Source organism: Ranitomeya imitator, chromosome 1 (assembly GCF_032444005.1).
Source record: "Ranitomeya imitator isolate aRanImi1 chromosome 1, aRanImi1.pri, whole genome shotgun sequence".
NCBI lineage: Eukaryota > Metazoa > Chordata > Amphibia > Anura > Dendrobatidae > Ranitomeya > Ranitomeya imitator.
Genome location: NC_091282.1, coordinates 374,339,588 through 374,468,632, shown reverse-complemented (window position 1 = coordinate 374,468,632; position 129,045 = coordinate 374,339,588). Strand labels below are relative to the sequence as shown.

Here is a 129,045-nt window from a genome sequence, read left to right as displayed (position 1 = left end):
CTACACCCCATACCCAATTTGTAGGCCTAATGCAGTGTAGTTTCCAAAAACTACTAAACGAGAGCATTAAGATTGAAGTAATGGAGAGGAAACCTGGGGAACACCTTGGAGTGGAACACACCGTCTCTACACCCCATACCCAATTTGTAGGCCTAATGCAGTGTAGTTTGCAACAACTACTAAACGAGAGTAGGAAGATCGAAGCAATGTGGACGAAACCTGGGGGACACCTTGGGGCGGCAGACACCGTTAGTAGGCCCTACCAAAGTTGTAGCCCCAATGCAGTTTTAAAATTCCTAGAGGCTGAAAACAAGACTATTGACGCTCAGCTTTTTTCAAAGGAACACAGCCGTATTGAGTGGCGCAGACAGACACAGGTAGTAGGCCTTAAACCAAACCAAAAATGTGGCTCACTGCAGCTTAAAAAAGGTTACAGGAGTACACAGGCAGCATTGCTCTGGGCAGTGGAGGACAATTTCAATAGTGGACCGCAGACAGACTTTGTACGCCTACTATTAAAAAAAGGATGCTCTATGCAATTAAAAATAGGTTCCAGGGGTACACGGGCAGCAGTGGTCTGGTCAGTGGAGGAGTAGTAGAAAGAACGGGCCGCAGACAGGCTTCGAAGGCCTAACATAAAAAGATATTGGGCTGTAGGCACTTTAACATTGGTTCCAGGGGTACACGGGCAGCAGTGGTCTGGTCAGTGTAGGAGTAGTAGAAAGAACGGGCCGCAGACAGGCTTCGAAGGCCTAACATAAAAAAATATTGGGCTGTAGGCACTTTTAAATAGGTTCCAGGGGTACACGGGCAGCAGTAGACTGGTCAGTGTAGTAGTAGTAGAAAGAACGGGCCGCAGACAGGCTTCGAAGGCCTAACATAATAAATTGGGCTGGCTGTAGGCAATTTAAAATTGGTTCCAGGGATACACGGGCAGCAGTGGTCTGGTCAGTGGAGGCCTAGTGGAAGGAGGGACCGCAGACAGGCTTCGAAGGCCTAACATAATAAAATTGGACAGGCTGTAGCCACTTTATAATTGGTTCCAGGGGTACACGGGCAGCAGTACAAAGGTCAGTGGAGGCCTAGTGGAAGGAGGGACCGCAGACAGGCTTCGAAGGCCTAACATAATAAAATTGGACAGGCTGTAGCCACTTTATAATTGGTTCCAGGGGTACACGGGCAGCAGTGGTCTGGTCAGTGGAGGCCTAGTGGAAGGAGGGACCGCAGACAGGCTTCAAAGGCCTAACATAATAAAATTGGACAGGCTGTAGCCACTTTATAATTGGTTCCAGGGGTACACGGGCAGCAGTGGTCTGGTCAGTGGAGGCCTAGTGGAAGGAGGGACCGCAGACAGGCTTCGAAGGCCTAACATAATAAAATTGGACAGGCTGTAGGCACTTTATAATTGGTTCCAGGGGTACACGGGCAGCAGTGGTCTGGTCAGTGGAGGCCTAGTGGAAGGAGGGACCGCAGACAGGCTTCGAAGGCCTAACATAATAAAATTGGACAGGCTGTAGCCACTTAATAATTGGTTCCAGGGGTACACGGGCAGCAGTACACAGGTCAGTGGAGGCCTAGTGGAAGGATGGAAGGAGGGACCGCAGACAGGCTTCAAAGGCCTAACATAATAAAATTGGACAGGCTGTAGGCACTTTATAATTGGTTCCAGGGGTACACGGGCAGCAGTGGTCTGGTCAGTGGAGGCCTAGTGGAAGGAGGGACCGCAGACAGGCTTCAAAGGCCTACCATAATAAAATTGGACAGGCTGTAGGCACTTTATAATTGGTTCCAGGGGTACACGGGCAGCAGTGGTCTGGTCAGTGGAGGCCTAGTGGAAGGAGGGACCGCAGACAGGCTTCGAAGGCCTAACATAATAAAATTGGGCTGGCTGTAGGCAATTTAAAATTGGTTCCAGGGGTACACGGGCAGCAGTGGTCTGGTCAGCGGAGGCCGATTGTAATGAGTGTCTGCCAGTTAGTAGTCCAAAACAATAAATAAATGTGAATGTCTCGCATTAAAACAAAACGAAAACACTAAAGGGTGCAATCATTAGGTACAGGGGTGGGATCCTCTGTAGTTTCAGACCTACTAATTTAGCGCAAAGTATTTACTGTGGTAAATAGAGGACACTGCCCCTGACTATGTTAAGTACCATCATACATGTCAACACAATGGTATTGTCAGTGGCAGGAATGGAAGGATGTCAGCGCATAGACTAAACATTGGTGGAAGTGTGAGAGATAACTGTGGAAGTGGTAGAGCAATGTTTGACCTGGGGGTGGGTGAACTCTCTTGTGGCCGGCGGTACAGGCCCAGGGCCCCTCATGTTACAACAGTGTGTCTGACGTTGTGTGCGCACCACCACCGCCAGAGACACTTTATTGTACTATGAGGGACCCAGTGGCAGTGCTGTCGACCAAAAGCGGGCACACCCACCTCTTCAGACAAACAGCACTCTCACGGGTGCTTGCGCCAAGTCGCGATACCACGGCCCCGTGTGGGGAGTTTGGCCATTTAGGGAAGTGTAAACATGTCGTATGCTGGACAATCAGCTGCAACAAATTAGACATTAGAAAAGTAATTCACAGTAGTCCACAGGCAAGAGCTTTTCATAGGAAAGCTAGGTGTCGGCCGGGCAAGGTGGGGCAAAAGAATTCGAAATCCAGTTGTGGTTCATTTTAATGAATGTTAGATCATCAACATTTTGGGTAGCCAGACGAGTCCTTTTTTCGGTTAATATTGAACCTGCAGCACTGAATACTCTTTCTGATAGGACACTAGCTGCCGGGCAAGCAAGCTCCTGCAATGCATATTCTGCCAATTCTGGCCAGGTGTCTAATTTTGTTGCCCAGTAATCAAATGGGAATGACGGTTGAGGGAGAACATCGATAAGGGATGAAAAATAGTTTGTAACCATACTGGACAAATGTTGTCTCCTGTCACTTTCAATTGATGCAGCAGTACCTGTTCTGTCTGCGGTCATAGCAAAATCACTCCACAACCTGGTCAGAAAACCCCTCTGTCCAACGCCACTTCTGATGTGTGCACCCCTAACACTCCTGGTCTGCTGCCCCCTGGAGCTCGTGTGAGAACGATCACGGGCGCTGTGTGCTGGGAATGCCTGAAGCAAACGGTCAACAAGAGTTGATTGTTTGGTTGCTAATATTAGTTCCAAGTTCTCATGTGGCATAATATTTTGCAATTTGCCTTTATAGCGAGGATCAAGGAGGCAGGCCAACCAGTAATCGTCATCGTTCATCATTTTAGTAATGCGTGTGTCCCTTTTGAGGATACGTAAGGCATAATCCGCCGTGTGGGCCAAAGTTCCAGTTGTCAAATCTGCGGTTGTGATTGGTTGAGGGGCAGTTTCAGGCAAATCTACGTCACTTGTGTCCCTCAAAAAACCAGAACCCGGCCTTGCCACGCAACCAATTTCCAGTGCCCCCGGGAAAGCTTCCTCATTAAAAATATACTCATCCCCATCATCATCCTCGTCCTCCACCTCCTCTTCGCCCGCTAACTCGTCCTGTACACTGCCCTGACGAGACAATGGCTGACTGTCATCAAGGCTTTCCTCTTCCTCTGGTGCAGACGCCTGATCCTTTATGTGTGTCAAACTTTGCATCAGCAGACACATTAGGGGTATGCTCATGCTTATTATGGCGTTGTCTGCACTAACCAGCCGTGTGCATTCCTCAAAACACTGAAGGACTTGACACATGTCTTGTATCTTCGACCACTGCACACCTGACAACTCCATGTCTGCCCGTGTATGTGTATCCTCCCACAAAAACATAACAGCCCGCCTCTGTTCGCACAGTCTCTGAAGCATGTGCAGTGTTGAGTTCCACCTTGTTGCAACGTCTATGATTAGGCGATGCTGGGGAAGGTTCAAAGACCGCTGATAGGTCTGCATACGGCTGGAGTGTACAGGCGAACGGCGGATATGTGAGCAAAGTCCACGCACTTTGAGGAGCAGGTCGGAGAACCCAGGATAAGTTTTCAATAAGCACTGCACCACCAGGTTTAAGGTGTGAGCCAGGCAAGGAATGTGTTTCAGTTGGGAAAGGGAGATGGCAGCCATGAAATTCCTTCCGTTATCACTCACTACCTTGCCTGCCTCAAGATCTACTGTGCCCAGCCACGACTGCGTTTCTTGCTGCAAGAACTCGGACAGAACTTCCGCGGTGTGTCTGTTGTCGCCCAAACACTTCATAGCCAATACAGCCTGCTGACGCTTGCCAGTAGCTGGCCCATAATGGGACAACTGGTGTGCAACAGTGTCAGCTGCCGATGGAGTGGTTGGGTGACTGCGGTCTGTGGAAGAGCTCTCGATTCTGCAGGAGGACGAGGAGGAGGAGGAGGGGGTGCGAACGCCTACAGCCAACTGTTTCCTAGACCGTGGGCTAGGCACAACTGTCCCGAAATTGATGTCCCCTGTGGACCCTGCATCCACCACATTCACCCAGTGTGCCGTGATGGACACGTAACGTCCCTGGCCATGCCTACTGGTCCATGCATCTGTAGTCAGGTGCACCTTTGTACTCACAGATTGCCTGAGTGCATGGACGATGCGCTGTTTAACATGCTGGTGCAGGGCTGGGATGGCTTTTCTGGAAAAAAAGTGTCGACTGGGTAGCTCGTAGCGTGGTTCAGCGTACTCCATCAGGGCTTTGAAAGCTTCGCTTTCAACTAACCGGTAGGGCATCATCTCTAACGAGATTAGTCTAGCTATGTGGGCGTTAAAACCCTGTGTACGCGGATGCGAGGATAAGTACTTCCTTTTTCTAACCAGAGTCTCATGTAGGGTGAGCTGGACTGGAGAGCTGGAGATGGTGGAACTAGCGGGTGTGCCGGTGGACATGGCAGACTGAGAGACGGTTGGAGACGGTATTGTTTCCGCCGGTGCCCTAGATGCAGTATTTCCTCCTACAAAACTGGTGATTCCCTGACCCTGACTGCTTTGGGCTGGCAAAGAAACCTGCACAGATACTGCCGGTGGTGCGGAAAATGGTGGCCTTACAGTGATGGAAGGGATGTTGTGTTGCTGACTAGCTTCATTGGCCGAGGGTGCTACAACCTTAAGGGACGTTTGGTAGTTAGTCCAGGCTTGCAAATGCATGGTGGTTAAATGTCTATGCATGCAACTTGTATTGAGACTTTTCAGATTCTGACCTCTGCTTAAGCTAGTTGAACATTTTTGACAGATGACTTTGCGCTGATCAATTGGATGTTGTTTAAAAAAAATGCCAGACTGCACTCTTCCTAACATCGGATCCCTTTTCAGGAATTGCAGACTGAGCTTTAACCGGATGGCCACGTTGTCCTCCAACAGGTTTTGGCTTTGCCACGCGTTTTGGGCCAGATACGGGCTCGGCAGATGGAACCTGTTGCGATGTTGATGCCTGCTGCGGCCCCTCCTCCACCTCCGCTTCAGAACTACTGCCGCCTGCACCCTGTTCCCCCAATGGCTGCCAATCGGGGTCAACAACTGTGTCATCTATAACCTCCTCTTCTAGCTCGTGTGCAACTTCGTCTGTGTCACCGTGTCGGTCGTGGTATAGCGTTCGTGACGGGGCAACATAGTCTCATCAGGGTCTGATTGTGGATCAGTACCCTGAGAGGGCAATGTTGTGGTCTGAGTCAAAGGACCAGCATAGTAGTCTGGCTGTGGCTGTGCATCAGTGCACTCCATGTCAGAATCTACTTGTAATGGGCATGGCCTGTTAACTGTTTCACTTTCTAAACCAGGGACGGTATGTGTAAAGAGCTCCATGGAGTAACCCGTTGTGTCGCCTGCTGCATCCTTCTCTCTTGTTGTTGTTTTTGCTGAAGAGGACAAGGAAGCGACTTGTCCCTGACCGTGAACATCCACAAACGACGCGCTGCTTTTACATTTACCAGTTTCAGAAGAGGAGGCAAAAGAGCTAGAGGCTGAGTCAGCAAGGTAAGACAAAACTTGCTGTTGCTGCTCCGGCTTTAAAAGCGGTTTTCCTACTCCCAGAAAAGAGAGCATTCGAGGCCTTGTGTATCCAGACGACGAACCTGGCTCCACAGCTCCAGACTTAGGTGGAATATTTTTTTTCCCACGACCACCTGATGCTCCACTACCACTACCATCATTACCAGCTGACAATGAACGCCCACGGCCACGACCTCTTGCACCAGACTTCCTCATTGTTTTAAAAACTTAACCAAAGTAACTTTATTTGTTGCTGTCAAACAACTTACACGGTGAGCTATAACTTCAGTATGATTTCGATATCCCTTTACAGGTTGGTGAGACCGCAAGGAAAATCAGGCACAATGTTACACACTCTGTTTTCTGTGGCACCAAATCACAGAGATGCCACACACGCAGGACTGTCACTCAAGCACAAATGTCAATATTAATCTCCCATTTTTTTATTTTTTTTTCAGGGAGACTTTAGAAACAAAATAAAATAAAATGATTTTTTCAGGAAGAATTTAGAAACCAGATAAAATAAAATGATTTTTTCAGGGAGAATTTAGAAACCAAATAAAAAAAAAATAGTCTTTCTATGGCCCACTGAGTGAGAGATGGCACACACAGGAGTCAGGAGTGGCACACAAGCCCAGAGGCCAATATTTATCTCCCACTGATTGATTTAGTGATTTTTTCAGGTAGAATTTAGAACCCAAATCAACCAAAAAAATAAATAGGCTTTCTATGGCCCACTGAGTGAGAGATGGCACACACAGGAGTCAGGAGTGGCACACAAGCCCAGAGGCCAATATTTATCTCCCACTGATTGATTTATTGATTTTTTCAGGTAGAATTTAGAACCCAAATCAACCAAAAAAATAAATAGGCTTTCTATGGCCCACTATCTGAGAGAGAGAGATGGCACACCCAGGAGTCAAGACTGGCGCACAAGCAGAAAGGGCAATATTCATCTCCCACTGATTTTTTTTTTTTTTTCAGGGAGACTTTAGAAACAAAATAAAATAAAATGATTTTTTCAGGAAGAATTTAGAAACCAAATAAAATAAAAAATTTTTTTCAGGGAGAATTTAGAAACCAAATAAAAAAAAAATAGGCTTTCTATGGCCCACTGAGTGAGAGATGGCGCACACAGGAGTCAGGAGTGGCACACAAGCCCAGAGGCCAATATTTATCTCCCACTGATTGATTTATTGATTTTTTCAGGTAGAATTTAGAACCCAAATCAACCAAAAAAATAAATAGACTTTCTATGGCCCACTGAGTGAGAGATGGCACACACAGGAGTCAGGAGTGGCACACAAGCCCAGAGGCCAATATTTATCTCCCACTGATTGATTTATTGATTTTTTCAGGTAGAATTTAGAACCCAAATCAACCAAAAAAATAAATAGGCTTTCTATGGCCCACTGAGTGAGAGATGGCACACACAGGAGTCAGGAGTGGCACACAAGCCCAGAGGCCAATATTTATCTCCCACTGATTGATTTAGTGATTTTTTCAGGTAGAATTTAGAACCCAAATCAACCAAAAAAATAAATAGGCTTTCTATGGCCCACTGAGTGAGAGATGGCACACACAGGAGTCAGGAGTGGCACACAAGCCCAGAGGCCAATATTTATCTCCCACTGATTGATTTATTGATTTTTTCAGGTAGAATTGAGAACCCAAATCAACCAAAAAAATAAATAGGCTTTCTATGGCCCACTGAGTGAGAGATGGCACACACAGGAGTCAGGAGTGGCACACAAGCCCAGAGGCCAATATTTATCTCCCACTGATTGATTTAGTGATTTTTTCAGGTAGAATTTAGAACCCAAATCAACCAAAAAAATAAATAGGCTTTCTATGGCCCACTGAGTGAGAGATGGCACACACAGGAGTCAGTAGTGGCACACAAGCCCAGAGGCCAATATTTATCTCCCACTGATTGATTTAGTGATTTTTTCAGGTAGAATTTAGAACCCAAATCAACCAAAAAAATAAATAGGCTTTCTATGGCCCACTGAGTGAGAGATGGCACACACAGGGATGACACTCTAGCAGAAATGCCAATCTTAATCTCCCACAAAAAAAAAAAAAAACAGGGACTGTCCTACAATTACTATCTCCCTGCTGTAATCTCAGCCAGGTATGGCAGGCAGCAATAAGGAGTGGACTGATGCACAAATTAAATAAAAAGTGTGGACAAACAAAAAAGATAGCTGTGCAGAAAGGAAGGAACAACAGGATTTGTGCTTTGAAAAAAACAGTTGGTTTGCACAGCGGCGTACACACAGCAATGCAGCTATCAGGGAGCCTTCTAGGGCAGCCCAATGAGCTACAGCGCTGAGAAAAAAAAAATGTAGCTTCCACTGTCCCTGCACACCGAAGGTGGTGTTGGACAGTGGAAATCGCTACAGCACAAGCGGTTTGGGGGTTAATGGACCCTGCCTAACGCTATCCCTGCTTCTGACGAAGCGGCAGCAACCTTTCCCTAAGCTCAGATCAGCAGCAGTAACATGGCGGTCGGCGGTAACGCCCCTTTATAGCCCCTATGACGCCGCAGACAGCAAGCCAATGACTGCAATGCCCTTCTCTAAGATGGTGGGGACCAGGACCTATGTCATCACGCTGCCCACACTCTGCGTTCACCTTCATTGGCTGAGAAATGGCGCTTTTAGCGTCATTGAAACGCGACTTTGGAGCGAAAGTCGCGTACCGCATGGCTGACCCCACACAGGGGTCGGGACAGGTTTCATGAAACCAGACTTTGCCAAAAGTCGGCGACTTTTGAAAATGAACGACCCGTTTCGCTCAACCCTACACCTCATCTTTGTGTACTTTAGGTATTTATGGGACCTACTAACAACTGACCCCCATTAATCTGATGTTCATGACCTATCCTACTGGCGAGTCCTGGACAACCCCTTTACCCACAGATCCCTCAGATGTGTTCATACGTTGAGGTTTTTACATGCAGTTATGCCGTTTTTAAATTAAAGGCAAAGAGTGGATTTGCAAAAAAGTCTCAGCATTTTCTTCACAAGTTTCTTTCATTTAATTGAAAAACTTTGTAAAAAATTAAACTGTGAACATATAGCCTTTATCTTCCAAGTCATCGTGCACATTTAGCCTACATTTTACTAAAACGCCAGTGGAAACAGATGTAAGAATTGATGGCCTTATTTTAAGGGGTCACTGCCACATGTCATCAGTTGTTGTGCCAGAAATGTCCAAGTGTTGGTCTGGAGCCCTGAGCATAATGTTTGATGTTAACTATACATATTACAATTGTAGTGATCTTTTTTTAATGTATTAAGAATTCTTTTGGGGGATTGTATGTTTCAGCAAGTCATTTCCTGATTTTACATAGGTAGTCATTGGGGATCTCACTGGTATGGGCACTGTACGTGATCATTATTTCCTGCATGACTGTGTCCAGAGCACAGCCTTGCAGTAAATCAGGGTGTGGAACAAAAAAAAAATCCACACTCATGTATTAGGTTTTACTAAGCCCATTTGCATCACACGGTGCTAAAATGCGCTCTTTTCTACTGATATCCACCTCTAGAATCTATGAAATGATGATGTGGAGTTTAGGCGAAAATTGCTGGGTAATTTTGCATCATTGCATTTTGAGAGCTAATTTATTAATAATAATTATTCCATTTATTTGTAATATGAGGGCAAATTTTATAGAGATTGTTTTACTACTTTGTACACATTTAATGCACAAAAAATAGACAAATCATGTTTATTTTGTTGCTAAATTCTTAGAGCTCTGTAGGAGGGGGGTCAGTCGAGAACACACATTCATCTGAAGTGTATTGCAGTGCAGAGACCCGCTGGCTCCCTGCACTGCAATACACACCGCTGTTCCTTTCATAGGCAGCACATGGCAAGCGCAGCGAGGTCAGCTGCCAGCTATGGAAGAGGACACCCCACATGTTGTGGGAGTGGGGGAAGGTGAAAATAATTTTTTCTTTTTCAAATGTGTTGGAGAAAAGCGGCAAAACGGAGGACATTATTACTGAAATAGGTTTAGGGTGGGTGACATTCAAATGCGAATACAATTGTAGATATGACCACCAGCACTGCTCCTTCCCGTCCTAATGTACAGTGATGAAGTCACCTCATTACCCTGCTGTCATCTATAATGAACTGCAGAGGCCATAATGGAGCTGACGATTTTATTGTAGACTGGGAGAAGGGATGTTAGTGCTAGGATCCAATATGGTTTGGGCAGTAGGCAGAAGGGGAGAAAATTGAGGGGCTCAAATTATGGCAAAGTGGCAGTTTGAGGATACATTATGGAGGAACATTGTAAGGACACGTTATAGAGAACGGGCAACTTGAGGGGACAGTATGGAAAGGGGTAAGTAAGGGAGAAACAATGCAAAAAGGGGCAGTTACACTGAAGATGGAGACAATGTGGAGGAGGCAATGTGAGGGGGTACAGTGGAGATAGGGATAGCATAATGTTGGAATGATTTTTAGGCCATATTTTATAATTTAGGTCTGTTTGGCATAAGAGAAGATGGTGTAGTGGTAATATTTCAGAAGTGCGCACAATGTGACATTTCTAGTCCATAAGGGAGAACAGTGTAGTGGTTATAGTTGATAAGAAAGGACAGTGTGGTGATTATAATTCATAGTAGAGGAAGGTGTAGCGCTTATCTGTCCATAAAAGAGAACAGTGTGGCATTATTGTTTTTTAAGAGGTGACTATGTGGTGTCACGGGGATATCGCAACAGAGAGGGGCCAGAAGATTGCGGTTACACAAACCCTTGCACTGATTAGAACTACTTCATAATCCTATTAATCAGGTCATGTTTTCCTTGCTCTGTCAATGCAAAGTTTAATCAGTTCAGTTGATCTCCTGGAACTCTCCATCCTGAATGGCTTCAGCTGTTCTGTGTTGGCCACTCCCCTCTGGTAATTATGCTTGCCACTGACACTGGGAAGTTGTCAGTGATAGTTTATTACTATCTGGTTTGAAGTTGAAGAAGTTCAGTGTTTGAAGTAGGCAGTTGGAGAGTTTTTCAGAATATTTCTGTTTGGAGTTGGTTTGCGTGTTCATCCTTCTCTCCCATTTGGTTCGTGGATCCTATTCCTCCCGTTTCCCACTCTGTTGTTTTGTGAGTGTGTTTGTATTATTGTAATTTTCTGTTATCCCTGTCTGCTTACCCCTGTCTGTCTGGTTAGTGTTTTTCCTATACACTTCATCCTCACACCTCCCTGGTTTTGGTAGGGAACAGATAAGGGTTAAGATAGGAACATAGCAAGGTACAAGACATCGGCGTCTCCACCATCCGGGGTAATCCAAGGAACAGGAATAGCCTAGGGTCAGATAGGTGCCCACAGTCCCTTGTCACTGTGTGACATGTGGCTGTTGTAGTTCAGATGGGTAGACAGTGTTTAAGCTGTTCTTATGAAGTGGCATTTTAAATTAATAGGACAGATGGGGCGGCAGCTTTAGTTCATAAAGGCAGATAGTGTGGAGGTAATATATGGGGGAGGACAGTATGGACTCAGTATACCATTAGAGGGACAGTGTGGGGGTCGTATTTTCCATGAAACTATTAATAATTCAGGGGCACAGAATGGGCAGATATTTTTATACAGTGAATGTTATAACGACACTGCTGCTTTTAAGGGCACCGTGTTAAGATGTGCTGTAGAAGGGCAAAGAAGAATGAAGTCTGCAGAGATGAACTGTGTATGTGAAAAGTTATCACATCTTCTGGACCAGATGGAGACAAGGGATGAGAATGATTCCAATCAGATAAGACACTACTGTAAGATATCAAGATATAAATGTTTGTGACATATCAAGATATAAATGTTTGCAGTCTTATCATGGCTGGTAACAACATTTATCGCTGTTAAGCTTGGTGTTGTGTACATGGACTGATAGTGAGTCTGGTGCGGTATTCATGCACTTGTAGTGGCTCTAGTTATGTATTTATGCACTGGTGATTGTTCTGATGCTTTTTGTCATGCAGAAACTGTGGTTTTGACGATGTATCGATGTACTGATTGTGGTTCTGGTGCTGTGTCCATGTTCTGATGATGGTTCTGGTGTTGTATTCATGTACTAATACACAGTTTAGAAAAAGCAATATCAGCTCACCCTTGTTGAGTGAGTTTCAGTGTTGGAAGCACAGGATCACGTCTTTGCCAGACATCAATTATACTTGCAAGAAAGGGAAGGATCCAGCTTCAGTCAATAAAATCCATAAAGTTTTATTGTTTCTTTTGGGGTGTGAGGGAAACGCCGGATGCATTTCGAATGCTAACTGCGTTCTTAGACACGACTTTATGGATTTTATGGACAAACTGGATCCTTACCTTTCTTGCAAGTATTCAAGTACTGATGGTGGTTCTGGTGCTGTATTTCTGTACTGAAGGTGGTTCTTGTTCTGTATTCCTGTACTGAAGGCGATTCTGATGCTTTATTCATGTACTGATAGTTCTGGACTGTATTAATTTACGGATAGTGGTTCTGGTGCTGTATTTATGTACTGATTCTGGTGATGTATTTATGTACTGACGGTGCGTATGGTGCTATATTCTTGTATTCTGGGTTTTGATCCTGTACACAAGTAGCAATCCATAACATGTCGGATAACGTGCAATATGTCAGGTAGATGTTGGGTACTGGTAAGCCCTCCATGTAGCGCTAAAGATAAAATGTGCTTTCATTTTAAATGAGGGATCGGAGAGAGGGAAGAGTTGTGTTTACTGTGAGGGCACATAAAGGAGTAATGGAGGACTTGAGGCAAGGCGGGACATTATGATGCAGTGGGTGTCATTATTGGGCAATTGTCAGATTGTGAAAGGGGACATAGTATAGAGAGTGGCAGTGGGGACAATATGCAGAGAGGCATTGTGGGGGAGATATGGAAAAGGGGCAGTGTGGGAGGTATAATATGGAGAGGGGCAGTGTTTGTGGTTTATCATGGAGAACTGCTGTGAGGGGGTATATTATGGAGAAGGGCTGTGAGGGGGTATATTATGGAGAGGGGCAGTGTGGGGGGTTTATTATAGAGAGGGTATATCATGAAGAGGGGATGAAAGAGGGTATATTATGGAGAGGGTCTATGGGATATATTATGGAGATAGGTAGTGGGGGGAAGATATAGAAAGGGGCAGGATGGGGATGACATTTTGTGCAGGATGTATAATGTTGAGTAATTAATTTGGGCGGCACGGTGGCGCAGTGGTTAGCACTGCAGCCTTGCAGCGCTGGAGTCCTGGGTTCGAACCCCACCAAGGACAACATCTGCAAAGAGTTTGTATGTTCTCTCCGTGTTTGCGTGGGTTTCCTCCGGGCACTCCGGTTTCCTCCCACATTCCAAAGACATACTGATAGGGAATTTAGATTGTGAGCCCCATCTGGGACAGCGATGATAATGTGTGCAAAAAATGTAAAGCGCTGCGGAATATGTTAGCGCAATATAAACATAAAGATTATTATTATTTATTTGGGGGCGCAGCATAGGCGATATATTTATTTATTGGACAGTATAATGATATTTTTATTTTTAAGGGCACACTGTTTGGATGTGCTGCTGAAGACGAAGAAGGGAGGGATGACTGCAGAGACGAGCTCTGTGCATGAAATCTCTTCATGGTGTCTGGGCAAAATTCAGAAGAAAGAAGGAGATTGACTTCAATCAGTGCAGTCACCTATAAGCTACCTGGATAAAAAATATTTATTTATGATACTGCCTGCATCTCATCAGTACTGTGGTTCCTGTATGGTCCACAGTCTGATAATGATTAGTAACAACAGCAACTTCCAGCATCTCCTTACTATTGCAAAGGACATACTAGGAGTTGTAGGTTCATGTGATACAATTGTATAAGGGGCTAAGCTGACATTGCAGTTGATCGCTTGGTGCTTTATAGCTGTACTAATCGTGGTTCAGGTGCTGCATTCATGTACTGACGTTGGTTCTGGTGATGCATTCATGTATTGACAGTGGTTCAGGTGCTGCATTCATGTACTGTTGGTGCTTATGGCCCTGCATTCATGTACGGATGGTGGCACTGGCATTGCATTCATGTACTGGTGAATGCTCTGGCACTGCATTCAAGTACTGAAGGTGGTTCTGATGCTGCATCCGCGTACTGATAATGGTTCTAATTCTGCTTTCATGTTCTAACGGTGGTTCTGGTGCTGCATTCATGTTCTGATGATGGTTCTGGTGCTGCATTCATGTACTAATGGTGGTTCTGGTACTGCACTCCTGTGCTCACAGAGGTTAGGATTAGAGTTGAGCGACTTTTTTTTAGGATCGAGTCGGGTTTCGCGAAACCCGACTTTGTCAAAAGTCGGGTCGGGTGAAATCGGCCAATTATTGCGAAAAGTCGGGGGCCGACCGAAACACGAAACCCAATGCAAGTCAATGGGGAATCAAAGTCGGCAGAGAGTGATGGACAGTCTTAATTTACTTTATAATAATAGTTAGGCATTGAAAACAGGGGCTCATTTAGCTAAAGTTGTGGGGGGGGTAGGGCTGGTTCAAGATTTTCGTGGGCCCGGGAAACGCGGAATACATCGTGGCGGTGGAGCAGGGAGAGGTAAGTATTTCAACTTTGCAAGTGCTGCGATCCTGAGCAAGCAGGGGGGGCCCACTCATTGGCACTGGCACAGGGCCCCTCATAGTACGGCGGTGTGTTTGACGGCAGGCGGCGCCTCCCACTGCCAGAGACACTTTTGCGTACTATGAGGGGCCCTGTGCCAGTGCCAACAAGTATGCCCCCCGCCTGATGAAGGAACCTGCACTTTCATCTGCACCTTCCTTTTTGTCCCCGTGTAAGGTGGTATAGTATGCGGGAAGGGGAACCTGACTTTCAGCAGGGTCAGATTCTGGCTGTGTAGAGTGCAAGGGGAATGTAGTGGTCTGGGTCAATCTACCAGCAGACTCATCTAGCAGTGGCTGGCCAATGGGCAGGATGAGGAGGAAACACAGATATAGGCCCAAATAATAAAGTAGGCTAAATGCAGTTCAAAATTGGTAACAGGAGTAAACAGGCGGCTCAGCTTTGTTCAGTGGAGGAGAAAAGCAAGGAGCGGCAGACACCGTTAGAAGGCCCAACCAAACAAGTAGGCCAAATGCAGTTTAATATCTGAAACGGTGAAAATTGAGGCTCGGCTTTGTTCAGTGGAGGAAAAAAGCAAGGAGCGGCAGACACCGTTAGTAGGCCCAACCAAACAAGTAGGCCAAATGCAGTTTAATATCTGAAACGGTGAAAATTGAGGCTCAGCTTTGTTCAGTGGAGGAGAAAAGCAAGGAGCGGCAGACACCGTTAGTAGGCCCAACCAAACAAGTAGGCCAAATGCAGTTTAATATCTGAAACTGTGAAAATTGAGGCTCAGCTTTGTTCAGTGGAGGACAACTGTAATGGGAGGCAGACACAGTTAGTAGGCCTAAATAAGTAAGTAGGCTAAATGCAGTTCAAAACTGGTAACTGGAGTACACAGGCGGCATAGCTTTGTTCAATGGAGGACAGCTGTAATGAGTGGCGCAGACAGACTTAGTAGGCCTAAAATAAAAAAGTTGTCTCAATGCAGTTCAAAATTGGTAACAGGAGAAAACAGGCGGCTTAGCTTTGTTCAATGGAGGACAGCTGTAATGAGTGGCGCAGACAGACTTAGTAGGCCTAAAATGAAAAATTTGGCTCAAAGCAGTTCAAAATTGGTAACAGGAGAAAACAGGCGGCTTAGCTTTGTTCAATGGAAGACAGCTGTAATGAGTGGCGCAGACAGACTTAGTAGGCCTAAAATAAAAAAGTTGGCTCAAAGCAGTTCAAAATTGGTAACAGGAGTAAACAGGTGGCTTAGCTTTGTTCAGCGGAGGAGGACAACTGTTATGAGAGGCTCACACAGTTACTAGGCCCAAGTAACTAAGTAGGCTAAATGCAGTTCAAAATTGTTAACAGAAGTACACAGGCGGCATTGCTTTGTTCAGTGGAGGAGGACAACTGTTATGAGAGGCTCACACAGACTTAGTAGGCCTAAAATAATAAAGTAGGCTAAATGCAGTTCAAAATTGGTAAGAGGAGTACACAGGTGGCATAGCTTTTTTCAGCGGAGGAGGACAACTGTTATGAGAGGCTCACACAGTTACTAGGCCCAAGTAACGAAGTAGGCTAAATGCAGTTCAAAATTGTTAACAGAAGTACACAGGCGGCATTGCTTTGTTCAGTGGAGGAGGACAACTGTTATGAGAGGCTCACACAGACTTAGTAGGCCTAAAATAAAAAAGTAGGCTAAATGCAGTTCAAAATTGGTAAGAGGAGTACACAGGTGGCATAGCTTTTTCAGCGGAGGAGGACAACTGTTATGAGAGGCTCACACAGTTACTAGGCCCAAGTAACGAAGTAGGCTAAATGCAGTTCAAAATTGGTAACATGAGTACACAGGCAGCATTGCTTTGTTCAGCGGAGGAGGACAACTGTTATGAGAGGCTCACACAGACTTAGTAGGCCTAAAATAAAAAAGTAGGCTAAATGCAGTTCAAAATTGGTAACAGGACTAACCAAGCAGCATAGCTAGGTACTGGGGTGGGCTCCTCTGCTGAGTAGCAGACAGTGGTAGTAGGCGCAAAGTATTAACTGGTCCAAATGGAGACCAGGGCACCTGTATATTTTAACTATCATCTATAATTTCAACAAATTTGTATTGGCAGTGCCATTGAAGGATTTAACAGCACAGACTACACAGTGGTGGATGTTATGAAAGGTAATTCAGTACCACAATGGACATAGAGGTCAGCGCACATACAGTGACCTGGCAATAATCAAAAAACAAGAACGAGCTCTGAGACGTGGGAACTCTGTTGACCGCAATCCCTAATCCTCTCCAACCACACTAAAGGCAGCCGTGGATTGCGCCTAACGCTCCCTATGCAACTCGGCACGGCCTGAGAAACTAGCTAGCCTGAAGATAGAAAATAAGCCTACCTTGCCTCAGAGAAATACCCCAAAGGAAAAGGCAGCCCCCACATATAATGACTGTGAGTTAAGATGAAAAGACAAACGTAGAGATGAAATAGATTTAGCAAAGTGAGGCCCAACTTTCTGAACAGAGCGAGGATAGGAAAGGTAACTTTGCGGTCAACACAAAACCCTACAAACAACCACGCAAAGGGGGCAAAAAGACCCTCCGTAACGAACTAACGGCACGGAGGTACACCCTCTGCGTCCCAGAGCTTCCAGCAAGCAGAAAAAAACAAATTGACAAGCTGGACAGAAAAAAACAGCAAACAAATAGCAAGAGGAACTTAGCTATGCAGAGCAGCAGGCCACAGGAACGATCCAGGAGGAAACAAGTCCAATACTAGAACATAGACTGGAGGCCAGGATCAAAGCACTAGGTGGAGTTAAATAGAGCAGCACCTAACGACTTCACCACATCACCTGAGGAAGGAAACTCAGAAGCCGCAGTACCACTTTCCTCCACCAACGGAAGCTCACAGAGAGAACCAGCCGAAGTACCACTTGTGACCACAGGAGGGAGCTCTGCCACAGAATTCACAACAGGTGGAGCAGGGAGACGTAAGTATTGCAAGTGGTAGAGCACTGTTCGAGCTGGGGGGCAACACTCTCTCGTGGGCGGCGGTACTGGCACAGGACCCCTCATATTACGACGGTGTGTCTGACGTTGGGTGTGCACCACCACCGTCAGAGACACTTCATTGTACTATGAGGGACCCTGTGCCAGTGCTGTCGCCCAAAAGTGGGCACACCCACCTGTCCAGGAAAACGGCACTCGCACGGGTGCTTGCGCCAAGTGGTGACCCCGGCCCTGTGGGGGGAGTCAGACCATTTAGGGAGGTAGAAAAATGGCCTATGGTGGACATTCAGCAGCTGCAAATGGAGGAATTGGAGCAGTCAGTAAGAGGAGACCAAAAGCAAGACATTTTTCAGATTGGTTCATTTTAGTGAAGGTTAGATCATCAACATTTCGGGTAGCCAGACGAGTCCTTTTTTTGGTCAGTATTGAACCAGCAGCACTGAAGACTCTTTCTGATAGCACACTAGCAGCTTGGCAAGTGAGCTCCTGTAATGCATATTCTGCCAATTCAGGCCAGGTGTCTATTTTTGATGCCCAGTAATCAAAGGGGAATGACCTGTGAGGGAGAACATCGATAAGGGAGGAAAAATAGTTGGTAACCATACTGGACAAATACTGTCTCCTGTGACTTTGAATCGATGCAGCAGTACCTGTCGTGTCTGCGGTCATTGCGAAATCACTCCACAACCTGGTCATAAAACCCCTCTGTCCAATGCCACTTCTGATTTGTGCCCCTCTAACACCTCTGCCATGTTGCCCCCTACAGCTCGTGTGAGAATCATCACCACCGCTGTGTGCTGGGAATGCCTGAACCAAACGGTCTACAAGAGTTGCTTGTTTGGTAGCCAATATTTGCTCAAGGTTCTCATGTGGCATGATATTTTGTACTTTCCCTTTATATCGTGAATCCAGGAGGCAGGCCAACCAGTAATCATCATCGGTCATCATTTTTATAATGCGGGGGTCCCTTTTTAGGATACGCAAGGCATAATCAGCCATGAGGGCCAATGTTCCAGGTGTCAATTCACTGCTTGTGCTGGGTTGAGGAGCACTTTCTTGAAAATCTACATCACTTGTGGCCCGCAAAAACCCTGTACCTGACCTTGCAACGCCACCAGTTTCTATTGACCCCTGAGAAGCATCCTCCTTCCATAAATATTCATCCCCATCCTACTCCTCCTCCTCTTCATCCGCCACCTCGTCCAGGAGAGTTCCCTGAGCAGACAATGGCTAACTGTCATCAAGGCTTTCCTCCTCCTCAGCCGCAGACGCCTGCTCCTTAATGTGCGTCAAACTTTGCATCAGCAGACGCATTAGTCGGATGCTCATGCTTATGATGGCGTCGTCTGTACTTACCAGCCGTGTGCATTCCTCAAAACACTGAAGGACTTGACAGAGGTCTTGAGCTTCGACCACTACACACCAGACAACTCCATGTCTGCCATCCAACTGCCTGCCTGCGTGTATGTGTATCCTCCCACAAATACATTACAGCACTCCTCTGTTCGCACAGCCTCGGAAGCATGTGCAGTGTGGAGATCCACCTTGTTGCAACGTAGATTATTAGGCGATCGCTGATGGTTCAGCATATGGCTGGAGTGTACAGGCGACCGGCGGATGTGCGAGCAAAGTCTTCGCACCTTCAGGAGCAGGGCTGGTAACCCCGGATAATTTTTCAGGAAGCACTGCACCACCAGCTTCAAGGTGTGAGCCAGGCAAGGTATGTGTTTCAGTTCTGAAATGGCTATGGCAGCCATAAAATTCCTTCCGTTATCACTGACTGCCTTGCCTGCCTCAAGATGTACACTGCCCAGCCATGTCTGAGTTCCTTGCCGCAAGTACTCGGCCAGTACTTCCGCGGTGTGTCTGTTGTCGCCCAAACACTTCATTTCCAACACAGCCTGCTGACGCTTACCACTAGCTGCTCCATAATGTGACACCTCATGTGCAACATTGGCAGCTGCGGATGGAGTGGTCGGGCGACTGCGCTCTGTGGATGAGCTTTCGCTTCTGGAGGAGGAGGGGTGTCGAACGCCTACTGCCAACTGTTTCCTAGACCGTGGACTAGGCAGAACTGTCCCACTATCGCTGTCCCCTGTGGACCCTGCATCCACCACATTAACCCAGTGCGCCATGATGGACACATAACGTCCCTGGCCATGCCTACTGGTCCATGCATCTGTTGTGAGGTGCACCTTTCTACTGACTGATTGCCTGAGTGCATGGACAATGCGGTCTTTGACATGCTGGTGGAGGGCTGGGATGGCTTTTCTCGCAAAGAAGTGTCGACTGGGTAGGTCATAGTGTGGTACTGCGTAGGCCATCAGGGCTTTGAAAGCTTCGCTTTCAACCAACCGGTAGGGCATCATCTCTAATGAGATTAGTCTAGCAATGTGGGCGTTCAAACCCTGTGTGAGAGGATGAGTACTTCCTTTTTCTAACGAGAGTCTCTTGTAGTGTGAGCTGGACTGGAAAGCTGCATATGGTGGAACTAGCGGTGGTGGTGGTGGACATGGCAGATTGAGAGAGGGTTGGTGATGGTATTCTTGATGTTGGCCTACCTACAGTGTTTCCTACCAAGAACCTTGTGATTCCCTGACTGCTTTGGCCTTGCGACGACACCTCCACATTTGCTGTTGGTGGTGTCCTAACCGGTGGGCTAAAAATTGAGGGAAGCAATGTAGCGTTGCTGACTACCTTCATTCTGAGCGGGTGCACCATCGGTACAGGACGTTTGGTAGTTAGTCCAGGCTTGCAAGTGCATGCTGGTTAAATGTCTACGCATACACGTTATATTTAAATTTTGGACATTCTTCCCTCTGCTAAAGGTCTTTGAGCATTTCTTACAGATAACTTTACATGGATCATTCGGATCTTGGTTAAAAAAATCCCACACTGCACTCTTCCTACTATCGAATACCTTTTTAGGCACTGCACGCTGTTCTCCTTTCACTGGATGGCCACGCTGTCCTAAGAGTGTTTTTGGTTTTGTCAAACATTTTTGGCCAGATACGGGCCTGCCAGATGAAAGCTGTTGCGATGTAGATGCCTGCTGCGGATCATCCTCCTCCGCTTCAGAGCTACTGCCAGCGGCACCCTGTTCCCCCAATGGCTGCCAATCTGGGTCAACAACTGGGTCATCTATCACCTCCTCTTCAATGTCATGTGCACCTTCCTCTGTGTCACCGTGTAAGGTGCTATAGCGTTCGGGATGGGGCACCATAGTCTCATCAGGGTCAGATTCTGGCTCAGTACACTGCGAGGGCAGTGTAGTGATCTGAGTCAATGGAACCGCATAATAATCTAGCTGTGGCTGTGCATCTGTGCACTCCATGTCCGATTAATCTTGCAATGGGCTGTTAACTATTTCCCTTTCTAACCCTGGCACGGTATGTGTAAAGAGCCCTATGGAGTAAACTGTAGTGTCGCCTGCCGCATCCTTCACTTTTGGTTTAGGTGAAAGACACAAGGAAGCGACTTGGTCCTGACCGGGAGCATCCACTGACAACTCGCTGCTTTTATATTTTGAACTTTCGGAAGAGGAGGCGAAAGAGCTAGAGGCTGAGTCAGCAAGGAAAGCCAAAACTTTTTCCTGCTGCTCCGGCTTTAAAAGCTGTTTTCCTACTCCGAGATAAGGGAGCTTTCGAGGCCTTGTGAAGCCAGACGATGAACCTGGCTCCACAGCTCGAGACTTAGGTGCTATATTGTTTTTCCCACAACCACCTGATGCTCCACCACCACTACCATCATTAACAGCTGGCAATGAACGCCCACGGCCACGACCTCTTCCACCAGATTTCTTCATTGTTTTAAAAACGTAACCAAAGTAACGGTATTTGTTACTGTAAAACAACTTACAAGGTGAACTCAAACTTCTGTAGGATTTAGATATCCCTTTATAGGTGGGTGAGACTGCAAGGAAAATCAGGCACAATGTTACACACTCGGTTTTCTGTAGCACAAAATGAGACAGATGCCACACACGCAGGACTGGCACTGAAGCACAAATGCCAATATTAATCTCCCACTATTTTTTTTGTTTTCAGGGAGAATTTAAAAACCAAAATAAAAAAAAAACAGACACTAGGCTTTCTGTGGCCCACAATTTGAGAGAGATGGCACACACGACTGGCACAGAAGCACAAATGCCAATATTAATCTCCCACTAATTATTTTTTTTTCAGGGAGAATTTAAAAACCAAAATAAAAAAAAAACAGACACTAGGCTTTCTGTGGCCAACAATTTGAGAGAGATGGCACACACAACTGGCACAGAAGCACAAAGGCCAATATTAATCTCCCACTATTTATTTTTTTTCAGGGAGAATTTAAACCCCCCCCCCAAAAAAAAACAGACACTAGGCTTTCTGTGGCCCACAATTTGAGAGAGATGGCACACACGACTTGCACTGAAGCACAAATGCCAATATTAATCTCCCACTATTTATTTTTTTTCAGGGAGAATTTAAGCCTTAGGTGCTATTTTGCTTTTCCCACTACCACCAGATGCTCCACCACCACCAGCACCATCAGTACCAGCTGGCAACGACCGCACACGGCTTCTTCCACCAGACTTCCTCATTTTTGGGGAAAATCTAATCAAAATAACAACCGTTATATGTTACTGTAAAACAAGGTAGAAGGTGTATATAAACTTGTTGGCAATTTAAATCTCCCTTTTTTGGGGGGGGGAGACTGCGGAAAAAAACAGGCCCTGTGTATTACACTACACAATGTAAGTGGCACAACGTGGCTGGCAGATATACGACAAACAGAACTGACGTATAGAAACTTGTTGTCAATTTAAATCTCACTTTTTTGGGGGGGGGAGACTGCAGCAAAAAACAGACCCTGTGTATTACACTACACAATGGAAGTGGCACAACGTGGCTGGCAGATATACGACATACAGAACTGACGTATAGAAACTTGTTGTCAATTTAAATCTCACTTTTTTGGGGGGGAGACTGCAGCAAAAACAGGCCCTGTGTATTACAGTACACAATGTAAGTGGCACAACGTGGCTGGTAGATATACGACCAACAGAACTGACATATAGAAACTTGTCAATTTAAATTTCACTTTTTTGGGGGGGAGACTGCAGCAAAAAACAGGCCCTGTGTATTACACTATACAATATAAGTGGCACAACGTGGCTGGCAGATATACGACCAACAGAACTAACGTATAGAAACTTGTTGTCAATTTAAATCTCACTTTTTTGGGGGGAGAATGCAGCAAAAAAACAGGGCCCATGTATTACACTACACAATGTAAGTGGCACAACGTGGCTGGCAGATATATCAAAAAATACAAGGGCTGTAGTACAATTTCAATCTCCCTACAATGATCAAAGGACAAGTATGGCAGCAATAAAAAGGACTGCTGCACACAAAAGTGTGGACAAAGAAACAAGAGAACTGTGCAGAAAGGAGCAACAGGATTTTTGCTTTTAAAAAAGCAGTTGGTTTGCACAGCTACAGCAATGCAGCTATCAGGGAGCCTTATAGGGCAGCCTAATAAGCTACTGAGCTATTTTTAAGTAGAAATTCTAAAAATCCTCCTCAGATACTCAAAACTTAGTTCTGGTGATGTGTTCATGCAATTACAACTTTAAATATTTTTGTGGCACCTGGGATTGATTCAGTATGGCAATGTGGTCCAAAAAATGTTGTGCACATGTCAGGTCCCCTTGTTTGTAGATTACTGCTTTCCAAGCAGATGCCTCCTGTTGTACATAGTCATTAACTGCAGTGACCGGAGCATGCTCCAATCACAATAGTTTAACCACTTAAATGCTGCTGTCAGTCTCTAGCAGCAGCATTTAAATGTACGTGTAGGTGTTTGTGGTCACCGGCTCCCACTGACCTTCACGATGCGAAAGAGGGGGGAAAATAGGTTGTCATGGCAGCTGTGGATTGCCCAAGGCCCAACAGCTAACAATTTTGTCCTTCTGTGAAGCTCAGCCAGAGGGCAGACTTCATAAGAGAGCATCTTTTTCACTCTATACTGCCTCTTCAGAGAAAAGGACTAGAACTTTAGTGCCACCTACTGGAAATAGTAATCCTAAAAGGCAATATTAACCCTTTTAAAGGCCTTTACACATCACTTCGCACTTATCTACAAGGCTTATTAAAGGGAACATGCCAGCAGGTTTTTCTACTACAAAATAACGGCATCAGAACAAAGTTGCTGTAAAGGAGATTAAATTAATACCTTTGTCATAGAAAAGTAATTTCCAGTGTTTTAGAAATCACTTGCACAATTTTTATTGTGCCACAAGTGCAATGGGGTTGGCACTATACTGAAAGATCTCCTTTACAGTGACTCGGCACATGTTTGGTTTAGAAAAATCTGCTGACAGTCTCCCTTAAGGCTATGTGCACACGTTGCGGATTTTCACGTGGATCTGCAGCGTTTTTGACGCTGCGGATCTGCAGCAGTTTTCCATGCGTTTTACAGTAGCATGTTAACCTATGGAAAACCAAATCTGCTGTGCACATGCTGCGGAAAAAAACGTGCGGAAACGCAGCGGTGCTTTTTCCGCAGCATGTCAATTCTTTGTGCAGATCTGCAGCGTTTCTGCACCCATTGACTTGCATTGGGTCAGGCACATCCGCAGCAAAACCGCAGATGTAAAAAAGATCTGCGGTTTAGCTGCAGATGAAATGCTGAAGATCAGAAGGAGGGAAGAGTGCGGGCGGGGTCTGCATGTGTGTTGGGTAGGCGGGGCTAACCGTGGGTGTGCGGGTGTATGCCGGGGGTGTCCTTGGGTGTACAGGTGTCTGTCGGGGCTGTCCGTGGGTGTACGGGGGTCTGCTGTGGCTGTCCGGGGGTCTGCGGTGCTGTGTGTGTGTGTGTGTGTGTGTGTGTGTGTGTGTGTGCAGGAATCGTCCGATGGGACTACAAGTCTCATTCGGCTATGCCTGCTACAGTGACAGTGATTGACACATTAGCCAATGATGGGACAGTAGTAGTCCCATCATCCGGCTAATGTGTTGAATGAAAAAAACAAAACACATACACACATATACAGTGCATACATAGAGACATACAGTACATACAACATACAGAACATACAGTACATACAAGATAGAGTATCTATAGTACATACATCATAGAGTACATACTCACCAATCACCTTGATCCCGAAGCCATTAATCACCTGTAAAAAATATTAAAATAATAAACCAACAGTATACTCCCTGATCAGCAGTAATTGAATTAATACGAGTGTCCCACGACGATCTCCCGTGGAGAGCTGCCACATCAGCTGATGGGACCTTTCTCCAGGGGCTCCGGTGATACAATGACGGAAGGTATCTTTCCGCACTGTATCCCTCCGCCGCTGTGAGTATAGTTCATACTTTCTCTTGCGGCACTGCTGCGTGGGAAATTCCCACACATCATTGCCATAAAGTGAGAGCAATGAACTACAGTAACCTCTTCAGTGATGCACTGCAGGAGCCATTGTCTCCTGTCATTGTGTCACTGGAGGCCCTATAGAGCGGTGACATTACCCGATGTCACTGTTCTATAGAGGAGATGGTCGTGGGACACTCGTTATTAATTGGACTACGGCGGAAAGGGAGTATACAGTTGGTTTATTATTTTTAATTTTTTGCAGGCAATCGAGGCTGTCGCAGGAACTATGCGTGTTTGTAAATATGGTGAAATTAAGAATATTAATATACAATTTTCTGGCGGTGTCTTTTTTTTAAAAACTTTTTCACTATTATAGGATTAGTAATGTCACCTTACAATACAAAGGTGACATTAACCCCTTATTGCCCCATATCCCATCGCTACACGGAAGTGGGAAGAGAGGGGCTAAGTGTCGGAATTGGCGCATCTTACAGAAATGCGCAATTTCTGGGGCAGCTGGAGGCTGGTATTTATACCGGGGGGGGGAGGGCAAATATCTATGGCCCCTCTCTAAGCTATGAATATCAGCCCGCAGCTGTCTGCGTAGCCTTTCTGGCTATAAGATATAGGGGGACCCCACGTCATTTTTTGGAGGGGTCCCCCTATTTTAATAGCCAGTAAAGGCTATGCAGATAGCTGTGGGCTGTTATTCATAGCCTGGGAAGGGGCCAAGGGTATTACCTTCTTCCCAGGTTACAAATATAAGGCCCCCGACCTTTGGCTTTCCCACTCCGGCGCAGAAAATTGTGCGGGAGCCCATGCCATTTTTTTTCCCGTTTTTTGTTTTAAAATTAAACATGTTCATTAATAAACATCGGTCTTGCTATTATATATCTATGGATAGATGTAGATAGATACATAGATATATCTATCTATATATCCATAGATATATCTATAGATAGATATATCTATCTCATTCCATCTATCTAGCCCATTGCTTCTATCTATCTATCCCATATCTATCTATAGATAGAAGGAATGAGATAGATGGAATAGATAGATAGATAGATAGAAGGAATGAGATAGGTAGATAGATAGAAGGAATGAGATAGATAGAATAGATAGATAGAAGGAATGAGATAGAAGGAATTAGATAGATAGATTGATAGAGGGAATGAGATAGATAGACAGAAGGAATGAGATAGATCTATAGATAGATAGAAGGAATGAGATAGCTAGATAGATCTATAGATACATAGGAAGAATGCGATAGATAGATGATAGATAGAAGGAATGAGATAGATACACTCCCTGACAGAAGTTATGTCGCTTATTCATGTTATGTACCATAAATAAAAGCTCAAAACCTGACGTTAAATTCATCCATTGGTTGTATAAATTATTCTTTTGAAAGCTGAACCCTCCGAAATGTGGTTTAGGTTAAGAAAATAAATTGGCATCAATGCAGAAATATTGATCAGTTAATGGACACAGAATGGTCAGATTTTGGCAAGACAAAAGTTTTGTCGCCCACAGAAAGTAATGTGATATTCAAACAAATAATTAACTTAAAATACAAATATATGTTGCATAACATTGGTGAATGAAGTTGTGTTGTTATTAGTCATATTTAATATTTTGTGTGACTTCCATGAGCTTGAAGGACTGCATCCATGCGGTTCAACAATGATTCATCCAATTTATTAATGAAGTAATCAGAAATAGCAAAGAATGCAGTCTTACATGCCTCCCAGAGTTCATCTAGATTCTTTGGTTGTGTCTTCCAAGCTTCCTCTTTGATCCTACCCCAAACCTGCTCAATGATGTTCATGTCTAGTGACTGGCCAGTCCTTGAGCACCTTGATCTTTTTTGCCTGGTGAACCTTGTTGTAGAGATGGATGTATGAGATGGAGCACCATTCTGCTGCAGAATTTGACCCCTTTTATGATTTGGAATATGAGGTAGCTAATAGGGATGAGCAAAACGGATCGGACAAATTAAAAAATCGCCGACTTTCGGCAAAGTTGAGTTTCATGAAACCTGACCCGATCCTAGTGTGGGATCGGCCATGAGGTCGGCGATCTTCGCACCAAAGTCGCATTTCGTATGAAGCTTTCAGCACCAATTTTTCAGCCAATGAAGGAGGACGCAGAGTGTGGGCAGCGTGATGACATGGGTCTCGGTGCCCACCATCTTAGAGAAGGGCAGGACAGTGATTGGCTTGCTTTCTGCGGCGTCACAGGGGCTATAAAGGGGCATGCACGACGACCGCCATCTAACTTCTGCCGATCTTAGCATAGGGAGAGGTTGTCGCAGCTTCATCAGAAGAAGGGATATAGTTAGGGAGGGAAGATTAAGCCCCGAAACTGCTTGTGCTGTAGCGATTTCCACTGTCCAAAACTACTATTTGTTTGCAGGGACAGTGGAGTTTATATTTTTGGCCATCAGCTCTATAGCTTATTGGGCTGCCTTATAAGGCTTCCTGATAGCTGCATTGCTGTTTGTACGCCGCAGCTTCATCAGAAGAATGGATATAGTTAGGGAGGGAAGATTAAGCCCCGAAAAATCCTGTTGCTCCTTGCTGCACAGTTATCCTGTTTATTTGTCCACACTTTTGTGTGCAGCAGTTCCTTTTATTGCTGCCATACTTTTCCTGAGATCATTGTAGGGAGACTGAAATTGTACTACAGACCGCTGACACGACAGGTAGTGCTGCATCGATTCAAAGTGACAGGAGACAGCATTTGTCCAGTATGGTCACAAACTACTTTTCCTCCCTTATCGATGTTCTCCCTCACAGGTCATTCCCCTTTGATTACTGGGCATCTAAAATAGACACCTGGCCTGAATTGGCAGAATATGCACTACAGGAGCTCACTTGCCCTGCTTCTAGTGTGCTATCAGAAAGAGTCTTCAGTGCTGCTAGTTCAATACTGACCGAAAAAAGGACATGTCTGGCTACCCAAAATGTTGATGATCTAACCTTCATTAAAATGAACCAATCATGGATTTCAAATTATTTTGCCCCACCTTCTTTTGCTGACACATAGCTTGCCTGAAAAATGTCTTGCTTTTGGCCCCCTCTTACTGACTTCTCCAATTCCGCCATTTGCAGCTGCTCAATGTCCACCATAGGCCATTTTTATACCTCCCTAAATGGGCTGACTTCCCCCACAGGACCATGGTCACCACCTGGCGCAAGCACCCGTGCGAGTGCCGTTTGCCTGTACAGTTGGGTGCGCCCACTTTTCGGCGACGGCACTGGCACAGGGTCCCTCATAGTACAATGAAGTGTCTCTGACGGTGGTGGTGCACACCCAACGTCAGACACACCGTCGTAATATGAGGGGCCCTGTGCCAGTACCGCCGCCCACGAGAGAGTGTTCCCCCTGTTATGACCTGGTGGTTAGGACAATAATGGACCTGGTGGTTAAGAGCACACGGAATGACCTGATAGTTACTAATAATACAGGACAAGCTCTGGGACGTGGGAACTCTGCTGACCGCAATCCCTAATCCTATCACACACACTAGAAATAGCCGTGGATTGCTCCTAACGCTCCCTATGCAACTCGTCACAGCCTAAGGAACTAGCTAGCCCTGAAGATAGAAAAATAAAGCCTACCTTGCCTCAGAGAAATTCCCCAAAGGAAAAGGCAGCCCCCCACATATAATGACTGTGAGTTAAGATGAAAATTACAGACACAGAGATGAAATAGATTTAGCAAAGAGAGGCCCGACTTACTGAACAGACAGAGGATAGGAAAGGTAACTTTGCGGTCAGCACAAAAACTACAAAAAGACCATGCAGAGGGCGCAAAAAGACCCTCCGCACCGACTCACGGTGCGGAGGCGCCCCTCTGCATCCCAGAGCTTCCAGCAAGCAAGACAAAAATCAAAATAGCAAGCTGGACAGAAAAATAGCAAACAAGAGAAAAACAAGCAGGAACTTAGCTTCTGCTGGGAAGACAGGTCACAAGAACGATCCAGGAGCGAACTAGACCAATACTGGAACATTGACAGGTGGCATGGAGCAATGATCTAAGTGGAGTTAAATAGAGCAGCCAGCTAACGAATTAACCTCGTCACCTGTGGAAGGAAACTCAGAAGCCGCAGCCCCACTCACAACCACCAGAGGAAGCCCATGGACAGAACCAGCCGAAGTACCATTCATGACCACAGGAGGGAGCTTGACAACAGAATTCACAACATCCCCCCCCCAGCTCGAACAGTGCTCTACCACTTGCAATACTTACCTCTCCCTGCTCCACCACTGTGTAGTCTGTGCTGTGTGTGTTAAATCCTTCAATGGCACTGCCAATACAAATTTGTTGAAATGATAGATGATAGTTAAAATATACAGGGGCCCTGGCTTCCATTTAGACCAGTTAATACTTTGTGCCTACTACCACTGTCTGCTACTCAGCAGAGGAGCCCACCCCAGTACCTAGCTATGCCGCCTGTTTAGTCCTGTTAACAATTTTGAACTGCTTTTAGCCTAATTTTGTATTTGGGCCTACTAACTGTGTCTGTGCCACTCATCACAGTTGTCCTCCACTGAACAAAGCTAGGCCACCTGTTTAGTCCTGTTACCAATTTTGAACTGCATTTAGGCTACTATTGTATTTGGGCCTAGTAACTGTGTCTGCGCCACTCATTACAGTTGTCCTCCACTAAACAAGGCTATGCCGCCTGTTTAGTCCTGTTACCAATTTTGAACTGCATTTAGCCTACTTTTTATTTTGGGCATACTAACTGTGTCTGCACCACTCATTACAGTTGTCCTCCACTGAACAAAGCTATGCCGCCTGTTTAGTCCTGTTACCAATTTTGAACTGCATTTAGCCTACTTTTTATGGTGGGCCTACAAACTGTGTCTGCGCCACTCATTACAGTTGTCCTCCATTGAACAAAGCAATGCTGCCTGTTTAGTCCTGTTACCAATTTTGAACTGCATTTAGCCTACTTTTGTATTTGGGCCTACTAACTGTGTCTGCGCCACGCATTACAGTTGTCCTCCACTGAACAAAGCTAGGCCGCCTGTTTAGTCCTGTTACCAATTTTGAACTGCATTTAGCCTACTTTATTATTTGGGCCTATATCTGTGTTTCCTCCTCATCCTGCCCATTGCCCAGCCACTGCTAGATGAGTCTGCTGGTACATTGACCCAGACCACTACATTCCCCTTGCACTCTACACAGCCTGAATCTGACCCTGCTGAAAGTCAGCTTCCCCTTCCCGCATACTATACCACCTTACACAGGGACAAAGAAGAAGGTGCAGATGAAAGTACAGGTTCCTTCATCAGGTGAGGGGGCATACTCGTTGGCGACGTCACTGGCACAGGGCCCCTCATAGTACGCAAAAGTGTCTCTGGCAGTGGGAGGCGCCACCCGCCGTCAAACACACCGCCGTACTATGAGATGCCAGTGCCAGGTGCCAACGAGTGGGCCCCCCCTGCTTGCTCAGGATCACAGCACTTGCAAAGTTGAAATACTTACCTCTCTCTGCTCCACCGCCGTGACGTATTCCGCGTTTCCTGGGCCCACGAAAATCTTGAGCCAGCCCTACCCCCCCACATCTTTAGCCAAATGACCCCCTGTTTTCAATGCCTAACTATTATTATAAAGTAAATTAAGATTAACAAGCTTAAGAAATAAGAATTGATGTTTTTGGCATTAAAATGGGAACTGTAGGTGTTTTCCTGTCCTCCACTCACTGCCGACTTTGATTCCCCATTGACTTGCATTGGGTTTCGTGTTTCGGTCGGCCCCTGACTTTTCGAAATAATCGGCCAATTTCACCCGACCCAACTTTTGACAAAGTCGGGTTTCGCGAAACCCGACTCGATCCTAAAAAAGTAAGTCGCTCAACTCTAGTAGCTAATACTTCTTGATATTTTAGGTTATTGATATTGCCTTCCACCTTGCAAATGTTTCCCCCCCATTCTGAATGTAACCCCAGACCATGATCTTTCCACCACCAAATTTAACTGTTTTCTGGGTGTATTTTGGATCCATATGGGCTCCAGTAGGTCTCCTGCAGTATTTGCGGCGGCTGTAGTGTAATTCTACTTAAGATTCATCAGAGAAATCCACCTTCTGCCACCTTTCCAGCATCCATCTGTTTAGCAGGCTGTGGGACTTTGTAAATGCCAAACAGTTTTGTATTTGCCTTTTGTTTAGTGCTGGCTTCTGGGCACTGATTCGACCATGGAGGCCATTTCGAGACAGAATCCTACAAACTGTTCTAGTTGACACAGGGACTTGAGGTGACCAGGCCTGTTAGAGCTCTGCTGCAGTGGAAGAGGGGCTTGCTTTGGATTTGCTAACCAACAAATGTTCCTCCTGAGCAGTTGTCTTGCGGGGTCTGCCAGACCTGGGCTTGTCAAACACATCTCCAGTCTCTTCAAATCTTTTTTTAATTCTTTGTACTTGATGCTGAGACACATTAAAGGTGCCAGCCACCTCGGCAGTGGATCTGGTCTTCAGCCTCTTGATAATCCAGGCTTTGGTCACAGGCTGGATTTTTGGCATGTTGTCAGAGCTCAAGATGCAGTTCAAGTGAAGGTCTGGGGTGCTGGGTTTCTTTTTATACACATACACTAATTAACCGATCATTTACTGAGCACAGGTGAGGATGTAAACTAGGATTGGATGCATTATATGACCAGGTGACAAAACTTTTGTCTTGCCAAAATCTGACCATTCTGTGTCCATTAACTGATCAGTATTTCTGCATTGATGCCAATTTATTTTCTTATATACAACCATAATCCTCAAAGGAGTACGCCAGATAGAGGATAAGAAGTGAGATGAACGAAGGATAAAGTTAAAATAACTGTTTATTAATACATAGTTAAAAGGCAAGGGGGGAAGGGAGAAAAGGGGAAGGGACCAAAAAAATTCCATAAAAAAGACACAAAGATGGGACCTCCAAGTGGTAAAGGGAGAGAGAAGCCAGCAAAAATAGATATATTTATAAAGTAGTATTTATGCCGCATAAACAGATACCCCCTCCAACACAGAATATAAGAGGTCTATAGAGCACGAGTGTGGCTACCAGGGTCTGGGTAAATAGACCGCATATAAGAGACAGGCATACACTACCACCTAAGGATATTGTCACAATAATGACACATATGATAACAAGGCCAGAGATAATGTAATTATAAGGGATATCCCAAAATATAGAAACCGTGGAGGCTTAAAAAACAGCTACTCCTAAGGCCGATAAGAAAATCCCTATGAGGTAACTGAATCAATGGCTGAGAAAAATGGCATTTGTAAGGTGGATGTTTATTTACCTCTGCAATCTCGTGGAGGAGAGGGGAGTCAGGCAGGCATACAGAGGCGTGTGTCTGCGAGTAGCTGCGTGTGGCTGCGCTCTCCCGACGCCCGACGAGCGCCGTTTCGCAAGGATGCTTCTTCCGGGGGCAATTTATTTTCTTAACCTAAACCACATTTTGGAGGGTATCAGCTTTCAAAAGAATAATTTATACAACCAATGGATGAATTTAACATCAGGTTTAAGCTTTTATTTACATAACATGGATAAGTGACATAACTTCTGTCAGGGAGTGTAGATAGATAGATCTATAGATCGATATCTATCGATCCATGTATAGATCTATCTATAGATCTATCTATCCATCTCATTCCTTCTATCTATCTATAGATCTATCATCTATCTATCTATCTCATTCCTTCTATCTATCATCTATATATCTCATTCCTTCTATCTATATATTTATCTAGATTTATATCTATCTATTATCTACTATCTATCTGTCTATCTGTGTGTAATGGAGTGTGGGTGGGACAAATGTAAAAGAGGAGGTTGGACAAGAAATGACATCAAAATCTTTTTTTTGTTGTTGTTCAATAATAGATCTTTATTTAGCTTTCAAAAACGCATACAAATCTGCATCAAAAACGCATCAAAACTGCACTAAAAAACGCACCTGCATTTTCTGCCAAAAGATGCGGATTCAGTGCGGAAAAATCCTCAGGCCAATCTGCAGTGTGTGCACATACCCTTAAAGGGTCATTATTGACTTTTAGGATTGCTACTTCTAATAGGCGGCACTAGCATTCTAGCCTGCTGACTTTCTGAAGAGGTTATTTGCATATTTAAATGACAAATGTAGCATTGCATTGCCTAGAAGTCTCTTTAGGCTGACTTGGCACTCTCCACAAGGAGAAACTGTACCTTTTAGACTCACTAAAAATAAAGGAATACAGAAAATAAACATACAAGTGCGTCTCACTAAATTAGAATATCAAAAAGTTAATTTATTTCAGTTCTTCAATGCAAAAACAGTGAATCTCAAATATAGAGTCATTACAAACAGAGTGATCTATTTTAAGTGTTTATTTCTGTTAATGTTGATGATTATGACTTACAGCCAATGAAAACCCAAAAGTCATTATCTCAGTAAATTAGAATAATTAACAAAGAACACCTGCAAAGGCTTCATAAGTGTTTAGAAAGGTCCCTTAGTTTTTTTCACTAGGCTCCAGAATCATGGGGAAGACAGATATCCAGAAGGCAGTCATTGACACACTCCACAAGGAGGGTAAGCCACAAAAGGTCATTGCTAAAGAAGCTGGCTGTTCACAGAGTGCTGTGTTTTTTTAAATTTATTTATTTTACTCATTTATGTAGCGCCATTAATTCCACAGCGCTTTACAAACATTATTAGCGCTGTCCCCATTGGGGCTCACAATCTAAAATCTAAAATCCCTATCAGTATGTCTTTGGAATGTGGGAGGAAACCGGAGCACCCGGAGGAAACCCACGCAAACACGGGAAGAACATACAATCTCCTTTCAGATGTTGTCCTTGGTGGGATTTGAACCCAGGACCCCAGTGCTGCAGGGCTACAGTGCTAATCAATGAGCCACTGTGCTGCCATTTAAGCATATTAATGGAAAGTTGAGTGGAAGGAAAAAGTGTCGTAGGAAAAGGTGCACAAGCAACCGGGATAACCACAGCCATGAAAGGATTGTTAAGAAAAGGCCATTCAAAAATTTGGTGGAAATTCACAATGAGTTTACTGCTGCTAGAGTCATTGCTTCAAGAGCCACCACACACAGACGTATCCAGGACATGGGCTACAAGTGTCGCATTCCTTGTATCAAGCCACTCATGACCAATAGACAATGCCAGAAGCGTCTTACCTGGGCCAAGGAGAAAATTAACTGGACTGTTGCTCAGTGGTCCAAAGTGTTGTTTGCAGATGAAAGTAAATTTTGCATTTCATTTGGAAATCAAGGTCTCAGAGTCTGGAGGAAGAGTGGAGAGGCACACAATCCAAGCTACTTGAGGTCTAGTATTAAGTTTCCGCAATCAGTGATAGTTTGGGGAGCCATGCCATCTGCTGGTGTAGGTCCACTGTGTTTTATCAAGACCAAAGTCAGCGCAGCCATCTACCAGGAAATTTTAGAGCACTTCATGCTTCCCTCTCCTGACAAGCTTTTTGGAGCTGGAAATTTCTTTCTCCAGCAGGACTTGGCACCTGTTCACACTGCCAAAAGTACCAATACCTGGTTTAAAAACAACAGTATCAGCAAACTTGCCTGACCTTAACCCCATAGAGAATCTATGGAGTATTGTCAAGAGGAAGATGAGACACCAGATCCAACAATGCAGATGAGCTGAAGCTGCTATCAAAGCAACCTGGTTTTCCATAACACCTCAGCAGTGCCACAGGCTGATCGCCTCCTTGCCACGCTACATTGATGCAATAATTGATGTAAATGGAGCCCCGACCAAGTATTGAGAGCATTTACTGAACATACATTTCAGTAGGCCAATATTTCGGATTTTAACATCATTTTTCAAGCTGGTGTTATAAAGTATTCTAATTTACTGAGATAATGACTTTTGGGTTTTCATTGGCTGTAAGCCATAATAGTCAACATTAAAAGAAATAAACACTTGAAATACAGGTGCTTCTCACAAAATTATAATATCATCAAAAAGTTAATTTATTTCAGTTCTTCAATACAAAAAGTGAAACTCATATATTATATAGTCATTACAAACAGAGTAATCTATTTCAAGTGTTTACATAAATAATACATAATACATACATAAATACAGCATCAGAACAACCACTAGTACACAAACACATCACCAGGACAACTAAAGGCACATGAAAACATCAGAACCATCATCTGTAAATGAATACAGCACCAGAACCACCATCAGTACGGAAATACAGCACTAAGAACTATTTTCAATTTAAAATCACTGAACCAATACATCCGAGTAGAAAAATTCAAAATGGAAACATTAAAAACAACTGAAAAACTGCTATATCCAGGCTGTTACATGCTAGTGATAGATCACACAGATGCTTACTACCATGTTCCAATTTGCGTAGAACATCAACAATTCTTGAGTTTGGTAGTACAGCTAGATCAAATTCCCACTCATCTACGGTACCAGTGTCTCCCCTTCGGGGTATCAGTGGCCCCTCGAATCTTTACAAAAATAATTTCCGAGATAGCATCGTTTGTGAGGAAGGAAAACATCCTACTAGTACCCTATCTAGACAATTTTCTCCTTATAGCAGACAACCAGGGAGACTGCATAAAGGCAGTCACAAAAGTACCGGACTTGCTGTCCAAGCAGGGATGGATAATAAACTTTAAAAAATTGAGAATGCTTCCAGTCCAGATACAAGGATTCCTTGGGATTCAGCTAGACTCGATCAAACAAGTTTGTGTCCTTCCAGACAGGAAAATCGAAGCCAAAAACATAAAATAAAACAAACACAGTCGGGCCGGTCGATCTCGGTAAGGGAAGCCATGTCCCTTCTAGGGATGTTAACAGCAACAATTTTGGCGGTTCAATGGGCACAAGTGCATTCAAGGGAGTTACAGTGGCAGATCCTGGCCGAGCAGGCAAAAAGCCCCTACAATCTAAATCGAAAAATCGCCCTATGGCCACAAGTTTGGGACTTTAAATTGGTGGCTAAAATCCGAAAATGTAAAAAGGGGGTGCCATGGTCGGTCCAAAATCCATTGGTACTAACCACGGATGCGAGCGCATTAGGCTGGAGGCGCACTTAACAGATCAGATTCTGCAAGGCCGGTGGGATCCTCAAATGGAGGCAGCATCCTCCAACCTAAAGGAACTAATGGCAGTAAGGCAGGCAATTCTTGAAATAGAAGAAAACATCAAAGGAAGGCACTTAGTGGTATTATCCGACAAAAGTACAGCAGTCTCTTACATAAATCGACAAGGGGGAACAAGATCGAAGTCTCTGTTGGAAGAGGTCAAAAGACTGTTTTCTTGGTCAGAAAACCACCTCTTATCCTTGACAGGCACACACCTAAAGGGGACGGACAACCTTGTTGCAGACTTCTTAAGCAGGCACGTGCTGAACCAGGGCGAGTGGTCCATAAATCAGGAAATTTTGGGAGAAATCTGCATACTCTACATATTTGGTATCGCCGCGTTCAGAATCGCCCGATCTATCAATAAAAAAGGATAGAAAAATGAAAAAGTTATGGCTCTGAAAAGAAGGGGAGCAAAAAAATGAAAACGAAAAACTGAGCTCCGGGGGTTAAGGGGTTAATATTTGCCAAATGCCAGAATAATGAGAGAGAGAATGTTTTAAGGCATTTTTTACTTATTACAAAGTCAAAAGTTTACATATATTTCATTAGTATTTGGCCCATTGCCCTTAAACTGAATGACTTGGGTCAAACCTTTAGGATATCCTTCCACAAGCTTCTCACAATAGTTGGTCAGCATTTGGACCCATTCCTCCTGACAAAACTGGTGTAACTGATCCAGGTTTATAGGTCGCCTTGCTCGCACCAGTCTTTTTAGCTTTACCCATAAATTTTCAATAGGATTGAGATCAGGGCTTTGTGATGGCCACTCTAAAACATTGACTTTGTTATCCTTAAAGGGAACCTGTCAGCAGTTTTGGCTGATATAAGATACGGCCAAAGCCTTTGGCTATGTGCACACGTTGCAGATTGGTGTGCGGATTTTTACGCAATGTTTTTGCAAAATCCGCAGGTAAATCGCACGGATTTACCGCGGTTTATGTGTGGATTCCACCTGCGGTTTTACACTTCCTATTGAGGAGCAGGTGTAAACCGCTGCGGAATCCACACAAACAATCGACATGCTGTGGAAAAAACACCGCTGTGTTTCCGCACGTTTTTTTTCCGCAGCATGTGCACTGCGGATTTTGTTTTCCATACATTTACATGGTACTGTACAACGCATGGAAAACTGCTGCAGATCCGCAGCCTCAAGTCTGCTGCGGATCCGCAACGTGTGCCCATAGCCTTTCAGGGCTTATCTACAGCATTCTATAATGCTGTAGATAAGCCCCTGGTCCAACCTAAAAGATAAGAAAAATAAGTTTTATTATACTCACCTGGGGGGGCAGTCCGGTCCGATGGGTGTCACAGGTCTAGCGTCTCCCATCTTCTTGCGATGCCACCCTCCTGTTGCTTCATTGCTCCCCGACATCGCGCTCCTGTGCAGGCGTACTTATCTGCCCTGTTGAGGGAAGACCAAAATACTGCAGTGCGCAAGCGGTGGGAAAGGTCAGAGAGGCCCAGCGCGTGCGCACTGCAGCATTTTACTCTGCCCTCAACAAGGTCTTTTGCTTTTGTCCTTGGGTTGATATGCACATGTTGGACCAAAGCACGTTCATCTCTGGGACACAGAACTCGTCTTCTTCTTGAGCGGTGTGATGGCTGGACATTCCCATCTTGTTTGTACTTGTGTATAATTGTTTGTACAGATGAGTGAGGCACCTTCCGGTATCTTGAAATTGTACCCAAGGATGAGCCAGACTTGTGCAAGTCCATAATTATTTATTATTATCCTGATATCTTGGCTGATTTCTTGAGACTTTCCTATGATACTACACAAAGAAGCAAGGTGTTTCAGGTGTGCATTAAAATACATCCACAGGTGTGTCTCTAATTAACTCAGATGTTGCAAAAAAATCTATTAGAAGCTTCTAAACGCATGACATCATCATATGGGCAGTCCAGAATTGTTTAAAGGCATAGTAATCTCAGTGTATATAAACTTTTGACTTTGCAGTGAGTAATAAATATGCTTTAAAATTAAAACATACTCTCTCTCATTATTTTGGCATTTTGGCAAATATAATTATGGTAATCCTAATTGACCTAAAATGGGAAAGGTTTATTCTGATATTGTCAGATATTGAGAAAAACCTGCATATGTGTCTTTTTAAATAGTGTATTTAAATTTCTAGTTTCAACTGTATGTTCAGAAAAATATGAAGTCCAGCAAAACAAAACTACATGGGTAACGTTTTAGTAACATAGTAATATAGTTATTAAGGTTGAAGGAAGACTTTAAGTCCATCTAGTTCAACCCATAGCCTAACCTAACATGCCCTAACATGTTGATCCAGAGGAAGGCAAAAAAAAATCCATGTGGCAAATAGTAAGCTCCACTTTGGGGGAAAAAATTCCTTCCCGACTCCACATACGGCAATCAGACTAGTTCCCTGGATCAACGCCCTATCAAGGAATCTAGTGTATATAACCTGTAACATTATACTTTTCAAGAAAGGTATCCAATCCCCTCTTAAATTTAAGTAATGAATCACTCATTACAACATCATATGGCAGAGAGTTCCATAGTCTCACTGCTCTTACAGTAAAGAACCTGCGTCTGTTATTATGCCTAAACCTTCTTTCCTCCAGACGTAGAGGATGCCCCCTTGTCCCTGTCTTAGGTCTATGATTAAAAAGATCATCAGAAAGGTCTTTGTACTGTCCCCTCGTATATTTATACATTAAGATAAGATCACCCCTTAGTCTTCGTTTTTCCAAACTAAATAGCCCCAAGTGTAATAACCTATCTTGGTATTGCAGACCCCCCAGTCATCTAATAACCTTGGTCGCTCTTCTCTGCACCCGCTCTAGTTCAGCTATGTCTTTCTTATACACCGGAGACCAGAACTGTGCACAGTATTCTAAGTGTGGTCGAACTAGTGACTTGTATAGAGGTAAAATTATGTTCTCCTCATGAGCATCTATGCCTCTATTAATGCATCCCATTATTTTATTTGCCTTTGTAGCAGCTGCCTGACACTGGCCACTAAATGTGAGATTGTCATCCACCCATACTCCCAGGTCTTTTTCATTGACGGTTTTTCCCAGAGATTTAGAATTAAGCGCATAGTTATACATCTTATTACTTCTACCCAAGTGCATGACCTTACATTTATCCCCATTAAAGCTCATTTGCCACTTATCAGCCCAAGCTTCTAGTTTACATAAATCATCCTGTAATATAAAATTGTCCTCCTCTGTATTGATTACCCTGCAGAGTTTAGTGTCATCTGCAAATATTGAAATTCTGCTCTGAATGCCTCCTACAAGGTCATTAATAAATATGTTAAAAAGAAGAGGGCCCAATACTGACCCCTGTGGTACCCCACTGCTAACTGCGACCCAGTCCGAGTGTGCTCCATTAATAACCACCCTTTGTTTCCTATCCCTGAGCCAGCTCTTAACCCACTTTTGTCCCAGTCGTGGGTCTTATTCAGTCACTCTGGTGAAAATAACATACTGTAAGTTACAACATATAAATAATATACATATCTCAGCAATATATACAAGGACCCAAATTTGGACAAGTCTGGTAAGGCTATGAGAGCAGCAATATACAGTAAGAAGCATTTGTCACAATGTGCTTACATAAACAGATTTAAATGGAACCTGTCACCAGGAATAATGCTGTTGACTTGCAGATATGCGGTTAATCGTCAGGTTAAGCATTATGATACTGGCTGGCTCCTGCATGCAGCTGAGTGCAGCGAGGAGAAAGTGGTTTTTGTTCTCCTCACCATTCGGTGTTCAGTCATAGGGGCGGGGGCAGCGCCGGTTCAGTCACTGCTCTGAGTATAGACAGCGGCCACTGTAACCGCACCCCCGGCCCTGACTGACACTCCCTCTGCATTGAGGCCGTCTGTCATGCTTACAATGAGTGTTTATGACAAACGGCTGGTAGGTGTATTAGAACACTAGGAGCAGGGAACTTGCATTAGTGCCACCACTCCAGCCCTGAAATAAAACAACAAACACTGGAGTGGTGCTTTAACCCCTTAGCGACCGCCGATACGGCTTTTAACGGCGGCCGCTAAGGGTACTTAAACCACAGCGCCGTTAATTAATGGCGCTGTGGAAAAAGTGAATAGCGCCCCCCATAGGCCAATTTTCTCCGGGGTCTCGGCTGCCGGGGGTAGCCGAGACCCCAGAGAACATGATTCGGGTTTTTTTTAGCCCACCCCGCATTTGCGATCGCCGGTAATTAACCGTTTACCGGCGATCGCAAAAAAAAACAAAACAAAAAAAAAACGCGATCTCTTTTTAATTTCTCTGTCCTCCGATGTGATCGCACATCGGAGGACAGAGAAAAGGGGTCCCAGGTGGCCCCCCAATACTCACATAGCTCCCCCGATGCTCCTCGTGGCTCCCGGTGGGCGCCGCCATCTTCAAAATGGCGGGCGCATGCGCAGTGCGCCCGCCGGCCGGCACCGGGAGAATCTTTGGGGTCTCGGCTGCCGGGGGTAGCCGAGACCCCAAAGAGCATGATCGGGGTCGGTTTTACCGACCCCTGTTTTGCGATCGCCGGTAATTAACTGTTTACCGGCGACCGCAAAAAAAAAAAAAAAAAGTAAAGTGTAATTCTCTGTCCTCTGATGTGATCGCACATCAGAGGACAGAGAAATAGGGGGATTCGGGGACCCTACAATACTCACCTACGTCCCTGGATCCTCTTGCTGCTCCTCCTGGCCTCCTGTTACCCTTGTGAAAATAAAAATTTGTGGGCAAAAAGATAATTTTTGTAGAAAAAATGCGATTTTTTTTTTCACGGCTCTACATTATAAACTTCTGTGAAGCACATGGGGGTTCAAAGTGCTCACCACATATCTAGATAAGTTCCTTAAGGGGTCTAGTTTCCAAAATGGTGTCACTTGTGGGGGGTTTCCACTGTTTAGGCACATCAGAGGCTCTCCAAACGCGACATGGCGTCCAATCTCAATTCCAGCCAATTCTACATTGAAAAAGTAAAACGGCGCTCCTTCACTTCTAAGTTCTGCGGTGTTTCCAAAATTGTACTGATGTAAAGTAGACATGTGGGAAATGTTATTTATTAACTATTTTTCGTGACATATCTCTCTGATTTAAGGGCATAAAAATACAAAGTTTGAAAATTGCAAAATTTTAAAAATTTTCGCCATATTTCCGTTTTTTTCATAAATAATCGCAAGTAATATCGAAGAAATGTTACCACTAACATGAAGTACAATATGTCACGAAAAAACAATCTCAGAATCAGCGGGATCCGTTGAAGCGTTCCAGAGTTATAACCTCATAAAGTGACAGTGGTCAGAATTGCAAAAATTGGCCTGGTCATTAAGTACCAAATTGGCTCTGTCACTAAGGGGTTAATTGACTCACACTGTTTCAAAACATTGAGGCTATGTGCACACGATGTGGAATTTGTGCGGATCCGCAGCAGATTTTTCCGCGCAGAAACGCTGCAGTTCCGCACAGTGATTTACAGTACAATGTAAATCAATGTGAAAAAAAAAGCTGCGCACATGGTGCGAAAAATTCCACACTGAATCCGCTGTGGATTGAAAAGAAGTGCATGTCACTTCTTTTGTGCGGATCTGCAGCGCTTCTGCACCCCTCCATTATAGAAATCCACAGTGGTAAAAACCACAGAAAATCCACACAAAATCCGCATCAAAACCGCACAAAATCCACAGCAAATCCGCGGCTAATCTGCTCCTGCGGTTTCTGCCAGGAGATGCGGATTTTGTGCGGAAAATTCTGCACCCCAATCTGCAACGTGTGCACATAGCCTAAAAGAAATAATACCCAACTTCATGGATTCTCATTCTGGTGCTCGCCTGGTCCCATCCTCGACACATTGGAAATCACGCGGCCAATCACTGTCCGCAGTGGTGCCTCGTCTCAGCTGTGATTGGCTTGGTAGGCATTTCCCCCCCATTTCTGGTGTGTTGGGAACAGGACCAGTAAGTGGGGACCAGGTGATTGCCAAAACAAGAGCTGCAGGGCATCGAAGATGGTGAGCATCATAAAGAGGCCCAAGGCGTTTAAAAATACACCTTTGCACGCCCCTTTAACCAATACATATTTTAGGAATATACATGCAATTCCAGCATATTTATATTACATTCGTTCATTCTTCTTTAATTTGTATAAAAGACACTGTACACAATCCAGAGCTGTAAAATGTACATATCACTCCTTGTGCAAATGAAGACATCTCAGTAACCATCACACCGGCGTCCTGCACGCTAGCAGCATCATTCACAGGTGAATAACCACCGGTAGGAAAATGAGAACATGGCAGGCCTGATTAGGATTTATGAGCCTAGTTAGCTGTATCCATGTTTATGTCTGTCAGTGTGTATGTAACAAGATAGCAGGGGATGCTGCAGCCCTCTTTTCCATGGCAACTGTTTCCATGGGACCGCCTCTCTCTTCCTTCTGCTACCATGGAGACGGTAGTCAGGGGCCAGCTGCAAGATGTTGCTAGGGAGAAAAAGAAGGCTGTGTGCTGATGAGCAGAGCTGTATACACTATAGTGCATGTGTATACATAGGTAAATAATGGCAGATGATCCGCCAAAACCTGCATTTATTGCTAGCGATACATGCATTTAGTTCTAGCATGCTCATAGGTTTCATATATCTAATATTTAATTGATGACTTTTACACTATGCCAAGTAAACAAGGTGCCCTGCAACCTGGGCATCAGTGTATATTTAGTCACCTCAAATGACCCCAACTTCCCTCCCCATATCCACCCTTCTTCCTGCACCCCCACCCATCATCTCTCGCTCGCCCACAGCACATCTTTACCACTGACTGGATATCATAAATGCTCCAAACTTCCAGCCCTCCTCCCCCTCCTGGCCACCACTAACCCTCTTTGCACATCTCCACCCCGACAGAAGCCCCTCCATATTTCGCTCTCCTCCTCCTTTCCATCCTCCACCCCTCCAGCCGTCTCAGACCTGCATCTATAAGCACAGAGAGGTGAGTGAGGAGCTGTGTGTGAGTGAATGTAATGTGTGCCATGTACATAGGTGTATGATCGGGGTTCCACTCCGTGCTGCACGCTATATCTGGGCTCATTGCCACGTTATCTTGGGTATTTCCTACCCTGGGATGAGTAGGTGCCCATCTGATAATCCCCCCTGTGTGCACTTGCTGGAATCAATACCTGCCATTATGTTGCTATTCATAATAATGACTATGTAGCTTGTTTTCTGTAATATTCACATGTGTTCTGTACATACATGCATGTCAGTGACCTAGAAATAGTAGTGCTTTAGTTTTTTAAGGTTGGCAGACACATTTTCGATAATGTGCGTATCCCTTGGTTGAGCCATGCTATCTTACGTGTTACCACAAGACACCATATGTGCCCATTATACCGTAAACCTTGACTTTTCTACATTTAGATACTACACTGTCTAATTTGTTCTCTTTGTTAGGCTCCCCAAAGTCTGCTCACAATCGTACTGCCAGTCATGTTTCTTTTTTACTATGCCTCATTAATAATTTACATATTGTCTGGTGAAGTGAATAATCTCATGAAATAGATGAAGTCTGACCCCCAGTGTCCCCTATCAGAGCTTGAAAAAGAATGTGGATTTCCATTCTCACTGCATTGACAACAGAGTGTAAACTCACTGAACCATGTATAGTATTTGGTGTAACTGTCATGTTTTCTCTTTTTTAGGTATTTTTAGTGGTCATGTGCCCGAACTGAGATTGACTGTGAGAGACCATTAGGGACTGGATAAGAGCTTCTACCTGGACAACGGACACACAGGTATAGGGACAGGCAATAAAGGAAATTTAATCTTGCATTCATAGAAACTTGCCTTGGAGGAAAAAGGTGAAAAATAGAAATTAAATAAACTGAGTGTATACATGAATCCAACTCTTTATACATCAATGTGTGAACGCCATAGGAGACAGAGAAATTAAATATGCATTGATTGTGGGACAGGCAATTAAGAGGCAAACTGGGGGTCGGACGAGATCGATGTGAGACCGGCTTTTGCATGTTCAGCGGGGGAACATTTGGGTTTTCAGATGGTGGATGTTATGTGGGAGACTGGCATGAGGGTCGAGCACATGGATATGGCGTATGCAAGGGCCCTACGAGGCAAGGAGAATACAGTGGCCTTTGGAGTAATGGATTTGAATCTCTGGGAGTTTATACGTGGCCCAGTGGTAACACATATCGTGGATACTGGGACCAAGGCAAAAGAAATGGGCTGGGTGAAGAGCACAAAGGGCGATGGCTGTATCGAGGCGAGTGGACACATGGATTAAAAGGAAGGCTTGGAGTGAGAGAGAGCCTCTCCGGAGCACGATATGAAGGCCTATGGACAGATGGACAGCAGGATGGATATGGTGTGGAGACATATTCAGATGGAGGTAAGACATCAATCATCTATACTTTAATGGATTTTACTTACTGCCTAACACATATGACACAGTCCATAAACGCTGCAAAGTGAAAAACATTCTCTGCTTTGGTAAAATGAACCTGTCACAATATATTTTGATAATTCTGATATTAAAATATTATTCCTAATATGTCAAGTTATCACCTATCCTTAGAATATGTGATAACTTAATACCAGTCCCAACTTTGCAATGCATAATTTCAATGGAGTGATGGCTATGCATATGCGCCACCGCTTCATTCACTGTGTATGGGACTGCCATAGTGGTAGCGTGCATGTACAACCACAAATCCATTCCAACAGGGCTTTTCAGGGCATTGTTCTCAGGATCAAAGTGGGTCCCAACAGGAAGCCCCCCCAGCAATCAGCAAGCTATCACCAATACTGTGATTAGGTAATAACATGCCATGTTTGGAATGACTAGTCCACTACTACAGCAAAGATCTGTATAATAACCAATTAATTGTATGCCGACATGACTTTTAATTCTTTTTCTTCCCTGCAGGTACATATCAAGGACAGTGGCAGACTGGTAAGCGTCATGGATATGGGGTACGACAGAGTGTTCCATATCACCAAGCTGCACTCCTACGTTCTCCTAGAACACCAACCCTGAATTCCTTGCCACATTCTCCTGGTCCCCATTCTCATGCCAATCCAGAACTGCTGCCAGGAAGTCCAGCCTCTGGCTCACGTGGAGGTTTTGTACTGAAAGTTCGAGGGGTTGGATCAGATGGCCCTGGACCTGGAGGCAGTGGTAAGCCCAAAAAGAGAGGCTTTTTTTTCACACGTTCTCTCATACTCAGTGGTTTCCGATTACATCGTGGATCAGACACCAAAGCACCTTCAAGTGGTCGAGACAGCCAACGCAGTTCTATAAGAAGTGAAACAAGAGGAGCTGGAGGATCTTTGGGGTCAAGTGCCAGTCAGGATGGTTCAAGTGCTAGTGTAGCAGAAACAGAATCTGAGTTGCCAATTGCTGCATGGGAAACAGAGACTTATGCTGGTGAATGGAAGGGTGACCGGCGCAGTGGGTATGGAGTAAGTCGAAGGTCCAACGGCCTTTGCTACGAAGGAGAATGGTTGCGAAATCGAAGGCATGGCTATGGTAGAACCACGTATCCTGATGGGTCACGTGAAGAGGGAAAATATAAAATGAACATGTTGGCCAGTGGAAAAGTCAAGAGTCTGTTTCCACTACGAAGAGGAAAAGGGAGAGAGAAGGTGGAGAGAGCTGTAGAGGCTGCAAGAAGAGCAGAGGTTACAGCAAGACAGAAGCAAGAGATGGCACTAGCCAGGTAGGTGTAACTAGAAGATGCTACTGACACAACAGTTCTTCCAAACAATAGTTTATTTGTATGATATTCTTTTTTTTAACCTATAAATAGAATTTTGCCCAAGCAGAACTGAACAAAGTTCATAAAACTTTGTTACATTTCTTAAAGCAAAGGCAGTTTTGCCTTTACTTAAAACAATGAATTTGTGCATTGGATAACTAGCAATTTCTGAATAAACTGTTAATAACAGGATAGATTGCAAATAATTTATCTCACTTTCTAGTTCTTTAAAATAGATGCTTTGGAACACAGTGAGCACAAGTTTCCTTGATTTTATAACAGGCACCACTCCACTGTAAACGGTGGGGTTGCTGTGAGTAAGGCCACCACCAATCTTTCCTTTGGGTTGGCTATCCATTTTAAAGAACTTAATAAAGTCATTTAAAGCTTTTTTTGTTCTTAATGAGTAGGCATCAATAGTATGTATGTGCTGTTATATCACCTATAACTTATTAATAGGTGGACTATCAGGATTATTTTCCTCCGTGTGATAGGATCAGCTTGTCGTTCACATTTTTCCTTTGTATCTGGAGCTATCCTACCAGCCCTAGTTACAAGGGAAGACAGCCTTGTTATTGGTAGTCTGATTCAGGGCTGTCATTTCACAGATCACATGATAAGTCACCGAGTCCTAGAGAGGAAGATGCAGAACATCCTCCGCTATGTACACAGGGCTCATTGAGCGCTGTGCGTAACATGATAGAAAAGCCAGACGCAGACTGCCCATTCACTATTAATGGTTCCTGCCAAAAATATACCTATGGGTGCCCCTCAACTAAAGCAAATGCCATACATCTGGGAAAGGAGGATCAGATGTATTTGATTCGAGATACTCATTTCTGGTTTATGCCATGAGATAAGGCTGTGAAATAACTGTTTGGCCAGACAATGGTTTAACCGATAACTAGGGTATATGTATTGCCAGCTTAAGAAGTGGCTTCACTCTTCTCCAATGTGGGCCCAGATGTCTCCCATAACCAGATACCTGACAAGTACCCAATTATGCAGCCATGGCTGTGCATCAACCTCGCCTCAGAAAATGTTACTGCAGATCAAATTATAAGACTATGTGATGCCTGAAGATCTCACAGTCAGTTTTTTTAGTTTAACCCCTTCCTATCTGAGACCATTTTTGTTTCTGAGCTCTTTTTTTTCCACCACATTATCCAATAGTCATTACTTTTTTTTATTGTTTGGTCAACAAAGCCATATGATTGCTTGTTTCTGGAGATGGGAAAAAAAATCCATGGGAGGTGAATTTGTGAGAAAATGCAACTCTGTCATTATTTTTATAGTGTTCATTGGATAAATAATTCTCCGTGTTCATTCACGATAATACTATACTTGGATAGCTTTTTTACATTTTAGTGGTAAAAAAGATCTAAACTTTGTAAGTAAAATATATTGGTTTGTGTGTTCATTTTCTAAGACCCGTAAGGTTTTTTTCTTAAATCTCTCCCTGCATGAGGGCTTGTTTTTGGTGTGACAAGCTGTAGTTTTTATTGGTACAATCTTGGGGTACATTCAACATTTTTTTAGCTTTCAACTCCCTTTTTTGGGGGATGCGTGATAACTAGTGATGAGCGAGTGTACTCGTTGCTTGGGTTTTCCCCGAGCACACTCGGGTGACCTCCGAGTATTTATGACTGCTCGGAGATTTAGTTTTCATTGCGGCAGCTGAACGATTTACAGCTACTAGCCAGACTGAGTACATGTGGGGTTGACTGGTTGCTAGGGAATCCCCACATGTAATCAAGCTGGCTAGTAGCTGTAAATCATTCAGCTGCCGCGATGAAAACTAAATCTCCGAGCAGTCATAAATACTCGGAGGTCACCCGAGTACACTCGCTTATCACTAGTGATAACCAAAAACACTGATTTTCTCAATTTTTTTTTTTACAATGTTTTCTGTTGAGGTTACTTAATTTTAGATTTTCATACATCAGACTTTTGCGGACACTGTGATACCAAATATGTTTTTTATTATCATTTTTAATTTTTGGGAAAAAAATCAAACATTTTGTTTTTTTTTTTTTTACTTTTTTTTAATTAACATTCACTTATTTATTACACTCTGTCTACGGCGATCATTTGACTGAAATACTTTGGTATGGCAATATAAAGCAAATGTGACAATTTCCTAAGAAGACCAGGCAGAGGCTAGACTGCAGGGGAATACAAAAATGGTGGTGATGGGGGCTTTTAATATTTAATGCGTTTTTTCCTCTGCATGTATCCGTTCTAAAAAAACACAGCGTTTTACAGTTCCAACAAAACGTATGAGATTTATAGAAGTCTCATGCCCACTGGGCTTTTTTTTTACACTTGGGAACTTGATTTGTTGTGTGATTTTGAAATCTGCAACCTGTCAAATACTCTTACTGTAAATATGCATCAATTTAGAGATTTGTAACATAAGCCTTAATGAAATTATTTCCTCATCTGCAGATAAAAAAAACACTTATGCAATTTTTTTTGTGTTTCCACAGTGTTAACACAATATAGACGCGTGTATTCCACACCTGAAGTTATCAATTATGTTTTTTAAAAAGCTAAGTAACAGGAAGTATCCAAAACACAGCAGTTTTAACTAGAATCAAGATTTACCAAAAAAAGGACAAAAAATGCAGCTGAACAAATGCGATAAAAACTCATTTAAAAAATGCACGTAAAAAAGAAGTGAAAATGCAAGTTACCTATTTCACGTAGTAGCTGCAGAAATTCTGAAGAAAATCTGCTAAACCAAAATCTTACTAAATAATCATTGTGGATAGTTAGCCTAAATGGTTAAATACAGCTATCTCTATATTTACCGGCATTTAATAGAAAACTTGTCCTGGTCATGTGATAAACACGAAGGTAAAGGATCAATTGCAATGACAGTACAGTTATTGGAGCTGTTTCTTAAAGCAGGGATTTCCTGGAATCGCAGTGCTCGAGCCGACTCTGCATTTTGCTGGCTGCCAACCCTTTAATTTCTTTTTATCCTGCAAGCACGTGCATGCAGTGCTCATTACTGAACGCTGTGGCACATGCAGTGAAAGATCATATCCTACCGCTGGCCAGTGCCAGAGTCAGGACGTACTTTGTGGTCTGAGTTTGCGCGCAATGTGCTCCTGTCCCACAGTAACGCGGCATCCGCTGTGACATCTGTACTGCAGCCCCTTGCTCGTGAGATGTCTTTATACCCCAGCCCAATGTCTCCTCCTGTGATGTCTATACTGCAGTCCATGTCTCCTGTCATGTATAAACCGCAGCCCCATGTCTGCTGTGATGACTATGCCTCAGTCCCGTGTCTGCTGTGATGACTATGCCTCAGTCCCGTGTCTGCTGTGATGTCTATGCCTCAGTCCTGTGTCTGCCTTGATGACTATGCTGCAGTCCCATGTTTCCGGTGATGTATATACTGCAGTCCTAGAGTCTTCTGTGATGCCTATTCTGCAGCCCCATGTCTCCTGTGATTACTTTACCACCGCCCCATGTCTTCTGTTATGAATATACCGCAGCCTTTTGTCTGCTTTGATGAATATACCGCAGCCCTATATCTCCTCTGATATATAGAATGCTGACACATATCTCATGTGATGTATAGAACCCTGCCCCACATCTCCTCTGATGTAAATACAGCAATCTCGATGTCTTCTATATGATGTATTACAGCAGTCTCGGTGTCTCCTATGTGATGTATATGGCAGACTCCTCGGTGTCTCCTATGTGATGTATATGGCAGACTCGGTGTCTATGTGTATACTGCAGATCTTCCACTGTTTGAGTTTTATGTATGTAATGTGAGCAATGATGAGTTTCCCACAGTGAGGAGACCAGCAGTGTAATATACATCTGTGTTCGGTACGACTTACTGCTGTGAGTTCTTTACAAAACTTATCATCACAAATAGTCACCTTCGCTCCAGACCGACACAAATCTGGAAAAGCAGTTACGAGTAGCAACATCATTCATACCACCTAACATAACAGTCTCACCAAGGAGAAGCAGTTACAGCTATCACATTAGGGATGAGTTAATTAAATGTTTGACCAAATAGAGCAGGGTAATTTTCAAGTTGAAAATTTTATATGGTCCCCGAAGGATGGTATAAATATCCAAATGGCCCTTGGCAAAAAAAAAGTTCCCCATCCCTGTCTTAGGCCAGTGTCACGCTATCAGTATTTGGTCAGTATTTTACTTTAGTTTTTCTAAGCCAAAACAAGGAGTGGGTGATAAATGTAGAAGTGGTGCATATGTTTCTATTATACTTTTCCTCTAATTGTTCCACTCCTGGTTTTGGCTTCCAAATACTGAGGTAAAATACTGACCAAATACTGTTAGTGTGACGGCAGCCTTACAGAGTATCTAAACTTTTTTTAATTAATTATTGATCGATCTGTGCAAAGTTGCAAGTCTTTGCAAGATACTCCTTAACCTTATTGGCTTTCTTTTCTCCCAAACTCTATGCTGCAGACTCTATGCTCATGCATTTAAAGGGGGTGTCCTGGCTTTTCACAAAAGTTGGCAGTCACTCTGTGTGACTGCAGGTTTGTGAATCCACATATAGCACGCAGAGCACGCTATGAAACTTCTTTGGTGCCGGTGTCGAGACTGAGCTTTGATGTGAGCAGTCTAGTGATGAGTGTGTTCGTTACTCGAGTTTTCCGAGCATACTCAGGTATTCTCCGAGTATCTTGGGTGTGCTCATAGATTATGTTTGAGTCCCTGAAGCTGCATGATTTGCAGCTGCTAGACAGCCTGAATACATGTGGAGATTCCCTAACAAACAGACAATCCCTGCATGTGTTCAGGTTGTCTAACAGCTGCAAATCATGCAGCTGCGGGAACACAAACATAATGTATGAGCACACGCCCAAGACACTCGGAGAACACCTGAGCATGTTCGGAAAACTCGAGTAACGAGTACACTCGCTCATCACTAGTGAGCACTACTAAGCGATATGCATACTTTCGGTCACTTTTCAACTGGGTGTGTGCGGTCTCGCTCAATATGAGTGACAAACACAAGTCTAGTCAGAATGTGGCCAGAAGTATGCATATAGTATACTTGCAGTGACATGATCGCCCTATCTCACCTTTGAGAAAATCTTCACAGTGTGGGCTGCGAACCATGTGTGGGTCACAACTCTGCAGTCACAAAGAGTGACTGTAGACTTTTGTGAAAAGCCTGAACAATCCCTTTATTATCAAAATTGTCAATTCATGGGTAAAATCTGTGAAGTACTATAGAGAACTGTAGCTGTCGTTTTAAGAGAACTTTCAGCAGAATGTCTGTGACTGCCTCTTAATCCTCCTCGCCTCTCCATAGAATTTTAAAAGAACCAACTGTGACTCCTACTTCAGTAATGTTAAAGTCTGTCTTCACTGAATATAGATTTCATAAATTTTACCAATGAATTGAGAATTCCAGGAAGAGAAAGTAACACATTTCTCTGATAAGATATGTTACAAAGTTTTTTCATTTTCATGTGTTCTGTTGATCTATGAAATAAAAATTACAATCATGGCCTCTTAGGGATGTTTTCACATATTAATTGTTTTCTCAAACGTGAGAGACTTTGTGGGTTTTTTTTTTCAGGATGCTGGACCCGTTTTTGGTCCAAGTGTCAGTTTCAGTTTTACAATTTTTATTTTATTCCATTTTTTACGTCTGAAAAATAACTTTGCTTTATCTACCTGTTAAACAATAAATGCTATTCATTTTTTTTGCATGGGGCCATTGACTTGTATTGGCAAGTTTTATTTTCAACATGGATTACAGTTGGACATGTCTCCCTTTTTGGGGTCACATTCATTATGATGGGTCTGTGATCTACCCTCACAAGTAGAATAAAACTGATGTGTGAGACGGGCTCACTTTGCATTTAGACTGTGCATTTATCATGATGATCAGGAATAAGCGTACATAGGAAAATGTGTTCCCCGACACTCAGCCAGTGCTTTATCCCTTTTACCCCAAGGCTAATTTTCACATTAATGACCGAGCCAATTTTTACAATTCTGACCACTGTCACTTTGAGGTAATAACTCTGGAAAGCTTCAATGGTTCTCGGTGATTCTGAGATAGTTTTTTTGCATGACACATTGTACTTCATGATAGTGATAACATTTCTTCGGTATCATTTGTGAAAATTTGGAAAATTTTGCAATTTTTCAACTTTAAATTTTCATGCACTTAAATCACAGATATGTCACACACAATAGTTAATAAATAACATTTATCACATGTATACTTTCCATCAGCATAATTGTTGAACTAAAATTTTTTTGGTTAGGAAGTTATAAGGGTTAAAAGTTGACCAACAATTTTTCATTTTTCCAGCAAAATTTACAAAACCATTTTTTTAGGGACCACGTCACATTTGAAGTCACTTTGAGGGGTCTATATGATACACAATACCCAAAAGTGACACCTTTCTGAAAAAACTGCACCCCTCAAGGTGCTGAAAACCACATTCAAAAAGTTTAATAACCCTTTGGGTGCTTCACAGGAATTTTAAAAAACTTTCACAAAAAATTGACTTCAGATCCAATTTTTTTTTATTTTGACAAGGGTAACAGGAAAAAATGGGCCCCAAAATTTGTTGTGTAATTTCTCCTGAGCATGCCAAAAACACATATGAGTGCGAAAACCACTGTTTGGGCACACGGCAGAGCTTGGAAGGGAAGGAGCACCATTTGAATTTTCGAATGCAAAATTTGCTGGAACAATTAGCGGACACCATGTCGCGTTTGGAGAGCCTCTGATGTGCCTAAACAATGAAGATTCCCCACAAGTGACACCGTTTTGGAAACTAGACTCCTCATGGTACTGATCTAAATGAGCACATTGAACCCTCAGGTGCTTCACAGAAGTTTATAACTATGAGCCGTAAAAATAAAAAAAATCAAACTTTCCTCACAAATATGTGTTTAGCACAAAATATTGCATTTTTATAAGGGTAACAGGAGACATTGCACCATACGATTTGTTGTGCAATTTCTCCTGAGTACGCCGATACTCAATATAAGAATGAAAACTACTGTTTGGGCGCATAGCAGGGCTTGAAAGGGAAGAAGCGCTATTTGACTTTTTGAATGCAAAATTTCCAGGAATCATTAGCAGATGTCATATCCCATTTGGAGAGCCCCTGATGTGCCTAAACAGTGGACACCCCCACAAGTGACCCCATTTTGCAAACTAGACACCTCAAGGAATGTATTTTGCTGGGTGGTGAGTGCCTTGAACACCCAAGTGCTTCACAGAAGTTTATAACGTTGAGCCGTGAAAATAATAAAATCACATTTTCCTCACAAAAATTATATATTAGCCCCAAATTTTGCATTTTCATAAGGGTAACAGGAGAAATTGCACCATACAATTTGTAGTGCAATTTCTCCTGAATACGCCGATACCCCATATGAGGGAGGAAACTACTATTTGGACGCACAGCAGGGCTTAGAAGGGAAGGAGCGTCATTTGATTTTTGTAAAATTTCCTGGAATCAGTAGCAGATGTCATATCCCATTTCGAGAGGCCCTGATGTGCCTAAACAGTGAAAAAATCACAAGTGACCCCATTTTAGAAACTAGACCACTCAAGGAATGTACTTGGATGCACATTGAACCCCCAGGTGCATCACGGAACTTTATAACATTGAGCCGTGAAAATAAAAAAAAAAATCAAATTTTCCCCACAAAAATGTTATTTTGGCCCCAAATGTTGCATTTTCATAAGGGGAACAGGAGAAATTGCATTATACAGCTTGTGCAATTTTTCCTGAGTACGTCGATATCCCATATTTGGGGGAATACTACCTTTGAGGAACTGAGTATGCCAATACCCTACATGTAATCGGGAAATGTTTTTCAGGCAAAGTGCAAAGCTCAGACGGCAAGGAGCGCCAGATGTTACTGTTAAGGTTTGCAGGTGACATGACCCACTGGGAGAGCCCATGCGGTGCCAGAAAAGCAGAGCTCCCCATAAGAGACCTCATTTTACAAACTATACCTCTCAATGAATTCATCAGGTCAGATGGCATCGACAGTGCCTCCATCTGCTTCATTATAGGGAATCTTTCGCCAGAGGTTCTGTCTGAATCACATATTTCAGAGATTTACACGGAAACCCTGATGCAAGCGGTCAGCGCAGGGCGCAGGATAAATGTTATAAAAGTTGACTTTTATATTGGTACCATTTTTGGGGACATGACATCTTTTGTTCCAAAGAATTTATTGGGTTTTCCAAACTTTTTAACTGGGGAGGGTAGATCAGGGGAGGGGGAAGGGAGGGAAAGGGAGGGATATGAGTGTAGGGAAAGTACCCCTATAAAAATAGGGGAGATGGACCGTCACACAATACAGTAAGAATATACAAAGTTGGAGTGGCATTGAGATAAAGCATCATAGTAGGTTTGTAGAGTAATATAGTGGCCATTATTTTACATATAAGAAACAAATATATGAAAGCCACACCTAAACTTGATTAGATAACTCTGACGATATGTTGCAGCTCCAAAAATACAACCTAAAAACAAAAAGGTTAGTTAAGAAATGCATAGACATAAATAATGCATTAGCTCTGAAGCTGTTCAGTGATGGCATATTATACACGTAAGTATAGATGGCTCAAAAGCTGTCCAGTAGAAATGAAGATTATGTGAAGGCCTGTCGGCTCCCGGACATCATCAGATGACCTATGGACCTTGTGGGCAAAATGTTCGGTTCAAATACAGGCTGTGACGTGGACTAAACGTAAAGAAGTGAGATGTCCCTGAAAATTCTCAATTTGGTTTGGGTTTGGACGCAGGGCCAGGGGGAGATCTAGGAGGACCAATTCCCGCACAATCCAGGAAGTCCGCCGCCCCGTCTGGAGAAGTGAAGGTGCGCCACTTTGCCGCAAAAAAGAATCTTAGGCTGGAGAACTGATGCCAAATGTACTGCATTCCAGCCTGCTGCAGTCTATAGGTGACGTGTTGGAATGATTTTCGTTTTTGTAGAGTATCCTTACACAGGTCCCTGTAGAAGGACAAGTGGCTGTATGGGGAAGAGAGAAATTTTGATTCCCTTGCGACATTGAGCAATGAGTCTCTTTACCAGTCTTGTTACCAGTCTTCTCTTAACCAGTTGGGATAGAATGAGATAATTACGTCTGCAGCTAGATTTGACGGGAGAGACGGTGGTCTGGGTATCCTGAATGTTTTCGCAACTAAGGTTTTCCCTTTCGTATCAGGGAGCAGGTAAGATATCATAGATGAGACATAGTCTCCCAGTTGGGATTTTCCCACTGATTCTGGGATTCCTCGGATTTTCAGGTTGTTCTTTCTTTTAAAGTTTTCAAAATCTGATAAGTTGTTCTTAAATGTGACTATATCCTTTTTTAGATTGGTCATAGGATCCGGTTGTATAGGTTCACCCCCTGTATTATGGGAAGACTTCAACTCGTGATGTTCCCTAGAGGCGTCAGACTTTTTCAGGGAGGTTTGACAGGGGACATTTTAAAGTTAGAGGTTGGAACAGCATTAATTTGTGAAAAAATGTCTTTAAATAGTTTTTTGAAGATTTTATCAGATGTTCTGGTTCCCGTTATGTCCATAGATGTTAGGAGAGCCTTACATAGATTAACCATGAATTTCACTGAGGGGTAGCTGTCAGAGGCTGAGATTTTGTCTATCAAGGAGTAATTAGGGACCTCATAGCAAGATTGTTCATGCTCCATGTCGCTATTATCTGAGGACTTTGACATGTCGTCTAAGCCGCTCAAATCCTCAGTGTTGCTAGACCCCTCTGAGTACCCGTCTGAGCCTGATAGGCCCTCATTGTCAAAGTCATCAGATGAACCGTTGTAGTCAATGTCGGAGGAAACTGAAGATTCCATACAGTTGTCTGGGTGTGCATATTTCTCTTCTAATGGTGACATAGGAGGGTCAGGGGTTAACTGAGAATAGTCAGTATTGGGCTGATCTTTAGATATCCCTCCAGTACGGGTTTCAAGTTGTGCATTGAGTGAGTCAATAAATGCATGGGGCATCGTCGCAGCAAGTTCTGCTATTTCTCTTAGTGAAGAGGATTTATTCTTACACATATTGGATTTATTTTTTGAGGATACACAGTCATTGGTGGTGTTGAGCTGGATCCCCAGCTCCAGTGATAGTACATCTTCTTCCTCCTCAAAATTCAGCACTGGAGGTGATAGGGAGTTGTCTCTGTGATTGTGCCCCTGTTGTGGGTACGATTCTGTCCCATCCCTAAGGGGTCTGTCCCAGTCTGATGAATTACACTTATTGCCGCTTTTTTTATCATTAGGCAATTTGCCCCTCCTGCTCTGGAGGGGTGTGCGGCACCCGTAATGCTCTCTCTCAGGGTGTAGTGAAGCTGTTAAGCCTTGCCGCTGCTCTCCGGCTTCACCATCCTCTGCCGCCACTCCCCGTGATTGATCCCCTCTGCCCCCTTCACATCCAGGTACGAATTCTTGGGCATCGTACCTTAGTGTGCTCCGGTGTGTCAGGGGGATCTCTCCGCGGCTGGGCTGCTGAGCTGCCTGTGTCTCTTCTGTCGGCTTCCTCAGCGATGCCGGGGCTTGCGACGCTGGGGTGGACTCTCGGCGTCTTCTATCCACTTCCCCGCCTGTCATCGGTAGCTGGACGGGTGCAGGGATCCTCGTCGCTGGCGCCGCTGCACTATTTGCGGTGTACCTCCGCCGCGTCGCTGCATAGTGGTGCCCGGCGGTCTCTCTGCCTCTTACCGGCTTATCCGCAGTCTGTGCCGGGGTAGAGGCAGGGATAGGGGACCTCCGCACAGCCGCTTGGGTGGTCTTCGGTAGTCTTTGGGGCTGCAGGACCGCTGTATTCCGACCAGTCGCTCTGCTGCTCTGAGTCCCGGAACTACTTCCTCTCTCTCCAGAAGGAAGCTTGCGGCCGCCATTACTGAGATTCTCCCGGGTACTTCTGAGCCCAAATGAGGGAGATTTAGTCGGAGTGCCGGCATTTTTCCTCGTCCCCCCTGGTCCTGACATGTTCTTGTTGGTTGGGGAGTAAGATAGTCCACGTTTAAGTATGTTTGAATAGTAGCAAACAAGGGAATAGCAGGAGCTTCAGACAAACACGTCTGCTCCTGTCCCTTGGCAAACCACGCCCCTCGACATGACATCTTTTAATCATTTTCTATTCCGATTTTTGGGAGGCAGAATGAACAAAAACCAGCAATTCATGATTTTTTTTTTTTTTTTTTTTGGGGGGGGGCCCTTCCGTGTGTGGTAAAATTGAGAAGGCAGTCTTATTCTTCATGTCATTACGATTATAGCGATACCCCACTTATATCTTTTTTTATGTTTTTGCGCTGTTACACAATAAAAACTATTTTATAGACAAAATAATTATTTTTGCATAGCTTTATTTTGAGAGCGATAACTTTTTTATTTTTTACTGATGGAGCTGTATGGCAGATTTTTTTTTGTTGCGGGACAAGATGACGTTTTCAATGGTACGATTTCTATTTTCTATCCGTCTTTTTTTTAATTGCGTTTTATTCCACTTTTTGTTCGGCGGTATGATGATAGGCCATTGTTTTTTTGCCTTGTTTTATATTTATTTTTATATGGTGTTCAGTAAAGGGGTTAACTAGTGGGACAGTTTTATAGGTCGGGTCGTTGTGGACGCGCCGATACCAAATCTGTGTACTTTTATTGTTTATATCTTTTTTTCATTCATTTATTTATATATACAGTATCTTTTGTTTTTTTATAATTTTTATTTTTTATATATATTTTTAGAATTATTTAAAAAAAACTTTTTTTTTACCTTTTTTTAAAAACTTTTTTACTTAGTCCCACTTTGGTACTATCATTTTTTGCAGGCTGATTGCTTCTACAGCATTGGTTTGCAGCAGCATCAGCACTGACAGAGAAGCTTACTGATCATGTACTATGCATGATCAGTATGTTTCCTAGCTCTGGTGACCCGAATGTCGTCATGACGACATCGGGTCACCATGGCAACGATCGAACCCCGCATCATGCTACGGGGTCTCCGATCCAAAGGCAGAGGGGCTGTCAGCCCTCTGCTGGCTCCCAGAATGCTGCGATCTTGTTCGGTGATTGCCCACACACCACCCGTATGCACCGGCATTCGTGCAGACGTAATAATCCGTCCCTGGTCAGATAGACCAAGGTCACTTGAACGGATTATTACGTCTAATGTCAGAAAAGGGTTAAAGGAGCTTTTTGTCCTGCAACCTTACCTAAAATCTATACTCCACTGTGAGTTTCCTCTCTACAAACACCGTCTGAGCATGGGGGAAAGAGGAGCAGAGCAGCTCACTATGAAGTATGTATTTTTTGATACAGCGGCAGTTCAAATCAGCTGCTCTAACTGAATGACTAAAGCAGATGAAACAGCCCTTTCAGCTTGGACTTTGGGAGAGAAAGAAAGAAAATAAGGAAATGAAGTATATTACAAAGGTTCATAACATCGGCAGCATGGTGGCTCAGTGGTTAGCACTGTAGCCTTGCAGTGCAGGGGTTCTGGGTTCAAATATCACCATTGACAACATCTACAAGGAGTACTCCAATTTCCCCCCACTTTCCGGAGACATACTGAAAGGAATTCTGAGCCCCAATAGGGACAGTGCCGATAATTTCTATAAGGGGTTGTTGAATTAATGGCTCTATAAAAGTGATTAAAATAAATAAATACAATTTGCAAAGACCAAACAATAGTTAAATTAAAAAAAAAGATTAGTGTAATAGTAATAATAATAATAGGAAATATATCCAATTAAAAATGTAGTATAGTTCTTTTAATTCGCTATGTTCCTTACCCCATGCGCAGGCATTGCAGGAGCTTATGTATCCATGGTTACGACCACTAACAGCTAACTATATGTCACTATATAAGTGGTTGTAACTATGGATATCTAAGCTACTGCGATGCCCTGCAAATGGGGTAAGCAACACAGCGTCAGAAGAGCTATAATACACTTATAATTGTTGGTATTTGCTAAAATTATTATTATTACACTTACTACCCAGGTACATTTTAGTATGGAGACAAGTAATAAAGATTTCCAATTTAATGCCAAAAAAACAGATGAAAGCTGAGAATTGATACACAAAGCAACTCTAAAATTGCATACCGTACTTCCCTAGATAGAATAACATTTTTGCGCTGAATCCAGAGTGGCCTCTTAAATTGCATGGAATTTAGTTACCTAACAATACTTCATGTTATCATCATAGCACTCCTGCGGAACAATATGCATCAATTATTAAAAATGTCCAAGAGAAAAGCTTTCTGTCTCCCACAGCAACCAATCAGAGCTTAGCTTTAATTAATTAAACTGATCTAGAAAATAAGAGCTGCTCTGTGATTGGATGCTAAGGGCAATGGGTGCAGATTTTTTTTTTATGGAAAAAGTAATTTCCACTAAGAAACTGTAATGAAAAGGAACCTGTCAACGTCTTCATGCTGCCCTTAACCACAGCTAACATGAAAAAGTGACGAGCTGCCTCATTTCAATGAACTATGTTTTACTCTGAAACAGCCTACTGGTATTTCATGTTGCCTGTCTGCTAACCACATCTCTTTAAAGGGAATCTGTCAGCAGGTTTTTGCTACCTCATCTGAGAGCAGCGTGATGTAGGCCAAGACAAGCTGAATCAAATGATGTATCACTTGCATTACTGGATGTAGCAGTTCTGACTCAATAAGTTTTTAAAAATAATAATGAAGCAGAGCTGAGTAAGCTAACCCCGCCCACAAAGGCTCTCCGTTCAAAGTCTATAGGCAGTGATCAATGAGGGGATGTGACAGACCAGGGCTCACAGGACCAGCTAGTCACAGCAATGATAAGCTACTGGTGCTAAACAAAACATCTGAGCTTGATAAGAGAAGTATTGCTGAAATTTGTGTTTTAACCCCTTAACGACCGCTGATACGCCTTTTCACGGTGGCAATTAAGGGTACTTAAACGACAGCGCCGCTTTTTAAAGGTGCTGTGGAAAAGTGTATAGCACCCCCCACAGTAGGAATTTCTCCAGGGTCTCGGCTACTGGTGGTAGGTGAGACCCCAGAGAACATGGTTCGGGTTGGTTTTTATCGACCCCGGTGTTGCGATCGCCGTTAATGGTATGGCGGCGACCGCAAAAAAAGGCATTTTCCATTTAACCCCTTCATGACCCAGCCTATTTTGACCTTAAAGACCTGGCCGTTTTTTGCAATTCTGACTAGTGTCCCTTTATGAGGTAATAACTCAGGAACGCTTCAACGGATCCTAGCGGTTCTGAGATTGTTTTTTTGTAACATATTGGGCTTCATGTTAGTGGTAAATTTAGGTCAATAAATTCTGCGTTTATTTGTGATAAAAACGGAAATTTGGCGAAAATTTTGAAAATTTCACAATTTTCACATTTTGAATTTTTATTCTGTTAAACCAGAGAGTTATGTGACACAAAATAGTTAATAAATAACATTTCCCACACGTCTACTTTACATCAGCACAATTTTGGAAACAAAATTTTTTTTGCTAGGAAGTTATAAGGGTTAAAATTTGACCAGCGATTTCTCATTTTTACAACGAAATTTACAAAACCATTTTTTTTAGGGACCACCTCACATTTGAAGTTTGTTTGAGGGGTCTATATGGCTGAAAATACCCAAAAGTGACACCATTCTAAAAACTGCACCCCTCAAGGTGCACAAAACCACATTCAAGAAGTTTATTAACCCTTCAGGTGCTTCACAGCAGCAGAAGCAACATGGAAGGAAAAAATGAACATTTAACTTTTTAGTCACAAAAATGATCTTTTAGCAACAATTGTTTTATTTTCCCAATGGTAAAAGGAGAAACTCAACCACAAAAGTTGTTGTCCAATTTGTCCTGAGTACGCTGATACCTCATATGTGGGGGTAAACCACTGTTTGGGCGCACGGCAGGGCTTGGAAGGGAAGGAGCGCCATTTGACTTTTTGAATGAAAAATTGGCTGCACTCTTTGGCGGACACCATGTCGTGTTTGGAGAGCCCCCGTGTGCCTAAAAATTGGAGCTCCCCCACAAGTGACCCCATTTTGGAAACTAGATGCCCCAAGGAACTTATCTAGATGCATAGTGAGCACTTTAAACCCTCAAGTGCTTCACAAATTGATCCGTAAAAATGAAAAAGTACTTTTTTTTCACAAAAAATTTCTTTTCGCCTCAATTTTTTTCATTTTCTCATGGGCAATAGGATAAAATGGATCGTAAAAATTTGTTGGGCAATTTCTCCCGAGTACGCCGATACCTCACATGTGGGGGTAAACTACTGTTTGGGCACACGGCAAGGCTCGGAAGGGAAGGAGCGCTATTTGACTTTTTGAATGGAAAATTAGCTCCAATTGTTAGCGGACACCATGTCGCGTTTGGAGAGCCCCTGCGTGCCTAAACATTGGAGCTCCCCCACAAGTGACCCCATTTTGGAAACTAGACCCTCCAAGGAACTTATCTAGATGCATATTGAGCACTTCAAACCCCCAGGTGCTTCACAGAAGTTTATAATGCAGAGCCATGAAAATAAAAAATAATTTTTCTTTCCTCAAAAATTATTTTTTAGCCTGGAATTTCCCATTTTGCCAAGGGTAATAGGAGAAATTGGACCCCAAATGTTGTTGTCCAGTTTGTCCTGAGTACGCTGATACCCCATATGTGGGGGTACACCACTGTTTTGGCGCACAGCAGGGCTCGGAAGGGAAGGCACGCCATTTGGCTTTTTAAATGGAAAATTAGCTCCAATCATTAGCGGACGCCATGTTGCGTTTGGAGAGCCCCTGTGTGCCTAAACATTGCAGATCCCCCACAAATGACCCCATTTTGGAAACTAGACCCCCAAAGGAACTAATCTAGATGTGTGGTGAGCACTTTGAACCCCCAAGTGCTTCACAGAAGTTTATAACGCAGAACCATGAAAAAAAAAAAAAATTATTTTCTCAAAAATGATTTTTTAGCCTGCAATTTTTTATTTTCCCAAGGGTAACAGGAGAAATTTGACCCCAAAAGTTGTTGTCCAGTTTCTCCTGAGTACGCTGATACCCCATACGTGGGGGTAAACCACTGTTTGGGCACATGCCGGGGCTCGGAAGTGAAGTAGTGACGTTTTGAAATGCAGACTTTGATGGAATGCTCTGTGGGCGTCACGTTGCGTTTGCAAAGCCCCTGATGTGGCTAAACAGTTGAAACCCCCCACAAATGGCCCCATTTTAGAAACTAGACCCCGAAAGGAACTTATCTAGATGTGTGGTGAGCACTTTGAACTCCCAAGTGCTTCACAGAAGTTTATAACGCAGAGCCGTGAAAATAATAAATACGTTTTCTTTCCTCAAAAATAATTTTTTAGCCCAGAATTTTTTATTTTCCCAAGGGTTACAGGAGAAATTGGACTGCAAAAGTTGTTGTCCAGTTTCTCCTGAGTACGCTGATACCCCATGTGTGGGGTAAACCACTGTTTGGGCACACGTCGGGGCTCAGAAGGGAAGTAGTGACTTTTGAAATGCAGACTTTGATGGAATGGTCTGCGGGCGTCACGTTGCGTTTGCAGAGCCCCTGGTGTGCCTAAACAGTAGAAACCCCCCACAAGTGACCCCATTTTAGAAACTAGACCCCCCAAGGAACTTATCTAGATATGTGGTGAGCACTTTGAACCCCCAAGTGCTTCACAGACGTTTACAACGCAGAGCCGTGAAAATAAAAAATCATTTTTCTTTCCTCAAAAATGATGTTTTAGCAAGCAATTTTTTATTTTCACAAGGGTAACAGGAGAAATTGGACCCCAATAATTGTTGTGCAGTTTATCCTGAGTATGCTGGTACCCCATATGTGGGGGTAAACCACTGTTTGGGCGCACGTCGGGGCTCGGAAGTGAGGGAGCACCATTTGACTTTTTGAATACAAGATTGGCTTGAATCAATGGTGGTGCCATGTTGCGTTTGGAGACCCCTGATGTGCCTAAACAGTGGAAACCCCTCAATTCTACCTCCAACACTAACCCCCCCACACCCCTAACCCTCATCCCAACTGTAGCCATAACCCTAATTACAACCCTAATCCCAACACACCCCTAACCACAACCCTAACCTCAACACACCCCTAACCCTAACCACAACCCTAATTCCAACCCTAACCCTAAGACTATGTGCCCACGTTGCGGATTCGTGTGAGATTTTTCCGCACCATTTTTGAAAAATCCGCGGGTAAAAGGCACTGCGTTTCCAGTGTTTTTTTGTGCGGATTTCACCTGCGGATTCCTATTTAGGAACAGGTGTAAAACGCTGCGGAATCTGCACAAAGAATTGACATGCTGCGGAAAATACAACGCAGCGTTTCCGCGCTGTATTTTCCGCACCATGGGCACAGCGGATTTGGTTTTCCATAGGTTTACTTGGTACTGTAAACCTGATGGAAAACTGCTACGAATCCGCAGCGGCCAATCCGCTGCGGATCCGCAGCCAAATCCGCACTGTGTGCACATAGCCTAATTCTAAATGTATGTGCACACGCTGCGGAAAATGCTGCGGTTTACAGTTCAATGTAAACCTATGGGAAACAAAAATCGCTGTATACATGCTGCAGAAAAACTGCACGGAAACGCAGGGGTTTACATTCCGCAGCATGTCACTTCTTTCTGCGGATTCCGCACTGGTTTTACAACTGCTCCAATAGTAAACCGCAGTTGTAAAACCGCGTGAAATGCGCAGAAAAACCGCAGTAAATCCGCGATAAATCCGCAGCGGTTTAGCACTGCGGATTTATCAAATCCGCTGCGGAAAAATCCGCAGAGGACCAGAAAACGTGTGCACATACCGAAACCCTAACCCTAACCCTAGCCCTAACCCTAGCCCTAACCCTAACCCTAGCCCTAACCCTAGCCCTAATCCCAACCTTAGTGGAAGAAAAAAATTTTTTTCTTTATTTTATTATTGTCCCTACCTATGGGGGTGACAAAGAGGGGGGGGGGTCATTTAGTATTTTTTTTATTTTGATCACTGTGAGGTTTTATCACAGTGATCAAAATGCACTTGAAACGAATCTGCCGGCCGGCAGATTCGGCGGGCACACTGCGCATGCGCCCGCCATTTTGGAAGATGGCGGCACCCAGGAAAGAAGACGGACGGACACCGGGAGGCTCGGTAAGTATGATGGGGTGGGGAGGGAGCACTGGGGGGTGGATCGGAGCATGGGGGGGTGGATCGCAGTGCGGGGGGGTGGATCGCAGTGCGGGGGGGTGGATCGCAGTCCGGGGGGGTGGATCAGAGTGCAGGGGGGGTGGGATTGGAGCACGGGGGGTGGGATTGGAGCACGGGGGGAGCGGACAGGAGGACGGGGGAGCGGAGCACAGGACGGAGGGGAGCAGACCACAGATCGGAGGGCTGGGGGGGCAATCGGTGGGGGGGGGGGGCACATCAGTGTTTCCAGCCATGGCCGATGATATTGCAGCATCGGCCATGGCTGGATTGTAATATTTCACCAGTTTTTTAGGTGAAATATTACAAATCGCTCTGATTGGCAGTTTCACTTTCAACAGCCAATCAGAGCGATCGTAGCCACGGGGGGGGGGGGGATGAAGCCACCCCCCCTGGGCTAAAGTACAACTCCTCCTGTCCCTGCAGGCCGGGTGAAATTGGAGTTAACCCTTTCACCCGGCCTGCAGGAGCCCAATCCGGCCATGACGCATATGCTGCGTCACAGGTCAGAATGGCACAGGTTTTCATGACGCATACGGTGCGTCAAAGGTCGGGAAGGGGTTAATTTCTCTCTCCTCTCATGTGATTGCACATCAGAGGAGAGAGAAATAGGGTCCCCCGATCACCCCCCTGTACCTCTGGAGTCCGGGAATTTCCCCAGTGATGTCCCCCGGGCCGTCAGCGTCTTCTTCCAGGAGAAAATGGTGGGCCCATGCGCAGAGCACCCTCCGATATCTGCCTGTCGGCACCTGGCAACAATACGAAAATGTTCCTATTGGATCATTTTGGTCACTGTGATAGACATTATCACAGTGATCAAAATAAAAATATAGTAAATAAAACCCCCTTCTATCACCCCCTTTGATAAGGAAAAATAATTAAATACTTTTTTTAATTTCCATTTTTCCATTAGGGTTAGAGTTGGGCTAAAGTGAGTTGGGCTAAAGTTAGGGTTAGGGATAGAGTTGGGCTAAAGTTAGGATTAGAGTTAGGGCTAAGATTAGGGTTAGGACTAGGGTTAGGGCTAGGATTAAGGTTAGGGTTAGGATTGGGATTAGGGTTAGGGGTGTGCTAGGGTTAGGTTTGTGGTTAGGGTTATGGTTGGGATTAGGGTTAGGGGTGTGTGGGGTTAGGTTTGGGATTAAGGTTAGGGGTGTGTTGGGGTTAGGGTTGGGATTAGGGTTAGGGGTGTGTTGGGGTTAGAGTTGTGGTTAGGGTTGGGATTAGGGTTAGCGGTGTGTTGGAGTTAGGGTTGGAGTTTCCACTGTTTAAGTACATCAGGGGGTCTCCAAACCCGACATGGCACCATCATTGATTCCAGCCAATTTTGCATTCAAAAAGTCAAATGGTGCTCCCTCCCTTCTGAGCCCTGACATGTACACAAACAGTGGCTTTTCCCCACATAGGGGGTATCGGTGTATTCATGAGAAGTTGCACAAATTTTGTGGTCCATTTTCTCCTGATACCCTTGTGAAAAAAAAAAAATAGTTCCATAGTAAATTTTTTGTGAAAAAAGTAGAATGTTCATTTTTTCCTTTCACATTGCTTTAGTTCTCGTGAAGCAACTGAAGGGTTAATAAACTTCTTGAATGTGGTTTTGCACACCTAGAGGAGTACTTTTGGGTATCTTCTGTTATATTGACACTCCCAAAGTCACTTGAAATGTGACGTGGTCCCTAAAAAAAATGGTTTTGTAAATTTTGTTGGAAAAATGAGAAATTGTTGGTCAACTTTTAACCCTTATAACGTCCTAGCAACAAAAAATTTTACTTCCAAAACTGTGCTGATGTAAAGTAGACATGTGGGAAATAGAGTTGAGCGACCTTGACCTTTTTAGAGTCGAGCCGGGTTTTGCGAAACCCGACTATGTCCAAAGTCGGGTCGAGTGAAATCGGCCGATTATGACGTAAAGTCGGGATCGACCGAAACACGAAACCCAATGCAAGTCAATGGGGCAGCATAGTCGGCAGTGAGTGGGGGCCAGGAAAACACCTAGAGTGGCCATTTTAATGTCAAAACCATCCATTCTTCTTAATGAAGCTTGTCAAGCGTAATTTACCTTATAATAATTGGAAGGCATTTGAAATTGGGGGTCATTTGGCTAAAGTTGTGGGGGGTAGGGCTGGTTCAAGTAATTAGTGGGCCCAGGAAATCTGGACCACGTCACGGCAGTGGAGCAGGGAGAGGTAAGTATTTCAACTTTGCAAGTGCTGTGAACCTGAGCAAGCAGGGGGGGCCCACTCGTTGGCATTGGCACTGGCACAGGGCCCCTCAAAGTACAGCGGTGTGTTTGCACGGCGGGGGCGCCTCCCACCGGCAGCAACACTTTTGCGTACTATGAGAGGCCCTGTGCCAGTGACGTCGCCAACTAGTATTCCTCCCCCCACCTGATGAAGGAACCTGCACTTTCATCTGCACCTTCCTCTTTGTCCCCGTGTAAGGTGGTATGGTATGCGGGAAGAGCAACCTGACTTTCAGCAGGGTCACAATGTTGTTGTGTAGCGTGCACGGGGAATGTTGCGTTATGGGTCAATGTACCAGCAGACTCATCTATCACTGGCTGGGCAATGGGCACGATGAAGTGGAAACACAGATATAGGCCCAAAGAAGAAAGTGGGCTAAATGCAGTTCAAAATTGGTAACACAGGAATAACCAGGGGGCATTGCAGTGGAGGACAACTGGAATGAGAGGCTGACACAGAGAGTAGGGCCAAATCAGTAAGTAGTCGAAATGCAGTTCAAAATTGGCAACCGTAGTAAACAGGCGGCACAGCTTTGTTCAGTGGAGGAGAACAGCAAGGAGTGGCAGACACCGATAGTAGGCCCCAAACCAACTAGTACGCCAAATGCAGTTGTTCCATTTAACCACAATTTAATGAGAGCCTGAAGATAGAAGCTCAGGAAAGGCAACCTGGGGAACACCTTGGAGTGTAACACACCATCTCTCTCCACCCCATACCCATTTTGTATGGCCTAATGCAGTGTACTTTTCTACAACTACTAAACGAGAGTCGGAAGACCGAAGCAATGGCAAGGAAACCTGGGGAACACCTTAGAGTGTAACACACCCTCTCTCTACACCCCATACCCAATTTGAAGGCCTAATGCAGTGTAGTTTCCAAGAACTACTAAACGAGAGCCGGAAGATCGAAGCTCAGGAAAGGCAACCTGGGGAACACCTTGGAGTGTAACACACCCTCTCGCTACACCCCATACCCAATTTGAAGGCCTAATGCAGCGTAGTTTCCAACAACTACTAAACGAGAGCCGGAAGATCGAAGCTCAGGAAAGGCAACCTGGGGAACACCTTGGAGTGGAACACACCATCTCTCTACACCCCATACCCAATTTGAAGGCCTAATGCAGAGTAGTTTCCAAGAACTACTAAACGAGAGCCGGAAGATCGAAGCTCAGGAAAGGCAACCTGGGGAACACCTTGGAGTGTAACACAACGTCTCTCTACACGACGGAAGGGCTGATTCTTAGGAAGGAAGGCTGTTGGAAATAAGCATTGCGCGTCCGAGGGTGATTATATTCTTATTAGGTATATACTCACCCTCGGACGCGCCCTGCTTCTTTATTTGGAATGAATGTTTATTTGCAATGTGGTGTTGACTTTCTCTATTATTTTGGTAATTAATGATTTTATTATTTTCATTATTTTGCATCTTCTCGGCAATAATATAAAGAAGACGCGACAGGACAACACTCGGTGGATGCCATATGTGTGTTTTCAATTTAAAAAAACTTTCAGTTAACTACTTGCAGGAGAAAGTAATTGTAGCTGGTGGCCATTTTTAGTACTGTACCAGATTAGAGTTGTGTGTTTGTTTTTAATGTTAAAATGTCTGCATTTGATATCTCACCAGTATTTTCTTTTTTATAAGCAAAATACTTATTTTTATATTTTCTGATGTTGGTTCCAGGGGTACACGGCCAGCAGTGCCCTGGTCAGTGTAGTAGTAGTTGAAAGAATGGACCGCAGACAGGCATCGAAGGCCTAAAATAATAACACATGGCTGTAGGCAATTTTAAATTGGTTCCAGGGGTACACGGACAGCAGTGGTGTGGTCAGTGGAGGCCTAGTGGAAGGAGTGACCGCAGACAGGCATCGAAGGCCTAAAATAATAACACATGGCTGTAGGCAATTTTAAATTGGTTCCAGGGGTACACGGACAGCAGTGGTGTGGTCAGTGGAGGCCTAGTGGAAGGAGTGACCGCAGACAGGCATCGAAGGCCTAAAATAATAACACATGGCTGTAGGCAATTTTAAATTGGTTCCAGGGGTACACGGGCAGCAGTGACCTGGTCAGTGTAGTAGTAGTTGAAAGAATGGACCGCAGACAGGCATCGAAGGCCTAAAATAAAAAAATTGGGCTGGCTGTAGGCAATTTTAAATTGGTTCCAGGGGTACACGGGCAGCAGTGACCTGGTCAGTGTAGTAGTAGTTGAAAGAATGGACCGCAGACAGGCATCGAAGGCCTAAAATAAAAAAATTGGGCTGGCTGTAGGCAATTTTAAATTGGTTCCAGGGGTACACGGGCAGCAGTGGTGTGGTCAGTGGAGGCCTAGTGGAAGGAGTGACCGCAGACAGGCATCGAAGGCCTAACATAACAAACTTGGGCTGGCTGTAGGCACTTTTAAATTGGTTCCAGGGGTACACGGGCAGCAGTGGTCTGGTCAGTGGAAGTCTAGTGGAAGGAGTGACCGCAGACAGGCATCGAAGGCCTAAAATAATAACACATGGCTGTAGGCAATTTTAAATTGGTTCCAGGGGTACACGGACAGCAGTGGTGTGGTCAGTGGAGGCCTAGTGGAAGGAGTGACCGCAGACAGGCATCGAAGGCCTAAAATAATAACACATGGCTGTAGGCAATTTTAAATTGGTTCCAGGGGTACACGGACAGCAGTGGTGTGGTCAGTGGAGGCCTAGTGGAAGGAGTGACCGCAGACAGGCATCGAAGGCCTAAAATAATAACACATGGCTGTAGGCAATTTTAAATTGGTTCCAGGGGTACACGGGCAGCAGTGACCTGGTCAGTGTAGTAGTAGTTGAAAGAATGGACCGCAGACAGGCATCGAAGGCCTAAAATAAAAAAATTGGGCTGGCTGTAGGCAATTTTAAATTGGTTCCAGGGGTACACGGGCAGCAGTGACCTGGTCAGTGTAGTAGTAGTTGAAAGAATGGACCGCAGACAGGCATCGAAGGCCTAAAATAAAAAAATTGGGCTGGCTGTAGGCAATTTTAAATTGGTTCCAGGGGTACACGGGCAGCAGTGGTGTGGTCAGTGGAGGCCTAGTGGAAGGAGTGACCGCAGACAGGCATCGAAGGCCTAAAATAATAACACATGGCTGTAGGCAATTTTAAATTGGTTCCAGGGGTACACGGGCAGCAGTGACCTGGTCAGTGTAGTAGTAGTTGAAAGAATGGACCGCAGACAGGCATCGAAGGCCTAAAATAAAAAAATTGGGCTGGCTGTAGGCAATTTTAAATTGGTTCCAGGGGTACACGGGCAGCAGTGGTGTGGTCAGTGGAGGCCTAGTGGAAGGAGTGACCGCAGACAGGCATCGAAGGCCTAAAATAATAACACATGGCTGTAGGCAATTTTAAATTGGTTCCAGGGGTACACGGGCAGCAGTGACCTGGTCAGTGTAGTAGTAGTTGAAAGAATGGACCGCAGACAGGCATCGAAGGCCTAAAATAAAAAAATTGGGCTGGCTGTAGGCAATTTTAAATTGGTTCCAGGGGTACACGGGCAGCAGTGACCTGGTCAGTGTAGTAGTAGTTGAAAGAATGGACCGCAGACAGGCATCGAAGGCCTAACATAACAAACTTGGGCTGGCTGTAGGCACTTTTAAATTGGTTCCAGGGGTACACGGGCAGCAGTGGTCTGGTCAGTGGAAGTCTAGTGGAAGGAGTGACCGCAGACAGGCATCGAAGGCCTAAAATAATAACACATGGCTGTAGGCAATTTTAAATTGGTTCCAGGGGTACACGGACAGCAGTGGTGTGGTCAGTGGAGGCCTAGTGGAAGGAGTGACCGCAGACAGGCATCGAAGGCCTAAAATAATAACACATGGCTGTAGGCAATTTTAAATTGGTTCCAGGGGTACACGGGCAGCAGTGACCTGGTCAGTGTAGTAGTAGTTGAAAGAATGGACCGCAGACAGGCATCGAAGGCCTAAAATAAAAAAATTGGGCTGGCTGTAGGCAATTTTAAATTGGTTCCAGGGGTACACGGGCAGCAGTGACCTGGTCAGTGTAGTAGTAGTTGAAAGAATGGACCGCAGACAGGCATCGAAGGCCTAAAATAAAAAAATTGGGCTGGCTGTAGGCAATTTTAAATTGGTTCCAGGGGTACACGGGCAGCAGTGACCTGGTCAGTGTAGTAGTAGTTGAAAGAATGGACCGCAGACAGGCATCGAAGGCCTAAAATAAAAAAATTGGGCTGGCTGTAGGCAATTTTAAATTGGTTCCAGGGGTACACGGGCAGCAGTGACCTGGTCAGTGTAGTAGTAGTTGAAAGAATGGACCGCAGACAGGCATCGAAGGCCTAAAATAAAAAAATTGGGCTGGCTGTAGGCAATTTTAAATTGGTTCCAGGGGTACACGGGCAGCAGTGGTGTGGTCAGTGGAGGCCTAGTGGAAGGAGTGACCGCAGACAGGCATCGAAGGCCTAAAATAATAACACATGGCTGTAGGCACTTTTAAATTGGTTCCAGGGGTACACGGGCAGCAGTGGTCTGGTCAGTGGAAGTCTAGTGGAAGGAGTGACCGCAGACAGGCTTCGAAGGCCTAACATAACAAAATTGGGCTGGCTGTAGGCACTTTAAATTGGTTCCAGGGGTACATGGGCAGCAGTGTATGGTCAGTGGAAGTCTAGTGGAAGGAGTGACGGCAGACAGTCTTCGAAGGCCTAACATAACAAAATTGGGCTGACTGTAGGCACTTTTAAATTGGTTCCAGGGTAACACGGCCAGCAGTGGCCTGGTCAGTGTAGTAGTTGTAGAAAGAAGGGACCGCAGACAGGCTTCGAAGGCCTAACATAACAAAAATGTCAAAACAATGGTATTGTCAGTGCCAGGCATTGAAGGATGTCAGCGGCTAGACTACACATTGGTGAAGCTGTGAGAGATAATTTTGCTAGTGGTAGAGCACTGTTTGAGCTGGGGGGGGGAACTGTCTTGTGGCCGGCGGTACAGGCACAGGGCCCCTCATATTACAACGGTGTGTCTGACGTTGGGTGCGCACCACCACCGCCAGAGACACTTTATTGTACTATGAGGGACCCAGTGGCAGTGCCGTCGACCAAAAGCGGCCACACCCACCTCTTCAGACAAACAGCACTCTCAAGGGTCCAAGCGCAAAGTGGCGATAGCACGGCCCCGTGTGGGGAGTTTGGCCATTTCGTGAGGTGGAAACATGTCGTATGCTGGACAATCAGGTGAAGAAAATTACGAGATTGGAAAAGTCATTCAGAATAGTCCACAGGCAAGACCTTTTCATAGGAAAGCTAGGTGTCAGCCGGGCAGGGTGGGGCAAAAGATTTTGAAATCCAGTTGTGGTTCATTTTAATGAAGGTTAGATCATCTACATTTTGGGTAGCCAGACGAGTCCTTTTTTCTGTTAGTATTGAACCTGCAGCACTGAATACTCTTTCTGATAGGACACTAGCTGCCGGGCAAGCAAGCTCCTGCAATGCATATTCTGCCAATTCTGGCCAGGTGTCTAATTTGGATGCCCAGTAATCAAATGGGAATGACGGTTGAGGGAGAACGTCGATAAGGGATGAAAAATAGTTTGTAACCATACTGGACAAATGTTGTCTCCTGTCACTTTGAATTGATGCTGCAGTACCTGTCCTGTCTGCGGTCATAGAAAAATCACTCCACAACCTGGTCAGAAAACCCCTCTGTCCAACGCCACTTCTGATTTCTGCCCCTCTAACACCTCTGGTCTGCTGGCCCCTGGAGCTCGTGTGAGAACGATCACGGGCGCTGTGTGCAGGGAATGCCAGAAGCAAACGGTCAACAAGAGTTGATTGTTTTGTTGCTAATATTAGTTCCAAGTTCTCATGTGGCATAATATTTTGCAATTTGCCTTTATAGCGAGGATCAAGGAGGCAGGCCAACCAGTAATCGTCATCGTTCATCATTTTTGTAATGCGTGTGTCCCTTTTGAGGATACGCAAGGCATAATCCGCCATGTGGGCCAAAGTTCCCGTTGTCAAATCTGCGGTTGTGCTTGGTTGAGGGGCAGTTGCAGGCAAATCTACGTCACTTGTGTCCCTCAAAAAACCAGAACCCGGCCTTGCCACGCCACCAATTTCCCGTGCCCCCGGGAAAGCTTCCTCATTAAAAATATACTCATCCCCATCATCCTCCTCATCCTCCACCTCCTCTTCGCCCGGTACCTCGTCATGTACACTGCCCTGACCAGACAATCGCTGACTGTCATCAAGGCTTTCCTCTTCCTCTGGTGCAGACGCCTGATCCTTTATGTGCGTCAAACTTTGCATCAGCAGACGCATTAGGGGGATGCTCATGCTTATTATGGCGTTGTCTGCACTAACCAGCCGTGTGCATTCCTCAAAACACTGAAGGACTTGACACATGTCTTGAATCTTCGACCACTGCACACCTGACAACTCCATGTCTGCCATCCTACTGCCTGCCCGTGTATGTGTATCCTCCCACAAAAACATAACAGCCCGCCTCTGTTCGCACAGTCTCTGAAGCATGTGCAGTGTTGAGTTCCACCTTGTTGCAACGTCTATGATTAGGCGATGCTGGGGAAGGTTCAAAGAACGCTGATAGGTCTGCATACGGCTGGAGTGTACAGGCGAACGGCGGATATGTGCGCAAAGTCCACGCACTTTGAGGAGCAGGTCGGATAACCCCGGATAACTTTTCAGGAAGCACTGCACCACCAGGTTTAAGGTGTGAGCCAGGCAAGGAATGTGTTTCAGTTGGGAAAGGGAGATGGCAGCCATGAAATTCCTTCCGTTATCACTCACTACCTTGCCTGCCTCAAGATCTACAGTGCCCAGCCACGACTGCGTTTCTTGCTGCAAGAACTCGGACAGAACTTCCGCGGTGTGTCTATTGTCGCCCAAACACTTCATAGCCAATACAGCCTGCTGACGTATGCCAGTAGCTGCCCCATAATGGGAGACCTGGTGTGCAACAGTGGCAGGTGCGGATGGAGTGTTTGTGCGACTGCGGTCTGTGGACGAGCTCTTGCTTCTGCAGGAGGACGAGGAGGAGGAGGAGGAGGGGGTGCGAACGGCTACAGACAACTGTTTACTAGACCGTGGGCTAGGCAGAACTGTCCCAAACTTGCTGTCCCCTGTGGACCCTGAATCCACCACATTTACCCAGTGTGCCGTGATGGACACGTAACGTCCCTGGCCATGCCTACTGGTCCATGCATCTGTTGTCAGGTGCACCTTTGTGCTCACAGATTGCCTGAGTGCATGGACGATGCGCTCTTTAACATGCTGGTGGAGGGCTGGGATGGCTTTTCTGGAAAAAAAGTGTCGACTGGGTAGCTCGTAGCGTGGTACAGCGTAGTCCATCAGGTCTTTGAAAGCTTCGCTTTCAACTAACCGGTAGGGCATCATCTCTAACGAGATTAGTCTAGCTATGTGGGCGTTCAAACCCTGTGTACGCGGATGCGAGGCTAAGTATTTCCTTTTTCTAACCATAGTCTCATGTAGGGTGAGCTGGACTGGAGAGCTGGAGATCGTGGAACTAGCGGGGGTGCCGGTGGACATGGCAGACTGAGAGACGGTGGGAGATGGTATTGTTGCCGCCGGTGCCCTAGATGCAGTGTTTCCTACTACGAAACTGGTGATTCCCTGACCCTGACTGCTTTGGCCTGGCAAAGATACCTGCACAGATACAGCAGGTGGTGCGCTAAATGGTGGTCCTACACTGCCGGAAGGGATGTTGCGTTGATGACTAGCTTCATTGGCCGAGGGTGCAACAACCTTAAGGGACGTTTGGTAGTTAGTCCAAGCTTTCAAATGCATGGTGGTTAAATGTCTATGCATGCAACTAGTATTGAGACTTTTCAGATTCTGACCTCTGCTTAAGGAAGTAGAACATTTTTGACAGATGACTTTGCGCTGATCAATTGGATGTTGTTTAAAAAAATGCCAGACTGCACTCTTTCTAGCATCGGATACCTTTTCAGGCATTGCAGACTGAGCTTTAACCGGATGGCCACGCTGTCCTCCACCAGGTTTTGGCTTTGCCACGCGTTTTGGGCAAGATACGGGCCCGGCAGATGGAACCTGTGGCGATGTTGATGCCTGCTGCGGCCCCTCCTCCTCCTCTGCTTCAGAACTGCTGCCGCCTGCACCCTGTTCCCCCAATGGCTGCCAATCGGGGTCAAGAACTGGGTCATCTAATAACTCTTCTTGTACCTCCTGCGCAACTTCGTCTGTGTCACCGTGTCGTTCGGTGGTATAGCGTTCGTGATGGGGCAACATAGTCTCATCAGGGTCTGATTCTTGATCAGCACCCTGCGAGGGCAATGTTGTGGTCTGAGTCAAAGGACCAGCATAGTAGTCTGGCTGTGGCTGTGCGTCAGTGCACTCCATGTCAGATTCAATTTGTAATGGGCATGGACTGTTAACTGCTTCACTTTCTAAGCCAGGGACGGTATGTGTAAAGAGCTCCATGGAGTAACCCGTTGTGTCGCCTGCTGCATTCTTCTCTGTTGTTGTTTTTGCTGAAGAGGACAAGGAAGTGACTTGTCCCTGACCGTGAACATCCACTAACGACGCGCTGCTTTTACTTTTACCAGTTTCACGAGATGAGGCAAAAGAGCTAGAGGCTGAGTCAGCAAGATAAGCCAAAACTTGCTCTTGCTGCTCCGGCTTTAAAAGCGGTTTTCCTAATCCCAGAAAAGGGAGCGTTCGAGGCCTTGTGTAGCCGGACGACGAACCTGGCTCCACAGCTCCAGACTTAGGTGCAATATTTTTTCCCCCACGACCACCTGATGCTCCACCACTACCACTACCCTCATTACCAGCTGACAATGAACGCCCCCGGCCACGACCTCTTCCACTAGACTTCCTCATTGTTTTAAAAACGTAACCAAACTAACGTTATTTGTTGCAGTCACACAACTTACACGGTGAGCTATAACTTCTGTATGATTTAGCTACCCCTTTACAGGTTGGTGAGACCACAGCGAAAATCAGGCCCAATGTTACACACTCTTTTTTTGGTGGCTGCAAATTAGAGAGATGCCCCACACGCAGGACTGTCACTGAAGCACAAATGTTAATATTAATGTCACACTATTATTTTTTTTTTATTTTTATTTTTTTCAGGAACACTTTAGAAACCCCCCAAAAAAAAAAAAATAGATTTTTGCAGGGAGAATTTAGAAAACAAATGTAACAAACTATATGCTTTCTATGGGCCACTGAGTGAGAGATGACGCACACAGGAATCAGGAGTGGCACACAAGCCCAGAGGCCAATATTTTTCTACCAATGATTGATGGAGTTATTTTCTCTGGTAGATTTTGGAACCCAAATCAAGGAAAAAAAATGTAGGCTTTCTATGGACCACAATTGGAGAGAGAGAGAGAGAGAGATGGCACACCCAGGAGTCAAGACTGGCACACAAGCAGAAAGGCCAATATTAATCTCCCACTGTTTTTTTTGGTTGTTTTTTTTTTTTTTTTTTTCAGGGAGACTTTAGAAAAAAAAATAATAAAAAAAATATGATTTTATCAGGAAGAATTTAGAAACCAAATAAAATAAAATGATTTTTTCAGGGAGAATTTATAAAACAAATAAAACCAAAAATAGGCGTTCTATGGCCCACTGACTGAGAGATGACGCACCCAGGAGTCAAGACTGGCACACAAGCAGAAAGGCCAATATTAATCTCCCACTGTTTTTTTTTTTTTTTTTCAGGGAGACTTTAGAAAAAAAAATAATAAAAAAAATATGATTTTATCAGGAAGAATTTAGAAACCAAATAAAATAAAATAATTTTTTCAGGGAGAATTTAGAAAACAAATAAAACCAAAAATAGGCGTTCTATGGCCCACTGACTGAGAGATGACGCACACAGGAGTCAGGAGTGGCACACAAACCCAGAGGCCAATATTTTTCTACCAATGATTGATGTAGTTATTTTCTCTGGTAGATTTTAGAACCCAAATCAAGGAAAAAAAATATAGGCTTTCTATGGACCACAATTGGAGAGAGAGAGAGAGAGAGAGAGAGAGAGAGAGAGAGAGAGAGAGATGGCACACCCAGGAGTCAAGACTGGCACACAAGCAGAAAGGCCAATATTAATCTCCCACTGTTTTTTTGGTTGTTTTTTTTTTTTTTTTTTTTCAGGGAGACTTTAGAAATAAAAATAATAAAAAAAATATGATTTTATCAGGAAGAATTTAGAAACCAAATAAAATAAAATGATTTTTTCAGGGAGAATTTAGAAAACAAATAAAACCAAAAATATGCGTTCTATGGCCCACTGACTGAGAGAGAGAGAGAGATGGAACGCTTAGTACTGGCACACAAGCCCAAAGGGCAATATTAATCTCCCTTTTTTTTTCCAGGGAGAATTTCTGAAACCCAAAAAAAAAATAAAATAGGCTTTCTATGGCCCACTATTTGTGAGAGAGATGGGACGCTCAGGACTGGCACAGATGGCACGCTCAGGACTGGCACAGAAGCCCAGAGGCCAATATTAATCTCCCTTTTTTTCTGGGAGAATTTATAAAACCAAAAAAATATTTAAATAGGCTTTCTATGGCCCACTATTTGTGAGAGAGATGGCACGCTCAGGACTGGCACAGATGGCACGCTCACAACTGGCACAGAAGCCCAGAGGCCAATATTAATCTCCCTTTTTTTCTGGGAGAATTTATAAAACCAAAAAAATATTTAAATAGGCTTTCTATGGCCCACTATTTGTGAGAGAGATGGCACGCTCAGGACTGGCACAGATGGCACGCTCACAACTGGCACACAAGCCCAGAGGCCAATATTAATCTCCCTTTTTTCAGGGAAAATTTATAAAACCAAAAAAAAAATTAAATAGGCTTTCTATGGCCCACTATTTGTGAGAGAGATGGCACGCTCAGGACTGGCACAGATGGCACGCTCACAACTGGCACACAAGCCCAGAGGCCAATATTAATCTCCCTTTTTTCAGGGAAAATTTATAAAACCAAAAAAAAAATTAAATAGGCTTTCTATGGCCCACTATTTGTGAGAGAGATGGGACGCTCAGGACTGGCACAGATGGCACGCTCAGGACTGGCACAGAAGCCCAGAGGCCAATATTAATCTCCCTTTTTTTCAGGGAGAATTTATAAAACCCAAAAAAAAATAAAATAGGCTTTCTATGGCCCACTATTTGTGAGAGAGATGGCACACTCAGGACTGGCACACAAGCCCAAAGGCCAATATTAATCTCCCACTGTATTTTTATCAGGGAGAATTTATACACCCCACAAAAAAAAATACAGAAAAATGAAAAGGCTTTCTATGGCCCACTATGTGAGAGAGATGGCACACACAGGGATGGCACTCTAGCAGAAATGCCAAATTGCCAATCTTAATCTCCCACCAAAAAAAAAAAAAAAAAAAAAACAGGGAATGTCCTACAATTACTATCTCCCTGCCTGCAGTAATCTCAGCCAGGTATGGCAGGCAGCTACTATCTCCCTGCCTGCAGTAATCTCAGCCAGGTATGGCAGGCAGCAATAAGGAGTGGACTGATGCACAAATGAAATAAAAAGTGTGGACAAACAAAAAAGATAGCTGTGCAGAAAGGAAGGAACAAGAGGATTTGTGCTTTGAAAAAAGCAGTTGGTTTGCACAGCGGCGTACACACAGCAATGCAGCTATCAGGGAGCCTTCTAGGGCAGCCCAATGAGCTACAGCGCTGAGGGGAAAAAAAAAAAAAAAAAAAATTCCACTGTCCCTGCACACCGAGGGTGGTGTTGGACAGTGCAAATCGCTGCAGCACAAGCGGTTTTGTGGTTAATGGACCCTGCCTAACGCTATCCCTGCTTCTGACAAAGCGGCAGCAACCTCTCCCTAAGCTCAGATCAGCAGCAGTAAGATGGCGGTCGGCGGGAACGCCTCTTTATAGCCCCTGTGACGTCGCAGACAGCAAGCCAATCACTGCAATGCCCTTCTCTAAGATGGTGGGGACCAGGACCTATGTCATCACGCTGCCCACACTCTGCGTTTACCTTCATTGGCTGAGAAATGGCGCTTTTCGCGTCATTGAAACGCGACTTTGGCGCGAAAGTCGCGTACCGCATGGCCGACCCCGCACAGGGGTCGGATCGGGTTTCATGAAACCCCGACTTAGCCAAAAGTCGGCGACTTTTGAAAATGTTCGACCCGTTTCGCTCAACCCTAGTGGGAAATGTTATGTATTAAGTATTTTGTGTGACCCCACTGTCAAAATTTTCAAAATTTTCACCATATCTGTTTTTTTTTCATAAATAAACGCAAGTCACATCGAAGAAATGTTACCACTAACGTGAAGTACAATATGTCACGAAAAAACAGTCTCAAAATCAGCAGGATCCGTTGAAGCGTTCCAGAGTCATAACCTCATAAAGTGACAGTGGCCAGAATTGTGAAAATTGACTTGGTCATTAAGCTGCAAATTGGCTCTGTCACTAAAGGGTTAACCCCTACCTCATAGTGAATTTGTATTGCATATCAAAAACCTGCTGACAGATTACCTTTAATTATAAAGGAATAATTGGGGAAAATAGTCCATTAGTCCACATTTGTTGAGAATTGTCAGTAAGATCTTGTCTACAAACCTCCAGTTGTTTTATCGTCGTCTGTATACAAGTTTTTTGCGGCCTGTATCAAAATTTGTTCTAGTTAAAGGGATTTTACCACAATAAGAAATGCCACCCTATCTAAAATATTTTTGAACACTTTCCAAATAGAATTTAATTCCAAAAATGCATCCTTTTCAATATCAAGCATACTCATGTAGCCTGATGGCTGGTCTGTTACATTGCTTCTCCTGCTCTGACTGAGCATGCGCAGATAATATTCGTAGTACTCAGATGGCGATTGCACATATTTTTCACATAGCAGGCAGGTTTCTTCATCCGGTGCCGGTATTTGCAGCAAAGCTGAAAAGTGAGTTACAGAAAGCAGGAAATATCAGCTTACTGTCACCGCTCTAGAGGCCAGTGTGAGAACTGTAATTTCCAGATTTCTTTCATGTTCATATTCACATGAAAACTGAAAAACCATATCATCCATGTCAAAATAAAGCCCAATTTTACATGCTGATAAATTCTCTTTAATGTTTGCCAAAGAGTAACATGAAACGTCAAAATCAAACAGACTGAGGATGATGAGTCACATGTTGACGAATTTCATAAATTGATAGAATGGCTAATTCCTTAAGTGTGTTTTTTCCTTTTTTTATCTTTTTCCCTTTCAGGCTTCCTGAACTATAACAATTGTAATTGCTGCACAGATAAAATTGCAGAAATCATTTATTGTTGATGCTCTAAGTGCTTTGCTGCCAAGAATAAAAAATAAGATTAATGATAATGTTGGAGAGAAGAGAACAATATGTTGAGGTGGAGGCATCATTACAAACCATGAATCCCCTGGAGATATTATGGCGATTTCTTTAGATTACACGTGTCCCGACACACAGGCAGTAGATAATTTGCAGTGCCCACTGCCTAAAACATGAGAGATATTGGTAACAATATTTATTGGAACAGCTCGATTTCCTGTAAAACAATGGCCATTAGTGACCATTTTCTTTTCTCATAGGGTCCAGGGATAATATACTAATCAGTGGGAATCCAACCAATGGGACTCACTCATATAGGCAGAACTGGGAATTTTCATCCCTAACGAGACACTTCTAACCCTCTTACTAAATGGAGCAGCAGGTCGAATTCTCCATTCATTTTCTATGGGGCTGCTGGAAAAAAACAGAGCGCAGCACTCGGCAGCTCCATGAACGTGCCTCATTCTGCCCATCGGTGTAGGGCAGTGGCGTAACTACAAAGTTAGGGGCCCCGGTGCGAACTTCCAAATGGGCCACCCCCCCCCCTGCAGCCCTGCCATACAACTCAATGTAACCCCTATAGAATACAACGCAGCCCCCCTAATAGTATAATGCAGCCCCTCCATACAGGGGCAGTGAGAAAGACACGAGCAAATGATGACGAGGGGGCAGGGGAGAGGGCACAAGGGGGCTAGGGGAGACAGGCACAAGTGTAACATAGGGGGGCTAGGTAGCAAGGAAGACAGGCACAAGGGGACACATGGGGGCTAGGAGGCAGGGGAGAAGGTTACAAGGGGACTAGTGGGCAAGGGAGACTGACAGAAGGGGACAAGGGAGACTGACACAAGGGGACTAGTGGGCAAGGGAGCCTGACACAAGGGGCACATGGGGACAAGTGGGCAAGGGATACAAGCACAAGGGGACACAGGGACAAGTGGGAAAGGGAGACTGACACACAGGGACTAGTGGGCAAGGGAGACTGACACAAGCACAAGGGGACAAAGGAGACAGGCACATGGGGACACACAGGGACAAATGGGCAAGGGAGACTGGCACCTGGCACACGGGGACAAGGGACACAAGTCCCTGCCACACACACACACACATACTACAGATATCACACACACACATACTACAGATATCACACACACACACACACACATACTACAGATATCACACACACACACACACACACACATACTACAGATATCACACACACATACTACAGATATCACACATACTACAGATATCACACACACACACACACACACACACACACACTACAGATATCACACACACACACACGATACCAGCTCATATACACAACTCACAATCTCCTCTCTGGTACAGGGGTGGCTGATGTAAATCGGCTGCAGCTCTGCAGCTCCGCAGCTCCTCAGCTTCTCCTGACTAAAGCGGCTCCGTCCCGCACCTCCCCCCCCCTGCTCTCACCTTCTATCCCGGGGCTGCAGAGCAGAAGCTGACAGTCTCACCTGGCATGATGACTGGAGCTGCTTCCTGTCTCTCACGTGCCCCGGCTGCCCCCTCCCCCTAGATACGCCTCGGACTGTTGCCGTGCAGGAGGAATCTCCTGCACTGCAACATGGTGTTGGGTGCCCCTGACCTGCCGGGCCCGGGCCCCTGACCTGCCGGGCCCGGTCGCACTGGCGACCGCTGCGACCGTGGTAGTTACGCCACTGGTGTAGGGCCAGCAGTTGGACTCCCCTATCTTTTTCCCCCATCTCTCCTTATGACCCCTTTAAAAAGTAGAGGAAAATTGGAGTATACACAGTAGTAGAGTTGAAGAGTGCAGGTGCAAGGAGGGTATGAGCCCCTGGGACATCTAGTTAGGTAAATTCACCGCACACTCTTGTGATGAATGACATTTATGTTTATTTCAAAATTGAAGTGCAGATAGACATATGGTAAGCTCAGAGTAAGCCTAAAGTGCAAATTATTGATTCGACATAACGTTTTGACCTGGTCCCGGGTCTTGGTCATAAAGTTGCTCTGAAGGGGAGGGGAAGACATGAGTATACTGATAGAGAACACATATAGACAATATATACAATAGGTAGAAAGACCCAAATGGGTGTCTTTGGAGCATTTATAGGTATAGCAGCAAACATCATGCTGTGCATGTCACAATATCGTAATATGAGAAGATCCTCAGACAAACATCCGTATTAACTCTTGATAAAAACAGAGATCAAGGGAAATAAACATACATCAATGTCTATAATACTGTATGGAGGACTGTGTGGTTCCCATAATACTGTATTGAGAACAATGTGGTACCTATAATACAATGTGGAGGACTACGTGGTGCCATAATACTGTATGGAGAACTATGTGATGCATATAATACTGTATGGAGGACTGTGTGGTGTCCATAATACTGTATGGAGGACTATATGATGCCTATAATACTGTATGGAGGACTGTGTGGTGCCCATAATACTGTATAGAGGACAATATAGGAGAAAAATGACTTTATAAGGGCAGCAAAGTTGTGAGATATGTTCTTCTGTGACTGCCTGATATTAAGGTTTTGGTTTTTTTTGAGGGGGGCCCAAATAGAACTTCTCTTATGAGGCCCCATGATTTCTATATGCTGGTGGGGTAAAGCAAAGAGAATTGTCCTGGAAAGTAAAGAGGTAATGTAATGGGTGTGTCAGATGCAACAGACTGTCGCTCTGCATCTGGCTGCAGAAGGTCTCTGCGTTTGACATGACAAACAGCTCCTTAATCCTTCTGACTCTTGGTCCCAGTGTCAACCTACCTCCGGCTCTAGTTGACACACCTGGACCTGGGGCTTTATAAATCTCCAGGCTGCTGCAGAGAGTTGCCGGTGATATTCACATTTTTCCCTTGTGAAGACTTGGACTATAGCAGTCGGCTACTTCCTCTCTGGAGCTGTTTGAGGACTTTAGGTGTTACCTCTCTGAATTTGTTCAAGCTAAGTTCATTCCCCTTGTCTTTCTACCTTTTTGTCTTTAGCCTACAGTAGGGATTGACCAATGCTCATCCCTCCCCCTCCCTACCAGAGCCTAGCTATAGGGAGATACAGGGCTTAGGTTCCTGCTCGGAGGTTGGTGGGGAACCAATTTAGGGATGGGAGGGCAGGTAGGGTGTTATCAGATATGCCTAGGAGTCTACACTCATCTGTTCCGTAGTGTCTGGGCTTCCTTCGCCTCATCTCTTCGTGTTGCAGTTAATCTTCCAACACTGTGCGTGACAGGTAATTGGATTAGTGTTGTGAGAATTGCTGTGACTTTTGGTGTGGCTGTGGGATTACCTTGGCTATGGTGTCATAGTGTGTGCTCCTGCACCTCTGAAGCTGTGGTAGTATGGGGACATGTATGTCACACATTTAAAGTATGTGGGCAGGTGGCATGATGTCAGTAGCCATGCCCCTCCTCCAGTCACCACGTGTCCAATGGTGCCATGTTTGTGGGCCTGTGATTGGGAGGATGTGCATAATAGGGCAGGCAGGCTGAGGATGAAGCTGCAGTAACATGATGTGGGGAACTCCCATCATAAGGGGGGCAGAGAATGTGTCATGTCGGATCAATGCGGTGAGTGCGTGTTATAGAGGGCGGAGTGCGTAAGACGTTGGTGTCATATGATGCCGCGTCACACACCTCAAGACTGGTTGATGCGGAAACATGCGATGCTGTTGTGTTCATTCTGTTGTCCCTGTCTGGTGTTTAGGGGTGGCATGTTAGGTAGCATTACATCCGACTTTAGTCAGGACACTGACCCCAAACACACCTCCAGGCTGTGTAAGGGCTATTTGACCAAGAAGGAGAGTGATGGGGTGCTACGCCAGATGACCTGGCCTCCACTGTCACCAGACCTGAACCAAATCGAGATAATTTGGGGTGAGCTGGACCCAGTGGCGTAACAACAAAGTTATGGGCCCCGGTGCGAATTTTCAAATGGGGCCCCCCATGCCAAAATATTTTCCACCCAAATTCACGTTTTCTATTCACTTTGCACACTATAGTTTTGTTGCAATATTTAATACATATAGGCATAGTTAACAAATACAGTATTTAAAGCAAAAAATATTCAAATTATACAGAAACAAAGGTTACTTACAAGAGTAGAAATCCACCTGGATTAGATGTCTTTAATACCAAGCCACATAGTATATTGCCCAGTCACGTAGTATATTGCCCAGTCACGTAGTATATTGCCCAGTCACGTAGTATATTGCCCAGTCACGTAGTATATTGCCCAGTCACGTAGTATATTGCCCAGTCACGTAGTATATTGCCCAGTCTCGTAGTATATTGCCCAGTCACGTAGTATATTGCCCAGCCACGTAGTATATTGCCCAGTCACGTAGTATATTGCCCAGCCACGTAGTATATTGCACAGCAACGGAGTATACAGCACAGAGCCATGTAGTATATTTCCCAGCCACATAGTATATTGCACAGCAACGGAATATACAGCACAGAGCCACGTAGTATATTGCCCAGCCACGTAGTATATTGCCCAGTCACGTAGTATATTGCCCAGCCACGTAGTATATTGCCCAGTCTCGTAGTATATTGCCCAGTCACGTAGTATATTGCCCAGCCACGTAGTATATTGCCCAGTCACGTAGTATATTGCCCAGCCACGTAGTATATTGCACAGCAACGGAGTATGCAGCACAGAGCCATGTAGTATATTTCCCAGCCACATAGTATATTGCACAGCAACGGAATATACAGCACAGAGCCACGTAGTATATTGCCCAGCCACGTAGTATATTGCCCAGTCACGTAGTATATTGCCCAGCCACGTAGTATATTGCCCAGTCTCGTAGTATATTGCCCAGTCACGTAGTATATTGCCCAGCCACGTAGTATATTGCCCAGTCACGTAGTATATTGCCCAGCCACGTAGTATATTGCACAGCAACGGAGTATGCAGCACAGAGCCATGTAGTATATTTCCCAGCCACATAGTATATTGCCCAGTCACGTAGTATATTGCCCAGCCACGTAGTATATTGCCCAGTCTCGTAGTATATTGCCCAGTCACGTAGTATATTGCCCAGCCACGTAGTATATTGCCCAGTCACGTAGTATATTCCCAGCCACGTAGTATATTGCACAGCAACGGAGTATGCAGCACAGAGCCATGTAGTATATTTCCCAGCCACATAGTATATTGCACAGCAACGGAATATACAGCACAGAGCCACGTAGTATATTGCCCAGCCACGTAGTATATTGCCCAGTCACGTAGTATATTGCCAAGCCACATAGTATATTGCCCAGTCACGTAGTATATTGCCAAGCCACATAGTATATTGCCCAGTCACGTAGTATATTGCCCAGCCACGTAGTATATTGCCAAGCCACATAGTATATTGCCCAGTCACGTAGTATATTGCCCAGTCACGTAGTATATTGCCCAGCCACGTAGTATATTGCCCAGTCTCGTAGTATATTGCCCAGTCACGTAGTATATTGGCCAGCCACGTAGTATATTGCCCAGTCACGTAGTATATTGCCCAGCCACGTAGTATATTGCCAAGCCACATAGTATATTGCCCAGTCACGTAGTATATTGCCCAGTCATGTAGTATATTGCCCAGCTACGTAGTATATTGCCCTGCTACGTAGTGTATTGCACAGCAACGGAGTATACAGCACAGAGCCACGTAGTATATTGCCCAGCCACGTAGTATATTGCCCAGCCACTTAGTATATTGCCAAGCCACGTAGTATATTGCCCAGTCACATAGTATATTGCCCAGTCATGGAGTATATTGCCCTGCTACGTAGTGTATTGCACAGCGACATAGTATACAGCACAGAGCCACATAGTATATTGCACAGCAACGGAGTATACAGCACAGAGCCATGTAGTATATTTCCCAGCCACGTAGTATATTGCACAGCAACGGAATATACAGCACAGAGCCACGTAGTATATTGCCCAGCCACGTAGTATATTGCCCAGTCACGTAGTATATTTCCCAGCCACATAGTATATTGCCCAGTCACGTAGTATATTGCCCAGCCACGTAGTATATTGCCCAGTCTCGTAGTATATTGCCCAGTCACGTAGTATATTGCCCAGCCACGTAGTATATTGCCCAGTCACGTAGTATATTGCCCAGCCACGTAGTATATTGCACAGCAACGGAGTATACAGCACAGAGCCATGTAGTATATTTCCCAGCCACGTAGTATATTGCACAGCAACGGAATATACAGCACAGAGCCACGTAGTATATTGCCCAGCCACATAGTATATTGCCCAGTCACGTAGTATATTTCCCAGCCACATAGTATATTGCCCAGTCACGTAGTATATTGCCCAGCCACGTAGTATATTGCCCAGTCTCGTAGTATATTGCCCAGTCACGTAGTATATTGCCCAGCCACGTAGTATATTGCCCAGTCACGTAGTATATTGCCCAGCCACGTAGTATATTGCACAGCAACGGAGTATACAGCACAGAGCCATGTAGTATATTTCCCAGCCACGTAGTATATTGCACAGCAACGGAATATACAGCACAGAGCCACGTAGTATATTGCCCAGTCACGTAGTATATTTCCCAGCCACATAGTATATTGCCCAGTCACGTAGTATATTGCCCAGCCACATAGTATATTGCCCAGTCACATAGTATATTGCCAAGCCACATAGTCTATTGCCCAGTCACGTAGTATATTGCCCAGCCACGTAGTATATTGCCAAGCCACATAGTCTATTGCCCAGTCACGTAGTATATTGCCCAGTCATGTAGTATATTGCCCAGTCATGTAGTATATTGCCCAGCTATGTAGTATATTGCCCTGCTACGTAGTGTATTGCACAGCGACATAGTATACAGCACAGAGCCACGTAGTATATTGCCCAGCCACGTAGTATATTGCCCAGCCACGTAGTATATTGCCAAGCCACATAGTATATTGCCCAGTCACGTAGTATATTGCCCAGTCATGTAGTATATTGCCCAGCTACGTAGTATATTGCCCTGCTACGTAGTGTATTGCACAGCGACGTAGTATACAGCACAGAGCCACGTAGTATATTGCCCAGCCACGTAGTATATTGCCCAGCCACGTAGTATATTGCCCAGCCATGTAGTATATTGCCCAGCCACGTAGTATATTGCCCAGCTACGTAGTATATTGCCCAGTCACGTAGTATATTGCCCAGCTACGTAGTATATTGCCCAGCTACGTAGTGTATTGCACAGCTACGTAGTGTATTGCACAGCGACGTAGTATACAGCACAGAGCCACGTAGTATATTGCCCAGCCACGTAGTATATTGCCCAGTCACGTAGCATATTGCCCAGTGATGTAGTATATTGCCCAGCTACGTAGTATATTGTCCAGCTACGTAGTGTATTGCACAGCGACGTAGTATACAGCACAGAGCCACGTAGTATATTGCCCAGCCACGTAGTATATTGCCCAGCCACGTAGTATATTGCCCAGTGACGTAGTATATTGCCCAGTCACGTATGTCACAGGTTAAAAAATAAATATACTCACCTTCGGATCCGAGGGCCCCTTGTAGCGCGCGGCTGCCGCCATCTTCCGTTCCCAGGATGCATTGCGAAATTACCCAAATGACTTAGCGGTCTCGCGAGGCCGGTAATTCTTCTGGGTAATTTCGCAATGCATCGCCGGGAATGGAAGATGGCGGCCGGCGCGAGCGGCTCTGCGGACAACGGAGGGTGAGTATAGCAGGTTTTTTGTTTTTTTTTATTATTTTTAACATTACATTTTTTACTATTGATGCTGTATAGGCAGCGTCAATAGTAAAAAGTTGGGGACACACAGGTTTAATAGCGGAGGTAACTGAGTGTGTTACTTGCGGCATAACGCCGTCCGTTACCGCTGGCATTAACCCTGTGTTAGCGGTGGCTGAAGGGGAGTATGCGGGCGACAGGCTCTGACTGCGTGGAGTAAAGAGCGGCCATTTTCTTGCGGACTGTGCCTTTCGCTGACTGGTCGTGGCTGTTTTGCCGTGACCAATCAGCGACTTGGATTTCCTTGACAGACAGAGGCCGCGACAAATGAATATCCGTGACAGAAAGAAGGAAAGACAGAAAGATGGAAGTGACCCTTATGCTCGGTTCCCATTGCGTTAATGGGACCGCGCTAACGGACAGCGTTGCACAGCGAAATTAACGCCGTGCAACGCGTCCGTTAGCGCGCCCATTAACAGCAATGGGGACGCGCATCACTAGCGTGTGTCATTTTCGGCACGCGCTAGCGATGTGCTGGTGTTTTGTGGCGCGCCGCGGACGCTGCTTGCAGCGTCCGAGCCGCGCCCGAGGTTCGTTCCCCGCTCTCGTGAGGACGTTTAACGTGACCCCTTTTAAAACATTGCGTTAGCGCAATCCGCTAGCGCTAGGCGCTAAACGGATTGCTCTAACGCAATCTGAACCTAGCCTTAGACAATTATAGAGTAGATAAGATAAAGGGTCAATCAATATAGAACTAATTTTTGCTGAAAAAGGTGATTTGACAGATGCATACAGTTCATGAGGGCAGCAGAGCAGGGAATGTCTAAAAGCCTAAGCGATGCGGACGCTTCCCGCCACTACTCACAATGTCTGCGGTGCGGCTGCAAAAACCAGCAGGAGGACAAATAAAGATCGGCTTGAGGGACCCTTCGGCGGCAGGAGGAGGAGGACGCAGCAACAGCAGCTTTTTAGGTTTAAAAAGTGCAAGCTGCGGCACTCGGTCACTCACTCAAGCAGTGCCACCAGTCCTTTCCTATTTCTTTGGTGCGACTCACTGAAGGACCTGTGTGGACACGCCTCTCCAGGTCACATGGTTGGATCATGTGACTGCATTGACTCCATCTTTCCCCATGTAACTGAAGGACCTGCGGTGACGGCTCCCTGCTGCGGGTCACTGACACTCACAAATGGTTGGGTGAGTCATTCATTCTCCTTCGCTATTGTCCATGGACGGACGGGTGGGCCCTTAGGAAGTCCGGGCCCCGTCGCAACTGCGACCTCTGCGACCGCTATAGTTACGCCCCTGGCTGGACTGCAGAGTGAAGGCAAAAGAGCCAACAAGTGCTAAGCATCTCTGGGAACGCTTTCAAGATTGTTGGAAGAACATTTCCGGAGACTACCTCTTAAAGCTCATCAAGAGAATGCCAAGAGTGTGCAAAGCAGTCATCAAAGCAAAAGGTGGCTACCTTGAAGAACCTAGAATATAAGACATATTTTCAGTTGTTTCACACTTTTTTTTTTAGTATATAATTCCACATGTCTTAATTCATAGTGTTGATGCCTTCAGTGTGAATTTACAATTTTCATAGTCATGAAAATACAGAAAAATCTTTAAATGAGAAGGTGTGTCCAAACTTTTGCTCTGTACTGTATGTATCATTACAAACACTCCCAGATCTCATCTCACATGAGTCAGTATGGGGCAGAGTGAGAGCTAACACCACTGTGAGATGAGATCTGGAAGTGTTTGTAATAATACATGAATCTGCAGCTACTGTATAGATACAGCTGAATTAACTTATGCCTTCCTCCATCAGCATACATTACTCTCCTCCAGCTGCATATAGAAACCCTGCTAATCTTATTAACATACAGTGCAGGCCTTCTCCTATCGCTTTCCAATGTGCTTTCTGGAATGCACGGTCTGTGTGTAACAAACTAACTTACATTCATGATTTTTTCCTCTCCAATTCCCTTAACCTTCTGGCTATTACAGAAACCTGGATCCAGCATTCAGACACCACCGCCGCTGCCGCTCTCTATTTTGGTGGGCTGAAATTTTCACATACCGCCAGACCTGAGAACAGACAGTGTGGAGGTGTTGGTTTGCTCCTTTCATCACAATGTGCTTTCCAGGTCATCCCCCCAATTCCCTCACTTACATTTCCTTCATTTGAAGTCCACGCCATCAGACTCTTTAAGCCATATTTTGGTACCCACACTCGTGCTCCATAGACCATTAATACCTTGCATTGGAGGGGGATTTATTCCATGCGGCACATATACAATATTACAACATGAAATATGTATTTTGCTGGCTTCTCTCTCCCCTTACCACTTGGAGGTCCCAATTTGTGTCTTTTTTATTATGTCAGATTTTTTGTCCCCCCTGTTTCTAATAATTGTATTAATAAACAGTTATTTTAACTTTATATATTGTTCATTTCATTTCTTATCCTCTGTCTGGTATACCCCTTAGAGGATTATGGTTGCTATATACCCTTTTGGAGTGACTTTTTGAGCCACAAATGTAACTAGGACTATGATAATAAAATATTTAACCTCTCTCTTTCTTCAGGTATCTTTCCCTCCTCATTTAAACAAGCCATCATAACCCCTTTACTTAAAAAGCCATCCCTGGACCAGAACTGCACTGCTAACTACAGACCTGTCTCTATGCTTTCCTTTATCTCTAAACTCCTGGAACGCTTGGTCCACTCCCTTCTAATCCGCTATGTCTCGGATAACTCTGTTCTCGACCCCTTACAATATGCTTTCTGCTCTTTACACTCCACTGAAACTGCTCTCACTAAAGTCTCTAATGATCTAATTACAGCTAAATCCAAAGGTCATTGCTCCCTGCTGATTCTCCTGGATCTCTTTGTCCCATTTGACACTGTAGATCACCAGCTCCTCCTCACTATGCTCCGCTCTATAGGCCTCAAGGACACAGCCCACTCCTGGTTCTCTTCCTACCTCTCAGACCGCTCCTTCACTGTATCTTTTGCCAGCTACTCTTCCTCTCCTCGTCCCCTTACTATCGGGGTTCCTCAGGGCTCAGTCCTAAGCCCCCTCCTCTTCTCTCTATACACTGCCCCTATTGGACAAACAATCAGCAGATTTGGATTCCAGTATCATCTCTATGCTGACGACACCAAATTATACACTTCTTCCCCTGACATCACACCTACCCTAATTCAAAATACCAAGGATTGTCTGTCTGCTGTCTCTAACATCATGTCCTCCCTCTACCTGAAACTTAATCTCTCCAAAACTGAACTTCTTGTGTTTCTCCCCTCTACTAACCTCACTCTACCCAACATCGAAATTACCCTGGAGGGTTCAACCATAACTCTCAAGCAGCATGCCCGCTGTCTTGGGGTGATATTCGACACCAAACTTTCCTTTACTCCCTATATCCGATCACTCACTCGCTCTTGTCACCTGCATCTTAAAAACATCTCCAGAATCCGACCTTTTGTCACCTTTGAAACTGCTAAGACTCTTACTGTCGCTCTTATTCATTCTCGTCTGGACTACTGCAACTCTCTTCTGATCAGTCTCCCTCTTACTAAACTTTCTCCTCTCCAATCCATCTTGAATGTGGCAGCCAGGGTCATATTTTTGTCCAGCCTCTTCACCGATGCCTCCATCTTGTGCCAGTCATTACACTGTCTACCCATTCGCTACAGAGTCCTGTATAAACTCATCTCTCTCACCCACAAAGCTCTCCACAGTTCTGCACCGCCTTGTATCTCCTCTCTCATCTCTGTCTATCACCCCACACGTGCTCTCCATTCTACAAATGACCTAAGACTAACATCCCCTGTAATCCGAACCTCGCACCTCCGTCTCCAAGACTTCTCTCGTGCTGCGCCAGCTCACTGGAATGCACTTTCTCAGACGATCAGACTGATACCTAGCCCTGACCTATTCAAGTGCGCTTTGAAAACCCATCTCTTCAAACAAACCTACCACATCAACTACTCAGTAAACCAACTTTGCCCTGTTCCCTCCTTCCAAATATTATTTTGAATCTGCACCCTACTATTCATCTGTCTCCACTCCCTCCATGCACACGATAACTGCACTTGATACTTGATTATTGCACTTAAACACACGGGCTGATGACCAGATCATGCAGCTTTATATGAAAATCCCTATTTATTATAATTGCCAGACCTGAAATAACAAGCACTTTTCACCTATTGTGTCCCCCCCATTTCCTTGTAGATTGTAAGCTTGCGAGCAGGGACTTCACTCCTAATATCACTGTTTAAATTGTCTTAACTTGTATTGAATTTATTGTCTGTACATGTCCACACTTAATTGTAAAGCGCTGCGGAATATGTTGGCGCTATATAAATAAAAATTATTATTACTATTATTATCGTTACAGACACGTCAAGATCTCCTCTTATAGTGCTTTCTTCTCTCACCCCCCCCCCCTTCCCCCACTGACTGCTGTGAGATGAAAAGATCTGGGAGGGTTTGTATTGAAACACAAGTCATCTCTGCTGTATTTCTACACAGTAGATGCATAGAGTAGTGAGGAGAGGAGGGTGTGTACTTTACTCTCTACATAATACTGCCTGCTTATGATTGGTCAACCTCATGCAGCGGAAGAAGTATATGCCCCCAAAGACAAATGTTGAACTATAACGTAAATCAGAAACTCATCTTTACAAACTAATGTTTTCTTAATGGAGAGGAGAAATTAAAAAATAACCTTATTTTACTCATCTCTGCAGCCACTATTCCATGGTGTGACCAGTTTAACATACTCGAACAAGTGAAAGATCTGTTTTAATTATGCAATTATTTGAATGCTTATACAGTACTTTTCTGTGCACTCATATATTAAATGTATCAATTAGAAAAAAAAATCCTCTGTTAGGTGAAATCTATATACATAATTGTCTAAGGGTCACTTCCGTCTGTCTGTCTGTCCTTCTGTCACAGTTATTCGTTCGCTGATTGGTCTCGGCAGCTGCCTGTCATGGCTGCAGCGACCAATCAGCGATGGCCACAGTCCGATTAGTCCCTCCCCTACTCTCCTGCACTCACTGCCCGGCGCCCGCTCCGTAATCCCCTCCACTCACCGCTCACACAGGGTTAATGGCAGCGGTAACGGCCCGCGGTGTAACGCACTCCGTTACCGCTGCTATTAACCCTGTGTGTCCCCAACTATTTACTATTGATGCTGCCTATGCGGCATCAATAGTAAAAATATGTCATGTTAAAAATAATTAAAAAAAACAAAAAACCTGCTATACTCACCCTCCGCCGCCTTTCTCGCTCCTCTCCACGCTCCCGGGACCGCTCCATTGCAAGCGGCAGCTTCCGCTTCCATCCCAGAGCTGGTGTGCGACAAGGACCTGCCGTGACGTCACGGTCATGTGACCACGACGTCATCATAGGTCCTGCTCACACTAGCCCTGGTACGGGACCGGAAGCTGCCGCTTGCAATGGAGTGGTCCCAGGAGCGTGGAGAGGAGCGAGAAAGGCGGCGGAGGGTAAGTATAGCAGGACTTCAACGGGCTATAGGTGAGTATATGGTTTTTTTTTAAGTCTCTATACTACGTGGCTGTGGCTCTATGCTGGGCAATATACTACGTGGCTGGGCAATATACTACTTGGCTCTGCCTGCTATATACTATGTGACTGGACAATATACCGTACTACGTGGGCTGTGCTATATACTATGTGGCTGGGCAATACGTGACTGGGCAATATACTACGTCGCTGCACAATATACTACGTGGCTGGGCAATATAGTACGTGGCTGGGCAATATACTACGTGACTGGGCAATATACTACGTGGCTGGGCAATATACTACGTGACTGGGCAATATATTATGTGGCTGGGCAATATACTACGTGGCTGGGCAATATACTACGTGACTTGGCAATATACTACGTCACTGGGTAATATACTACATGGCTGGGCAATATACTATTTGACTGGGCAATATACTACGTGACTGGGCAATATACTACGTGACTGGGTAATATACTACGTGACTGGGCAATATACTACGTCGCTGGGCAATATACTACGTGACTGGGCTATATACTATGTCGCTGGGCAATATACTACGTCGCTGTGCAATATACTACGTGGCTGGGCAATATACTACATTGCTGGGCAATATACTATGTGGCTGGGCAATATACTACGTGGCTGGGCAATACACTACGTGGCTGGGCAATATACTACGTGGACATGCATATTCTAGAATACCCGATGTGTTAGAATCGGGCCACCATCTAGTATTATAATAAATGTATATGTCAGTGTGTATCTGGCATGACATCAATGCAGCAATTCGCGTCATAAGTATATGCCTCTAATGGATTGATCATTCAAAATGGTCATGAAGGAGTGACTTTAGCATCAGTACACTACTTAATTATTTATACCGACGCTGGCTTAATAGCATGTGGGGGGGGGGGGAGTATACAGATTTGAGGTTTAGAGGACTAGTGTTAGAAAGTAGCTTTGTCCATAGAAGTATCTGGTGAATATGGTCCATCACTAAATTTGATTGGGAATATTTCCAAAGCCGTGTTATTTCTGCTTATTGCGCTTTCTACAGTATGATATGATATTAAACATATATTATCACACCTCATCACCATCTCTTCAATGATTTATATATTTTACAAGGATAACTTGCTTGTCCAAGAGCTGCTGGCAAGTTTCCAAGTGTTTGAAAAGATATTGTACTCCCTTTTATTTTACACTTAGCCAGGAGCAAATTGCAGGGAAGCATAAATTACATTTGTAAGCGCTATCGCCCTGTCTGCTCTTTTCTTGTATTTGCATTTTATCGACAGTATACCTTCAGTTGCAGTAATCAAAGAAATAACTATCTGAACAGTCTTGAACTTGGCAAATCAAAAAAGAAAAAATGACTGAAGGAATTATTGAATAAGGCAAATAGGAATTAATTAATAGAAAATAGTGATGATGGGTTCCCTACATTTTAGCCTAAATAGGGTAAATCCTGTGTAGTGGAAGATCTTTACTTACCCTTTGTTTTAGTTAGATAGTATTTGCATTATAAAAGGAACCTAAATTTTCCTGGTAGGCCATCAATGTAGATCAGTGGGTGTTCAAACTCTAAGGGTATGTTCACACGTTCCTGATTTCCATCCTTTTTTTTTCAGGACTGAAACCGCAGCTCTTGGCAGAAAACGCAGGTCCTTTTTTTGGTGCTTTTTTGGTGCTTTTTAATGCGTTTTTGATGCGTTTTTGATGCGTTTTTTTGATGCAGTTTTCTAGCCAGAGTCTGTGTGTTTTCTAGGAAGTTTTTTAGGGTTAAAATGGCTGAAAATACCCTAACCCTACCCCTAACCCTAACCCTACCCCTAACCCTACCCCTAACCCTACCCCTAACCCTAACCCTACCCCTACCCCTAACCCTACCCCTACCCCTAACCCTAACCCTACCCCTAACCCTAACCCTAACCCTACCCCTAACCCTAACCCTAACCCTACCCCTAACCCTAACCCTATTCTAACCTTAGTGGGAAAAAAAAAAATTCTTTATTTTTTTATTGTCCCTACCTATGGGGGTGACAAATGGGGGGGGGTCATTTACTATTTTTTTTATTATTTTGATCACTGAGATAGGTTATATCTCAGTGATCAAAATGCACTTTGGAACGAATCTGCCGGCCAGCAGATTCGGCGGGCGCACTGCGCATGCGCCCGCCATTTTGCAAGATGGCGGCGCCCAGGGAGAAGACGGCCGGACGGACAACGGGACCGGGTAAGTATAAGGGAGGGAGATGGGGGCACGGGGGGGGCATCGGAGCACGGGGGGGGTGGCATCGGAGCATGGGAGGGTGGGATTGGGGCACGGGGGGGGCAGCCACACTGCAGCGGTTCTGCACCACAAACCGCAGTAAAACCCGCAGATATTTTTTTCATCTGCGGGTTTTACTGCGGCTTTCACCTCACAATGGAGGTCAATGGGTGCAGAACCGCTGCTGTTTTACAAAAAGAAGTGACATGGTACTTCTTTTTTACCGCAGCTAATCAGTGCGTTTTTTTTTTTTAAATTCAGGATCATGTGCACAGTGGGTCCTGTTTTCCATAGGGTACATTGTACTGTACCCTGCATGGAAAACAGCTGCGGAACCGCAGCGGCAAAACCGCTGCGTTTCCGCGGTAAAAAACGCACTGTGTGAACATGGCCTAAGACCCCCATAAAATAGCACAATGAGAGGGACGCCATGACTTTCATTCCATTCATTGTTTACATAGGCCTAATGACTTGTCCGTACTTTAGTGGGAAGAACTTGAAGTATGCAAGTGCCAAAGTTGATTCATTGTGATGATGGGTGGTATCCGGGAGCTTGGACCCACACTAATCAAACATTTCTTGGCTATCTTAAAGGGGTTGTCCCATAAACAAAGTTCAGTTTAATCAATAGATCTTGGAAAAATAATAATTTCCACAATAGGATGTGTTTAACCCCTTAGTGACTGGGCCAATTTTGATCTTAATGAGCAAGCCAAATTTTACAATTCTGACCACTGTCACTTTGTGTGGTAATAACTCTGGAATGATTCAACCGATACCACTGGTTATGATATTTTTTTTTTCGTGACATATTCTACTTCATGGTAGTGGTAAAATTTCTTTGATATGACTTGCATTTATTTGTGAAAAAAATGGAAATTTGGCCAAAATTTTGAAAATTTTGCAAATTTCAAACTTTTAATTTTTATGCCCTTAAAGGGAATCTGTCACCCAAAAATTCGAGTATGAGCTGCGGCCACCTGCATCAGGGGCTTATCTACAGCATTCTGGCCATGGGGGGCCTTCCGGGTCCTGCAGGGAGGTGGCTTTCAAGCGCCTGCTCAGAGCAGGCGCCGGGAAGCCTCCCTGCAGTGCCTGTGTGATTGCTGATCTGACACAGTGCACTGCAAAGTGTCAGATCAGCGATCTGTCACTATAATGTGATGTCCCCCCCTGGGGCAATGTAAAAAAGTTAAAAAAATAATATTTATATATGTAAAAAAAAATACGGTATATATATTGTTCCAATTTCTTTATCTAAATAAAAAAAACAATAAAAGTACACATATTTAGTATCGCCGCGTCCGTAACGCCCCGACCTATAAAACTGTTCCACTAGTTAACCCCTTCAGTGAACACCGTAAAAAAAAAAAGTGGCAAAAAACGATGCTTTATTATCATACCGCCAAACAAAAAGTGGAATAACACGCAATCAAAAAGACGGATATAAATAACCATGGTACCGCTGAAAACATCATCTTGTCCCGCAAAAAATAAGCCACCATACAGCATCATCAATGATAAAAGTATTATTATTTTTTATAGAAAATAGTTTTTATCGTATAAAAGCGCCGAAACATAAAAAAATATAAATGAGGTATCGCTGTAATAGTTCTGACCTGAAGAATAAAACTGCTTTATCAATTTTACTAAACGTGGAATGGTATAAGCGCCCTCCCCAAAAGAAATTCATGAATACGTGATTTTTTGTTCATTCTACTTCACAAAAATTGGAATAAAAAGTGATCAAAAAACGTCACATGCCCGAAAATAGTACCAATAGAAATGTCAACTCGTCCCACAAAAAACAAGACCTCACATGACTCTGTGGACAAAAATCTGGAAAATTATAGCTCTCAAACTATGGAGACGCAAAAACTATTTTTTTGCAATAAAAAGTGTCTTTTAGTGTGTGACAGCTGCCAATCTTAAATCAAACCCCCCTTCATCACCTCTTTAGTTAGGGAAAAATAATACAATTTTAAAAAAGGTATTTATTTCCATTTTCCCATTAGGGTTAGGGTTGGGGCTAAAGTTAGGGTTGGGGCTAAAGCTGGGGTTAGGGTTGGGGCTAAAATTAGGGTTTGGATTACATTTACGGTTGGGATTAGGGTTGGGGTTAGGGGTGTGGTTAGGGTTATGGTTGGGATTAGGGTTAGGGATGTGTTTGGGTTAGGGTTTCAGTTAAAATTGAGGGGTTTCCACTGTTTAGGCACATCAGGGGCTCTCCAAACGCGACATGGCATCTGATCTCAGGGTTTATGTTATGATCCGGTGACCTTGGAGCAGCAGGAAAACTTTCACTGGAGTAGGTGGTAACTATACTGACCGCAAATCCTGATCTTAACACCGCAACTAGAAGTAGCCGTGGGGTGTGTTAGGTCTCGAGTTCCCGCTTCTGCACAGGGGGAATCTCGAGCCATCTCCGCTGCGGTCTCCCATTCTTATCCAGCCGCAGTGGAGTCTGCTCAGCAAGGACGTCAGTCCCAGCGTCTTGCTCAGTCTCACTCTGTACAGAGAGTTACTGCTGCTTCTTCAGCTTCTGCCATTAAAGCCAGTGCTGGTCAGCAGCGAGCGGACTTCTCTGGGACTAAGTCCTTGTCTGCACACACTGAGCATGCCCAGGGCAAGATCTCCCGTTGGAGATCGAGGGTCATGTGCTCAGGCTCTGCAGCACATTCCATTGGTCCTCTTGACAGGTCTTGGAAGGGCAAAGTTTCTGTGGCCACTTCCTGTGCTGCAACTATATAAACTGCGCATGACCGCACGGCCATGCGCTAGTGTACAATTGTTAATGTGTGTATGTTGTGAGTGCAAGTCGTCCTTGGATACCCCTACCCTATTGAATGTCTGTTCGCGGAAGGTGTATGGTTGCTATCTAGCGCCCGACTTATCCTACAGCACGTATCACACATTACAGCGTCCAGTTGCTGTGACCGCCAGTACGGCGCCGTGCACTTCCTCTGTGCTTTCCTTACCCAAGCCTGGGTGGTTAGTGGCGTTCGTCAGTGCGGCACCGCATGCACTCTTGTGCCTTAATATTGTTGTTCAGTTTCCTTACACACCCTGTTGCGGTGTTGTGCCAGCAAGGGTCTAATCGGACTTCAATCCTAGTTGGGGTTGAGTTCGCTGACTGCTTGCTCGCGCTCTATGTGCGGTACCGTGGTCCTGTGACGCAACAGGATCGCTTCATTCACGCTGGGTGAAGTTTAACCCACGTGTGTATACTTATGAGTACCGCCATATAGTCCGTCATTACTTGGCAGCAGGTTCCATCTCTGCACGGTGGACCCCGGGCTGCGAACGCACCATACTCTATCAGTCTTATTATTTGGTGCGTTCCGCTAGCCCTAACAGGGTGTACCTAACAAACCTTAGACACCTCGTTACAGCCGGAGGACTAAATACCCCTATAGATGGAAATAGGAATTCTACCTTGCCTCAGAGCAGAACCCCAAAGGATAGGCAGCCCCCCACAAATATTGACTGAGTAGGAGAGGAAAGACACACACAGGCAGAAAACAGGATTTAGCACAAGAGGCCACTCTAGCTAAAATAGGAAAGGATAGGACAGAGTACTGTGCGGTCAGTATTAAAACCCTTCCAAAAATATCCACAGCAGATTATACAAAAAATTCCTCCATCTAACTAAAGACGTGGAACGTATATCTGCAACTCCAGAGAATCCTACACTCAGAGCAGAAATACAATAAAAAAACAAGCACACAGCTTGTGTGCCATAGAAAAAGAAACAGACACTTATCTTTGCTGAATTGGCAGCTAAGCAGGAGAAGCCAGACAGAGGTCCAACACTTCCCAAGAAACATTGACAACTGGCAAGGACTAATGAGTCCTGCAAACCTAAACACCCCAGTCAGAATTGCAATCAGCAGATACACCTGTCCAGGACTGCAGCCCAGGGACAACTGCATTACCACCTACAACCACCGGAGGGAGCCCAAAAGCAGAATTCACAACAGTACCCCCCCTTGAGGAGGGGTCACCGAACCCTCACCAGAGCCCCCAGGCCGATCAGGATGAGCCAGATGAAAGGCACGAACCAAATCAGCGGCATGGACATCAGAGGCAAAAACCCAAGAATTATTCTCCTGGCCATAACCCTTCCATTTGACAAGGTACTGAAGCTTCCACCTCGAAAAACAGGAATCCAAAATCTTCTCAACAACATATTCCAACTCCCCATCAACCAACACAGGGGCCGGAGGATCAACAGAGGGAACAACGGGCTCCACATATTTCCACAATAAAGATCTATGGAAGACATTATGGATCGCAAAAGAGGCCGGAAGCGCCAGTCGAAAAGACACCGGATTAATAATCTCAGAAATCCTATCAGGACCAATAAACCGAGGCTTAAACTTAGGAGAAGAAACCTTCATAGGAACATGACGGGAAGACAACCAGACCAGATCCCCAACCCGAAGCCGGGAACCAACACACCGACGACGGTTAGCAAAACGTTGAGCCTCCTCCTGAGACAACACCAAATTGTCCACCACATGAGCCCAAATCTGCTGCAACCTGTCAACCACAGAATCCACACCAGGACAGTCAGAAGGCTCAACCTGCCCAGAAGAAAAACGAGGATGAAAACCAAAATTACAAAAGAAAGGTGAAACCAAAGTAGCCGAACTAGCCCGATTATTAAGGGCAAACTCGGCCAATGGCAAGAAGGCCACCCAATCATCCTGATCAGCAGACACAAAGCATCTCAAATAAGTCTCCAAAGTCTGATTAGTTCGCTCGGTCTGACCATTTGTCTGAGGATGAAATGCAGAAGAAAAAGACAAATCAATGCCCAGCCTAGCACAAAAGGCCCGGCAAAACCTAGAAACAAACTGGGAACCTCTGTCGGACTCAATATTCTCCGGAATACCATGCAAACGGACCACATGCTGAAAAAACAACGGAACCAAATCTGAAGAGGAAGGCAATTTAGGCAAAGGCACCAAATGAACCATCTTAGAGAACCGGTCACAAACAACCCAGATAACCGACATCCTCTGGGAAACTGGAAGATCAGAAATAAAATCCATAGAAATATGCGTCCAGGGCCTCTCAGGGATCGGCAATGGCAAAAGCAACCCACTAGCACGGGAACAACAAGGCTTGGCCCGCGCACAAGTCCCACAGGACTGCACAAAAGAACGCACATCACGCGACAAAGAAGGACACCAAAAGGACCTACCAACCAAGTCTCTGGTACCAAAAATGCCAGGATGACCAGCCAACACGGAACAGTGAACCTCAGAAATCACTCTACTAGTCCATCTGTCAGGAACAAACAGTTTCCCCACAGGACAGCGGTCAGGTTTGTCAGCCTGAAATTCCTGAAGAACCCGTCGTAAATCAGGGGAAATGGCAGAAAGGACCACCCCTTCTTTCAGAATACCGACCGGTTCTAAGACCTCAGGAGAATCAGGCAAAAAACTCCTAGAGAGGGCATCAGCCTTAATTTTCTTAGAACCCAGAAGGTACGAGACCACAAAATCAAAACGGGAAAAAAACAAGGACCATCGAGCCTGTCTAGGATTCAGCCGTTTGGCAGACTCGAGGTAATCAAATTCTTATGATCGGTCAAGACCACAATACGGTGCTTAGCTCCCTCAAGCCAATGTCGCCACTCCTCAAACGCCCACTTCATAGCAAACAACTCCCGATTGCCGACATCCTAATTGCGTTCAGCAGGCGAAAACTTACGGGAAAAGAAGGCACACGGTTTCATTAAGGAACCAACAGGATCCCTCTTAAACAAAACGGCCCCTGCCCCAATCTCAGAAGCGTCAACCTCAACCTGAAACGGAAGAGAAACATCCGGTTAGCTCAACACCAGAGCAGAAGTAAATCGACGTTTAAGCTCCTGAAAGGCAGAGACAGCCGCAGAGGACCAATTCGCCACATCAGCGTCTTTCTTCGTCAAATCAGTCAAGGGTTTAACCACGCTGGAAAAATTAGCAATGAAACGGCGATAAAAATTTGCAAAACCCCCAAATTTCTGAAGGCTCTTCACGGATGTGGGCTGAATCCAATCATGAATGGCCTGAACCTTAACCGGATCCATCTCTATAGACGAGGGAGAAAAAAATAAAGCCCAAAAAAGAAACCTTCTGCACCCCAAAGAGACACTTAGACCCTTTCACAAACAGGGCATTGTCACGAAGGATCTGAAATACCATCCTGACCTGTTCCACATGAGACTCCCAATCATCGGAAAAAATCAAAATATCGTCCAAATATACAATCAAGAACTTATCAATATAAGTCCGGAAAATATCATGCATGAAGGACTGAAAAACAGATGGAGCATTAGTGAGCCAGAATGGCAGCAAAAGGTATTCAAAATGGCCTTCGGGCGTGTTAAATGCAGTTTTCCATTCATCACCCTGCTTAATACGAACAAGATTATATGCCCCCCGAAAGTCAATCTTCGTAAACCAACTACGGTAGCTCTTTTAATCCTAGCAAACAAATCGGTAAGCAAAGGTAAAGGGTACTGAAACTTGACCGTGATTTTATTCAAGAGGCGATAATCAATACAGGGTCTCAAGGAACCATCTTTTTTAGCAACAAAAAAGAACCCCGCTCCCAATGGTGAAGAAGATGGCCGAATATGCCCTTTCTCCAAAGACTCCTTAATATAGCTCCGCATGGCGGTATGTTCAGGCACAGACAGGTTGAAAAGTCGACCCTTAGGAAACTTACAGCCTGGAATCAAGTCAATAGCACAATCGCAGTCCCTGTGCGGTGGAAGGAAGCTGGACTTGGGCTCATCGAATACATCCTGAAAATCAGACAAAAACTCTGGAATTGCAGAAGAGGAAGAAGAGGAGATTGACATAAAAGGAACATCATTATGAACCCCCTGACAACCCCAACTAGTCACAGACATGGACTTCCAATCCAACACAGGATTATGTACCTGCAACTACGGAAAACCCAGCACGATAGCATCATGCAAATTATGCAACACCAGAAATCGACAATCTTCCTGATGGGCTGGCGCCATGCGCATGGTCACCTGTGTCCAAAACTGGGGCTTATTTTTAGCCAAGGGTGTAGCATCAATGCCCCTTAAAGGAATAGGGTTCTGCAAAGGCTGCAAGGGAAAACCACAACGCCTGGCAAACTCAAAGTCCATTAAGTTCAAGGCGGCGCCTGAATCCACAAACGCCATGACAGAAAATGATGACAATGAGCAGATCAAGGACACAGATAACAGAAATTTAGGTTGTACAGTACTGATGGTAAATGAACTAGCGATCCTCTTTGTCCGCTTAGGGCAGACTGAAATGACATGAGAAGCGTCGCCACAATAAAAACACAACCTATTCTGACGTCTGAATCCTTGTCGTTCCGTTCTAGACAGAATCCTATCACACTGCATTGGCTCAGGAATCTGCTCTGAGGACAACGCCACAGCGTGCACAGTTCTGCGCTCCCGCAAGCGCCGGTCAATCTGAATGGCCAGAGACATAGAATCACTCAGACCGGAAGGCGTGGGAAACCCCACCATAACATCTTTAACGGATTCAGAAAGACCCTTTCTGAAAATTGCCGCCAAAGCATCATTATTCCATTTAGTCAACACAGACCATTTTCTGAATTTCTGACAATACAATTCTGCCGCCTCTTGACCCTGAGACAGGGCCAACAAGTTCTTCTCAGCTGGATCCACAGAATTAGGTTCATCATATAATAATCCTAAAGCCTGAAAAAAGGAGTCTACATTAAGCAAAGCCGGAAAACGCCCAATCCTGCGGGTCGCCACGCAGCAGGGAGATGACGATTTTAACCCGCTGAATGGAATCACCGGAGGATCGAGGTCTCAAAGCAAAAAAACAGTTTACAGTTGTTTTTAAAACTCAAAAATTTGGATCTGTCACCAAAAAACAAATCAGGAGTAGGAATCTTCGGTTCTAAAACAGGAGTCTGAACAATATAATCAGAAATACCCTGTACCCTAGTAGCAAGCTGGTCTACACGAGAAGCTAATTCCTGAACATTCATGCTAGCACAAGGCTCCTCAGCCACCCAGAGATAAAGAGGGAAGAGAAGATAAAGCAGACTGAAGAAAACAAATGGCTCAACACCTTTCTTCCCTTCTTTTGAGATGCATTTAACTCATTATGGGCCAGTTGTACTGTTATGATCCGGTGACCTTGGAGCAGCATGAAAACTTTCACTGGAGTAGGTGGTAACTATACTGACCGCAAATCCTGATCTTAACACCGCAACTAGAAGTAGCCGTGGGGTGTACCTAACAAACCCTAGACACCTCGTCACAGCCGGAGGACTAAATACCCCTATAGATGGAAATAGGAATTCTACCTTGCCTCAGAGCAGAACCCCAAAGGATAGGCAGCCCCCCACAAATATTGGCTGTGAGTAGGAGAGGAAAGACACACACAGGCAGAAAACAGGATTTAGTACAAGAGGCCACTCTAGCTAAAATAGGAAAGGATAGGACAGAGTACTGTGCGGTCAGTATTAAAACCCTTCCAAAAATATCCACAGCAGATTATACAAAAAATTCCTCCATCTAACTAAAGACGTGGAACGTATATCTGCAACTCCAGAGAATCCTACACTCAGAGCAGAAATACAATAAAAAAAACAAGCACACAGCTTGTGTGCCATAGAAAAAGAAACAGACACTTATCTTTGCTGAATTGGCAGCTAAGCAGGAGAAGCCAGACAGAGGTCCAACACTTCCCAAGAAACATTGACAACTGGCAAGGACTAATGAGTCCTGCAAACCTAAACACCCCAGTCAGAATTGCAATCAGCAGATACACCTGTCCAGGACTGCAGCCCAGGGACAACTGCATTACCAACTACAACCACCGGAGGGAGCCCAAAAGCAGAATTCACAACAGGTTTAGCCCAACATGTGGGGTATCAGCGTACTCCCGACAAATTGGACAACTTTTGGGGTCCAATTTCTCCTCTGACCCTTGGGAAAATACAAAACTGGGGGCTAAAAATAATTTGTGTGGAAAAAAAAAGATTTTTTATTTTCACGGCTCTGCGTTATAAACTGTAGTGAAACACTTGGGGGTTCAAAGTTCTCACAACACATCTAGATAAGTTCCTTGGGGGGTCTAGTTTCCAATATGGGGTCACTTGTTGGGGGTTTCTACTGTTTAGGTACATCAGGGGCTCTGCAAATGCAACTTGATGCCTGCAGACCAATCCATCTAAGTCTGCATTCCAAACGGTGCTCCTTCCCTTCCGAGCTCTGCCATGCGCCCAACTGGTGGTTCCCCCACCACATATGGGGTATCAGCGTACTCAGGACAAATTTGACAACTTTTGGGGTCCAATTTCTCCTGTTACCCTTGGGAAAATACAAAACTGGGGGCTAAAAAATAATTTTGTGGAGAAAAAAGAAATTTTATTTTCATGGCTATGCGTTATAAACTGTAGTGAAACACTTGGAAGTTCAAAGTTTTCACAACACATCTAGATAAGTTCCTTAGGGGGTCTTCTTTCCAAAATGGTGTCACTTGTGGGGGGTTTCAATGTTTAGGCACATCAGGGGCTCTCCAAACGCGACATGGTGTCCAATGTCAATTCCAGTCAATTTTGCATTGAAAAGTCAAACGGCACTCCTTCCCTTCCGAGCTCTGCCATGTGCCCAAACAGTGGTTTACCCCCACATATGGGGTATCAGCGTACTCAGGACAGATTGCACAACAACTTTTGGCATCCAGTTTCTTCTGTAACCCTTGGGAAAATAAAAAATTTGGGGTGAAAAATCATTTTTGTGAAAAAAATATGATTTTTTATTTTTACGACTCTACATTATAAACTTCTGTGAAGCACTTGGTGGGTCAAAGTGCTCACCACACATCTAGATCAGTTCCTTGGTGGTCTACTTTCCAAAATGGTGTCACTTGTGGGGGGTTTCAATGTTTAGGCACATCAGGGGCTCTCCAAATGTGACATGGCGTCCCATCTCAATTCCAGTCAATTTTGCTTTGAAAAGTCAAACGGCGCTCCTTCCCTTCCGAGCTCTGCCATGCGCCCAAACAGTGGTTTACCCCCACATATGGGTATCAGCATACTCAGGACAAATTTTACAACAACTTTTGGAGTCCAATTTCTCCTGTTACAATTGGTAAAATAAAACAAATTGGAGCTGAAGTAATTTTTTTGTGAAAAAAGTTAAATGTTCTTTTTTTTTAAAGATTCCAAAAATTCCTGTGAGACACCTGAAGGGTTAATAAATGTTGTTTTGAGCACCTTGAGATGTGCAGTTTGTTTGAATGGTGTCACACTTGGGTATTTTCTATCATATAGACCCCTTAAAGTGACTTCAAATGTTATGTGGTCCCAAAAAAAATGGTGTTGTAAAGATGAGAAATTGCTGGTCAACTTTTAACACTTATAACTCCCTAACAAAAATAAATTTTGGTTCCAATATTGTGCTGATGTAAAGTAGACATGTGGGAAATGTTACTTATTAAGTAATTTTTGTGACATATCTCTGTGATTTAAGGGCATAAAAATTCAAATTTGGAAAATTGCGAAATTTTCAAAATTTCTGCCAACTTTCCATTTTTTCCACAAATATACGCAGGTAATATCAAAGAAATTTTACCACTATCATGAAGTACACTATGTCATGAGAAAATATTGTCAGAATCATCAGGATCCGTTGAAGCGTTCCAGCGTTATAACCTCATAAAGGGACAGTGGTCAGAATTGTAATAATTGGCCCGGTCATTAACGTGCAAACCACCATTGGGGGTTAAGGGGTTAAGGAGTTAAAAACAATGTTCCTGTGCTGAGATAATCTTATCAATGTGCCCCTCCTAGGTACTGTGAAATGGTTGCTTCTGACCATGCACAATCATACCACATCTCCTGAGCAGGGGAGAAAACAAAAAAGTATACAAGCAATACAACAATTCTTTCTTTGAGGTAATACATTTTTTTAAAAACAGGCAGGGAAATGTTTTACCTCAAAGTAAGAATCAGCTGTGATTCCATGCTGTGCTATGTGCTATCTCTATACTCTCTTTTTCTTCCACCCCTGGCCTTGAGCTGTGGTATGATCAGATGATGTTCCTGCACGGCCAGACACAGCCATTACACAGCACACAGCAGGGGCACATTTGTAAGATTATCTCAGCACAGGAACATTATTTTAAATACATTCAATTGTGTAGATTAAAATCAACTTTTTAATGAACTTAGTGGAAAAACCCCTTTACGACCTTAGATGTATCCATACATCCAGGTCGCCTGGTTCTTACCAACCTTGAACAAATGGACACATCTAGGCAATTTCAGCCTCTGTGTGCGAGTGATAGCCGGCGTATGTCATCTGATTCAGATAGCTGACACCAGCTCTCAGTGGCACCACTCCCGACACTTTAATCCCCTGAATGCTGCAATAGCAGCATTTCGCAAGCAGGCAGAGGGAAGAATGCCCCTCTGATCTTGGATTGGAGACCCTGCGACGTCATCGCGTGGTTCAGATCATTGCCATGGTCACCCAATGTCATCATGACAACATCTGGGTCTCCAGGCACTAGGAGGTTAGTTAGATCATGTGCAGTGCATGATCTAGCTAACTTGCAGGGCTGATCAGCTATAAGGTATAGCAATGTTCCTGCATTGCTATGTCTCATAACTGCGATCAGACTGCAGAAAGTGAAAGTCCCATAGTGGGACTAAGTTAAAAAAAAAGTTAAAAAAAAAAAGTTAAAACAGTTGTAAGAATATTTTTTTTTTAAATAACAAGATAATAAAAAAAATAAAAAATACTGTATATTGTACCCATAAATAAATATTATTATGGAAAAAAAAACAGAACAATAAAAGTACACATATTTGGTTTCAGGAATGTCATGAGCCCAAAAAATGGTACCAACAAAAGTGTAAACTTGTCCCTTGAAAAATAAGCCCTCACATGACTCTGTCAGATGAAATATGGAAAAATTATAGCTCTCAAAATATGGCGAAACAAAAAAATCGGCAGCAAAACAGAAAAACCTGATATAAATCTGGTATCAATGTAAATGCATCAACCTGAAGAATAAAGTCATACGATCGCTTATACCACACAAATTCTTCACCTGCTGTTGATTTGTTCATTCTGCCTCCCACAGACCGCAGTAAGGCTCAACTCACATTTATTCTGCACTCAACGCTGAAATACGTGATTCAGACGGAACCCGCAGTGGAAGATTCCCTATAATGAGACAGATGAAGGCACTGTGGACTGTATCTGTCAATGGAAATATAGGGGTCTTCCAAGTTACTGGTAATACAAAGGAACTGGAAAAGCAAAATGTTCCTTGCACCTAAAAGAAATTCAGCAAATTTGGTGCTCCCAAATGCAAATTCCCCCTCCCTTCTGAGTCCCACAGTGTGCTTAAACTACAGTTAGTGTCCACATGTTTGGCATTTCTGTAGCAATGAAAGCCTGCCTAATTTACAGGTGTATGAGCTGGGCACAATGTATGGGCACTACATCGTACTGATCACTGCAACGTACTAGTCGTTACAACTGCAGTTTGCAATTTTCATTCAGCAACATCCACTACTGCTTCTTACTGGAAAACACCCATGGAGTCAAAATCGTAAATACAAAAGGGTATTATTTCCTAAATGGGGTCACTTGAGCGGGGATTCTGCTCTTCTAGCACTTAGGAGCTCTATATATAGAGTCCACAAACTATTATAGAAAATTCTGCGCTCTAGAATGCCTAGAGTTCTGCAATTAGTGCTCCGTTCCTCCCAAGTCTTGTCGTATGACTAAGCAGTACTGTACAGCGACATATGTGGTATTTCTACATTCAGCTGAAATTGTGGGACAAAGTTTGGTGCAATTTTTTACCCATTTCCCAGTGTGAAAATGTAACATTTGGGGCTAAAACAAAATTTTGGTAGTAAAAAAATGTAATTATTTTTTTCTTCATTGCCCAATCGTGTAAAATTTTGTGACTCACCTGTGGTGTCAATATGATCACTGCACCCCTAGGTTAAATCTTTGAGAGTTGTGTTTTGTAAAATGGGGTCTCTTATGGGGGGTTAAGCTTTTCTGGCACCTCATGGTCTCTGCCAATGTGACATGGCAAGCTCAAACCAGTCCAGCAAAATGTGAATTCCAATAAGGCGCTTCTTCCATTCTGAGCTTTACACTGTGCTTCAAAAGTAGTTTTTGACCACATATAGGGTATTGGCATACTCAGGTAAAATTGCAAATCAAATTTTGGCTTCAATTTCTCCTGCTATCCTTGTGAACATAAAAATTTAGGGCTAAAATAATATTTTTGTGGGAAAATGTTTATTTTTTTTATTTTCATGGCTCTATGTTATAAACTTCTGTGAAGCAGCTGGGGGTTCAAGGTGCTCACCACATATCTGGATGCATTCCTTGAGGTGTCTAGCTTCCAAAATGGTGTCACTTGAGTTTTTTTTTTTACTGTTTAGGCACATTAGGTGCTCTGCAATTCACAAACCCTAGTATAAATAAACAAGGGGGAATGAAGAGATCCATTAGAAGAAAAATTTAATTTTATTAATGAATTAAAAAAAACTAAATACATGAACAGTATTAAAAAGTAGAGTGCTTCACCAAGGAGACGGCCCAATAGATGACAATATATAATTATGAAAATATATGTAACGGTGATAGGAACTATATCGTTCTCAAAACAATTGAGGTCACCCAATAGACAAATGTGCCTGAATTTGAAGTATAACCAGTAACAAAGAGTAACTTAATGTAAGACAATGAGTATCTACTTATCAGTACAAAGAAATTAATAAAGTGCCTAGTGCTTATTAAATTTGAATGTCCTGAATCGATGTATTCCTATCATGCTCTAAAGATTTCCCCTTGAAAGGGAGGGTATAAGTAACTAGTAAATCCGAAACTCACGATGCGCATCAATAGATCTTACTAGCATATGGCATATAAGGTAATACCTAATAGTGAGGAGGGAAACAAGTGGCCATAGACCACAGAAAATACAATGCCCGCAAAGTAAAGGAAACAGATTCACCTTGGAGAGTCTGAAGCAGCGTCTCCTCACCCCTCAGACCATTCCATCAAAGTCTGCTTTCCAAATCGTCACTCCATTTCTGAACTTAGCCGTGAGCTCTAACAGTAGTTTACCCCCACATATGGGGTAACGGCATACTCAGGAGAAATTTCACAACAAATTGTATGGTGCAATGTGTCCTGTTACCCTTATGAAAATGTAAAATTTGGGGCTAAAAACATTTTTATGGGGAAAATGTGATTTTTTTTATTTTTTTTATTTTCACGGTTCAATGTTATAAACTTCTGTGAAGTACCTGGAGGTCCAAGATGCTCATCATACATCTAAATAAATTCCCCAAGGGGTCTAGTTTCCAAAATAGTCACTTGAGGGGGGTTTCCACTGTTTAGGCACATCAGGGGCTCTCTAAATGCGATATGTTGTCTGCTAATTATTCCAGCAAATTTTGCATTCAAAAAGTAAATTGGATCCTTCCTTTCTAAACCCTATAGAACAATATTGTGGAAGAGCATGAGGTCACCAACATTATTATTTAACCCAAATGGGGTATGCTCATACATAGAGAAAATGGGACCAAAAATAGGACCATAGTGGACCAACTGCAGTATAATAGACCAAACCCAACAGAGAACAAAAGCAGCAAATAGTCTAGGTATATAAATATGCAAAAAAACTTTATTAATAATAATACCAGATAAAAATGACAGAAGGAAAAAATCCTCGTGCTACCCTCAGCATGTACCTAAACGGGCAGGGGACAGGTGCCTCCAGTATACAGGGATCCACACAATAACCATAACAGGTGTCTCAAAGCAATCAAGAAATTGCGCCAGACTAACAAAGTATAACTACATAAGATGGACATAAAAGTCCAAGAAGATAAATGAAGGAGCCCATGCACAATAAATATCTCTTGTATACATACCGGTTATTGTGGAGATCTACCCAATGTGGACTGGCACCTCACCCCTGTCCCCTCCGACGCGCGTTTCAGCTGATGCCTTTCACATGGGCTCCTTCATTTATCTTCTTGGACTTTTATATATATTTATATACCTGGACTATTTGCTGCTTTTGTTCTCTGTTGGGTTTGGTTCTTTCTAAACCCTGCAGTGTGTCCAAACAGTAGTTTTTCCCCACATATAGGGCATTGGCATACTCAGAAGAAATTGCACAACAAATTGTATGGTGCAATTTCTCCTGTTACTCTTGTGAAAATGCAAAATTTGGGGTTAAATAAACATTTTTGTGGCGTAAATGTGATTTTTTTTATTTTCAATGCTCAATGTTATAAACTTCTTTGAAGCACCTTGGGGTTCAAGGTGCTCACCACACATTAGTTGCCTGAGGGGTCTAGTTTCCAAAATTATGTTTTTTTGTTTTTTTAAAGTCCCAGATATTTCAACATGTAATTGCTTCTATGCTTTTGTAAAAATGGGTATAATTTGCAAACAGTATTGATTTAAAAATATCCTACTGTTCAGTGACTTAATGGGAATCTGTCACCTCGGAAAACTCTATTTACCAGCAGATATAGGGTTAATCTGCAGTTAAATAGCATTGCAATGCTGCTCATCTTTCTAACTATAAAATTGAGCCCACTGGGAGAAAATGAACTTATTTCCTCCTGGGAACCGCTGGCTTTCAGTCATGAGGGTGTCATTGGAGTGTCTGCACCCACCACTCACAGCATCACTCACTATACTGTGAGCAGCGGCTGGAAACATGCCCCAGCACTTTGACAGTTGGCACTACAGCATATCTGTGAAAAGCAAGCTGTCTATCAAAGTGGCGGGGCATGCTTATAGCCGCCACTCACAGTCTAGTGATCAATGACTATAGCCATACCCCATGACTGAAAGTCGGCAGCTCCTGGGAAGAAATAAGTTAATTTACTCCTGGGTGCCGCACATTCAGTAAGGTGACCAGGCAGCATTGTAATGCTATTATTTATTATCGCCGCCACTCACAGTATAGTGATCAGTGACTATACCCGCTTTGTGCATGCCCCTATGACTGAAAGCCGGCCGCTCCTGGGAAGAAATAAGCTAATTTACTCCTAGGTGCCACACATTCAATAAGGCGACCAGGCAGCATTGTAATGCTATTATATATCTGCTGATAAATAGCATTTTCCGAGGTGACAGGTTCCCTTTCAGCTACTATGCACACCTCTGTGTCTACATACTGCACACTAAATAACTAAGCAGTCATGGTGTGAAGTCACAACAGTCTTATATCACTTTCTTCTCTTTGACTCCTTTTTTGCAGTCTGTAAGTCCGCAGGGGTCAAAGGGAGTGTAGTAACTAATGATCACAGGTTTATACAGTACTACACAATGGTGTTTGTAGTCTGTTACCATGGAAACAGGAGCTGTATACACAAGATTGTTGGATATTTTAAACCACTTACCTGTGTGGTATATGTAGTGGCTTAGGAGCTAATCCAGCTTCATAGGCAGCAGATGCCACCTGTGTTACATAGCCGACCCAAATAGCTGCTTTTAACCATTTAGATGCCGCTGTCAATCACTGACAGCTGGATTTAAATTATACAATGGCTAGTGCACTCTTTCACTGGCTCCCATCACCACCACGCAATCGCCATGAGCCGATAGGTTAGACTGACAGCTAGAGACCTGCTGAACGCCCCCATGGCTGCCATCTTAGTCCATCTGTGAAGGTCATAGAACAGTGATGGGGAACCTTTTAGAGACTGAGTGCCCACACTGCTACCTAAAATCCACTTATTTATCGCAAAGTGACAACACGGCAATTTAACCTGAATACTGAGTTTAGAAAAACTCATGCAGAGAGCAGCCACAGACAGGAGCAGGAGTACCAGACTGCAGATATAAAGGAATATGCTTACTATCCTGGTATATGCTCCACCATCCTGGTATATGTTTCCCCCATTCTGGCATATGCCCCTCATGCTTTTAAATGCACCCTATCCTGGTATATGCACCCCCACTCTGTAATATGCACCCCTACACTGGTATAAGCTCCCCCATCCTGGTGTATACCCCTGTCCTGGTATATGCTCCCCCATCCTGGTATATGGCCCCCGTCCTTGTATATGCCCCCAATCCTTGTATATGCCCCCAATCCTTGTATATGCTCCCCAATCCATGTATAAGCTCCCCTATCCTTACATAGGCTCCCCCAATCCATGTACTGTATTTGCTCCCTCATTCTTGTGTATACTCCCGCAATCCATGTATGTGCTCCCCCAATCCATGTATATGTTCCTCCATCATTTTATAAGCTCCCCTATCCTTGTAGATGCTCCCCAAATCCATGTATATGCTCCCTTCCTTGTATATGCTCTCCCAATCCATGTATATGGTCGTCCATCCTTGTATAAGCTCCCCTATCCTTGTATATGGTCCCCAATCCATGTATATGCTCCCCATCCTTGTCTATGCTCCCCAATCCATGTATATGCCCCCCATCCTTGTATATGCTAACCCAATTCATGTATAGTTGGAGCGCCCCCAGATGCAGGGCCGCGGGTTACTTGGTACCGGTCCTCTCTGGCTCAGTTCTGGGGATGTCACGGTGGCTGGACCCGGTCCGTGACCCTGCTACCTGTGGTATTCGGTCAGGTCGACCGACGCTGCTCGGGGTCCACTGGGGTGATGTGATGGCAGCTAGATGGTATACCTTCCCACAGGTGAAGTGAGTCCCCAGGGCTTCCCAGTGGTGTAGGTGGCGATGGTGTGATGTGCAGTCAATAACGAGGACACAGGGTTGCAGTCTCTTTACTGGTGACTTCAGGATCCTCAATCCAGAGCACTGTTAACAGGGCTGTCTGAGACCGGCTGGTCCGAAGGCACATCCAGAGTTCCCTTTGCAGGTGGAAATCGTTGCCTACCACTAGCGCCTGTGTGTTGTAGTGCTTCCCTGCTGAGCATTCGGGATAGTCCTCACAACTTCTGTTCTCGTTCTTTCTGTTCTCCGTCCCCCAAGTTTGTTATGGCTAGGACGCACCCGTTTGACGGGAAGGCTCGGAGCTATTCTGGGACCCTAGAGACGCCCCTCTCCACGCTTGCCCCCTATGTCTGCTTAGGTGATGTATGATAGACAGCCAACCTATAATTAACTGTCCTGCGGTATTTGAAGTAAGGCATAGTGTCAGTTACTTCCTCGGTGTTCCGGTCACCGGCTAAGCGCCTCAGTAGGATGTTGCCGTTCTCGGGGCACGACTCCTACTGGCTCTCCTTTGTGCTTGATCTCGTTTCTCACTGTCCACAATATCCTTCGCTTCGTGTCCTTTCTTTAGATGCCGCAGCAAGGTAGGGCAGGTGCGGCTCTGTAACGATCTGTCCTTGTCGCTAAGTCACTGCCAGGTTCCCACGCCTGACAGGGACCCCTCTGAAGTCTCCCCCGCAACACCCCCTGCCACGGGATGTTGCCTGGGCAAAACCCAGTCAGCTTCTCCCTAACTTCCTATCCAACCCCTAGTTTTACCAGTGGGAGGAGTGGCCTAATTAATAAAACCTTTTGCTCCCCCTAGTGGCCGGAGTGTGAAGTATAATGTGTGCTTGTGATACCTGGTCAGGTAAACTCCTTTAGTGCCATCAGACGTACCATCACTCCCCTTAGTGGCAGAGCGACATTACTGCAACGACCAGGTCTCTGGGGAGCTGCATATGCTCCCCCAATCCACGTATAAGCGCTCCTATCCTAGTATAGGCTCTCCCATTCCATGTATATGCCAGACATCCTTGTATATGTTCCCCCATCCTTGTATGCGCTTCCCCAATCCATGTGTATGCCCCCCCAACCCATGTATATTCTCCACATGCTTGTATTTGCTCCCCATCCCGGTATATATGCCCCCATCCTGGTATATGTTTAGTATCCTGGCGGCGCCGCTGTTGTTCAACGCATGTCTCTCACCTTTCTTCCTGTCCCCCGCCACGCCACCTTCTGCAGCTAGCAGCTGACTTCAATATCCAAGCAACTGGTGCGCATGACATCACTGCAGTGTGCCCAGTCACATGTACTCCGATGTCACTACAATGTGCCCAGTCATGTGTACGCAGATGTCACTGCAATGTTCCCAGTCACGTATACTCTGATGTCACTACAATGTGCCTAGTCACGTGTACACCGACGTCACTACAATGTGCCTAGTCACTTGTACGCTGACGTCACTGCAATGTGCCCAGTCACGTGTACGCTGACGTCACTGCAATGTGCCTAGTCACTTGTACGCTGACGTCACTGCAATGTGCCCAGTCACGTGTACACTGATGTCACTGCAATGTGCCCAGTCACGTGTACATCGACGTCACTACAATGTGCCTAGTCATCTGTACACTGACGTCACTGCAATGTGCCCAGTCACGTGTACGCTGACGTCACTGCAATGTGCCTAGTCATCTGTACACTGATGTCACTGCAACGTGCCCAGTCACGTGTACGCTGACGTCACTGCAATGTGCCTAGTCATCTGTACACTGATGTCACTGCAATGTGCCCAGTCACGTGTACGCCGACATCACTACAATGTGCCTAGTCACTTGTACGCTGACGTCACTGCAATGTGCCCAGTCACGTGTACGCTGACGTCACTGCAATGTGCCTAGTCACTTGTACGCTGACGTCACTGCAATGTGCCCAGTCACGTGTACACTGATGTCACTGCAATGTGCCCAGTCACGTGTACATCGACGTCACTACAATGTGCCTAGTCATCTGTACACTGACGTCACTGCAATGTGCCTAGTCATCTGTACACTGATGTCACTGCAATGTGCCCAGTCACGTGTACGCCGACGTCACTACAATGTGCTTAGTCACTTGTATGCTGACGTCACTGCAATGTGCCCAGTCACGTGTACGCTGACGTCACTGCAATGTGCCTAGTCACTTGTACGCTGACGTCACTGCAATGTGCCCAGTCACGTGTACACTGATGTCACTGCAATGTGCCCAGTCACGTGTACATCGACGTCACTACAATGTGCCTAGTCATCTGTACACTGACGTCACTGCAATGTGCCTAGTCATCTGTACACTGATGTCACTGCAATGTGCCCAGTCACGTGTACGCTGACACCACTGCAATGTGCCTAGTCATCTGTACACTGACGTCACTGCAATGTGCCCAGTCACGTGTACGCTGACGTCACTGCAATGTGCCCAGTCACGTGTACGCTGACGTCACTGCAATGTGCCTAGTCACTTGTACGCTGACGTCACTGCAATGTGCCCAGTCACGTGTACACTGATGTCACTGCAATGTGCCCAGTCACGTGTACATCGACGTCACTACAATGTGCCTAGTCATCTGTACACTGACGTCACTGCAATGTGCCCAGTCACGTGTACGCTGACGTCACTGCAATGTGCCTAGTCATCTGTACACTGATGTCACTGCAATGTGCCCAGTCACGTGTACGCTGACACCACTGCAATGTGCCTAGTCATCTGTACACTGACGTCACTGCAATGTGCCCAGTCACGTGTACGCTGATGTCACTGCAATGTGCCCAGTCACGTGTACACTGATGTCACTGCAATGTGCCCAGTCACGTGTACATCGACGTCACTACAATGTGCCTAGTCATCTGTACACTGACGTCACTGCAATGTGCCCAGTCACGTGTACGTTGACGTCACTGCAATGTGCCCAGTCACATGTATGCCGACATCACTACAATGTGCCTAGTCACATGTATGCCGACGTCACTGCAATGTGCCTAGTCACGTGTACACCGACGTCAGCTGCTGGCGTCTTATTGGCCAGCAGCATGTATTGCTGCGCACGGACCCTGTAAGTTCACTACAATACGCCTGAGTTGGATGTGTGTCTGAGGACTCAGATCCAGCTGAAGTAGGGCCTGGTGTCGCGTGCCAACAAGGAGGGATCTGTGTGCCTTCTCTGGCACACATTTCATAGGTTCGTCACCGCAGTCATAGGAGAACAGCAAGTACAAAATATAATGCAATATATTCTGGTATTGCAGCATATGGTGATCAAAAATTACAGATTCAAGTCTTTATGGGAGGGCTAAAAAAATAATATATATATATCAAAAGTTTAAATCACCATCATTTGCATATTCAGAAATAACGGCATTAATAAATTAAATTGAAAATAAACCTATTTAGTATCCAAAAAAGTCCAATGGATCAAATATATCTTTTTGGCTGCTTCCCTAAAAAACTACAATTAAAAAGTTTTAAAATGTACCCCAAAATGATATCAATAAAAACTACAGCTCTTTTTTTTTTTGTTTTATAAGGTACTGAATTTTAATTTAAAGGGAACCTGTCACCCCGTTTTTTAAAGATTAGATAAAAATAGTGTGAAATAGGAGCAGAGCTGGGCTTTACATTAATGCCTTTTTGGTGCCTTTATTCCCCCGTTAGGCTGCCGAAATACCTTTGAGAACTGGCCGTTTTGTCCTGTCACTCAAGTTGGTCAGGTCGGATGGGCGTGGTCAAATAGCGGTTCCTCCCCCTTGCTTCTCGCCGTGTCTGTCGTAAACGCGATCTGTGAATCGCACAGATCGCGCTCTTTCTTAGCAGTTGCGCAGTGAATTCGCCTCTGGCGCCTGCGCATTATGCTTTGCCCAACTGTGGGCATAGCATAATTTACATCACTGCGCATGCGCGGGTCGTAACTTTAGCCTGGGTGCCCCGGAAGTGATCATATGGGCATAGTGTTTATCTGGATGCCGGTAAAATTTTCTCAGCCCGAACTGCGAGCGTAAGTTTGGTGCCAAAAATACGCTCGCAGTTCGGGCTGAGAAAATTTTACCGGCATCCAGATAAACACTATGCCCATATGATCACTCACGGGGCACCCAGTCCATATTAATGTGTAAAATAAAGAATTAAAATAAAAAATATTGATATACTTACCTCTCCGGAGGCCCCTGGACAACACCGCTGGTAACCGCAGCCTTCTTTGCTTAAAATGAGCGCGTTTAGAGCCTTCCATGATGTCATGGCTTCTGATTGGTCGCGTGCCGCTCATGTGACCGCCACGCGACCAATCACAAGCCGCGACGTCATTCTCAGGTCATTCTAGGAATTTAGGACCTGAGAATGACGTCACGGCTTGTGATTGGTCGCGTGGCGGTCACATGAACGGCACGTGACCAATCAGAAGCCGTGACGTCATGGAAGGCTCTAAACGCGCTCATTTTAAGCAAAGAAGGCTGCCGGTTACCAGCGGTGATGTCCAGGGGCCTCCGGAGAGGTGAGCATATCAATATTTTTTATTTTAATTCTTTATTTTACACATTAATATGGATCCGATACCGATTCCCGATACCACAAAAGTATCGGAACTCGGTATCGGAATTCCGATACCGCAAGTATCAGCCGATACCCGATACTTGCGGTATCGGAATGCTCAACACTAGTTACGACCCGCGCATGCGCAGTGATGTAAATTATGCTATGCCCACAGTTGGGCAAAGCATAATACGCAGGCGCCAAATTAGACGTTACTGCGCAGGCGCTAAACACAACGCCAACGGCGGGACTAAATTGCGCAGGGAAACGCAAGAGGTGGGGGAGGAACCGCTATTTGACCACGCCCATCCGACCTGACCAACTTGAGTGACAGGACAAAACGGCCAGTTCACAAAGGTATTTCGGCAGCCTAACGGGGGAATAAAGGCACCAAAAAGGCACTAATGTAAAGCCCAGCTCTGCCCCTATTTCACACTATTTTTATCTAATCTTTAAAAAACGGGGTGACAGGTTCCCTTTAAGTGACTAAAATATAAAAAACCTGGTAAGTTTGGCATAGCTGTAATGGTACTGACCAGATAAATCATATTGCCATATCATTTTTACCAAATAATGAATGTTTTAAAAACAAAAAACTGTGGAAAAAATATGCCTCTTGGAAGCAGGGGAGGAAAGAACAAAACTGTAAAAATGATAAATGTCCAGGTCCTTATAGTGTTATCAGTACAATACCGCAAAGTTATGGTACTTTTTTAGAGTTTCACATACATTGGAACAAAAGTGTATTATTGAGGTTGTGCATACTACAAGGGATGGCTTTATATCCCAATTACCATATTATATTTTCTGTGTATAATAAACACACGCTGAGTACTGTCAAGTAGACCTGCCTTTGAGCCTCTTTTATTCTTACCTCCTGAGGTGTCTTTGTCTCTTTTTGCTTGTCAGTGCTGCTGATTCTCGTCTTCAAGCTGACTCTGCTTCTGTAGCAGCACAACAGGCGCTGGAATCATCTCGTACTGCTCGAATCCTCTCTCATGACCTGGAGGAACTGCTGGAGACACCAAGTGAGCACATCATCAAGTAAAAATCCGGTTGCATGCACACATATATAGATGCAATAGCTAGGAAAGTTCCCCTTTGAAAACCCTGTTGACAGATTGCCTTTAACAGCAATATTACAACCTATAGTTGATGCATTACGAAAGGTGTATACTTTTTATATTAAAAACTTTCCTGTGGCAAAAGAGGAGGGAGGAATGTAGGTAGAATTACGCCTGGTGATGACTAATGCCAAGAGTATTATCCCAGAATATCAGTCAAAAGCCCCTGGTGACAACTGTTTCAAATATACAACCCCTGGCAAAAATTATGTAATCATTGGCCTTGGAGGATGTTCATTCAGTTGTTTCATTTTGTAGAAAAAAGCAGATCACAGACATGGCACAAAACTAAAGTCATTTCAAATGGCAAATTTCTGGCTTTAAGAAACACTAAAAGAAATCAAGAACAGAAAATGTGGTAGTCAGTAATGGTTAATGAGAAGGTTGTTAAAGGCAAACATACTGATAGACCAAGGAAGACATCAAAGCGTCAAGACCAGAAACTTCAAGCAATATGTCTCCAAAACAGGAAATACACATCAAAACAAACGAGGAATGAATGGGTGGAAACTGGAGTCAACGTCTGTGACCGAACTGTAAGAATCCGCCTAAAGGAAATGGTATTTACATACAGAAAAGCTAAACGAAAGCCATCATTAACACCTAAACAGAAAAAAACAAGGTTACAATGGGCTAAGGAAAAGCAATCGTGGACTGTGGATGACTGGATGAAAGTCATATTCAGTGATGAATCGGGAATCTGCATTGGGCAAGGTGATGATGCTGGAACTTTTTGTTTGGTGCCGTTCCAATGAGATTTATAAAGATGACTGCCTGAAGAGAACATGCAGATTTCCACAGTCATTGATGATATGGGGCTGCATGTCAGGTTAAGGCACTGGGGAGATGGCTGTCATTACATCTTCAATAAGTGCACAAGTTTATGTTGATATTTTGGACACTTTTATTATCCCATCAATTGAAAGGATGTTTGGGGATGATGAAATCATTTTTCAAGATGATAATGCATCCTGCCATAGAGCAAAAACTGTGATAACATTCCTTGAAAAAAGACACATAAGGTCAATGTCATGGCCTGCAAATAGTACGAATCTCAATCGAATTGAAAATCTTTGGTGGAAGTTGAAGAAAATGGTCCATGACGAAGCTCCAACCTGCAAAGCTGATCTGGCAACAGCAATCAGAGAAAATTGGAGCCAGATTGATGAAGAGTCCTGTTTGACCCTCATTAAGTCCATGCCTCAGAGACTGCAAGCTGTAATAAATGCCAGAGGTGGTGCAACAAAATACTAGTGATGTGTTGGAGTGTTTTTTTGTTTGTTTTTCATGATTCCATAATTTTTTCCCTCAGAATTGAGTGACTCCATAATTTTTACCCTATGCTTGGTTAAAAAAAAATTAAAAATTACTGACTACCACATTTTTTGTTCTTGATTTCTTTTAGTGTTTCTTAAAGCCCAGAAAGTTGCCATTTGAAATTACTTTGGTTTTGTGCCCATGTCTGTGATCTGCTTTTTTTCTACAAAATGAAACAACTGAATGAACATCCTCCAAGGCCGGTGATTACATAATTTTTGCCAGGGGTTGTATCAAATGTATTTGTATGTATTGGCAAGACCAGTATTTGATATGTCTTTGTTCGCTGGAACTTGTTGATATCTTTCCAGGTTCACAATGTGTACAGGATGAGGAGGACCACAGTGTTGAAGGTGATATGCCCTGGCTTAGACAGTGTTCAACTGAGATGTGTAATGATGGAACACCTTTGTCTGACCAAACCCCAGAACCAAGCTTGCCTCCCAGCCACCCCGATACTCCCCCAGGTCTGTTGTGCGGCCATCTCAGAGACGGGACTCCATGCCCTCCCATCCAGGAGGAAGATACTCCTTCTCAGGTGGGAACTCCTGCACATGCTGTTGATCACTCAATGGAACAGGAAACCATTGAATCCATGCCTGAAAAAGAACTCAATAACCCTTCACCCAGCATAGAATGCATGGAAGAACCAGCGGATACAGGGGGGACACAAGAGCCCCCCCCAAAACCTCGTATGCAAATGGTGAGATTTCATAAGGGATCTGAGATTAGTTCTTGTGTTGTCTTTCTGCATTTTTTCCTTGTATACTTTTCATGCTTCTCTCTCTGATATTAATCTTCCTCTTCTGCAGGATGCTGACCCTCTTGTGGTGGCTGTCGTGCTGTTTCTTGATGTTTCGCTCGCATTCCTCATCTCGTATTTTATGACATGAGATGAAAAAGTGTTCTTTTCTGACACTCTCTCAAAGTCTCTTCTCTCTGTCTCTCCTTCTCTACCTCTCTACCCCTAATGTTTACATGAAAAGGGCTTCTCTCTCTTCCTGTCTTCTGTCTCTCATTATCTCTCTACGTCTCCCATTGTTACGACATCTTCATCTCTCTCTTTTGCTGGCAACACATTTAAATCTGACTTTTTACTCCTCTCATGTGTCTTTGTCAAAAATATCGCACAGTTGCAGAGATCCAGTTAAGGAGTAGATGATTCCAAAATTATCACCTTGATAACCAGTGCCAACTCACATATGTCTGCGTGCTCATCAACTTGACTATTTTTTTTGTATCTATATTAGAGTGATCAGATTTTGATCACACAAGTTGAGGTCACACACGGCACAAACTACATACTCGGCATGTATTAAGTAAAATGACCAATGAGAAAACCTTTGATTGTGTAGCCAGCTTTAATATTAGTAGTTCCATCAATCCCTATAAAAAATGGACTATGACTGTTGAAACACTTCTATCAATTGTGTTCTTTTTCTTCTGTACTGTTTTCTTCATTTCTTCCTTTTGTCTCCCAATTAAGTATGCTTTCAAGGAATGTGATGATCCCGTTCAGTATATTTGCAGTATTTCTTTTCCATTGCAGTACAATTTTGCACCTAAACTCATTCCTTCAACAACCTCAAAATCAACCCCCATGGATATGCTCTCCCCTTGCCTGCGGTACTCCTTTTTTCACATCCTTTTCCAGAGCTTCCTCATTTCACCATGCCTCTTATTGACTTCTGTATGTCCTGCCATATTGCCTGAACCCTTGCTTTAACCTATCACCTATTTATCTCCTTTAATTGCCTTGTGCCCCTGTTGCCTCATGCTTTATGCCCCGTTTCAGAGCATGCACTTCACTCCTATTTTTGTAGCAGTATTTTGCCTTTGACTGAACCTGAAAGATGCAAAAAAATATATAATTTAAAATAAAGCTAAAATAATAAAATCTTTAAATGATATTAAAGTTGCAATGTAACATATATTTTGAATGAACAGTAGTTGTGTGTAATACAGAATATGGTTGCATTCATTGTACGCGATGCATAAAAGGATCGGAATCATACTACGTAACTACACAATGAGAAGCCATATACATTTCGAAAATAAGTATTTGATACACTGCCAATTTTGCAAGTTTTCCCATCTACAAAGAATGAAGAGGTCTGTAAATTTTTATGGTAGGTACACTTCACCTGTGAGAGACAGAATCAAAAAATAAAAAAAACAGAAAATCACATTGAATGATTCTTAAACAATTAAATTGCATTTATTTGCATGAAATAAGTATTTGATCAACTACCAACCAGCAAGAATTCTGGCTCTCACAGACCTGTTACTTTTTCTTTAAGAATCCCTCTACTCAGCACTCATTACCTGTATAAATTGCAATTGATTGAACTCATTACCTGTATAAAATACACCTGTCCACACACTCAGTCAATCACACATCAACCTCTCTATACCTCTCTCTCAAGACCAAAGAGCTGTCTAAAACCATCAGGGACAAAATTGTAGACCTGCACAAGGCTCGGATTAGCTACAGGAAAATAGGCAAGCAGCCTTGTGAAAAGGCAACCACTGTTGAAACAATTATTAGAAAATGGAAGAAACAGAAGATGACTGTTAATCTTCACTTAGTCTGGAGCTCCATGCAAGATCTCACCTCGTGGGGTAAGGCTGATCCTGAGAAAGGTCTGAAATCAGCTCAGAGCTTAATGGGAGGACCTGGTCATTGACTTGAAGAGAGCTGGGACCACAGTCTCAAACATTACTGTTAGTAACACACTACGCCATCATGGATTAAAATACTGCAGGGCATGCAAGGTCCTTCTGCTCTCGCCAGCACATGTCCAGGCCCATTTGAAGTTGACCAATGACCATCTTGATGTTTCAGAGGAGGCATGGGAGAAAGTCATGTGGTCTGATGAGACCAAACAGCTTCCATGCGTCTGTCTGGAGACGAAGGCATGGAAGCTATTTCCAGTGACAAACGTCTTATTGATAAGTGACTGATGAAACCAAAATAGAACTTTTTGGCATCAACTCCACTCGCCGTGTTTGGAGGAAAAAGAAGGATGAGTACAACCCCAAGAACACCATCCCAACTATGAACCATGGTGGGGGAAACATCATACTTTGAGGGTACTTTTCTGTACAAGGGACAGGACGACTCCACCGTATTGAAGGGAGGATGGATGGGGTCATGTATGGTGAGATTTTGCTATTGGAGATGAGTCGTGGATGGGTCTTTCAGCATCACAATGACCCAAAACACACAGCCAAGGCAACTAAGGAGTGGCTCCATAAGAAGCATTTCAAGGTCCTGGAGTGGCCTAGCCAGTCTCCAAACCTGAACCCAACAAAAAATCTTTGGAGGGAGCTGAAATCCAATGTTGTCCAGCGACAGCCCCGAAACCTGAAAGATCTGGAGAAGATTTGTATGGAGGAGTGGGCAAAAATCCCTGCTGTCGTGTGTGTATACTTGGTCAAGAAATACAGGAAAAATCTGATCTCTGTAATTGCAAACAAATATTTCTGTACCAAATATTAAATTCTGTTTCTCTGTTGTATCAAATACTTATTTCATGCAATAAAATGTAAATTAATTATGTAGAAATCATACAATGTGATTTTCTGGATTTTTTTAAAGATTCTGTCTTTTACAGTTGAAGTGTACCTACAATAAAAATTACAGACCTCTCCATTCCTTGTAGGTGGGAAAACTTGCAAAATTGGTAGTGTATCAAATATTTATTTCCCCCACTATATGTGCCATATGGAACAAAACATTTATTTTGATTAGAGAAATAATTATATCATACATAAATTGCTTCAAAGAGGATACCATGACAGAAAAGGCAATTTATAAATTGAATAGAATCCTTAGCATTTTGTTGTTTTAATGAGTAACTAAACTTTCAGTTATTCAAGTTATGAATGTTTGTAATTGATTTCATTAGGCAATTTGGCTTCTTTCCTATTCAATGATATGTTCAAAGTTGAAGGTCCAAAGTTCTGACAAAGCTGGGGGTTTGAGGCCACTTTGATCATATTTTTGAACAGGAACGGAGCCAAATCGCCTTATGAAGTGATTTATAATTTTCCATAAGACTGGACAGTTATAATGAAAAAAAAAAGTTTAGTTACTCTTTAAAGGGAACCTATCAGTAAAATTGTGCACAGTAACTTACCGACAGTGTCCGGTCGGTGCCGTTATACTGATTAAAATGATATTTTGGTTGATGAAATCTGTCTTATGGTTGTTGTTAAATCTTTACATTCAGTTTTGAGTTAATGATATGCTCATGCTCCGGGCGGCCTGTGGTGCTCTGATTAGCTGTTCATACTGATGGCAGGTCACTCATGACTTGCCCCCTATTTTACATACTGTATGTAATATATATTTAAAAAAATATTACATTCAGCAGGCAGGCGCCAATAGACGCTACTGCACAGGTGCGCCATTTTAAGAGAGAATTTGTTTTTCTGAATACATTTATATCAGCAAATAATATAATTAAATGCCTATTATACATGTGATCATGCTGCAGCGCAGGCGCTGCCTCTGGCGCCTGCCTGCTGAATGTGTTGTTTTTAAATACATATTACATTCAGTATGTAAAATAGGGGGCATGTCCTGAGGGATCAGTGAACTGTCGTAAGCCATCAGTATGAATACCTAAGGCACGAGAATCTCATTAAAACTGAAAATAAAGATTAAACAACAAACACAAGACGAATTTCATCCGCCAAGGTATCATTTTAATCAGTATAATGGCCCCAACCTGACACTGGCTGTAGGTTACTCAGCACAATCCTGCCGACAGGTTCCCTTTAAGCAAATAATATTGTCTTATATACATTGGATATAGAATGCCTTCACAGCTCTGTTCAAATGCCATATTTTTGCAAGAAGAAGAATTTCAACCTTTAATGTCATCCACAATCTCCACAAGTCAATTGAAAAAAAAAATACTTTTTTTCTGGTGGAAAAAGAAAAATAAAGAACTACAAGAACATGGTTTCATAAATATACACTTCCTTATGGCTCATACTTATAATTGTGAAAAAAACGGGCAAGTGTAACCAGATTTAAAAAAAATCGGATTGCACTTTGCTTAATGTTATTTTATGATTCCCTGCTCATATATGTTTATTTTCTCAGCTCAGATCGGACTGATAAAAAAATCGCAGCATGCTGCGTTTGTCCTCATATATCAAACAAGACTCGTTAATGCAAGTCAATAGGTTGCACGAAAAAAATTGGAACAACACATGAACCATATGTGTTGTCTGATTTTTACACACCCATATCCTAGAAAACCCAACATTTCATCAGCCGAGTACAGCAAAATCAAAGTGTGACCCGTTAGAATAGATATATGGTATATTTAGAATAGATAGCTACAAATATGTGAGTAACATACTGTATATAATTAATGCAGTGCGTGTGTAGCTTACTCTACATGTATTTAATGAATAAATATATGAATTACATAAAAAAAAACATAAATTAACCCCTTTCTGACATGGGACGTACTATCCCATCGAGGTGGGGTGGGCCCCCATGACCATGGACGGGATAGTACGTCCAGCGCGATCGGCGGCGCTCACGGGGGGAGCGCCGCCGATCGCGGCCGGGTGTCAGCTGTTTATCGCAGCTGAAATCCGGCACTATGTGCCAGGAGCGGTCACGGACCGCCCCCGGCACATTAACCCCTGGCACACCGCGATCAAAGATGATCGCGATGTGCCGGCGGTATAGGGAAGCTTCCCGCAGGGAGGGGGCTCCCTGCGGGCTTCCCTGAGCCCCCCACAGCAACGCGATGTGATCGCGTTGCTGCGAGGGTCTCACCTCCCTCCCTGCTTCCTCCAGCCCCGGATCAAAGATGGCCATGGATCCGGGTCCTGCAGGGAGGGAGGCGGCTTCACAGAGCCTGCTCAGAGCAGGCACTGTGAAGCAGCCTGCACTGCTATCAGATCGGTGATCTGACAGAGTGCTGTGCAAACTGTCAGATCACTGATCTGTATTGTCCCCCCCTGGGACAATGTAAAAAAGTTTTTAAAAAATTTTCAAAATGTGTAAAAAAAAATAAAAAAAAATTCCTAAATAATGAAAAAAAAAAATAAATATTATTCCCCTAAATACATTTCTTTATCTAAATAAAAAAAAAACAATAAAAGTACACATATTTTAGTATCGCCGCGTCCGTAACGGCCCGACCTATAAAATTGGCCCACTAGTTAACCCCCTCAGTAAACACCGTAAGAAAAAAAAAAAAAAACGAGGCAAAAAACAACGCTTTATTATCATACACGCGATCAAAAAGACAGATATAAATAACCATGATACCGCTGAAAGCGTCATCTTGTCCCGCAAAAAACGAGCCACCATACAGCATCATCAGCAAAAAAATAAAAAAGTTATAGTCCTGAGAATAAAGCGATGCAAAAATAATTATTTTTTCTATAAAATAGTTTTTATCGTATAAAAGCGCCAAAACATAAAAAAAATGATATAAATGAGGTGTCGCTGTAATCGTACTGACCCGAAGAATAAAACTGATTTATCAATTTTACCAAACGCGGAACGGTATAAACGCCTCCCCCAAAAGAAATTCATGAATAGCTGGTTTTTGGTCATTCTGCCTTGAAAAAATCGGAATAAAAAGCGATCAAAAAATGTCACGTGCCCGAAAATGTTACCAATAAAAACGTCAACTCGTCCCGCAAAAAACAAGACCTCACATGACTCTGTGAACCAAAATATGGAAAAATTATAGCTCTCAAAATGTGGCAACGCAAAAAATATTTTTTGCAATAAAAAGCGTCTTTCAGTGTGTGACGGCTGCCAATCATAAAAATCCGCTAAAAAACCCGCTATAAAAGTAAATCAAACCCCCCTTCATCACCCCCTTAGTTAGGGAAAAATTAAAAAAATGTATTTATTTCCATTTTTCCATTAGGGCTAGGGTTAAGGCTAGGGCTAGGGTTAGGGTTTGGGCTAGGGTTAGGGCTAGGGTTAGGGCTAGGGTTAGGGTTAGGGCTAGGGTTAGGGCTAGGGTTAGGGCTAGGGTTAGGGCTAGGGCTAGGGTTAGGGCTATGGTTAGGGCTAGGGTTAAGGCTACAGTTAGGGTTGGGGCTAAAGTTAGGGTTAGGGCTAAGGTTAGGGCTAGGGTTAGGGCTACAGTTTGGGTTGGGGCTAAAGTTAGGGTTGGGGCTAGGGTTAAGGTTACAGTTAGGGTTAGGGCTAAAGTTACGGTTAGGGTTTAGATTACATTTACAGTTGGGAATAGGGTTGGGATTAGGGTTAGGTGTGTGTCAGGGTTAGAGGTGTGGTTAGGGTTACTGTTGGGATTAGGGTTAGGGGTGTGTTTGGATTAGGGTTTCAGTTATAATTGGGAGGTTTCCACTGTTTAGGCACATCAGGGGCTCTCCAAACGCGACATGGCGTCCGATCTCAATTCCAGCCAATTTTGCGTTGAAAAAGTAAAACAGTGCTTCTTCCCTTCCGAGCTCTCCCGTGTGCCCAAACAGGGGTTTACCCCAACATATGGGGTATCAGCGTACTCAGGACAAATTGGACAACAACTTTTGGGGTCCAATTTCTCCTGTTACCCTTGGGAAAATACAAAACTGGGGGCTAAAAAATAATTTTTGTGGGAATAAAAAGGATTTTTTATTTTCACGGCTCTGCGTTATAAACTGTAGTGAAACACTTGGGGGTTCAAAGTTCTCACAACACATCTAGATAAGTTCCATGGGGGTCTAGTTTCCAATATGGGGTCACTTGTGGGGGATTTCTACTGTTTAGTACATTAGGGGTTCTGCAAACGCAATGTGACGCCTGCAGACCATTCCATCTAAGCCTGCATTCCAAATGGAGCTCCTTCCCTTCCGAGCCCTCCCATGCGCCCAAACAGTGGTTCCCCCCCACATATGGGGTATCAGCGCACTCAGAACAAATTGGACAACAAATTTTGGGGTCCAATTTCTCCTGTTACCCTCGGGAAAATACAAAACTGGGGGCTAAAAAATAATTTTTGTGGGAAAAATTTTTTGTTTTATTTTTACGGCTCTCCATTATAAACTTCTGTGAAGCCCTTGGTGGGTCAAAGTGCTCACCACACATGTAGATAAGTTCCTTAGGGGGTCTACTTTCCAAAATGGTGTCACTTGTGGGGGGTTTCTACTGTTTAGGTACATTAGTGGCTCTCCAAACGCAACATGGCGTCCCATCTCAATTCCTGTCAATTTTGCATTGAAAAGTCAAACAGCGCTCCTTCCCTTCCGAGCTCTCCCATCCGCCCAAACAGTGGTTTACCCCCACATATGGGGTATCAGCGTACTCAGGACAAATTGTACAACAACTTTTGGGGTCCAATTTCTTCTCTTACCCTTGGGAAAATAAAAAATTGGGGGCCGAAAGTTAATTTTTGTGAAAAAATATGATTTTTTATTTTTGCGGTTCTACATTATAAACTTCTGTGAAGCACTTGGTGGGTCAAAGTGCTCACCACACATCTAGATAAGTTCCTTAAGGGGTCTACTTTCCAAAATGGTGTCACTTGTGGGGGGTTTCAATGTTTAGGCACATCAGGGGCTCTCCAAACGAAACATGGCGTCCCATCTCAATTCCAGTCAATTTTGCATTGAAAAGTCAAATGGCGCTTCTTCGCTTCCGAGCTCTGCCATGCGCCCAAACAGTGGTTTACCCCCACATGTGGGGTATTGTCGTGCTCAGGACAAATTGTACAACAATGCTTGGGGTCTATTTTCTCCTGTTACCCTTGGTAAAATTAAACAAATTGGAGCTGAATTAAATTTTTTGTGAAAAAAAGTTAAATGTTCATTTTTATTTAAACATTCCAAAAATTCCTGTGAAGCACCAGAAGGGTTAATAAACTTCTTGAATATGGTTTTGAGCACCTTGAGGGGTGTAATTTTTAGAATGGTGTCACACTTGGGTATTTTCTATCATATAGACCCCTCAAAATGACTTCAAATGAGATGTGGTCCCTAAAAAAAATGGTGTTGTAGAAATGAGAAATTGCTGGTCAACTTTTAACCCTTATAACTCCCTAACAAAAAAAAATTTTGGTTCCAAAATTGTGCTGATGTAAAGTAGGCATGTGGGAAATGTTAGTTATTAAGTATTTTGTGTGACATATCTCTGTGATTTAATTGCATAAAAATTCAAAGTTGGAAAATTGCGAAATTTTCATAATTTTCGCCAAATTTCCGTTTTTTTCACAAATAAACGCAGGTACTATCAAATAAT

The 129,045-nt window shown here is 44.1% G+C and overlaps 1 protein-coding gene across 1 annotated transcript; it reads left to right on the top strand.

Moving 5' to 3' along the window:
- Positions 1-42,503: 42,503 nt before the first annotated feature.
- JPH4 (junctophilin 4) lies at positions 42,504-121,728 on the top strand. Its single transcript, XM_069761798.1, has 6 exons — positions 42,504-43,005; positions 43,715-44,421; positions 44,959-45,751; positions 118,282-118,400; positions 120,125-120,516; positions 120,626-121,728. Exons 2-6 carry the CDS (start codon positions 44,043-44,045, stop codon positions 120,704-120,706), a joined length of 1,764 nt encoding a protein of 587 aa, XP_069617899.1. The 5' UTR covers positions 42,504-43,005; positions 43,715-44,042; the 3' UTR covers positions 120,707-121,728.
- The last annotated feature ends 7,317 nt before the right edge of the window (positions 121,729-129,045 follow it).

Excerpts from the sequence above, each read along its gene's own strand:
- JPH4 (XM_069761798.1), top strand. The coding sequence starts at position 44,043 with ATGTTCAGCGGGGGAACATTTGGGTTTTCAGATGGTGGATGTTATGTG. Across the intron at positions 118,401-120,124 it reads GGAACTGCTGGAGACACCAA|GTTCACAATGTGTACAGGAT; the intron begins GTGAGCACATCA and ends ATATCTTTCCAG. Across the intron at positions 120,517-120,625 it reads CAAAACCTCGTATGCAAATG|GATGCTGACCCTCTTGTGGT; the intron begins GTGAGATTTCAT and ends CCTCTTCTGCAG.